The 141,888-nt window shown below is 48.9% G+C and overlaps 2 protein-coding genes and 1 long non-coding RNA gene across 12 annotated transcripts; 1 reads left to right on the forward strand and 2 right to left on the reverse strand.

The window, feature by feature from the left end:
• Positions 1-12,550: 12,550 nt before the first annotated feature.
• On the reverse strand, positions 12,551-21,926 carry LOC134483743 (uncharacterized). Its single transcript, XR_010060626.1, has 2 exons — positions 18,736-21,926; positions 12,551-18,554 (listed from the first exon to the last, which is right to left on the reverse strand). It is a non-coding gene; the product is annotated as an uncharacterized LOC134483743 (long non-coding RNA).
• Positions 21,724-92,074, forward strand: Zfp710 (zinc finger protein 710). 10 transcript variants are annotated; one of them, XM_008759507.4, is made up of 5 exons: positions 21,724-21,875; positions 79,942-81,430; positions 85,371-85,562; positions 85,877-86,051; positions 89,729-92,068. In XM_008759507.4, the coding sequence occupies exons 2-5, from the start codon at positions 79,970-79,972 to the stop codon at positions 89,896-89,898; spliced, it is 1,998 nt and encodes a 665-aa protein (XP_008757729.2). In that variant the 5' UTR covers positions 21,724-21,875; positions 79,942-79,969; the 3' UTR covers positions 89,899-92,068. The 10 variants fall into 10 exon arrangements, with proteins under 10 accessions (XP_008757729.2, NP_001385657.1, XP_063140671.1 ...); NM_001398728.1 differs by lacking the exon at positions 21,724-21,875 and adding an exon at positions 22,894-23,375 and having other exon boundaries at positions 89,729-92,074; XM_063284601.1 differs by lacking the exon at positions 21,724-21,875 and adding an exon at positions 23,697-23,839.
• Positions 92,075-94,124: 2,050 nt separating this feature from the next.
• Idh2 (isocitrate dehydrogenase (NADP(+)) 2) lies at positions 94,125-113,448 on the reverse strand. Its single transcript, NM_001014161.1, has 11 exons — positions 113,305-113,448; positions 102,715-102,806; positions 100,067-100,232; positions 98,324-98,484; positions 98,098-98,241; positions 97,478-97,614; positions 97,153-97,304; positions 95,331-95,443; positions 95,107-95,204; positions 94,927-95,019; positions 94,125-94,496 (listed from the first exon to the last, which is right to left on the reverse strand). Exons 1-11 carry the CDS (start codon positions 113,417-113,419, stop codon positions 94,409-94,411), a joined length of 1,359 nt encoding a protein of 452 aa, NP_001014183.1. The 5' UTR covers positions 113,420-113,448; the 3' UTR covers positions 94,125-94,408.
• Positions 113,449-141,888: the final 28,440 nt, after the last annotated feature.

Here is a 141,888-nt window from a genome sequence, read left to right on the forward strand (position 1 = left end):
AGTGTACCTGAGTGTGGTGGGGGTGGGGAGAGGAGGCAGGTTTTCATTGTAAATATAGTCTGAAGAAATCATTTCATCTGCAATATAGTAGAGACACTAGATATTTGCAAAGAAAGATAGAAATCAAAATGTACTAGGCCGGGTGACAAGTCGGAAAGCCACCGGGTGGGGAAGCTCAGCTGAATTGGTTTGGAACGCTGGTGCTCCAGAGAAAGCAAGCTTAATTAACGAGATTGGGCTGGCAGATGGAGGCTCCGGTGGGGACCCAAAGGGGGCTTCGGAGCATTTCCAAGGTCTCAGAGTTTGACAGCGGGGGCTCTCTGTTATGCAGAATCTTCCTTCCTATGTTGTGGTTTCGGTTTCTCTCGGTAGAGATGAATCCAGAGCGTTCCTTATGTCTTCTCCTCACAGATGCACAGAGAAGACGCGACTCTTTGCGACCGCACCGGAACTCCTGTCATCGTGACTCGCAAATGCCATCCACGGAAGGGAGAGGAGAGGAGGAGGTTGTCCAACAGCTCCTGAGCCAAAAGTGGATTCCGAGGTGACGAGAGAGGGACCGAGGGCCAGGAGAGCTTTGTGGATCATGAATTGGGCGGACGGAAATGGGGAGTGGCCCGTGATGTACCTGAGGAAGAGCTGCGATGCTCTCCTGCTCTAACAGACGTCCAGCTGGGCAGTGAGGGTGCACACCTTTAATCCCAGAACGTGGGAGGTAGAGGCAGACAGATCTCTGTGAGTTCAAGGCCAGCCTGGTCTTTTGTCCGTGCCAGCACCGACCTGGTACCGAGAATCGGGCAAAAGCCTACGGGATGAAAGAAACACACACACACACACACACACACACACACACACACACACACACACACACACAGGTTATCGTGTCAAGCCAGGAGAGGAAGAGAGGGAGGGAGGGAGGGAGGGAGGGAGAGAGAGAGAGAGAGAGAGAGAGAGAAAGAGAGAGAGAGAGAGAGAGAGAGAGAGAGAGAGAGAGAGAGAGGAAGAGTGGAAGGAAGAGTGAGAGTGAGGAAGAAGAGTGAGAGTGAGAGGAATAGTGAGAGTCTCCTGTAGCTTTATTCACCACTTATATACCCAAGTCTCCAGGTAGAAAATAACTGGGAAGCACAGTGGGAAACCCTGGCTCGTGACTACCTGGTGACTTCGGTAACAAAAGACCAACTGACCTGAATTAATTAGGGAGAAATCCCAGAAGACCAGCCTAAATCTCAAGGATAAAGGCTGAGGAAGTAAAAGGCAGAAGTAAATTGACCACCACCCAGGTGTGGTCCAGGTGTGTCAGTTCCACATGCATCAGCCGGGCTCAGCAGAGGTCATGCAGTGGAGACACCGGGTGTTTACTACTTGGTCTTTTCTTCCTGTGCCGTAAATACATGGGAGAGGCCTCTGTCCAACAATCCCATGACTTTTACTGTGGCCATGCAGTTACAAAGCGGCCAGGCCCAAATCCAATATGGCACTACAGTCTTCAAAGAGAGTTCCAGAACTACACAGAGAAACCTTGTCTTGAACATCTCCCACCCCTTACCACAAAAAGACTCAAAAACAAAAAAAAAAAAAAAACAACAAAAAACAAAAAAAACAAAAAAAACAAAAAAAACAAAAAAAATTAAAACCCAATCAAAGTGGGGTGGTGCTAAGGGTGTTAGTTCAATGGCAGGCCATTTGCTCATCATATTCAAGGCCTGGCTAGATGTGCACTGTTTTAAAAAAGAAAAAGAGGGGCCGGAGAGATGGCTCAGTGGTTAAGAACAGACTGCTCGGGCCGGAGAGATGGCTCAGTGGTTAAGAACAGACTGCTCGGGCTGGAGAGATGGCTCAGCGGTTAAGAGCACCCGACTGCTCTTCCAGAGGTCATGAGTTCAATTCCCAGCAACCACATGGTGGCTCACAACCATCTGTAAAGAGATCCGATGCCCTCTTCTGGTGTGTCTGAAGACAGCTACAGTGTACTTATATATAATAAATAAATAAATCTTTAAAAAAAAAAAAAAAAAAAAAAAAAAAGAACAGACTGCTCTTCAGGAAGACCTAGTTCAATTCTCAGCACCCACACGGCAGCTCGCAGTGATCTGAAACTCCAAGATCTGACACCCTCACCCAGACATACAAGCAGGCAAAACACCAGTGCACACGAAATAAAAATAAAAATAAAATAATTAGAAACCAAAAAGAAGGGGGGCGGTGCTTTAATCTGGAAAGGGGTTATTCACACTTGCGTTTAGCCAAAACACCATTGGTGTAAGAGGATGTTTGTGTGCATGTGTGCCTCTACGTGTGTCTCTGTGTGTGCAAACGTGCTCTCAGCTGCATATTCCCCTGTGGAACTGACTTGGGATATCTTCCCCTATCTCTCTCCAACTTTTTTTTTTTTAAACAGAGTCTCTTGCTGAAGCTGGAGCTAACAGTTTTGGGTAGCTCTTGATATCTTGATAGCATCCCAGTCCTGGAGGGATGGACCAGCACTATTTTGTCCAGCCAGCTGTAACATGGGTGCTGGGATCTGAAGCAGAGCTTCATGCTTACATAGCAGGCACTGTGCTCACCGAGCCCTGAGAGGATGTTTGCACAAGCTTGAGTCTAGGGCTGGGGTGGTGGCTCGGTTGGTAGGACATTTGCCTAGCATGTACAGTCCCCAGCACCACAAAAACAGGTGGCTCATATCTGTCATCCAGCACTTGGGAGATGGGGACAGAAAGATCAGAAGTTCAAGGCCAACCTGGACTGCTTGAAGCTATCAAAAATAAGTAAAGAGGGGCTGGGGATTTAGCTCAGTGGTAGAGCGCTTACCTAGGAAGCGCAAGGCCCTGGGTTCGGTCCCCAGCTCGGAAAAAAAGAACCAAAAAAAAAAAAAAAATAAGTAAAGAAAAGAGAGACGGGAGTCTGAGTTCAGAGCACGTACTTAAAATAGTTCCAGGCTGTTAAAGGGAGGAGGGAAATGTGGCCTGACCCTGGCTGAGAAGCAGAGTGGGTCTCACTTGGGCTACAGCTTCAAGGGGGAGACAACCATTAGTCCTGGAGGCTGAAGAGCATGGAGATGATGGAGAGAGTGAGTCAGGCTTTCAGTTGGTTCTGGATGGTCACTGGGACTATTGGATGAAGCCCAGCGTGAGGCAGGCTTGGCGCAGAAGCTGGCAGAGGCTGGGGATCTGGAGAGTATGCAGGTGAAGTAGGCTGGCAACCATGAACCACACAGTGAGTTCTTAACCACTGCTAAGGCAGGCCACTGGAGAATGCCAGCTCTCCTCTGGTAGCAAGACCTGTGTGGTGCCTAAGCCTTTAATGTAGCAGCTCTTGAGGGACTTTGTTCTTTTTTTTTTTTTTTTTTTTTTTTTTTTTTCCGGAGCTGGGGACCGAACCCAGGGCCTTGCGCTTGCTAGGCAAGCGCTCTACTGCTGAGCTAAATCCCCAACCCCGAGGAACTCTGTTCTTAACAGACCTTTAGAAAGAGAAACAGAATTCAAGAGGCTCTGTGATTTCCGTCTTGCCGATAGTAGGTGGATCTGGGGTTTAGATCCTGGTTGACTGAAAATGGAGAGTTGAGCCTTCTGCAGTCTGTTCGCTCTCTTCTGTGTGAGTAAACAGTAAGAATCTGTGCAGCCTAAGAGAAGGTGCCAGTCCCCAGGGCTTACACCTCACTGCAAACTGACTTGTCAGGCTGGCTCGGTGGCTCGGCAGGTAAAGGTGTTTACTGCCACACCTGACAACATCACTGAGATGCCTGGAACCCACGTGGTGGAAAGACAGAATCAACTTCAGAAGGTTTTCTTCACACACTGTGGAACTTGTGTGCCCTGGTGTTTGTATACACACACACACACACACACACACACACACACACACACACACACACACACACGCACACACGCACACGCACACAATTTTCTAAAACCCCATTTTTCAGCCAGGCTTTGTGGTGCACCCCTATAATCCCAGCACTCCAGACGCTGATGATCAGTAGTTTAAGGCCAGTTTGACAGACATGAGATGAATGAATGAATGAATGAATGAATGAATGAATGAATGAGTGAATGAATGAATGAATACCTAAGTAAGCAAATCCCAAGACTCATCTTCCCTTCATGCCCTCTGGTTATCAAGGAGGCTACAAGGTCAATCTTTTCCTGGGGGCAACACTTGTCTGGGGGTACTAGACGAAGAACCCAGAGTTTTGCCTGCGGTTCTCCAGTGCACCCCGTTACAGGAAGGCCAGGAAAATGAAGGGCAGGCTACAGGAGGAACAACCACAGCCCTAGTGGCTTCTCTATTTAGAAAGATGTGGGTAGGGGACTCCCTCTGCCACTGTCCCCTTGCCTCTCCTCTCTGTTGTGGGAGCATTTCCCAGGTATGGTGGGTTCTATGGCCCAGATGGGAGGTGGGAGGGAGGGGAAAGCAAATAGTTACAGCTTCTCTTGAGCTTGCATTCACTCACACTTTTATTTTATTGGGGGTGGGTGTTGAGAAAGGGTTTTGTTTTTTTAATGTAATAGTCCTGGCTGTCCCAGAACTTGATTTGTTGACCAGGCTAGTCTCAATCTCAGAGAGATCTGCCAGCCTCTGCTTCCCAGAGTGCTGGAACTAATCTAAATGACCTAGAGTAAGACATTTTCTGTATTTTTATTTTCTGGAATTTTCTCTTGAGTAACCTGTCTTTTGGGTATTTTTAAAATTATATATATGATATAACATACATCTAATAAATAAAAAATAATTTATTTTTATAATATAATTATTATGCATCTAATAAAAATAGTTTTAAAAATATTTAAGGTAGTCTGCCTTTCTGTTTGTCTTGCCCCTTTTTCTTCTGGGCTTTTGAGACAGAGTTTCATGTAGCTTAGGGTGGCCCCAAATTCATCTGTAACCTGCCAGCTGTCCTCGGCCTCTAACCACAAGCCCTGAGGTTACAAGTCTGCATCAGCACACCCATGTACACTCCCCTGCCTCCTCTTACTCTTCCACTTTCTCCTCCCTCTTCCTCCTCCTCCCTTTTTAGATTTTTTTGAGATAGGATATCGAGTAGCCAAGTCTGGTCTTACACTCCTGGCCCTCCCTCCTTTGTCTTCCTAGGATTGTAGGTGTATGCCGGCCACATTTTTATTGTCGATGAGAATATTGTCTTTCTTTCCTTTTAGACAGGCCTACTGAAGCCCCAGGTCAACCTTGAACTCTCCTCCCATGGCCTCCACCCCAGCTCACCTTTTTATCTGTTGTTTAAATATATGTTGTCTGAGGCCAGAAGACGGCTCAGCTGTTAAGAGCACTTGCTGCTCTGGTAAAAGACCCAAGTTTGGTGCCTAGCACTCTTACAGTCACAACACCAGTTCCAGAGAAGCTCTAATTCCCTCTATTTTCTTAGAATTGTTGAGCTTGACTAATACCCTCTTCCCTTTTGATTTCCATAAACTCTGAGCTTCAAAAGCTATTGCTTCATTCACCTGGCTCCTGAAAAATATCTATTCTCTCTCTCTCTCTCTCTCTCTCTCTCTCTCTCTCTCCTCCTTCCTTCCTTTCTTCCTTTATTTCTTTTTTCTTTCTTCCTCTTCCTCCTCCTTTTTCTTCTTTTTTGGTTGTTTGAGACAGTATTTTTTTGTCTGTGTACTCCTAGCTGTCCTAGAACTTGAACTTGATCTGTAGACCAGGCTGGCCCTCAACTCCCAGAGATTCACCTGCCTCTGCCTCCTGAGTGTTGGGATTAAAAGTATGAGCTAGCGCTGCTGGCTATTTTCTTTGATTTATCACATGTCCATAGTTAAATATGATTATTTAGTGTGAATGGAATTTACTTGGTGTATTATGCAAGGTACAAATTTTTTCCCATAATTTGCCAGCTAGTTAGCTCAAGCGCTCGCGCTCTCTCTCTTTCTCTCTCTTCCTCTTCCTCTCCTCTCTCTCTCTCTCTCTCTCTCTCTCTCTGTGTGTGTGTGTGTGTGTTGTACTTTGCTTTGTTTCAGTTGGTTTGGGGATGGAAGCCAGGTGTGGGAGCACACCCTTGTAATCCCAGCACTTGAGGGGTTGAGGGAAAGGGTTGCCTTGGCTGTGAGGAACCAGCGTCGTGTGCTGAGAGGCTAACTGAAGAGGGAAGGGTGCTGTGTGTATGTACCTGCTGAAGGACTTGCCTAGCAAGAATGAAGCCCCAATTTTGATTTCCCAGTGCTGAATAAATCAGATGTGGTAGGTAATCCCAGTACAGAGGTGGGGAGGATGGGTGGAGTTGGGGAGGGGTAGAAACCAGGAGGATCAGAAGTTCAAGGTCATCCCAGCTCCACAGCACTTTCCACCAGACAGGGCTACAGGAGACCTTGTCTCCAGAGGAGAAAAGCGAAGGGGAGGTCTTCGTTTAATTTGGAAATGGGGTTCTCATTCTAGTGCCCAGGTTGACCATGAGCTGAGAGCACAAAGGAGCTGCTCCCTCGGTCTCTTGAGTAGGATACAGGTATGTGTCAGCCTGCCTGGAAACCCCAAAGAATTCAAACATAACACTCTGTCGCTGTCCTGGTGCCTCCATGACATGTCAAGTTAACTTTAATGGCATCGTGAGGCCCTGGAGTTAGCTTTTTGTGGGGGATGGGTTATGGAGACCAAACCTCGGGCTTCTCACATGCTAAATGCATACTCTACTCCCATTCGTCAATCCCTTTCATTTAGAGCAGGACCTCATGTAGCCCAGGTTGGCCTTGAACTCATTGTATTTCCTAAAACAACTTCGGACTTCTGATCCTCCTGCCTCCGTATGCCGGGATTACAGATGTTTGCCACCGTGCCTTGCTCTGTGTTTATGTGTGTATATATGGTGTAGGTGCCATTCCTGTGGGTGTGTGCATGCAGGTACATTTGCATGTGTGAGTATTTGTGTGTGAAGGCCGGATGCTCACATCAGGTTTTCCTAGATTGTGACTCACCTTAGTTTTTCATTTTCATTGATGATAATAAGGGTGGGGAATGATGATGGTGGTGATGATGATGGTGGTGATGATGGTGATGATGATGGTTGTGATGATGATAGTGTTTGAATGTGTGTCTGCATGTGTGTCTGTGTGCATGATGCATGTGTGATGTTTGCCAGTGCATATACCACGTGCATATGAAAGTCAAAAGATAATGCTTCACCTTCACATGAGTTCCCCAGATGGAAATCAAGTCTTCAGGTTTTGGAGCAAGCACCTTTACCTGATGTCCACCTCACTGGCTTCGGCTCTTTCTCTTTTCTTTACAATTTAAAAAAGAGGTCTCTTTATTTATTTTATGTGAGTACGCTGTCTTCAGACACACCAGAAGAGGGCATCAGATCTCATTATAGATGGTTGTGAGCCACCATGTGGTTGCTGGGATTTGAACTCAGGACCTCTGAAAGAGCAGTCAGTGCTCTTAACCACTGAGCCATCTCTCCAGCCCTTCTTTACATTTTTCAGATGTATTTTATTTATGTGTATATTTTGCCCCAATGTATGCATATGAACTATACAGATGCATGGTGCCCTCAGAGGTCAGAGGAAGGCAGGCGTCAGAGCCTCTGCAGTTGTGAAAATCAAACCTGGTCCTTTATAAAAAGCAACAAGTGTTGTAAAGCGCTGTCCCATTCTGCTGGCCTCAGCTAGTCTCATGTCCCTCTGTGGGGTGGGGGCGGGGGAGTCTAGTTTTCTTCATGTGAAAAAAATTATCTCTATTCTAATTGATCTATATAAAAAGAAATGGTCCACTTTTGCCTTGAACCTTTTAAAAGACATCCTTTTTTCTAGTCCCGATGTTCTGAACCAAGAGTTTTGAGAAATCAGTGCTTGTAACACCTTTGTTAAATTCTCCCTCAGTTAATTCCCCAAAACAGTGTTTGCAGAGCTAGGAAGCAAGTGCTAGGCAAGGGCTCTACCACTGAGCTCTACTGCCCCAAACTTTCATTTAAGTGCCTCTTGCCTGCCCCACCAGTTCTGTAGAGCAGGAGAATTCAGCAGCCAAAAATTACAACTATGTAATAAGACCATTTTGTTTCTTTCTCTGTTTGGTTGAGGGGTTGTTTGTTTCAAGACAGGGTTTCTTGGCTGTCTTGGAACTTGATCTACACACCAGGCTGGCCTCAAACTTACAGAGATTCTTCCTGCCTCTGCCTCCCAAGGGCTGGAATTAAAGGTACCAGAGCCGGCCTGATAGTGTTTTGAGTTGGTTACCTTTCACACAATTTACAGGACCGAAGTGACTGGAGGGAGGGAGGATTGGTTAAGATTCCTGGTCCTGTAAGGTTAGTCTGCCATGTGCTGAAAGGCAGAGGAGATTTCCACCGAGGGGAAGTGCGTGGGGACAGCCAGTCACATCTTGGCAGAGTGAGAGAGGATGGAGCCTGAAGCAGGGCATGGCTGCAGTTCAAACCCACCTCTGCCAGCCCGGCTCCAGGCTCCAGGTTCCCGGAACGGCACTGCTGGCTGGCTTCAGGGGTCCTGAGAGCGAGCATGTTTTTTGATCCAAAGCACAAAACCTCTAATTTTTATTTTATTCTGAGAAAGCCTCTCCCAGTGTAGCCCAGGCCTGCCTGGCTCTTGACATTCTCCTGCCTCACCCTCCTGAGTTGGGGTTACGGATGTGTGCTGTCAAAGTTAGTTCTTCTTAAACTTCTTTCTCTTCGCTATTCTACCTACCCCTTCTCTTAAGTCCTGCATTAACTAGACTTTGTCTTTTACAAAAACAAAGCCCAAGGGCAAAGGTATTCATTCTACTCCTTTCTATTTTCTTCTTCCTCCCCGCTCCTCCTCCCCTTCCTCCCCCTCTCCCTTCCTCTCGTCCTCTTCCTCCTCCTTTGCCTCTCCCTGCTCTCATCTATTTTGACACAGGATCTGAAGTTGAACAAGCTGGCTTGAACTTCTTCTGATCCTGCTGTTGCTACCTCTCAAGGGCTGGGATAACAGCATGAGCCATCACGCTCAGCTTGCTTTTTAATAAATTAATTTTTCTAACTTATTCTCTTTGTCTTTTTTTTTTCTTGAGACAAGGCCTCATGAGGACCAGGTTGGCCTAAACTCTATGCAATCAGGGTTGCCCTCGATTCTTTTAAAAATGTTATATGTATTATTTTTATTTTATGTGTACATGGGTGCATTTAAATCTGTGCACCACCTGTACACAATGCCCAAAGAGGCCAGAAGAGGGCGCTGGACCTCCTGGAACGGTACTTACAGATGGTTGTTGGCCACCATGTGGTTCCTCTGGAATAGCCACCAGTGCTATGGGACCAAACCCAGGGCCTTGCGCTTGCTAGGCAAGTGCTCTACCACTGAGCTAAATCCCAACCCCTCCACCAGTGCTCTTAACTGCTGAGTCATTTTATATTTTAAAGATTTATTTATATAAGTACACTATAGCTGTCTTCAGACAAACCAGAAGAGGACATCAGATCCCATTACAGCTGGTTGTGAGCCACCATGTGGTTGCTGGGATTTGAACTCAGGAAGAGCAGTCAGTGTTCTTAACCATCTGAACCATCTGAACCATCTCTCTAGCCCCAATATGTACTTTAAAAAAAATTATTTTATGTGTGGATTTTTTTCCTGCATGTATGTATGTGCACCACATGCATGCTCAGTGCCTGAAGAGATAAGAAGGGGGTGTCTGATCCCCTGGAACTGGAATTACAGATGGTTGTGACCACCATGTAGGTGATGGGAATCAAAACTGGGTCCTCTGCAAGAACTGTGAGTGCTCTTAACCACTGAGCCATACACATTCACATATAAATATGTATATATACACTATATATATATACAAATATATAAATATATATTGAGATTCTTTTGTTTTTCTCTGTTTACTCCCATCTTTGGACCGACCAGGGCTGGCCCTGCTTAGCTTCCGAGACTAGAGGAAATCGGATACATTCAGGGAGATATGGCCAGAGAAATTGTGCTGTCCTCTAAATTGATACTTTATTTTTGATTTCTTTCTTTTATTCCAGAGCTACCTCAGAGAATCCCCAATAAGTGGTTCCTAGCACTAATTTCCAGTCGTACCATTTTGGGAACAGGGAATGGGCTTCAGATTCACATCTGCATTTTCAAATTTATTGGGATTTTTTTTCCCCTGTGGTGAAAAAATAAGATCTTTGTTTAAAACTATGTTTCCAAAAAAAACAAAACAAAACAAAAAAAAAAGGGAGGGGCTGGGGATTTAGCTCAGTGGTAGAGCGCTTACCTAGGAAGCACAAGGCCCTGGGTTCGGTCCCCAGCTCCGAAAAAAAAGAACCAAAAAAAAAAAAAAAAAAAAAACTATGTTTCAGCTCCAGAAAAATTGTCTGGGTAACTTAAGGGTGGAGCCAACACCGAGCTGGCTAGAGGAAGTTGGAAAGAAGAGTGAAATGGGAACAGGAAGTAAGTTTCCAGAGGAACTGATCTTGATAACGGAGGGACATAGGCTGATGCATGCTGGGAGCTGGGATTCTACTGAATGGGAAGTGAACTTTTGAAGGTCAAATTAGTTGCTTCCCACATCTTCCTGCAGAAAAGACCCCCCCCCCCAATCTTTCTCTATAAAGACCCCTCCAATCTTCCTAGGTGAAGCAAGCTTTCTTTGTGTTTTGTTATTTTGTGTTAGACACTCTAAGGAGAAACTGTCTCAAAGCAGCTACAAACAAAACCAGAACTGTAACAACAAACAAAAGGCGTTTCCATTTAGCTTCAGCTAGACTCCATCCACTGCCTGCCGAGAGGCCTGCTGTCATAGCTCCAATTCCAAATCAGGTGAAACCTTGCCCTTAGGCTGAGGGTTATGTCTCAAGGCCTGATGGAGTGAGGCCCTGGGTTCAATCTCCAGGACTATAAACAAATACATAAATTGCAAGGACAGGGGCATGGCATTCCATACTTGAGGACAGATAACCTGGATTGTCAGAGACCCTGTCTCAAAAGAAACATCAAAGACAAAAGGAGGAAAAAAAACCAAAACCCTCTACTAGATAGTAGAAGAAAACTTGATTACAAAAGAGAATTTATTATTGGAAGGATCCACAGGTCAGACACATGCCTTTTTAAAAAAGATTTATTATATGAGTACACTGTAGCTGTCTTCAGACACACCAGAAGAGGGCATCAGATCCCATTACAGATGGTTGTGAGCCACCATGTGGTTGTGGGGATTTGAACTCAAACCTCTGGAAGAGCAGCCAGTGCTCTTAACCACTGAGCCATCTTCCCAGCCAGTGTCCTAACTGTTGAGCCATCTCTCCAGCCCTGACTTATGCCTTTAATTCCAGCACTACCCCGAAGGGAGAGGAGTGTGGATTTCTGTGGGTTTGAGGTTAGCTGGGTCTTCACAGGAGTTCCAGTGAATCCCGTGAGTGCTACCTAGTGAGTCCTGTCTCAAAACAGACAGCATCAATGGGCAGAGGCAGAACAATCACTGGGGTGAAAGACAGCAGGGTCTTTTCAAGTTCAAAGCCAGCCAGGTCTACATAGTGAAACTGCCTCGAAACCAAACAAAGAATTAAAAAACCACAGACAAAACTAAATAGGACACATACACCCAGAGAACCCCTCCCTGGATTTCCCTGTCTTGGAATTCACTCGGTAGATCAGGCTGGCCTGGAGCGCAGAGATCTGTCTGCCTGCCACTGCCTCTGCCTCTGCCTCCTCTGCCTCTGCCTCCTCTGCCTCTGCCTCCTCTGCCTCTGCCTCCTCTGCCTCTGCCTCCTCTGCCTCTGCCTCCGCCTCTGCCTCTGCCTCTGCCTCTGCCTCTGCCTCTGCCTCTGCCTCTGCCTCTGCCTCTGCCTCTCCCTCTCCCTCTCCCTCTGCCTCTGCCTCTCCCTCTCCCTCTGCCTCTGCCTCTGCCTCTGCGCCTCTGCCTCCAGGTGCTGAGATTTAAGACGTGCTCCACCACACGTGGCTCAGGCTCCTATTCTTATAACAGTGGCGGTTTGCCTGCTGCCTCCTCTCCCTGGCTCCACCCCCCATCCCCACCCCCACCCCCACCCCCACGCACGCCCCTCTCCCTGAATTTGCCTTGTGGCCCAGGCTGGCCTGGAATGCACAGCAATCTTCCTGCCTCAGCCTCCTAATCGCTAGGTTTATCCGTGTGAGCAGCCAGGCCCGAATCTTCAGACTGATTACTGAATGAATTGCTTAAGTGAAATTCAAAGGAATGATCTTAAACACAGGGCTTACTCAAGCTTGCCAGGATCTTCAAGAACAATAACTATTTACTGAACCCATAAGAAGGTGACATTGAGGTTGGGGATTTAGCTCAGTGGTAGAGCGCTTGCCTAGCAAGCACAAGGCCCTGGGTTCGGTCCCCAGCTCCGAAAAAAAGAAGAAAAAAAAGAAGGTGACATTGAGTACAGGGCTGGGCCTGGACTCACAGACCCAGGTTTTAACCTCTTTAGAGGTCCCCTGCTGGGACATTCGGATGGGTGTCCTGATTGAAGTCTGCCCACTGGCTGGTTATTTGTCAGGCCCCTTCCAGGACTATCTGCCAGCCCTGTCTCCTCCTCCTCCTCTCCTCCCCTCCCCCCTCCCACCCCACAACCTCTTTATCTCTCTTCACAAAAAGCTCCTTTCTCTTTTGCACAATACACTTCCACAATAGATACTCTATTCCATCCAGAGCTTAAATCAGCAACCAGAGGGCTGGTTCCTCTTTCCGCCCAGTTCTCCAAATACAACATAACCCCTATTTGCCGGCGGCTTCTCCCACAAACTGGAAGCTCCCTGAAGGGTCTGCAGGATGCCTTTGCCACCAACAGGAGAATGCAAAAGAAGGGTCTGCAGGATGCCTTTGCCACCAGCAGGAGAATGCAAAAGAAGCTTATGCCTGGTTTTCTAAATATCCAAATAGTTGTTTCAGAGCAATGAAACATGAAAACAAAAATAATGACCATTAAAGCAAAACAAGAACACAAGGAAAGTTCTGGAAAGGAGAGATGTACTTGTAAATCACCTTGACTGCTGTGACGTGACCTGTGGCACACACATTTGCAAACATACCAAGCTTCATACAAGAGTTGTGTGCAGTCTTTACCTACCAGATGTTAGATGTTTTAGCAAAGCTAAACGTGGGAGGGGAGAAATACAGCTTGTTCAAGAAAGAGGAAAAATGTCTGCTCATTAAAGAAATCTGACGGGGCTGGGGATTTAGCTCAGTGGTAGAGCGCTTACCTAGGAAGCGCAAGGCCCTGGGTTCGGTCCCCAGCTCCGAAAAAAAGAACCAAAAAAAAAAAAAAAAAAAAAGAAATCTGACAAATCCTCTATAACAGAAAACAAAGGGCTGGAAAGACAGCCCTGTCATTGAGAGCACTTGCTGTTCTTACAGGACTTGTGTTCAGTTCTCCGGGGATCTGGAAGATCTGAACTCAGAGTACACACACACACACAATTACAAGTAAATTAAGTAAACTGGGCCTTTAATCCCAGCTCTTGAGAGGCAGAGGCAGGCAGATCTACGAGTTCGAGTCCAGTAAGATCTACAGAGTTCCAAGACAGCCAGGGCTACACAGTGAAACCCTGTCTCAAAAAAACAAAAACCAAACCAACCACAAACAAATGAAATATTTTTTAAATAAATTAAAAACACACTTATAAAATGAATAGAAGTAACTGACAACTTTTTAAAATTCTACTTATTATTTATTTATCTTGCATATATGTGTGTGTGTGTATAGATATGAGGACGGGTTAGTCCTCTCCTTCCACCGTGTGGGTCCTGGGATGGAACACGGTTAGTGAGACTTGGCAGCAAGAGCTCTCACACACTGAGCCATGGGGCCGGAAAAATGGGAACAACATAGCGAGAATAAACCCATGAACACATATATTTGGATGCTTGCTTCCCAGTTGGTGAAACTGGGAAGAATTAGGAGGCATGGCCTTGTTGAAGGAGGAATGTCACAGGGCTGGGCTTTGAGGTTTCTCAATTAGTTCTCTCTGCCTCAATTTGATCGTGATGTAAGCGCTCACCCGCTGTTCCAGGGCCTGCCTGCCTGCCTGCCTGCCACCCTGCTCCCCTCCATGATGGCTACAGACTCTAATCCTCTGAAACCAAAGCATAAACCCCAGATTAAACACTTTTATAAGTTGCCTTGGTCATGATGTCTTATCATAGCAATAAGAAGGTAACTAAGACAATATATTTTTGTTGCTGTTGTCTTGAGACAGAGTTTCTCTGGGTAGCCCTGGCTGTCCTGGAACTCACTCTGAGGACCAGAGGGGCCTGGAAATCCAAGATCCACTTGCCTCTGCCTCCTGAGTTTTGGGCTTGGAGTTGTGTCACCACTGCCCAGCAGGAAATAACTTTTTTTTTTTTGGTTCTTTTTTTTTTTTTTTTCCCGGAGCTGGGGACCGAACCCAGGGCCTTGTGCTTCCTAGGTAAGCGCTCTACCACTGAGCTAAATCCCCAGCCCCAGGAAATAACTTTTTAAAGTACATTTTCTTACATAGAAAAATACATATAAGATTTGTAAGATACATGTATACACAAACTTACAAATATGTGATTCTGATTTATGTAAAATTTACTATCTTCTTAGGGGTGTTAGGAACGTTCTCCACTCTGAAGCATTTTTTAAACCTTGACCATTAAGGGCATGACTCACTAAATGGCAGAGCGTTTGCCTGGCATGCCCAAATTGTGGGTTCCTTTCTTCCTTCAGTTCTCGTTTTTTATTCTCCATTTTTGCTAACATACTAAACACTTCGGTAAACATTCCTACTAGGAAGACTGAATTCTTCTCTCTGACTTCTAGAACTTTCAGGGCCTGGTACTGTGGGACTATAATGCGAGCTGTTAGAGAGCAGAGGCAGAACAAGAACAGCCTAGGATACAGAGGGAATTCAAGGGCATCCTGGGTAACTTAGCATGATATCTGAAGATTTAAAAGCAAGGGGTTGAAGAGATGATTCAGCAGTTAAAAATGCTTACTCCTCCAGAGGGCCGGCTCCCAGCACCCATGTCGGGCAGCTCACAACAGCCTATAACTCCAGTTCCAGGAGATCTGAAGTCCTCTTTTAGTCTCCACAAACATTTGCACACGTGGTGCCCCTTCAAACACTCAGACACACACAGAGAGAAAATAAAATCTTAAAAAATAAACACAATCAAAAGCAGAAAGTGCTGGAGAGATGGCTCAGCAGTTAAGACCACTGGCTGCTCTTCCAGAGGACCCAGGGTCAACTCCCAGCACTCACAAGGTGGCTCACAGCCTCTTCTAGCTCTAAGCCTAGGGCTCCATGCCTCCTTCTGGCCTCCTTGGGCACTGGACACACATGGTATACAGACATACAGGCTCCCACGTACATATATACATAATTTTTTTAATTAAAGCAAAGAGAGGGCTCAGGACCTAGCATAGTGATCAGGTTCTTACCCAGCATGTGCAGAACTCCAGGTTCAATTCCCATGTTATGAAAAAAAATAAAATAAAAATTCTAGAACTAGGGCTAGAGAGATGGCTCAGTGGTTAGGAGCACTGACTGCTCTTCCAGAGGTCCTGAGTTCAATTCCCAGCAACCACATGGTGGCTCACAACCATCTGTAATGGGATCCGATGCCCTCTTCTGGTGTGTCTGAAGACAGCTGCAGTGTACTCATAAATAAAAATAAATAAATCTTTAAAAAAAATTCTAGAACTAGACTTACAAAAAAAAAACAAAAACAAAAAACAAAAACCAAGAGGTAGAACCATTGAACTTTCCCTTTTAAAATATAGTTTTAAACTGGACATGGTGGCGCACACTTTTAATTCCAGCACTCCAGGGGCAGAGGCTGACAGATCTCTGTGAGTTCAAGGCTAGCCTAGTCTTCAGAGCAAGCTCCAGGACAGCCAAGGTTACACAGAGAAGTCCTATCTAGAATAAAAATCGGTATTGATTTTAGCACTGAGCCGTCTCTCCAGCCCAAACTGCCCTTAATCTGTAATATAAAACTATGGACCCAGCTTCTTCCCATCAACCTACCCTCCCACATTAATTAATGTAATCATGGTCTTCTTTACATATTACTCATTTGTTTAAGGAAGCCGGCCGTTGCCTGCTTATTGCCATTATGAAACTTTTCTGTGGCAAATGTTTCTTCCTCTTTTTCTGGGGGGTGGGGTGGGGTGTGAAGTTAGCTCAGGTTAGCTAGCTAGCTTCAAACTCACTCTGTACCTGAGGGTGACCTTGAGCTCCTAGTTCTCCAGTCTCCCACTCCCACTATACTGGGATTTACAGACATGCGTCACAGCACCACAACTGACTTTGTTAGTTTTCTTTTTCTTTCTGGGAGAGAGGAGAAGGAAAACAGAGACTCACAGGCTGGCTGCAAACTCACCATGTAGCTAAGGCAGGTGGTTCTCTGGAGTTCAAGCCTGATCTATAGAGTGAGTTCCAGGATAGCCAGGACTACACAGAGAAACATCTGCCTAGAAAAAACAAAAACTAAGAAAACATGGAATATTAGATATTACAATTAGATACTGCTGATATCCTCTAAAAGTCTCCATTGGCTTGTCCTATGGAAGACACTGGTCTTGGTTTCTTTTGTTTTGTTTTGTTGTTGTTTTGGTTTGGTTTTTTTGTTGTTGTTGGTTTTTTTTTTTTTTATTATTATTTTTTTTTTTATTTTGAGACTGTGTAGGGGGTTGGGGATTTAGCTCAGTGGTAGAGTGCTTGCCTAGCAAGCACAAGGCCCTGGGTTCGGTCCCCAGCTCCGGAAGAAAAAAAAAAAAAAAAAAAAAAGACTGTGTAGGCCAGGCTAGCCTTGAACTCAGAGATTCTTCTGCCTCCGCCTTTCCAGTGCTGGGTCAAGAGCATCTGGCAAGAGACACGGGTCTTACTAAATAAGCACCAATTAATTTCCCCATAGGATCACTCTAGTGGATGTCAGTGGAATCAGGGGCGAGGGAGGGGTGCACTCCATCTCTTTTCTTGGCTTACACAAGACCCATAAGGAAAGTGAGGATTCATTAAAAAAAAAAAAATTTTTTTTTTTTGATTCATGAACCTTAAAACACACCTACCTTCAAATTTTACCTAGGGGAGACCACTTCGGGGCTTCCAAAATGCTGGAAAGGGGCCTACATGTGTCACTGATCCCTCTCTAGTGTCAATCTGGAAGATTCTCCTCTGCTTACAGTAAATCAGGGAGGGTGTTTAGCTAAACAGTAACACCTGAGCTTGGCCCTCACTGGGATGGCCTGACACCAAGGAGCTTTACAATTTACAAGACACAGTGTCTGGTGTTTTCTGTCTCTAGTTGCTAAATTTCATTCTTTCCAGCAACTCCAAGCAATGAACATTAATTATTTTGGTTACTGTCAGTGTAGAAGGTGAGGCATCTGCCCAGACAGGTTCTCTCAGGGAGGTAATAGGTAAGAAAGGTGGTGCGAAGCTACTCGGGATCCCGGAAGGACTCGAGAGGCAGCGGCAGAAAGATTCAGATTTCAAGGTTATCCTTAGCTATAAAGCAAGTACGAGACCAGCCTGGATTAGATGAAACCCATCTGAGAGAAAGAGACAGAGACAGAGACAAAGACAGAGAAGATCCTGAGGGACCCTGCTCCTATGAACCAGGCCATGCACTGAAAACCCCATAAGATGCCTCATCTGCAAATTCTGACTTAGTTATGATACAGTGCAGTGCAAGCCTGGCACAAAAGACAGTACAAAAAATGTCTAATGCTTCTTATTCCAGCAGAGGCAGGAGGATCTTGAGAGTTCCAGGCCAGAGTGGGTTCAAGGCCAGCCCAAGACACATAGTAAAACCTTGTTTCAAAAGACACACTAGGGCTGATGATATAGCTCAGCAGATAAGAGGGGACTGCAGCCAAGCCTGAGGTCCAGAGTTCCATCCCAGGGACCTACATGGTAGAAGACCGTGGCATGCACACACCCCAACAAAATAAATCAATCAATTCCAAAACGAAAATAAAGGCTAATTGTAGCTTTTTAAAAACAGAAACAATAGCAAAATAAAAAAGTTTATCAGCAGTTTCTTTTTGGCTGTTTGGTTTTGTTGTTGTTTTTAAAGACAGGGTTTCTTTTGCATAGCCTTGGTCCTGGACTCACTCTGTAGGCCAGGCTCAAGCTCATAGAGAGCTGCCTGTCTCTGTCTCCCGAGTGCTGGGATTAAAGACTTACACCCACACTGTTTCTGCCTCATAGCAGTTTTATAACATTGAAAATCTGCATATATCCCAACAATTTGTATACAAAGATACCATGAAACAGTGCGATCTGTTGTGAATGTTACTGTGGGTGTTTACAGACAGAAAAGATATTTATAACGTATTACTGGACCAAAATGGTGGCAACCCTAGAGTTAAAGTGAGTTAAATTCATTTCTAAAAATCACATTTGCTTCCTTGTACTTTTATCTATTTAGATGTGTATATGGTAAATGCATGTGTGCCTTTTGAGTTGGGGATGCATTGATGACAATTGTTTTCCTGTATAGTTTTTTTTTTAAATGTATATGTCATCTACATGTCAGTGCTCTCAGAAGCCAGAAGAGGAGGACACTGATCCCTGGGAGCTGGAGTTGCAGGTGGTTGTGAGTTGCCAGATGTGGGTGCTGGGAATCAAACTTGAGTCCTACAAGAGCAGAAGCCCCCTTAATAGCTGAGCCACCATACCAGGCTAACATTTATATATATTACTAGTTATTTAACAATATTTATTCTGTGTCATTTTATTATATGCAAATATGGGGAGATGAAATGCTTTCGACTATACACTAAAACATTATGTCTCTCTGTGGGGTTTTTAGTCTTACCTATTTGATTCTCAACTTTTTCCCAATGTATTTGTGCTATGAAGAAGGAAAGAAAATGTCAGGTGTGTATTGGCAGACACCTGTATTCCTAGCACTCGGGACAGGAAGTCAGAAGATCAGGAGTTCAACTTTGTGACCAGCCTGGGCTTCCTGAGACCCTGGAGAAGGGGGGAGGAAGGACCTGAGGAAAGAGGAGAAAGGTGGTCTGGAGATATTTTCTCGGCACGTAGGAAGCCCTGGATTCTATCCCAGTACTTCAATGAAATAAACTACACTGCAGAAATGCGTAATATCCACAATGGAGGAAGTGGAACCCTGGCGTCTCCTCGGATCACCGTCTGTCCACCAGCATTTTGCTGCTGTGACGTTCCTCTTCCGTGTGCCCAGAATCAGGGCCCTGGTAAAGGACAAGAGTCTTGGAAGAGAGTCTTGGACTCTGGGAACTCAAGAGCCCCCTCCCACCCTGTGTGGATTGGAGTCCATTTCTTTCCCTGCTCTTAGGAGCCTATGCAGATTTCATAGGGCTCATCCACCACGGATTCCTGTGTTCCCCAGGCAGGCTAGAACTCCAGTGATCTGGCTGTCATGCTTCTGAGATGACACACCCTGGCCACCTTGGAGCAGATGTGGGTGTCCCCCATTCCAGCCACCCACTGGGACACAAGGCACCATTGAAGGAATGTTTCTGCCACAGCTGGTTCTTTACCTTTGCAGCCTGTGAGTCACTCTGGTTTCACCCCATCTTCTCATTTTTAGGCAGTAAGGACACCTCCCTGCCACTCCCCCATGTCACAGTAGAAATGAATAAAAGCTACTATGTGCTGTTGTGCTTATGTACCAAATAGCACAAAAGGTGTGGGCTCCTTTAGGCCTCCATGCACACTGGGAAGCAGGGATTTGCATCCCTACCTTATAGACGAGGTCACTGACCAACTTGGCACATAAGTCTGACCATTTGCACACAAGACACTCTAGAACCTCTAGATCTCTCTCCCACACACACTTTATCCCCTCTCCTCAATAGTTTGAAACAGGGCCTCACTATGTACCCCAAGCTGGCCTTGAACTTAGCTATTTATGTTGGTGGCTCACGAATGCTGGTTAGTTGCTCTACCACTGTATCCCCAACCCTCTTTCTTTTTTTTTTTTTTTTTTTTTTGGTTCTTTTTTTTGGAGCTGGGGACCGAACCCAGGGCCTTGCGCTTCCTAGGCAAGTGCTCTACCACTGAGCTAAATCCCCAACCCCTCCAGCCCTCTTTCTTACATTTTATTTTGGGACATGGTCTCTATATGTAGCCCAGGCTGGCCTTCAACTTTTATCTTTCTGCCTCAGTCCTTTTATTTACTTGCTTTTATTCATCTCCCCCCACCCCCAATGAACTTGCTATGCAGACCAGGCTGGCCACAAACTCCCAAGATATGCCTGATTCTGTCTTGGAGTGCTGGGGTTAAAGGCATATAACATCACACCCAACCTTCATTACCTCCGTTTCTATATGTCAGGCTACTGGGTCTAAGTGATTTCCTGTTAGTCATTTGGAAGAGCAGGAAGCTGGCAAGAAAAAAGAAATAAACTTTGACTATTTCCTTGACACTAACCCCGTCCCCCAACTGTGCTCACAACCACCCTCATTCCCTAGTGTGCATTCTATATTACTCCAAGTACCTGAAGTTTTTTCTCTTTCTTCCTTCCTTTTTTAAAAACAGGACTTCCCCACAAAGTCTTGGCTAGCTTGGGGCTCCTTATGTAGACTAGGATGCCTCAAAGTCACAGAGCTCCATCTGCCTCTATTTCCCCAGAGCCAGGATTGAAGGCATGTACTTCCAGGCCTGGCTTCTAAAACGGTTCCTTGAATCTAGAAGAATGTCCCTTCTTGCCCTATAGGCAAATTGTTCCCTCCCAAGTTTTTGTTGTTTTGAGATAAGATCTGTAGAAACCAGGCTGTCCAGGAACTATGTAGACCAGGCTAGCTAACTCACAAAGATCTGCTTGCCTCTGCCCTGCAAGTGCTGGGGTTAAGGGCCTGTGCCACCACACCTGGCTCTGGCCCCTGCCACCCTGGAACTGGCTATATAGCTGGGGCTGGCCTTGAACTTCTGTTCTTCCTGTCTCTACCGTCTAGAAGCTGCGATTACAGTCTATGTACAACTGTGCCTCCCTCTATTTAGTTTTGTTGAGACAAGGTCTTGCCATAGTGGCCCTGGCCAACCTGATTGATATTCAATTATGTAGTCCCTGCTTGCCTTAAACTCCTGGCAATCCTCCTGCCTCAGCTTTCCAAGTGTTGGCACTATGATGCCTGACTGAGGCCCAAATCTCTCTGGCTTCTACCAGTTTGCAAAGCCAGAACAAGGAGATGGTCTCCCTGGTGGTTAGGTCCTTAGTACCAGGCTGGGAAACTGGCATAGAGCAGGCATGTAGCAAATGGTTGTTGAATGACTGTTTGACTGTCAGTGAGGACTTTGTCTTTTTTGGGGGGAAATATGGTTTTCATGTTCCGGAGAGGGGCAGGTAATGACACAACTGTGGCTTCTTGCATTCCCTACTGCAAGGGTAGTGAAGATGCTGGGGTCACTAGAGGCCCAGTGTGCTAAGCCTGAAATCACGGGGTCGGGTCCTTCTTGCTGAACCAAACTCTCTGGCTTCTGTTTTCTCACTCCTTGCCAGAAATAAATCATGTTCTGAGTGACTGGAGTCATTGCTCACAGCTCCGTGAGCTGGTGTAGGGTGGGGCGAGGGGCAGTGGCCTTGGGGCGCCTGTCAGTAAAGACCCAGGCCTTTGGGCTGGGGGGAGGGGAAGGAGTGGCTGGTCCTATCCCTGGGAGGCTGCAGTCATTGGGGGAGAGACAATGGGGCTCGGCATCTGCTCCTCGCTGGGAGAAGGGACCCTCCAGTGAAAAGCCAGGGAGAGCAGGGAAGTGTGGGAGGAATTGATGAGAAGGGGTGGAGCCAAGGAGATGCAGCCCGGAGGAAGGAGGGAAGGGGAAGGAAGAGCGCAGGGAGGGGAGAGGATCCAGGCTTCCCTTCTGCTCGGTGACCTGGTCCGGAGCCGCAGCTTCCCTCGCTTTGTCTGGGCCTGCCGAGACCTCACGTTTCTCGCCCAGCTGCAGCCCCAGTCCAAGGGCCAGGCATCCAGCAGGTGCTCAATACTTACTTGGGAAAATAAGAAATGTGGCCAACTTTGCTCTGGGAACTTTTCCCCCGTGTTGTCTCCACTCCTCCGGAGAAGCCGAAGACAGAGCTGGTCTTGGGAGCACGCCCAGGCGCCCCATGAATAATTGACCCTTGGTGGCGACACTGCCCGGCTCTGTCCGCGGGCTCCGTACCCGCCCATGCGTCGGAGTAGAGCGGCGCAGCTCTGAGTGGCGGGTGTCCGGGAGGTTGGAGGCGGGGTGTCCGGCCTGTCCCAGAGTTGGGAGGAGGCCAGGCTACGCCGAACCCCGGGCACCGCGGGGCGCCACAAGGGCCCAGACCTTAGCGAACGACCACGCCTCGGCGCCCCCCAGCAGTGCACCCCGGGGTCAAGCTTAGGCCCTGGGCTTGGGGAGGACGCGAGGGGCCCCGAACTCCTCTGAACCCCATTCGCACCCGGGGCCCGACGATAGCAGCCGGAGCCGTTCCCTCGAGTCTGACCGTCCAGGGCTCAGCGAACAGCTGTTTAAAGGCTCTTTACTGTTCAGGGCTCTGCGGCGACGTTGGCTCTAAGTCCCATCTGCCCACTTAAAAAATATATTAAGTGAACAGCACCCCCAGCTTCCACCCGACTGGGGAGGGGGCAGGCTCAGCCCCTGCCCGTATTTCGGAAGGACTGGGCACTCAGGGGCTCCCCTGGACCCCCACCCCATTGGCTCTTCTTTGGGATAGGACACCCCAGACTTCCTGGGGGGGCTGTTCTCTCGAGCCCCCTTTGTGCCTGGCAGGGACAGCCCCCCCCCATTTCCATGCGAGGTTCTGACGCTCCCTTCTCCCCCGCTTGTTAATCTTTGTTCCCCTTTTCTGCTGAGAGGAGGGGAAAAAAAAAGAGGGAGAGAAAGAAAAGAAGGAAAAAGGCGTGACTCGATTTTCAAACGAAACTCCCACAGCAAACAAAACCCTTTTAGAGAAATAAGAAAGGAGGAAGGAGGAAGAAAAGAGGGAAGGGGAAGAAAAAAAAAAAAAGAGAAGCCTCCAGGCTTGCAATTCGAGTAGGAGAGTTGCAGCGAGAGAAAGAGAAAGAAAAGAAGAAAAATCCTCTCTGCGGTAGAAAGAGAAAAAGAAAACTTGGGCCGACGAGAGGGGGGTGCTGGGGGGGTGGAAGGAAGTGAGAAAACAAAAGAGAGATAAAAGGGCTGCTTTTCAGTCTCTCTTCCTCTGCGAGCTGGCTTAGGAGGAGCTGTTTAGCATCCCTTCACGTCAGCCCTGCCTCATTCCCTTCTTCCAGGGAGGGAGAGAGCGCGAGCGAGCGAGCGCGAGAGAGAGCAGGAGGGAGAGAGAGAGAGGGGGAGAAAGAGAGGAGCCGGAGGGAGGGTGGCAGAGCAGGGCGGGCGCGCGTGGAGGCGGCGCGCAGCAGCAACCCGGGCGGTGGGCAGCAGGAGCCCCCGGCCCGCCCGGCCCGGCCAGCCGAGGGCCCCCAGCGCGAGGAGCCGCGCCCGGACCCAGGGTGAGTGTCCCGTGCGGCCCGCGGCCCCGCCAGCCCCCCGGCGGCCCGCGGCGGGGTGGCTGGGGGCGCGGGGGTGGGTCGCTGCGGCCGCGGTCGACCCGCCCCCCGCCTCTCCCCGGGGACGGCGGCGCGCAGGCCCGCAGCCGCGCTGCAAACATGTCGTCTTTTCCTTTCACTTCCACATTCCCTCATGCCGGAGAGCTGGAGCGAGAGAGGGGGAAAGAGGGAGAGATGGCGTCTGGAGGGGGGGAGGAGGGAGAGGGGGAAGGGAAGGAGAGAGAGGGAGAGGGGGGAGAGAGAGAGAGAGAGAGAGAGAGAGAGAGAGAGAGAGAGAGAGAGGAAGGAGAGAGAGAGGGAGAGAGGGGCAGAGAGGCAGAGGCACAGGCAGAGAAGCAAAATGAAAGGAAAGCGCGGCGGCGGCGCGGGAGGCCGGGGAGGCGGCGGCGGCGGTCTCCGACCCGCACGTGGGTGTCGCGGCGCTCCGGGACGTTCCCCCCGCACCCGGCCCGGGACTCAAAGTTTCACCCCTCGCCGCCCCGCCCCTGCGGCTGCCCACAAACTTTTTACTCCGGGAGCGGGTGGGGTGGCCGCGCGGCCGGGCCGGCAGGGTGGTGAGGGCGCAGCGCGCAGCTGGCGTGCCGGGCGCCCCTCGAGGGCAGCGGGCGTCCCCAGGCCGGTATGGTGGGACCCGGGCCCCCCTCGGTGGCCTCGGCTCCGACCTGTTGAAGGCGCTCGCCCAGTGCCGGGAACGGGTGGGTAGATCCCCACGGCTGATCTCGAGCCTCCCGTGGCTCGGCCTCCCTTCCTCGCCGCCCCCTCTCCCTCTCCTCGCGGTCATTTTCCTAATTGGACGGAGCTGTGGGGCGTGATCGTCGGCGTCAGACGGAGGAGCCCCCCGAATCGGGTGGTCTTCCTTCCAGGACTCTCAGACCCCATCGAGCCGGCCTCGGTGCCAGCCCCCCCTACCCCCCAGCTGCGGACTTGCTAACTCGTGCGTAGCGGGTTGTTGGTTTTCTTTCTTTTCTTTTTCTTTTTTTTTTTTTTTTCAACTTGCCTTTTAAGATGACTTTTATGGTCCCTGCAACTGCTTCCCTCCAGTCTAAACTGTAGTTTGGGAAGATTTAAGAGCCCAGGGAGGTGCTTGTGTGGGCTTTAACTAATCCAAAACGGTCATTAATGTATCTCTACGCCCTGCGAGATGGTTCCGACCAGGCCAAGCGGTAGCCTTGGGTGTGTTTTTACCCGGACACTGCGGAGTTCTATCACGGTCTTAGCGGCCAGCCTGCCAGTGAGGGGACACTTGACCTGCGGGCCCTGTGCCCTATCTTCGAAGGGCACCCTGAGCCCCTTTCTTTCCGTTTACAATGGAAACTCTCCGCCTCTGTCCACCTGAAGACTTAACTAGTCCCTGTGGGTACCTCGGAAGCTCACAAAACTCCCCCACAGGTGTGCAGAGGACTTTGTGCTGTTGGGGGTCATCCAGCCAGCTTTGACGCTGCCCTCTCAGCCTTGCCTTTGTATGTGTGTAAGTAAAAAGCGAAGTTCATTTCTGCCAAAGAGAAGAACTGGTGTATGGGAACAGGAGTGGGGGTTAGAGGGCCTTCCTAAGGGACCTTCAAAGGTCCAGGGAGCTGGTCTGAGAAGGGGGAAATAAATGTCCTTAACCGTCTTTAGATGTGAGTGTATGCTCATCAAAGCTGATGGGCCTGTCTGGTTTTGATTTTGACCTTCATCTTTTTCACTTGTTTTAAAGCAGATTTACCTTTGAGACCTTTGCTTAGTGGTTACTCGTCCCACTAGTAACCCTGGGCCGGGCACCTGCTGTTCTTGGAGCACAACCTTGAATTGATCCCTTACAGCTCCAGCCACCTTGCAGAGCTGGCTTTGCTGCAAGAGGCCACTGGGTAGAGCTGCTTGCTTTGGGGTAGGGAGAATGGCCAGTCTGGCCTGGTTTCCCGAGTGACCATGTGCCAAGAGTTTCAGTGAGTTGGGGTGGGGACAGTCTGTCATCTAGAGTGTCTTGGTTGTCTTCTCCCAGCTGTTCGGAGCTGACCCTTGGCCCCGTGGTGTAGGAGGCATTTGTTTGCTCAGGTCCCTCGGATCACAACCAGGCATTTTATTTTAGGCTCCTTGTTTAGAGCCAAGGAGACAGACAAGGTCTTGATACCTTTTGAGTTGGAGGGGGGAAACAAAAGGATCACCAGAGATTTTGATTAGCTTCTAGTTTAGGTTTGCCTTGTGGTCTGGAGATCATTTCTAATAAGCCTGCTCCTTTCTTTTGAGACAGTATCACTACCTAGCCCCGACTGGCTGTGAATTGGTGACCCTTCTGTCTCGAGCTCCCAAGTGCTGAGATTACAGGCCTGGCTCTAGCATAGCTCTTTTTTTTCTAGAAGACCTGTGGGTCTCAATCCCATTGGGGGTGTGGTCATATCATATATATTTACATTATATTCACAGCAGTAGCAAAATGCAGTTAGGTAGTAGCAATGAGATAATTTTATGGTTGGGGGTCACCAGGTCTGTATTAAAGTCCGGCAGCATTAGGAAGGTTGAGAACCATTGGAATCCTGGAAAACGAAAAGGAAGAATCCATTGCATTCCAGAAGACACCAGTGGAAAGGCCCACTACCCCCTGCACCCGGCTCTGACTTTTGGTGCAGGTTCCTCCTTTGGCTTGGTCACCCACAGATCCCTCATGTCTTTCCAAGGCTAGGCCCCAGGCAAGTTACTCAGTTTGCAGAAGGAAGCATTCCGAGTCTGCAAGGTCTCTGTGAGCCATTCCTTTGATTTCAAAGCTAGAAGACCTTAGAGAGGTTGTTTAAAAACAACCAAGGCAGAAAGATCACCCCGTTGACCTCAGAGTCAGTAGTCGGGAAGGCACCCAAATCCGAGCCCCTGGGATCTGTTTCCAGTACCCTCTCCTCTTTTTTTTTTTTTTTTTTTTTGGAGCTGGGGACCGAACCCAGGGCCTTGCGCTTGCTAGGCAAGCGCTCTACCACTGAGCTAAATCCCCAACCCCCACCAGTACCCTCTCCTCAAGGCCATTATTTTACTGCTGCTAGGGCTTCCCAGCCACACATAAATGGCTGCAAGGACATGAGGCCACAGGCTGGTAGTACATGTGCAGGCTGAGGTAGCATTGCCTTATTTTCTAGGTATGCGTACATGCCACTCTGGAGGACTGGGCAGGCCAGGGCAATTATTGGGAGAGCTTGCTATTTTAACACTGACTCCTTTAAAGTCTAGCAGTACAGCAGGGTAGAAGTTTAGTCATCAGGATGTTCCTAAATTACCAGGTTTTGATCCTGAATACTTTCTTCATACTTTGTACTTGTGCATGGTTTATTTAGGGTTGGCCAGAGAGGAAGAACAGGGGAAGAAGGAAGGGCCTCCGCCACTCGTTCTCCATTCTGGGTTTAGATTTGCTGGAATGCTTAGTGGGGCAGAGACCTTGGATTCCCCCCCCCACACCCCATCTTATTTATGTATTTATTGCTTATTTGCTTTGTCCACCGCTAAGCCCTTGTAAGACTAATACATAGTTGGCCTTTCATAAATACTTGTTGAATGATGTTCTGGACATTAGGAAAACCATTTCCCTCCCTGGAGGAGCTCAGAAATGACACACAGAGGCAGGGCCGGGGAAGTGATTGATGGGAGCTGCAGAGTTGTGCTGTGATTCATTGTCTCAAACAATCTCCAGACAGGTAAGGCAGGAGGGGGTTGGGAAGGAGTGGATCCTGAGTGGGTGGAGCCACGAGGTGGAGACTTCTACAAGACAATAGAGAGGTTTCGAATTGGACTCAGACACTGGGAGAATAATATAATCAGGTATTCAGGCCCAGGATTATGCTAAAGAATATATAAGTGTCATCTCCCATCGCACTTGTGGGCGCTGGCAAACATTACCATTCTCATTCGGTGGCCCGGGGAAACAGCAACAGCACAGATCCGTTAAGTCATTTGTCCCGGGGCACAGAGCTGGTATCTCAGCGACAGACAGACCGACCTCTGACTTTGCTTCCCTAGAATGATCACATGGTCAGGCCTCTCCACTCATTCAAAGGAGCCTTTAGGTTCTCATTAAAGGTTAGTGGAAGGATAAATTGTCAACGGGTAATGGTGTCACACACTTTTAATCCCAGCACTCCCGGGAGGCAGAGGCAGAGGCAGGAGGATTTCTGAGTTCCGAGGCCAGCCTGGTCTACAGAGTGAGTTTCTGGACAGCCAGGGCTACACAGAGAAAATCTGTCTCAAGAAAACAGAGAGAGAGGGGGAGAGGGAGAGAGATTGTCCGTGTGCAACAGAGCCTTCCTGCTGACTAGGGCGTGCTTATTTTCCAGGGCCTAATTACTTTCCAGTAGCAGTACCGGGTCAGGACTGTCTTTGTACTTGACAAGAATTGCACACACATGAACACAGGTGACGCCGGGAATCAGATCCAGGGTTTGCCCATGTGCAGTACTGCTGAGCTACATCCCTACCCTATTGGAATACATTTCAACGGACGGGAAATCTAAAGTTAAGGAATGCACTGTTGAGCGTTGGGGAAATGGCCCAGGCAGTAAAGTTCTTGTGAGTTAGCAGATCAGCCAGCACCCACATGAATTCTATGATGCACACACTTGTAACTCCAGAATTGGGACCGTGGAGACAGGAGGATTGCTGGGATTCTCTGGCTGGCCAGTCTAACTAGTCCAGGAGACTACCTCACAATACAAGGTAGATGGTGCCTGAAGGAGGACACTCTGGCCTCCACCTGCATGCAAACATAGGCACCTGCACACACAAATGCACCTTACACACACACACACACACACACACACACACACACACACACACAAGGGCAGTCACCATCTGCTGAGGTCTCCAGCAGATGTCCCACGGGTGTAAAGTCCAGAGTGCTGGCCCAGCGAAGAGTAGGGCCCAGCATCTGCTTGTTTTGGGGCAGTCCGTGGTTCTAGGCACTTTGCTATCCTGTCCTCTGGGGACTTGCATTCTGTCTGGGAGACAGACATTAAACGAATAATTACACAAATACTCTTTAATTATAGTTGTTATAATGCTTCAAAGGAAAAAGTTCAGAGGCATAGGAGCCAATAATTAGGGAGGGAGGGGTAGAGGGACAGTTCCTGAAGAAAGGATATCTGAAGCGGCTTGGATGGAGGGCTTTATAACCAGGGGGGTATACTCAGTTTTTTTCTTTCTTCGGAAATAGAGACAGTAAAGAAGAGAAAGGCCCTCTGGATAATAATGGAAGGGGCTAGACAGCTTGTACAAGTCTAACCCAAAAGCCTTCCCAAACCTTTTATTACTTTATTATGTATGTGTTTGGGCATAAGGGTGCCATGGTGCATTGTGTGGGAGTCAGTTCCACAGTGTGGATCCTGGGGGACTGAACTCAGGTTATTTAGGCTTGGCAGCCAGTGCCTTAACCTTCAAAGCTATCCTGCTGACAGTGTCTCTCCCCTACTGCTGGGTTTTTGTTTGCTTGTTTTTAGTAACCAAAGCTAGCCTCAACTTGCTGTGTAGCTCGGAGACTGGCCTTGAACACCTGAACCTGCGTTAGAAGGTAAATGCTGGGATTGCAGGCATGTGTTAACCTTACCATGCTTGCCTTACGTTCATGGCCTCCCATAGGATTCCAGGCACATGCCATCTGGCCTGGCTTAGTGTGTTCACTTTGATATGCATCTTACTCTTTCCTATGTGATTACCTCGGAGCTTGGTAGAAATGCAGACTCCTGGGCTCCTGGAAGGTTTGCTTTTAACAAGAGCACCAAGGAGGCGGCTCTCCAGGTGAATGGGTGTCCTGAACTGGGAGGTTGTTAGTTTCGCAGGCGAGGAGTGGTGTGACCTGGAACAACTTCTCTGGCAAGTAGCAGGGAATTAGGCAATCTCATACGTCCCTTCTGGTGGCTCTGACCCTTAGATTTTGGAGCTTTCTGCTGTCACCGAGCTTGTGGAGGGCCAGGGCCTCACCCCGCATTGCCTTCCTGGGGACTCCCCTTTTCCCTTAGTAGGCACTCAGGCACCTTCAGGGCTTTGGAGAAGTATCAGAGTGAGTTGTAAGAAGTATTGGAGCTCTGTGCCACAGACTACACGCAGGGAGATTTAGCCCGGAGTAAGAAAAACCGGGCAAGGTCAAAGGGCTTTAGGGAAGGGAGGTGTAAGGTTCCTGCCAGAAGTGGAAGTTAAAACCGCACAGGGAAACCTGCTCAGTGGTTCTATGGGTTCAAACTTAGTCATTTTCGAATTGCCTCAGAACTTTTGTCCCTGGCCTCCTGAAGTCACTGCAGGGAGGGGCTCGATGGGGGGGGTGCTTGCAGTGGGGGGTGGGGGGGTTGGGGTTCTTACCTGAAGCCATGCAGGTCATGTATGTGGTATTCTGGAAAAGACTGCGGTACTCATTAGCTTCAGGGAGTTCTTGGCTCTAGTGTAGTAGTTCTTAATTGTGGTTTGGGACCCCTTCGGGCATGGTGAGTGTGTGTGTGTGTGTGTGTGTGTGTGTGTGTGTGTGTGACAACACTTTCACAGGGGTCTCCTATCAGGTAGCCTGTATATCAGATATTTACATTACAGTTCATAACAGTAGCAAAATCCCAGTTATGGTTGTGGAGGGCACTGTAACTTGAGGAACTGGACTGTATTGAAGGGTCCCAGCATTGGGGGGGTTGAGAAGCACTGGTCTAGGCTCAGCTCTGGTCATAGAACCCAGGGTCTGATGAATGCAAGGCAAGAGCATGACCACCGACTATACTTCTAGCCCTTTCTTCTTTTTTCTTTCACTTTCATTTAAAAAAAATTATATGGGGGAGAGGGTGTGTGTGTGTGCGTGAGGAGGTCAGAGGATACCTTGTGGGAGTCAGTTCCTTCCTACTACCATGTGGCCTTGGGGATCGAACTCAGGTCGTTGGCTCGGTGGCAAGCACTTTTATCCTCTGAACCTTGTCTTGCTGGCCCTTTTTTAAGACAAGGTCTTACCAAATTGCTAGCCTTCAACTTGCCTTGTCACACAGCCCAGGGAGACTTGTAATCCTCCTCCTCAGCCTCCTAAGGAGGCATCACCCAGGACAATGCTTACTATATATATGCAAGGCACAATTCTAAGTACTTGACATACTCATTCATTCATTCATTCATTCATTCTTTTGTGGGGAGTAGAAATCGAGAAAGAACTGCATAGGTTCAGGCTGCCCTTCATCTTGCCATGTACCTGAAACTGGCCTGGAACTCTTTTTTTTTTTTTTGGTTCTTTTTTTTTTTTTTTCGGAGCTGGGGACCAAACCCAGGACCTTGCGCTTCCTAGGCAAGCGCTCTACCACTGAGCTAAATCCCCAACCCCTGGCCTGGAACTCTTTTTTTTTTTTTTTTTGGTTCTTTTTTTTTTTTTTTTCGGAGCTGGGGACCAAACCCAGGACCTTGCGCTTCCTAGGCAAGCGCTCTACCACTGAGCTAAATCCCCAACCCCTGGCCTGGAACTCTTTTTTTTTTTTTTTTGGTTCTTTTTTTTCGGAGCTGGGGACCGAACCCAGGGCCTTGCGCTTCCTAGGTAAGCGCTCTACCACTGAGCTAAATCCCCAGCCCCTGGCCTGGAACTCTTAATGCCCCTTCCTACACTTCCTGAGTGCTGGTATTGCAGGCAGGCCTGTGCTACTGTTTGGAGCGCTGTTTAGATATTTAAATTAGCTCCTTTAAACAGTAACTTTCTGGAAGTCCTATGTAGCAAGCAAGCATTGGTCACAGGTAGAATAGGGGTGAGATAGAGAAAGGTTATAGAGCCCCTCCCCCAACTCCCCTTGTAAGCATCTCCTAATTGTTCATATATTGTGACAGGAAGGTTTTTCCTAAGGAAACAGATGGGATGGGGCCAGGTTCCCAGACTGCCTCTGAAAACCCATGTCATCATTGCATCCAACCTCTTATTTGCAAAGCAAAGAATTAGCAAACAAGATTACTGCAGCCTTGAAGACTAAACATTCTGGAAGGAAAGCCTTTGAAGAATTGTACCCTTGAATTAGGGGAAGGGGTTGCAAGAGGAAATTGGGGTAGCTCCCCAAACGGAACAGATTAAAGGGTGTTAGAACCAAAGCTGGCCACATGCATGTCAGCAGCATCATAAGGTGAAATAACTGGTTTTATTACCTCCTAATTAATGTGTGGTGCTCCCAGAGCCGACCCTTCCCCCACCCCTCAGTGCCTTACCGGCAGCACCGAGGCCTTCTGTCTCCTTTACTCTTTCCTATGCTATCTGGATTTTCATGCATATGATTTTTCCTTATAACATGTTTGCAAACGGGGTCAAATCACTCTCAGAAGTGGGGCAGCCTTTAAGAGGGTTTTGGTTCTGTCTTTCATACCCACCATTGTACGGGTTCCTGGTATTAAATATATATGCTCTATTGTGTGTTTATTTCTGGGAGTGCGCAGAGAGCTGTGGGAAATGTGAGGATTTTCCAAGCAGTCCGAGCTTAGCGTAAGAGATCACGGTGGCCCAACAGTCTTCCCTCTGAACCCCTAGTTAGGAACTACAGAGTCAAAATGAGGTCAGAAAGATCTCTACAGACAGCGAGAATGCCCAGATGTAAAACTAACTTCGGTGATGACTTTTGCTTGTGTGTGGATCGTCTGGGGGTGGGGAAGGACGTGGGCTTGGGTGCCACCCCAGTGACCATCCCATTTCCAGTAGGACAGGGATGGCATAGCTTCCTGGTTGTGAAGGAGGTTCTGCATGCCTGGAAAAACACAACAGGCAAACTTGACTGCTGGGATTATGTCACACCAGCATGTCTTCCTACAGACCTCAACCAACTGGCCTCTTGAGAATTGTCAGGTGCCCTTTGGAAGCCAGTGGCGTGGTTGGTTAATCTCACTTTGTGATTCCGATAGTGGGCCTTGGGCTTACAAACTGTCTTGTTGACAAATGCTTTGTCCCATCTTTGCGACTCTATTAGCTTCTGACCCCTTGTGGAAATGCCTTCCTTGACTTGTCCTCCCTCCACACAGCCCTACTGGAATCCGGCCCCTTCACCCTTGCCCAAGCAGAAAACCTATGCCTGCCTCCCTAGGCTGTTCCCCCTGCCTCCCATCAAGTCCTGCCCAGGCCGCCTCTGTAGGAATGGGCTTCCCTCATCCTGGGCTCTAGGTTTCTGTCTACACTTGAGGACAAGCCAGTCTCCCAGTTCCTTTCCTGTGTGTCTCCCTTCACACTAGAATTCATTTCCCCCCTCTTCTTCCCTGTCTGCCTGACATGGTTTATGTCAGGAAGAGCCTGGCCCGCTTGGATCTGGTTTCTCACTGGTCCTTTTCCTCTGATTCTGTTATCTCCGCCCTTTCCCCCATCCTGTCCTTGCTGTACTTGGGTGCCCTGGCCACAGTCCTCAGCATTCGGCTTTCTTCCACACGTCTGGTTCAGCCTGAGTGGTGAGGGCTCTCCCTTGGCCACATGCCCCGGGTACAGCCCACAGCTAGACTGCCTTTGGTTTATGACACATTCTGACATCTGTGCTGTTTAACAAGTGAGTTCAGTCCATTTACGTTTGGTATAGTTTTATCTATTTAGCTGCGATCATAGATGTGCCCCCATCCACATATGGTGCTGGGGATGGGAGTCTGCATTTTTTTTTCTTTTTTTCTTTTCTTCGGAGCTGGGGACCAAACCCAGGGCCTTATGCTTGCTAGGCAAGCGCTCTACCACTGAGCTAAATCCCCAACCCCGGGAGTCTGCATTTTATGCTAGCCTGTGCCACTTACTGAGCTGTACCCCTAGCCCCTAGTTTTGTTTTGAGACAGAGCTTCATCGTCTGGCTCTAGCTGACCTGGAACTTAGATGTCGATCCCCAAACTTGTAGTAGTCTTCCAGTCTGTGCCTCCCAAAAGCCTGGCTGTACGTACCTAATTTTCTCTTTTCTTTTTTGAGATAGCCTTATCTGTCCTAGAATTCAGTATGTAGGGCTAGCCTCAAACTCAGTACTGGAATTAAAGGTGAGCACTGTTTGTTGTGCCTGGCCCCCCTCCCCTCCCAGACAGTACAAGGGATTTGAAAGGCTTTTTATAGCAAGTCCCCAACATCTCTGGTCACATTCATTTGTCACAGTAGCCCCCCCCCCCCTCTTTTTTCTTTTTTGGAGACAGGGTCTCAGTATCCCTGAGTGCAGGGATCAAAGGCGTGCATCACCACACTCAGCTTCTTTCCCTTCTTTAATCCCACAAATTAATTAGGTGCTAACAGTCTCCAAGGAACTCCCCCTTTCTGATGCCCACCCCCACCATCCCACTCCACCCCCACTCACCGTGAACCGGCCTCCTTCCTTCCTGTACCCCTTGACACCCGGCTTTGTGCACCAATGGATGGATGACTTGTTGCCGAGTGCCTTCTCTTTTGAGCCAAAGTCCTAGTTTTGTCAGGCCGACTTAAAATTGCTTGCTGGGATAGGGAGACACTGTTAGGAGGACCCGCGTTTAAGCCCCAGGATCCATGTAACAAAAGTTTAAAAGAAAGTCACGTGTAGTGTGTGCTTGAAATTTCGGCACTGGGGAGAGGAGAGGCCAATGAAAAACCCTCTCAGGAAAAAAAGGTGGATGTATCTGAGTCTGTTAGGCCTCCCTCTGTGCACCCGCTCTCGTGTACGCCTGCATACATGAATACACACTACAGGTCTCATGCGCTTTCTCCATACTCTCCTGCAAAATTTAGTCCCCCATATTCCTTTATATTTCTTTTTTTCTTTTTTTCGGAGCTGGGGACCGAACCCAGGGCCTTGTGCTTGCTAGGCAAGCGCTCTACCACTGAGCTAAATCCCCAACCCCCATTCCTTTATATTTAATTGAAAGGAATTGTTAATTAATTATTAATTCTAATTATTTGCCCATTTGTTTGTGAGACAAGGTCTCACAATATAGCCCTGGTTGGCCTGGAACTTGTAGAGATTTCCTGCCTTTATTTCCCAAGTGCTAGGGTTAAAGTCCTTTCCACCATGACTAGCAGCTTGCGTGCCTTTTGAGACAAGGTCTCACTTTGTGTCCGTAGCTGACCAGGGACTCACTGAAGTCAGGGGTAGCCCCCAGCTTAGGATGGTACTTCTGCATCTGCCTATTATCCTGAGTGGTAGTGCTGGGCTGATAGGCATTCTGTTCTTGGCTGGCCTTTCCCTGCCTCTGAGCCACAGTTGCCTTGCCTGTTAGTTGTGTGTGTGATGGCATAGGGGTGGGGTATATAGGGCTCAGACTCCCATACTGCACGCCAAGTTTTTTGAAAGCTCTGGGCCATGCTACTTATTTCTGGAGCCCTAGTGCCTGGCTCACTATTGGGAGGAGTCATTGATTAATAGACTCTTAAGGTAAAATCAATTAATAACAACAACAATAATGATAACATTATAAGACCACCCGTCCTTTGATTGTGGGCTATTCCATCCTATCTCAGTGCCCAGTGAAAGGTACTTCGGGTCTCCCTCCCACGTCAGTGGTCCCGACATCCAGTGCTTGTTTCTGGATGTTGCTGCAACACCAGGTGTCTTGGCTCACAAACGCTATGAAGAGATGGGCGGGCTGTGGAGGGAAAGCACGATCTAGAGGTAGCTGGCCATCAATTGGAGGAGAGGAAAGAGGAACGTCAGAGTGAGTTCTCATAATACAGGGGCTGGGGTTGATTGCTGGCCGGGCATGCACAAGGCCCCAGCAGAAGCCAGGAAGGTGCAAGAAACACATTTTAAAATTATGACATAAACCATAAAATTATGGTTTTGAGGCCAGCCTGGTCTGCACAGTGGACTTTAGGACATCCAGAGCTACATTGTGAAACCCTGTCTCAGGGAGAAAAAGAAGCAGGGGGAACCCTGTCCATCAGCAGAGAACAGCATCTCACCGCCATGTGGTTCCCTGTAGTCATCGGAGGAGGAAGAAATGAGGTCCCACTCTGTGCCCATGTACACTTGGGGTGACCAGGGGGATCTTTCTAAGTAAGAAAACAAGATGCAGTGCCTGGCTGAGCTTTAGAGACTTAAAACAGTGCTTTCCTCGGGAGGGGAGCGTTTTGAATTTTGTGTATATATTACCTGATAACAAATATTCCTAAAGAAGGAAGTTGATGTGGTCGGGGGAAGTTTCCCAGGTGTTCTCAGCATTTTAAATCGGCTCTGGACTCCCTGCAGCTTGTGCAAGCTTTTTTTTTTTAAAGATTTTGTTTAGTGTGGGGTGTGTGTGTGTGTGTGTGTGTGTGTGTGTGTGTGTGTGTGTTGGGGGGAAGGCATATATGTGTCACAGTACACATGTAGAGGACAACGTCCTGTCTGTTGATTCTCTCCACCTTTATGTGGGTTCCAGGCGTCCAACTCGGATCAGGCTTTTGAAGCACTTCTATCTCTGAGGCATCTCATCAGCCCGAGTTTTATCCTTTAACAGACCATGGGACAGAAGTCTGAAATGACTCTCCGTCCAAGTTCATGGAGAGAGATTTGGAACCTAGCAGTACTAGAGGTACTAGAAGCCTAGAAGTACTGGGCTCTTATTTCTAGATCCTCTCCACCCCCAGGGCACGTGCTTTTCTGAGAGAAGTGTCTCCCCGTTGCACAGACTGGCTTGGAATACATTGTGCAGGGTAGGCTGGTCCTTCTGCAGAGTCCTAAGTTCTAGACTACAGGGAGGAATAAACCACCTCACCCGGCTCTCTTCATGTGAGAATGCTTTGTCTGCATGTGTATACATACATGTGTACATACATGCATGATGTGTATGGTAGTGCCCAAAGAGGTTAGAAGATCGTGTGTGGATCCCCTGCAACTGTGAGTTACAGATGGTTATAAACCACAGTATGGGTACTGGATTCGAATCCATGCCCCGGAAGAGCAGCCAGTGCTCTTAATCACTGAGCCATCTATCTCTCCAACCTAAGTTCTCTTCTTTCCTCCTCTTCTTCCTCCACCCTCTTTCGTTTTTTTTTTTCAAGGCAGAGTTTTTCTGTGTAACCTTGGCTGTCCTAGAACTCTCTCTGTAGACCACGCTGGCCTCAAACTCAGAAATCTGCCTGCTTCTGCCTCCCAAGTATTGGGCTTAAAAGAGTGTGCCGTCCCATCATGCCTGCCTCTTTTTCTAAACTGACGTCTCATTTCTCAAGAGCCTGTGGTCATCTATTTACCTTGGCCTAGACTCAGTCGAATGTGTGTAAATTCCTATTCCTGCCTCTTCAGCCCGCCTGTGTCTCCTGGGCAAAGCTCAGGCAATACTGGGGAAGGAAGCCCCATCCATACCCTGCCGGCTGCATCAGACACAATGAGGAAGATTAGAGATGGGCCCTGCAATCCTGTCTTTGAAGTGGCCAGCTTTCATCAGAACGTCTGAACTCCAGCATAATGTCAAGGAAGCTTTTACTACTTACTGTCTGTGAACTGGCCTCGGGGAGGTGCCAGCCACTGCCAGGTATCCAGAGAGATCACATCCTGGTTTCTGAAGCCAATGCCTTGACTTTGTTTTATGGTCAAGAAGTTTTCAGAGCTAAAGGCACTTAGTACTTGGAAGATTCCAGAAGGACTTATATTATTAATTTTTTTTTTTATTAAGGCAGGTTTATTTAGAAGCTGCTCTCAGGTGGGTGAGTTCACTGGCCTCAAGGACCAAGGCCAGGGAAGTCACCTTGGGGAAAGGAGGAGGGGCAAGGGAGGGAGAAAAAGAAAGGGGCAGGGAGAGAGAAGAAGGGCCAGGAGGATAATTTTTAAAAGTATTTTTCTATGCAGAGGTATAAATTAGATGACATGCCTTTAATTACAGGGAAAGATATACACACACACACATATATATATATGTGTGTGTGTGTATATATATATATGTGTGTGTGTGTGTGTGTGTGTGTGTGTGTGTGTGTGTGTGTGTGTGTGTATAAAACTTTTAAAAAAAGATTTATTATATATAAGTACTCTGTAGCTGTCTTCAGACACACCAGACAGAAGAGGGCACCAGATCCCATTACAGATGGTTGTGAGCCACCATGTGGTTGCTGGGAATTGAACTCAGAACCTCTGGAAGAGCAGTCAGTGCTCTTAACCGCTGAGCCATCTCTCCAGCCTGATGATTTTTGTTTTTATTTTTGTCTCAGACATACTTGCATCGTTTTTCAAAGCAGGATACTTCTCCCTTTGCCGAAGAGAAATACTGGGTAGAGGACAAAGCTAGGGGAGGTGGCGGTATGTAGTACAAGACTGTACAACTGAGGGGAAGGCGGGATGGGGTTGGTAGCTTAAAGATATAAAAAAACCATCCTGTGCCTGTGGTCCTGGTGTGTGGTGGTCACTTATTTTCTAAGTTAGAGTTGATGCTTCTTCAGAGAGAGGCGGTCCTTTCTTGTGATGCTGACAGGGGTAAGAAGTTCTTGGCATCTGCGTGTCGGAGCTGATGTGCACTGTACACCTGCTGGTTTCCAGGACACATCCCAACAGCCCACCTTCCCATTGTTGTGTCTGATGGACCATCTCCCAGCGATGGAGCTGGATGTGTGAGTGGGGAGGAGGTGCCCAGTAAAGTGTCCCTATATAGATACTTGTTGATACTTGAGGTAGACTTTAAAGCCTTCAGCTTCTGGTCACAACACGGCTGAGACATCCAGCCGCCTCCCTTGCTCCTGGGGTTTTCCTGACACTTGAATAATTAAGTTTGTGCTGTGTGGGGTTTTTTCTTCCTTGAGCTCCAGTATACATTTGAATGAGGGCCACTCCTAACATGGCGCTCTAAACATCCAGTGTCCAACTTCTTCTCCATCTTTTCTCCTCCTCCCTCCTTGTGTGGGAAGTGTTCCTGTCGTGTGGGCAGTGTTCTGTTTCTTTTACAGAACTTATGAGGATTTCTCTGCCCACAAATCTCAGCACAGAAACTGCCCCCTGACCTTTTTGAGGTGAAGTATTATGTAGCCTTAGCTGGTCTTAAATTGGCTGTTTAGCCCAGGCTGGCCATAAACTCCGGATCCTCTTACCTCTCTCTATGAAAGACAGACTTGCTGTGTTGCCCAGGCTGCCCTCCAATGTCACTCGATCTTCCTGGATAAGTGCTGGGTAGCTGTCCTACAGGTAAACCTAGCTATGAAACTGGTCGTTCTCCCTTTCTTCAAACAATGGATAAGAGAAATGGGCTTTGCTTCCTCCCCACTCAGCGTCTCGGCCCCACTACCTCTGCTCTCACAAAGAGGGCCCACAGAGGGGCTATGTCCTCAGAATTTGTCTTCAGAAACGAGGATTGTTGATGCCAGCCTGGTTCACAGGGTGAAATCCAGGACAGCCAGGGATACACAGGGAAACCCTGGCGTGAAAAAACAAAAACAAAAAACAAACAAACAAAACAAAACAAAACAAAAAAAACCCAGATAGCCAAACAAACAAAAAACTACAATGAAAAGAAAGAGAGAAAAGAAATTGGGAAAAAGAAAAATTGGAGGATTGTGTGGGTCTGTACTGGAGTTTCACCCTGGCTGCACCAGCTGGGTGGGACCTTCTGGAGAATTCTAATTCCTTCCTTTTTTTCTGGAACATTCCTCGTAGTCCTTGAAAGGACTCAAATGTCATTTAAGGAAGTGTCTGGGGGCTGGGGATTTAGCTCAGTGGTAGAGCACTTACCTAGGAAGCGCAAGGCCCTGGGTTCGGTCCCCAGCTCCGAAAAAAAGAACCAAAAAAAAAAAAAAAAAAGATGTGTCTGTCCAGTTATTTTTTTAATTCCAGCTTCTGGCTGGGCAGGGGTACATACACACACACCTTTAATACCAACACTCAGGGCAGCTGGTGGATCTCTGAGTTCAAATATCTATCTCTCTCTCTCTCTCTCTCTCTCTCTCTCTCTCATATCGTTAGCCATGTATGGTGGTACGTGTAATTCTGCAGGAGGCTGAGATAGGAATAACCACGGGTTCGAGGCCAATCTGTCCATCGGGCCAGTGAGGAACTCTAGAGTGAGAACTTGTCTCAAAATAAACAAAAAGAGGGGAGAGGCCTCAGTTGGGAAAGTGCTTGCTTCACAGACATGGGACCCCAAGTTCAGATCCCTAGCACCCGTGTAAAAGGCAGGCACAGGGGTGCCTATCTGTAATCTCAGCACTGGGATGGGGAAACAGGCAGTCCTTTGGGGTTTGTTGGCAGCCATGCTGTCTGGCGAGCTTCAGGTTCAGCGAGAGACACTGTCTTTAAAGGAAACTGGGAAGCAATTAAAGGCATCCAGTGTTGATGCTGCCTCTGCATATACACGTGCATTCATGTGCACAAGTGCACTGCCCCTAAGATCGCATACATACCTTAACATGTAAAATAACATACGGAGAGGTAATCAAAATTATCATCTTCTGTGGCCTGGCCTTTTTCTTCGTTCGTTTGTTATGTGTTGTGTTGCTTTTTTGAGCCAGGATTTCTTTGTGTATCCTTAGCTGTCTTTCTCTCTCTCTGTAGACCAGGCTGGCCTTAGAACTAAGATATTTATCTACTCCTGCCTCCTGAGTGCTGGGATTAAAGACACACACCCACTACCCAGCATGACCGTTTTTCTTATTACAAAGAAGTTTATTGCAGAATGTTAGCATAATAAATGGGCCAAAAAGATCTATAATTATTAATATTTTAAAAGGAGAGTGTATATACACCCCTTCAGCAAATTTTAATTCAAAGTGTGAGATTGTACTGTTTGTGCCATCTTGTTACTTAATGAACAATGTTAAATTAGTTTTTTAATTAAAATCCTCTGCGGGTTAAACATTCTCCTTGGAGCCACTTGCAAAGGATTTAGAGCATTGTGTTGCGCTGGTAGATGGGCGTTTTAGTCAGAGGTTGACATCGGATGTCTTCCTCGATTGCTGTCTGCTTTAGTTTTTGAGACAAGGTCTCTCATTCAACCTGGAACTCACCAATTATCTTGATTGTCCAAGCCCTGGGGATCACCCTGCCCCCACCTGCCCAGTGCTGGGGTAAGTGCAGTCACTGCCGGGCCTGGCTTTATGTGAGTGCTGGGAATCAAACTCAAACCTTAATGTCTGCACAGCAAGCAGTGTACGGAATCAGGTATCTGCCAGCCTCAGCACTAAAGTTTAGTCTTATGCAGTTAGACTGTTTTCTGGGTTTGGTTGGCAGTGTCATGGTTTTTGGAGACAGGGATGCACCTTGTAGTCCAGACTAGTCGGGAACTCTGTGTAGCCCAGGTTGGCTCCAAATTCTTGGCAATACTCAGCTTCCTGAGTGCAGGGATTCTAAGTATTCATCTCCATATTCCCCTCAAGGACAAAGTTTGGTGGTAAAATCGCCTTGCAGAAATGCCCATAGCATTTTGGTTCCTCTTTAAGAATTTCTCTTCCAGGGGCTGGGGATTTAGCTCAGTGGTAGAGCGCTTACCTAGGAAGCGCAAGGCCCTGGGTTCGGTCCCCAGCTCCGAAAAAAAGAACCAAAAAAAAAAAAAAAAAAAAAAAAGAATTTCTCTTCCAAGTTCCTTTCCATATACATAGCAAGAAGCCTTTGATTGCTGGCCTCTGTTAGCCTGGGAAAGAAAGTTCTATCTTTATGCCTATTTTGCACCCTGGGCTCCAGGTCTGGGCCCTGCCTTGAAGTCCTTTCTAGCCTCAGGCATTCTGTGGTTCCCTGGGAAACCTTTTACTAGGACCTAGGGCTGAAGGGAGACTCTCAGGAAACAGGCCTCTCTTTGCTAGGGAGATAACCCTAAAACAAACATCCTGTCCTAACTCTAAAGACCATTGTGGAAGATGCAGAGGCTGGCCTTGCTGGGCCTCTGGGGTGGAAGGAGCTTGATGATATCCTGTGTAGGCTTCTGCCCAAACTTGGGCCCCTCACACACTGTCATCCTCTGGTAAGAGAAGACAGGGAAGTTAGTCGGACTTTCTTGAGGAAGTAGCTTTCGTGCAGGCTAAACTGGGCCTTCCTGTTCCTTCTGAATGGCTCTTCCTCCTTTTCCTTCCCCTCCTCTGCATGGTCTATTTGTCACGGTAGTTGGTGGGGGCTTTGGGCCTTCCCTCCTTAGTGTCTTTCTTACCATTTTGTTGTTGACATAGAGGCCTGTGTTTTGGCCATGTCCACGTGTAAGAAAAACTCTCCTCACTTCCTGCACCCTCTGTCAAGCTGAGGGCCCGGGCCCAGCCTGGTGTCTTCTGTCTTCTTTCAGGCCTGCCTGGAAAGGCCACAGGCTTGAGAAGGCCCAAACTGCCTCCCCCAAGAGACCCAGTATGCCAGCTGCCACTGCCCGAATGGATAACAAAAAACAAAAGCGCGAACCCCAGCCCCAAGAGAAGGATGTCATTTCAGTTTATATGAACCTGAAGCTAGAAAGAGGCACAGGTTAGGAGAGGGAGCCTGGATGTTTCCCCCGGGTGGGCTTTGTTTAAATATTAATATGTTCTTCCTTTTCTCCAAGCGCCAGGCTCCCAGCTCCTTTGTCACTCTATCCCTGTTATCTTGCTGGTGGATGAGATCCCTTATCTACCCTGTCCTCCCTCTCTCCCGAGCGGCAGCGAGTGCATCCCAAACCCACTCTCTGCCCCTCCCCCATTTGTGATAGAACATGACAGATCCCCTTCTGCAATCATAGATTCAGACGGAACCTGCCAGCTAAGATTTAGGGGGAAATGGACTACTTTTAACGGTGTTGGACCCACCAAAGGTACAAGCACTAAGCCACTTGGGCATCCTAGGAGAGGCGGTCTGGCCCACCCTCAGCACTGCAGGGAGCCATGGGTCGAAGGGTGAGGGTCTCTGCTGTGTGTGGCTTGAGATGGAGTCAGTGTGATCTAACTTCTAACTCGGCTCAGTCATCTGAAGATTGAAACTGTTAAATGGAAATACAGGCTGCTTTCACCCGTGCTGGCCTGACCTAAAAGACCCTGTAGACCTGGGCTCAGAGGGAAGGAAAGGACCCACAGATGTGTCACAGGACTCAGCAGCTGGACAGGTATGCTTCTGTCTTGGCTCCTTGTCCCCTAGCCTCCCACGCCTTAGTTTCACAAGCCTGTGAACCGGGCATAGGCAACTCTTTTTAGTGTCTATGCTCAATGCTCTCATTGGTCCTGTGGATCTCAGCTGTGAAGTCAGGGGTCTGTGCTGCCCTGGTTCCTCTGATCTCTTAAAAATTTCCCTTTTCATCTCTGTTCATTTAATCATTTACCATGTACCTTCCATTGGCCCAACTCTGATACAATGGTGCATATCATGGTCTCTGTCCCTAATCCACAAGTAATAATGGATGGACTTACAGACAAGAGCTTATAGAATTAGCTGGGATGTTGTTGTTGTTTTATGTTGTAGCTTTTTTTTTTTTTTTTCTTTTCTTTTTTTCGGAGCTGGGGACCGAACCCAGGGCCTTGCGCTTGCTAGGCAAGTGCTCTACCACTGAACTAAATCCCCAACCCCCCTATGTTGTAGCTTTTTGTCGTTGTTGTTTTTGTTTTGTTCACACAGTCTTGCAATGTAGCCCAGGCTGACTTTTGAACTTGTGAGGATCATCCTGTCTTAGCCTCCCAAATACTGGAACTACAGACTAGAGCAGCTACCCCTGGCTTGCTTTTGAACTGCTAGGAGTAGAACCCGGGGCTGCTGACACGCTGGACAGGTGCTTTCATGCTGAACTTTTATCTCCAGCTCAGCATTACTAGGGGTAGGGAGAGGTGGGGTCAGGGGTTGATGGGGATGGCGTCCAACAGGCAAAGGGAGCCTTGCAAAGCAAAATGCAAGACACGTGAGAAGAGGCTGGGGGCAGGAGATGGACATACCGGTGAGGCAAGTTGAGCATGTCAAGCTCAGACATCCTCCAAGGCTTGTCATCCTACCAGAGGATTCTGGCCCGGCATCACTCCTGCATGACCAGCAAATTGGCCATATCTATGCGTGGAAGTCCCCTGGGGAATGTTGGCCTGAGAGTAGAGGACCTCTTGTGGTAATACATATGGTGTGCTTTTGCCTGAGTACCGTGTTCTCGTTCCTCCTCAAATTCTCTTCTGATGTTAACAGACAATTTACAAAAGTGTGTTTTCTGTTCTTGGCTGAGTTTCTTTAAAGCTCCTTGGGAAATTACCCCAACTAAAATGTTTCCATGGGGGCGTGTTCTGCAGACCTGATTCTGCATTTGAGAATGTAGCAAGAGCTTTTGAGATGTGGCCTGAGCTTGAGCCAGGCTTCCCCAGCGAGGGAGGAGGGAAGCTCGCTTGAGCGTCTAACTATATGCCCAATTCTAGGCTAGACTTATTTACTGTGGGTGCCTGTGTGTGGGTATGTGACCCGGAGGTCAGGGGACAACTTGCAGGAGCTTGTTTCTCCTTTCACCTGCATCCTAACATCTTGCTGTCTTTGGTTAACCACCTTAATCTTAATCCATTTCCTACAGAAAAGGGCCAGGAGTCCATTCCCCTGATGTCCCTCCTGGCTCCATGGGTCTAGACTGTCCATCACATCTGACGGGGTCTGACCACCACACTGAGGAGGAGGGCTTAGTGATGGAGACAGATGCTTATTCCTGCCCATCCTCTTAGTTACTCCTCCTGGCCTCCTCCCTCCCTGCCTGCTTGGACACAGCTCAGGGTAGACAGGATGCAGGGTAGGGACAGGAGAGACCCTTGTTGGGGAAGGACTCCAGGAAATTGGGTGAGTGTGAGGAATGGGCCGGGTGGCAGGGCTATGGAGCTGGTTACCTTCCAGGAACAGTAAAGGACACCCTTCTCCCTATTGTGCCTTCTACAACATTTCTCCCCTCTCTCTGGTGGACAGTGATGGAGTTAGGGTTTGGGCCGCTCCCTCCCCAGAACTTCTGGCATTAGAAAGGCCAGCAGAAGCTTGTGGGCCAACCAACACGATCGTCGATTCCCTTTTCCAGGACCAGAGTGATGGTGGGTCTGGTCTGTCACCAGCCACTGTCCTCATGCGTGTCCAAATCTAATTATTTTTGGTGGCTTCTTTAACTCTGACTGGGGCGAGGGTGAGGGGCCCTGAAATCCTGTTTTCTCCGCCATGTTGCGTCTGCTGCCACAACCTTAGGAGAAAAGAAAGAAAATTGTAGGGGTTGGGGATTTAGCTCAGTGGTAGAGCGCTTGCCTAGCAAGCGGAAGGCCCTGGGTTCGGTCCCCAGCTCCGAAAAAAAGAAAAAAAAAAAAAAAAGAAAGAAAATTGTATTAGTCAGCTTCACAGTTCTGTAGGGAATTTGATAAACAAAATTATGAACACCATGTGGTCCTTGGAGCCCCCCTGTGTCTTTATTACACACACACTGCACCTGAACATGGCCACAAGCACATCGGACTTCGCCTCCTTCTCTTTTACTTTTGACGTAATATGGCAAAGCCGAAAGTTTCCAAGCACTTGGGCTCTGCGAGCGCGAGCGAGCGAGCTAGCATATGCTCTGCAGACATGCTGTCAACTCCCTTAACCAACTGCAAGAACTCACATTCTACCCCAAACAGAAACAGTGCCAGTCCAGGGGGCCTTTGATCACCATGCAGTAAACCCAGCCAAAACACTGCAAATTCAAACACGCCACAGTCCAGACCCAGACACTCAACAGGACTGTAATGCCTGCTCCTCGAGTGTTATTGGATCAAGATAAAAAATAACGGAGTACAGTGATGAATATTTAGAAAAGCATCAAAAACCAAAATACTACAGAACCAAACCTATGGGAGACAGCTGGTTCTATTCTCACACCATCAAATGCCTTTATTATGAAAAGGAAACCGGGAGACAAAAAAAAGAGTAATTGAAGCATTCAGCCTGGGATCTTGGAGGGGTGGGTATATCAAAACAGCCCCCAAGGAAGGCGAGGGAGAAACCAGTAAAGATAAAGGCAGAGATAAGTGAATTACAAACACGAAACACTAAAATTAACGATGTGTCCAAGAGCCAATTCTGTTTTTAAACAAAGTAGAGTAACCTCTGGCATGTTTATTTGAGAATGCAAGGAATAGAGAAAACAATCGTAGGAAGAGGAATGGGCGGGGGCACATTTCAATAGAGATATTTAAATGGAAAATTCAGGCACAGCAATAGGCTGAAATTTGAAAAATCTCAATTAAATGCTTGCTCCTGAAAATGTATATGTTGCTAATGGGGGGGGGGACCATGATCCTTATCAGAACGATGCCTCTTCTCCCCGAAGACGGCAGTCCCCGGTGCTTTTGCTGGTTAATTTCAAATGTGATGGCGCTGATATGATAGCATTACGCTATTCTGTGGCTTAGCAAAAGACAGAGAAGTCTCTAGTTCAGTCTACAGAGCAAAAATAAGACTGATACTAAATGTGGCAAAGAGACCAGATTAAAGAATGAAAATGCTAGGTAGGAAATAGAATTCGGTAACATATTAAGCAAGTCATCCACCACAACCCAGTGGGGCAAGAAGGAAGAATCGTCTGTATTAGGAAAGCTTAATATAGTAACTACGGTATGCTAATGAGTCAGAGCAGCAAGGCCGTATTAACTCCATATATGCAGGGGGAGAATTAATTACATTTCTACCTAAACATCGTGCCAAAAGAGAAACAGAAATATAGGAGCCTAAAAAAAGGAGGAGGAGGAGGAGAAGTGTGGATGACTTCTTAACATGATTCAAAGTACCTATTAAAGCTACTAGCTTTACAAGTGACTAGCAACACTCAGACATCCATGCTAAAATCAGCCAAGGAGACTTGTGTCACCAGTACTGTCTAGTATCCCTTGAATCCAGTAAAACCAACTTAACTGACATCACAGCTCAGACTTGGGTTGATTTCTAAAGTTCAGAACCAATAAAAGTCATCAAAGTCAAGAGTCTGGACATGTTGCTCAGTGGTAGAGCTCTTGCCAAGGATGGGGAGAGGGAACAAATTGGACTCTGAAAAAAAAATTGCAACATCTGTATGCAGACTGTAAAAGGACGAGAGGCTGGTAGGTCATAGAGAAAAGATTTTGATCTTAAATACATAAGTAGGTTGATGTTTTACCCCTATCAAAGAGCCCATGCAGATTTGCTTTTTTTGTTGTCGGTGATGTTTTTGGTTTGGTTGCTGGTTTGTTATTCAGTGTTTTGAGACAGGGTAGCCTGGCCAGTGTGAGAGCCTTCTGTTTCAGTGTCTACATTGTTGCCATTACTGAGTGCCTCCCCTAGCAGCTTGCATTTGTTTTGCTTTTTAAATCAAGGATAGTTAGACTTGGTAGTCCAAGCCTTTAACCCCAGCAACTAAGGAAGTTGGAGCACAGGAATAGCGGTAAACCCGAGGCTTTCTTGGGCTACAAAGTAAAATCTTGAATGGAGAAGTAAGCAAATAAACAAAAGTTTTAATACAATGAAGACAAACTTGAAAACAGTATGAATAGATCCCATGATTAGCAAGTAAATACTGGCACAAAGAAATTGTTACCACTTGGCAACCTTGATGAACACATGGACCAAGTCAATTCAGTATGTGGTGGTGGTCACTATGGCTGCAGCGTGTGCGAGCTCATGTACACATGTTTGCCATGTATGTGACTACGCTTTGGGTGTCTGAGGACAACTACAGGTATCAATCTTTGCTTCCCGTCTTGTTTGAAACAATCTCTAACTCTCTGGTGCCCACACCAGGGACTTGTGGCCACTGGCAGTTACCTTTCTTATTGTAGAAAGAGTGTGAGGGGTTTTGATTTTTTTTTTTTTTTTTTTTTTTAAGGGAAGGGCTTGTTTAGTTGTTCTATAGTGCTTGGGACCAAACCCATGGCTTCCTGCCTTCGAGGAAAGCAGCTAGCTATACCACTGCTGTATCCTTATCCGTAAGAAGACTCACTCCCATCAAGGTTTTATTATGAAAATTTTTCAAATGGTTTGAAAAGTTGAAATACCTTTACTGTAAACATCCACACGCCTTGGCCTCATAGGACAGATAGATGTTAGTGGCCGCATAGGACAAATGCTAGTGTTTGTCACGCTACCTCCGTCTGCCCGTGCAAGTTCTGAGGCTCACTGCAGCCTCTCTTGAGGACTTCATTGAACTCAGACATCCTGAATCTGGCTCTGGTACGCAAGGCTGTTGCACCGAGGCTGGAGGGCAGCCCCGCATACCTTTCTAGGACTTGAAGGTATGTGGGAGCCAGTCATGACCTGATGTAGAAGTGAGGGAAAGAGAGGGCTGGGCTCAGTGGTCCACTTTGCTGCCTGACTTGTGTGGGGACGCAGCCACGATCCCCAGTACCACACTAAAACGGAGACACGTATGCTAAACCTGAGCTCAGAGTGCTACAGGTTTCATCTATGAAGGAGGCTGTCTTAGTTTTCTTTCTTATCACTGTGATAAATGACTTTGACAAAAGCAATGTAAGGGAGAGAGAGTTTGGCTCACAACTATAATGTATAGTCCATGTTGGGGGTGGGAGTAGATGGGTCAAGGTGGCCGGAACATTTTGGTTTTTTGACATAGGGGGTCACTGTGTAACCTTGGCCAGCCTGGAACTCACTTTGTGGACCAGGCTGGCCTCAAACCAAGAGATCTGCCTGCCTCTACCTTGGGAGGACTGGGAGATTAAAGGCAAGGTGGTGGGATCTTGAAGTAGCTAGTCATTACATCTACAGTCCAGAGCACGCATGCTCAGATTGCCGGCTCCTTCCCATTCTGCCCAGGGTTGGCCCATGAAATCCTGTCATCCACAGTCAGGGTGGTCTTTCCACCTCAATTAACCCAATAGGTTGTTTAGACAACACCTCATTAAGACATCATCCCATTGTGTCAAGTTGCTGATTAAAACCACCCATCACCAAAACACTGTGCCCATTTCACAGAAATTGCTTTAAGTTCACACAGTGTGGTTTTCAACCTGGGCCCACCTGACCCCATCAAATTACATAATATTCCTCCTTTTGCTCTCCATCTTTCCCCTCTGGGCACATGAAAGTGGTTCCTTGGGCAGCTGGACAAGTGGGAAGCCGTCTGAATGAGGTGGACGGGCACGTGGTGAGCAGTCCATAGATGGCTATGACTGACCATGAACATGTAATGGGGGCTCCCGCTTATGGGAAATTAATCAGGGTAATAGATTGTACAAACCCTGATCAGAGTCGTGAAAAACACAGTCAGGAAGAGAACCTGGGGAGAAAGAACTCAAGTGGCAGGTTAGGGTGGGAAGGAGTATTGATTGCTTTTCTTCCCAAACTCTTTGTCGTGGGTAGTTTCCTTAGTTCTTATAGAATAAGCTACTTGTGCCTGCCCTACAGGTCTGTGAGGCCATGGTGGGGAGGCTCTGCTCTCTTCGTTGTTATTGTTTTATCTCCCGGTGTCCAGCCGCATGCGCCTGGCATATTGTGGATGTAATTAATGTGAGTGTTGGATGGGTGCCCACTGGGAAACTTCTCAGAAGGGTTTGGCCCAGAACGTGTTTGCAGAGAGCTTCCTCAGCTCTGCTTTCAGGGAGCAAGCACACGCCTGGGATGTATTGCAGGGTCAGCTTCTGGCCAGACCAAAAAGGTCTGGCAAGGTGTGGGCCACATTGTGGTTATTCAGTGTGACGCAGAGGTGTGGCTCAGGGGACTCTGGGATTGACCGAGTGATGGAAGGGTGGCAGGGAGGGAGGAAGGAAGGAAGCACCGAAATAAAGGCTGACCCGGCGTCACCATGTCGCTATCACAGGAGCTCAGACTCCAGATCAGGTGGGACTAGATTCCACATTCTTATCGGACTTTTAAACTTGTGGGCTAAGTCTTGTCTTTAATTCTCAGCTCCCCAGAGGTAGAAACAGGAAGATCAGGAGTTTAAGACCAGCTTCAGTTACCTGAGACCCTGCCTCAAAAACAAAAACAAAAACAAACCCGAAAACCAAACAAACAATCAAAAAGAGCCAAAGAAAAAACGGGGAAAAAAAACCAAAAAACCCTTGATAATGGTGATAGGGATTCCACAAAGTGATTGTTTATTGAGTGCTTACTAGAGGCCAGGCTACACACCTTTATATAGCCATTCCCTTGATCTTCATAACTAAACAACATGGATGAGTGGCCGTCTCCATCTCCGTTTTGGTGATGAAGGAAGAGGTCTTAGTTTTCCTAGGAAAGTTCCACAGATCACAGGACTCCTAGTGTGTTTGTGAAGCCCAGGGGAGCAAGGCACAGAGCAGGTGCAGCGGTGGGGAACGAAGTCCACTTTCCAACAGGAAGGAAGGCCACACCACCCACAGGACAGGAGTGCATTCCTCTAAGTGCAAAGAGCTGCAGAGAGCATCCTGTCAGGTTTGTGAACGTTGCTGAGTCGGAGTTGAGGAGCTAAGGAGATGACTCGGCAGATAGGAGCACTGTTAGGAGCTCTTCCAGAGAACTCGGGTTCCATGGGGTCCGGTGCCCTCTCCTGGCTTCTGCAGGCCTCTATAGTTCACAAGACGTGTGTGCAGGCAGAGCTCTCATACACATAAAAAATGTTTTTAAAACGCAGAGTGGACGTGGCATCGAACACCTGTCACCCCCAGCACTCAGGAGGCAGAGGCAGGTGGATCTCTGAGTATCTCATGAGCTGTGTACCTGACAGGTGGTACTGATGGCTTCATTCATAGTTAGAATGATGGTTTGGGGTTTAATGAACTGAACTATGAAGAACAGGGAAGCCATGAGACTAGCACCCGATCGTGGGCTTTAGAAACTGGACTGAGTGGGGGGCTGAGGGCATAGCATTGCTTGGGAACCAACACCCACACTACCCAGCTAATCCAGAACCCCGAGTGACTCCTTGAATATCTGAGGAGCAATGCTCCTATCTGTCCATCCATCTGATCTCTGAGGAGATGAGGAAACCAAGTAGTTTTAAGTGACTCATGCCTGAGGACGCCCAGAAAGTTTTAAAAAACAGAGCTCTGTCCATTCCACACCAGGGATTTATCAGCACTTAGCCCAGTATAGTAAACCCACTTGGTTTGAGGGTTTTTTTGCTCTGGGTCTGCAACACTACCAGCCGTCCTGTTACTGTTAGTTCTTGGATAGTGGGGGCATTTCCAGAGGCCACAGTGTTCGTTGTGCCTGGTGGAGGTGGGAGGAACTGTGAAATTAACCATTCCCTGGGCTCAGCCCCAGATATACAAGATCCAAGTGGGACTAAGCCTCTCTTAAAACACTCCTGTGAGTCCTGAGCGGTGCAGTTGCTATGACCACCCACAAACTGTTAGGGCTGCCCAGGTGGGACATACATCGGCCTGGTTATCACCCAGGGAAGCCTAGTGGTTAAAGATTACATGCTTTACCTGTCCGTGGAGCTCAGCATTAACTATTATATTATAGTTAAATATAAATTCTAACAATATTTAAGAAAGGTAAATATATATATTCAGGGTCTGACTATGTAGCCTTGGCTGACCTGGGAATTTCATATGTAGACTAGGCTGGCCTCGAACTCAGAGATCTGCCTACTTATGCCTGCTTGCCTCCCCTAGGGCTGTGATTGAGAGTGAAGGCTTGTGCCACCACACCTGACTATTATTTTCTACTTTTAAGGAAAAGAAGACTTTGGAAAAATAAATAACTCTCATCCAAGACTGGTAAAAATGTGTGTTTGGATATTAAGAAATGGAGCTGGAGAGATGGCTCAGTGGCTGAGAACACTTGCTACCTTTCCAGAGGTCCTGGGAGATGCCTAGCAGCTCAGAACAGTAACTTCAGTTCCAGGGGGTCTGGTGCCCACTCTGCAGGTACCAGGCACACACATGGTGCACAGTCATACATATAGGCAAGATGCCCATACACTTTAAAAAGGAAATGTTAAGAAAAGGAAAATATCAGTCAGGCCGAGCTGGCACACGCCTTTAATCCCAGCACTAAGCAGGAGGAGGTAGGGGGACTCATGGAGTTTTCAGCCAGCCTGATCTCCAGGACAGCCAGGGCAACACAGAGAACCGCTGTTTAGGGGGGGAAAAAAACCAAAAACAAAAAAAAAAACCCCAAAATCTGGAAAGAAGAAAAAAAAGCAAAATCTGGAAAAAAAAGAAAAGATATCTCGGTAGATCGCTTGTCTAGAATGCAGGAAACCTTGGCTTCCATCCTTAGTACTGGGCTTTTTTTTGTTGTTGTTGTTGTTTTAATTTAAAGATTGATTGATTGATTGATTGATTGATTGATTTATGTAACGTAAGTACACTGTAGCTCTCTTCTGACAAACCAGAAGAGGGCATCAGATCTCATTAGAGGTGGTTGTGAGCCACCATGTGGTTGCTGGGATTTGAACTCAGGACCTCGGGAAGAGCAGTTGGTGCTCTTAACCACCGAGCCATCCCTCCAGCCCCCTTAATACTTTTTAAACTGGACATGACACCTGTAATCCCACGGTGTGTGGGGGGGAATGAAGGGTGAAATTCAAGGCTGTAGGAGACCCTACCTCAGAAAAAGAAAGGGAGGGAGGGAAGGACATTTGAAGTCCTCTTACTTCAGACTTAGAAGAACTGAGATGAAATTGAGTCTGTATTTTGATTTCCTTTAGTTTTGAGATGTCATGTTCCCTAAGCTGCTCTGGAACTCTTGGGCCTAAGAGGAGTAGCTGAGACAGCAGCTTATGTCGTGTCCCCAGACAAATCAGCATTTTAGTTGTTTTTTTTTTTAAACTTGTAAACTTCCCTTCTTCTTCTTAGACCACTGTACACAGAAGTACAGGTCAAGGACCAGAAGCTAAGTACAACTACTAGAGTGTTGTTCAGAAGTGGGGAGATCTGTGGGAGGGTGATTGCCTACCCCACTGCAGTCCCTTGGGGTGGGGAATGAATATGCATGCAAATATAATATTAAGAAACCTGTAGTTTGGCCATGACAACAGTGGACGATCAGTAGCCCAGTGTAGACACCACTGACTCCATGTGACAGCCTCAGGACTGTGCAAGAAACACAACGGACTCCTGTAGAGAGCCCGAGAGGCGGTGGCAGGAGGGTGTGCAGGTAGGTGGAAAAGTAGAAAGGGGCAGAGAACAGAGGAGGAAGTATCGGCCTCCTCTTCTGCCATCCGCAATCCATCTCCCAGTCCGGGAGGGACTGGCTCTCAGGCCACTCTGAGCTCTTCTGCCTTGTTGAATTGAGGTGGACTTTGAACACTGAGGTGACCCATGGGTGGAGCAAGAAAGCCTGAGATGGCCTTTAGACTCCTGCTGTGTGACCTTGGGTCCATCCACGTGTCTCTGAGTTTTGAATGAAAGTGAGTACACTCATGGAGGGGTTCTTGTGTGGAATACTTATGCAATAGTACATGGATTAGGTTTGGGGTTCCACAGAAGGAGAAATCCTTGTGTTTATATGTTATCTGAAAACTGCGGCTTGTGGGAACTTGCCAGCACTCTCCTGCTTCCAAGTTCTGGTGTGTGTTCGGGCCATGGCTGTGGTGTTGGTGGCAGGATTGTAAGGAAGCAGCTCAGTTCCTGGAGGGCCTTCCCTGACAGCGAGGGGAGCTTGGTCACTAGGCCCGGCTTCCTGCCTAGACTCTGCCTCATCAGATTTGGAGTTTACTCTTCCTTACCACTTCTAAGAATCCTGCCCTGGCCCTGTCACCTTGGGCCAGGGACACCCTGGCAGGCCTAGTGAGTCTGGCTTTGTTCTGCTCACCTGGGATCCGGCTGCTCCAGGTTTTGCCTGCAGGTGTTTCCTTGCACACCTGCCGGAGACTTACTCTGCCAAATTATCCCTTGGCTGGGGTCATTTGAGTAGCGCTGCTGTTCTCAGGGGAGCTAATGGCAGAGGCCCCAGTTGGAGGGCCTCTGCCTTTGGTCTTAAGGGTTTTGGCCTATACATTGATGGAGAGCCAGACAGAGATGGGGTACCCTGGGATAGTGCCATGGTCCCCACTGTCAAAGGTGAGGGGGCTGGCAGATGAAACTGTGGCCTTAGCCCCCAACAGCACAGAGCATTGGTGATGGCACTGTGGCTTCCTGCCACTCGGAGCAGAGGAACCCACTGGCTCAGGATGTGGACAGACTTGCCCAGTTGCTCCCACTGACTGCAGTGAGCTCACCATTTGAGGCAGGTCTCCCCAGACAGCATGGTGCTCTCCACAGGCATTCGTAAGCCTTAGTGTAATGTGTGCTTCCTGTGTGCAGGGACAGGTCAGGCCCACTTAGTGTGAATTTCCCAGCAGAGTCTAGCTAGCACTGGCAGCTGAACAGGCCCAGATCCCCGGCTTGGGGGGTGAAGCCCCACATTTCCTAATACCTGGTGGCTGAGTCAACAGCACCGAGAGTAGTGTTTGTAGAGCAAACATCTAGTAGCAGCTTGGGCCCCGCCCACAGCCACCCTCCTGCCCTGCTTGCAGAAATGTCCTCTGGAAAGGTCAGCCAGGCGTGGCTACATAATTTTCAGGGCCAGGTGACAAATAGAAACATGGACCCTGTGTTTGAAAATGAGTAAGAACTTCGGGACAGTCACGCAGAACATGAGACCAAGAAAGAGCAGACCTGCTGAGTGTGGGGCCCTAGGTGGTGGCATCAGCAGCCCACCCAGAGGTACAGCAGGCCCAGTGGAGCCTGTCTTAGGTAGAAGAGGAGTTTGACCTCCCCACCCTGGGCCCACCCAAAGCTGGACGGTTGTCAGCTTTGTTCTAGTGACTTCCATTTCTAAGGGGAGAGAACTTCAGCTTCTTCCTGTTCTCTCCTTGTCTCTTCCCCTCCTTTCTCTGTAAACTCAAGAGTTGAGACTCCTCCCTCCTCTCCCAGCTTCCTCTCCTGGCCTCTGCTTCTCTTCCTCCCCCTCCCCCCTCCTCCATTTCACTCTTCTCTTTGCTTTATCTAAGAGAGAAAACCCTTGACTGGATTGATGTGTAACATTTCCCAGCCATTCATCTGGCGCCATTCGATTTTAATGTTCTTTTTTAGTGACACCGGGCTCCTTGGGTTTCTCTGAAGTGGCTGGAGTGAATGTCTTCCTCACCAAGGGGCGTCCCTTCGGTGGCCTCTGGGTCTGTCCAGATGGTCTCTGCCCATTGGGAGCCTGGAATGAATTCTCATTGTTAGCACTCGCTCGCAGCCACCTCCTCCCCGCATTCAGCTGTCAACCCTACTGGCCACAGTGGAAAGAAAGCCTGTCCCATTCCCTGGTGACAGAACAGACCTGGCCATCATTCTTAGGCACCGTGGCTACCATGCAGGCCGTGCAGCTGGGGGCTGCACTAGGGCATGTGAAAGGTCAAGTAGTGAAGTCGGACACTGCCCTGTTCCCAAAATCTTCAGAATATGCACAGAATATATGCACAGCTCCGATATGGTGCTGTGGACCTATGATACCAGCAGTTGGGAGGTGGACACAGGAGGATTGCCACAAGTTGGAAGTGATCCAGGGCTTATGTGAGGCTCTCCAAAAAAACAAACTCACAAAACCAACAAACATTCATGGCAAGGCTGTGGATGTAGCTCAGTGGTAGGACGTCCAAGGCTCCAGGTTTCATCCCTCACAACTCAAGGTTGTTTAAGTGCATGTGCATGCACGTGTGTGTACCTGCCTGCCTGTCTGTCACAATGTTATATGACTTTCTTGTCTAAAACTCTCCTGAGGGTGGTATCCAGGCTCTCAGCAAGACCAAGGTGTTGACTTCTTTTATTTATTTATTTGTTTGTTTGTTTATTTACGTCTGTGAGTACACCGTAGCTGTCTTCAGATCCACCAGAAGAGGGCATCAGGTCCCATTACAGATGGTTGTGAGCCACTATGTGGATGCTGGGAATTGAACTCAGGACCTCTGGAAGAGCAGCCAGTGCTCTTAACTGTGGAACCATCTCACCCACACCAAATGGCTGCTTCTTAATGACCCTTTCTCTAGCTCTTGTGCCCAGTTCCACACAACAGGAAACTCTCTGTCTTCCCTCTTGGAGAAGGGACTTGTGTTCCTGAAAAGACACTTGAACCTTGAAGAATGCTGGTATCTGGGGAGGTGGAGACAGGGAGGCCACAGCACAAAGAAGGTGAGGGTGCAGGGCAGGCTGAAGAGATGGACAGGAAGTGGCAGGAAGGGAAAAGGCACTGGGTAGTGGGACTCTCAAGTTCACTTTAAGTTATTTGAAGAGCCTTTCAAACTTACTGGGGTCTGGGATGGGCCCAGTCTAGGTAGCTGCATTCACTGGAAATCCCCCACTGAGGCTTCAGAAGGTGGCCCAGCTGCCTCGGGACTTACCGTGGCCCCGGTGCACTGGGACGATGCCGATGGGAAGACTGCTTTGCCTCAGAGCAGTGGGAGAGCTCTGAGCCGAGAAGGGATCCCTAGAGAACCCGCTGAAAGTACCCTTGTTCTGAAGGGGAAGGCTGAGGTCTGATTAGCACCAAGTACTGCCCCTGAGGACAGCTTGCTTTTGCAGGCTCCTCACCATCTACTTGCACTGGTAAGGCGGGAATAAACTCTGACCCCACACTTTTGGTTCCTGCTCCTTTTTTTTTTTTTTCCTTTTCTTTTTTTTCGGAGCTGGGGACCGAACCCAGGGCCTTGCGCTTGCTAGGCAAGCGCTCTACCACTGAGCTAAATCCTCAACCCCTTGGTTCCTGCTCTTAAAGTGCCGAGGACCCCACAGAGCAATGGGTCTAAAACTGATACGGGAATAGACTGTCCATGCTATGAGAGATGGGCTGTGGGAGACCGGGTGCCGCCTCCCAGAGAGGAAGCAGCTAAGGGTTTGAGGTCACCCCAGCAAGCCTAGGTGACCAGTCTACATACTGAGCTGAGCACCAGAGCTACCAAGCTGTGCCCACTCTGTGACTTCCTCTCTGTCTGCAGCAGCTGGGCTGGCCAGGCCTGGAGGTCTGAGCGCTCTTGCCTAGTCACCCCACTATTTGGTCCATGCAGCACTTTTGATATCCGCCCTGCAGACCAGGAACACTGTGGTCTGCTTAACACTCCATTCCTCTCCACCATGGGCAGACTAGAGAAGAAACTAAAGCCAGGCCCTGTAGACCCAAGGAACAAGCCACAGCCTGCCCACAAGGCCTGATTACTCATAAGGTTTTACTGTGAAATTATGAACTTGACTGTCGGGTGAAGCTCTGTCATGGAGGTCCACCGGACATTTTCACACCTAGATACATTGTTACTCAGCGATATCATCCATTACATCATCCTGTGTGAATTTTCCCGGTTCGCTGGAAATGTCTCTTGTGCCTCTTTCCTATCCGTGCCGTACATTTGGTTTTGTTTCTTTCGCTTTTGACTTGGACCAGTCCCCTTGGCCATTGTGTGCTGGTGTGTGTGTGATGTGACGTTGAAGAGTGTGTGCAAGCCAGCTGTGTTGTAGAGGGCTCCGGATTTATTTGTCAGGTTTAGTACCTTGAGTTGTTTACTGGTGCATAACTCCGCTGAGCTGATCGTCACCTCGTTGTAGCCAGGAAAATCGTAAGGGGGGGATAGGGATCTGCAATTGGAGGCATGGCCTTTGTTTTTACCTCCTGTGAGTCATGGAATGCTTCTCCTGCTTCAGTTAACTTATTTATAGCTGGACCCAGCTGACCGGAAAGGTTATCTTGCTGGGTCCATAGCCAACCTGGATGGCTGGGTGTGTGTTATCTTCATTCCGTGCTTAGGGTTTTAAGAAGTTGAAGCCCGGCCTACATCCAGGCTACAAGGCAGAAGTGGATAGGACCCAGCCTTGTGACACAGATAGGACTTCCTTCCCTGCAGGGGCAGCTGGGGGCCGGGAAGAGTCACCCCAGCACAGCCCTGAGAATACTAGATATAATCTAATGCAATCCAGCTGTAATTTTGAGCCTCAGTGACTGAAACCAGGTACCATGAGGTACCTACCCTGTATGGCCTCATCAAGCGACTTTGCCATTTTTAACCCTGCTTTTGCCATGGCCATCAACTGCCACACCCCTTCCATGCCCTGCTCTTCCTCCTGACCTGCACCTTGCACAAGCTGAGATCCAGGAAGCTGCATGGCCACAGCTGTTAGAGCAGAGTCTAAAGGATCCTTGGTCAGGGCTGTGTCCCACGGTGCTGCCCGACATTTCTGAGGTTTTGGTGTACTCTCCATTTCTCTGCTATGCCTTCAAGTGGAAACGGCACTAAGTATGCATCAAGCTTAAAAGATGGGGACTATCACAGCCCTGGCTGACCAGTGTGAACATGAGGCCCAGAGAGCCAGAGCCTCTTAGGCACGGTAGCAAGTGAGCAAGCAGACTCTGCTCGCCTTGTGAGGAAGCCCAGACGTCAGGCAAACGTGGGACAGCTAACCTTCTGCATTTGCCATCGAGAGCGCCATGTTGTAACTAGTCCCCCTCCCGGCATTCCTGAGGATCTGGTCCCAATGTGAATTGAGTCCTGTGGTCTCTGGTCATGCATCTTCCTTCCAGAGTGACACCCCTGTGCTCCAGTCTCTTTTGAGAACACATGCCCACACTGTTGGCTTTCCGGGGCTCCTTCCTCTAGGCTCATCTCATTGTGCTGCCTTGGGCAGAAGCCTCTGAGGTCTAGCCTCTATGATGGGTGCAGGCAGGCCCCTTTTTGCTTCTCCTCTGGATATCCCTAGGAGTTGAGAGTGATCAAGGTTTGATTCAAGAGCGGCTCCAATGGGGCTGGAGAGATGGCTCAGTGGTTAAGAGCACCCGACTACTCTTCCAGAGGTCCTGAGTTCAATTCCCAGCAACCACATGGTGGCTCACAACCATCTGTAATGGGATCCAGTGCTCTCTTCTGGTGTGTCTGAAGACAGCTACAGTGTACTTATATATAATAAATAAATAAATCTTAAAAAAAAAAAAAGAGCGGCTCCAATACAAGGCTTTTCTCTGTCTCCCTCCCTCTCCATCCCCCTCCCCCTCCTCTTCTCTCTCTCCCTCCCTCCCTCTTCCCCCCATCTTTAATAAGGTCTCATGTAGTCCAGGCTGCCTCTTCTTGCCCCACTTCTCAAGAGCTGAGATGACAGGTGTGCACCACCTCATCCCAGGACTTTTGGTTGGTTGATTAGTTGCCTTTTCAAAATAGGGTCTTCATGTAGCCCTGGCTGTCCTGGAACTCACTCTGCAGACCAGGCTGGCCTCAGGCTCAGCTCCACCTGCCTCTGCCTCTGCCTCTGCCTCTGCCTCTGCCTCTGCCTCTGCCTCTGCCTCTGCCTCTGCCTCTGCCTCTGCCTCTGCCTCTGCCTCTGCCTCTGCCTCTGCCTCTGCCTCTGCCTCTGCCTCTGCCTCTGCCTCTGCCTCTGCCTCTGCCTCTGCCTCTGCCTCTGCCTCTGCCTCTGCCTCTGCCTCTGCCTCTGCCTCTGCCTCTGCCTCTGCCTCTGCCTCTGCCTCTGCCTCTGCCTCTGCCTCTGCCTCTGCCTCTGCCTCTGCCTCTGCCTCTGCCTCTGCCTCTGCCTCTGCCTCTGCCTCTGCCTCTGCCTCTGCCTCTGCCTCTGCCTCTGCCTCTGCCTCTGCCTCTGCCTCTGCCTCTGCCTCTGCCTCTGCCTCTGCCTCTGCCTCTGCCTCTGCCTCTGCCTCTGCCTCTGCCTCTGCCTCTGCCTCTGCCTCTGCCTCTGCCTCTGCCTCTGCCTCTGCCTCTGCCTCTGCCTCTGCCTCTGCCTCTGCCTCTGCCTCTGCCTCTGCCTCTGCCTCTGCCTCTGCCTCTGCCTCTGCCTCTGCCTCTGCCTCTGCCTCTGCCTCTGCCTCTGCCTCTGCCTCTGCCTCTGCCTCTGCCTCTGCCTCTGCCTCTGCCTCTGCCTCTGCCTCTGCCTCTGCCTCTGCCTCTGCCTCTGCCTCTGCCTCTGCCTCTGCCTCTGCCTCTGCCTCTGCCTCTGCCTCTGCCTCTGCCTCTGCCTCTGCCTCTGCCTCTGCCTCTGCCTCTGCCTCTGCCTCTGCCTCTGCCTCTGCCTCTGCCTCTGCCTCTGCCTCTGCCTCTGCCTCTGCCTCTGCCTCTGCCTCTGCCTCTGCCTCTGCCTCTGCCTCTGCCTCTGCCTCTGCCTCTGCCTCTGCCTCTGCCTCTGCCTCTGCCTCTGCCTCTGCCTCTGCCTCTGCCTCTGCCTCTGCCTCTGCCTCTGCCTCTGCCTCTGCCTCTGCCTCTGCCTCCCAAGTGCTGCACCTTTAATCAGGTTTATTTTAATCAAAGTAATGCACATTCATTTGTGTTCACATCAAACCCTACTGATGAGCTAATGAACCAAGCTGTGTCAGATTCTAAAAGATGGCTGCCTGCATCCCTGACCCTCAGCTCTGCAGCTCCTCCTGATTCCCATACACCTCCATCTTTTGAAAAACTTTCTTATTTTTTGTAAACCAACTTCAGTCATTATCTGTATCGCGCGCCCCTGCCCATGTTCTTGTTCACATGGAATCTCCTTCATAGCGTCCCGTCACTTTTTTTTTTCTTCCTAAAGTCACATGTTCGGGTTAACACTGCTCGCTGCTGAACTGAGTACCGTGCTATGATTGTCTCGTTACTTCTTTCAAAAGGAATTGAGGGGGTTGGGGATTTAGCTCAGTGGTAGAGCGCTTGCCCAGCAAGCACAAGGCCCTGGGTTTGGTCCCCAGCTCCGGAAAAAAAAAAAAAAAAAGAAAAGAAAAGAAAAGAAAAGAAAAAAGCGATTGAGAGGCTGCAGAGATGACTCGGGGTAAAAGCGCCAGCTGCTCTTCTAGTGGCCCCTGGTTCCATTCCCAGCTTCCACATGGTAGCTTAGGGCTGTCTATAGCTCCAGTCAGTTCCAGAGGTTCTGACACACTCTGTTCTCCAAGGGCATCAGGCACACATAAAGTATAGACACACATGCAGGCAAAACACCGATACACAAAAAAATAATATAATTTTTTGAAAGTAGATTATACTCTCTGCAGGTCTCACTCACCAAATGACATTTTTCTGTCGTTCAAATTCCTCCTGGTACACCAAGAGGTCAGGACCCAATGGTGGGATGTCTTTCTCTGTCATCTCAGAAGGAGCTGTGTTTTATAATTTTTTTTAAGATTTATTTATTTATGTGAGTATACTTACTGTCACTTTCTTCAGACACTAGAAGAGGGCATCAGATCCCATTATAGATGGTTGTGAGCCACCATGTGGTTGCTGGGAATTGAACTCAGGTCCTCTGGAAGAGCAGCCAGTGCTCTTAACCGCCGAGCCATCTCTCCAGTCCCTTAAGAAGTAGCCGTGTTTTAATTTCTGACAATGCTAGTGCAGCCCGTCAGCAGAATTCCTTAAAGCCTTTTCAAAACAAAGGGGGAACTTTGTTGTTCTTAATTATTTGTTGTGTGTACATGCATGCGAGCGCGCCTCTGTGTGTGTGTGTGTGTGTGTGTGTGCATGTGTGCATGTGTGCATGTGTGTGCTCACCTAGGCACATCAGTGTTCTGTTTTATCAATATATTTCCTCAACAGAGTGTCTCCTCACTAAGCCAAAAGTGTGTCTGACAAGTTGCAGGCCCCAGGGCTCCTCTTGTCTCTGTCCCCTCCCCCTAGCATGGGGTTACAGGTCCAGGTGACATGCCCAGTTCTGGGGTTTTTAATTCAGGTACTGATGATTGCATAGCAAACATTCTCACCCTCTGAACCACCTCCCCAGCCCTGTTTTATTTGTTTGTCTTCGACATGGGCCCTCACTTGTAGCCTAGGCTAGCCAGAATTCACAGTGTAGCCAGGCTACACCTCCATCTTCCTGTCTCTACCGTCCACGTGCTGGGACCACAATTATCCTAACAAATAAATGTACTTTTCTGTTTAGCATGCTACTTAAGGTGATTCCGGGGCCCTTCTGCACACGCTCCTGATGCACGAGGGCCACTGCCCACTGCCTCTCCCCGCCCAGCCTCACCTGTCAGTTTTCTCACTTTTGCTTCCTCTGTGGCACTAGGATCTTGCTCACTACCACCCTGCGTGTATGGGAGCTAGCCTGCACTCAGATGCTCATCAAATATCTGCCAGCATTTGAGCATCACAAAGAAGTACCAGAGTAGGTGCATGCTGTGGTTCCATTAAGTTTCCGCCCCGTGAGCCTGGATCTGCCTCACGTCCTTTCTCTTGATAGTTTCCTTGTTTGGGTCGAGGTTCCAGCTGAGTCTTTACTGGTCTGGTGGCCGTGGTAAGGAAAGGGTTTCTTCCCTGGCTGTTTCCATCCCTCCCCCACCCTGACTGGCCTCCACCATCACCAGGTCCCATTGGCCCTCCTCGGTTTCTAATCCCAGCCCGCAGTGCTGAGCTCTGCGCAGGACGTAGCACGTCCAATAGAGAGGAGGGCAGAGGCTTGTTCATTCAGTCAATCAGTCAATCAATCAATAAGCCAGTCAGTCTTTTCCCAGCGCTTCTCAATACCAGTATCAGAATGATCGGAAGCCATTGCCGAAAGGTGACCCTGATCCAAGTTTTATGACTCATTGGGTCCTGGAAGCTAGGGAGAGGGAGAGAAGAAAAGACAAAGAAGTGGAGGGCAGGGACACCCACCTGCCGTCTCTGAGGACAGGTGGAGAGCCATTTGGTTACCAGTGTGTGAGCATTGTCTCACCCTTGAGCTGAACACTGGCCAGGCAATGCCCAGTGCATATCAGTGGCCTGCTGCAGGGAAGAGGGAAGTTCCGTGATCCAAGCCCAGGCCAGCCATGCTTTCTCCTCCCTTTCTTCTACCAAGAGTAGGTTGTGGCTGTGTTGCCACTGACCTTTGGGTTGTGGCTGTGTGACTGACCTAGACTCCTGTGCTCAAGTGAAACTTTTGCCTCAGCCTTCCAAGTCGCCGGGACTTGCACGCCCCACACCCACTGTGGGAACTCCATTCTTTCTGCCTTTGGGTCTTGGGTGACTTGGGAAAGTGCAGCGCTCTGGTGTGTGAAAAGCAAACCTCTGCCACAGGTTCCTTTCTGTCCTAAGAGACACTGACCCAACCAGCCCATCTTCTTAGCCTTTGGCTGTTTCTGTCATTACACACAGTCACCCTGGACAGAGCACTGTCTCTCTGTCGACATCTGGAGTGGGTAGACAGGGCCCAGGCAAGCAGCTGCTCCTCAGGCCCTCTCCTGTGTGCTACTGTATCCCGGGACAGTGGACAACCCTCACAGATTCCCAGCCACTCACTGGCAAGGCCTGTCCAAGAGGCTTATCTCACCCATGGGCTCCCACTCAGCCAGGACCCCATAAGGGGTGACCACAGCCAGGGCCCAGGCTCGGGGCAGGGCCAGCCAACCCTGCACCAGAAGTGATGGCTGCTGGGCCGTCAAGCTTGAGGGAGCACTTGAGGGTTGCCGTGAGTTCCGGGCAGCGTCGCAATGTGTTCTCACACTTTCAGAAATTAACGTGCAGCTCCAGCCTTTCCACCCCCAGGAAGGAGAGAAGGAGAAAAGACAGAAAGCGTTCGCATTGTCCCCGTGATTGGCACCGTGTGTGAATGAGGGGTCACCGCTCTGGGCTGCTCTTTTTCAAGACTCCCGTTTCCCCTGCTCGCTGCATTCACATTTCTCTTTAAAGCTCTGTCTTTCTCTCCCCCATGCTTTGTCTCTGCTCTCCTTCCTTCCCTTCTCTCCTGCCTTTCATTCTGGGCACTCCCCACCTCCCCGGGGACCTCGCTCTTCTCCTCTCGCTCTTTTTTTCTCCCTTTTCTTCTATTCAGTTCCTCATTTCTTTTGCCTTTTTAAAAAAAAAAAAGTCTTTTTTTCCCCTTTTGAATAATGCCTCTGTTTTCAGGGGGTGGGAGAAGTTAGAGAAGTGGTTTTGTGAGGTCCCCCCTTTACTGAGTTGTGTGCACAGACCTCCCTCTGCAGACCCTGGTGTGTGCTAGCCTCCCCTCAGAGAGGGCAGAAAATTTGGAAAGGTCCCCATTGGACAAGACATACCTGTTGTCACAGATAAGGAACCATAAATCTTTCGGCTGGGGGAAATCCAGCAAGGTCCCGAGACAGTTCCTTTTCTGCCCTGCCTGGGTTGGGGCAGAGGTCAGAGGTGAATGCAGATTCCCCAAACCTCTCTCCTCTGTGGGAGCCTGCTGTCAATCCTCCTGGCCCAGAAGGGCCATGGTGAAGCCATGAGACCCTCACTGGGACTGAACTCAAGCACGAAGGCCAAGCCACATTTACGTGACAGCTGTCTAGCCATGAATCCCCTACCACACTGACACACTTGGAGAAGCAGTTGTCCCCATATTGGCTGGACCTGGGATGGTGGTTGAGTGGCTCCACTAGATGGCCCTCCCCAAATAAAGTGTCACATGGGAGCTGTCGAGCATTCCTTTTGGGTTCCCACTGGGTTCTCTCTCTCTGCAAGCCTGGGTCCCTCCTGAGAGTTATGCTTGGTTAGCTTGGTAGTGTATCTGCTGGGCACTGACTCCATTCCTGTGCAGTCCAGAGAGGACCAGATGCAGGGCAGCCATCATTGCTGCCTGAGCAGCCCTGACTCCAGGCGTGTTCAGGATTATGCCTGTCTTTGGACTATTGCAAATCCAGGTTCCCTCCTTATCTTGTAAGTGTGCTTGTTAATCCACCTGCTGGACTCCTATACAACTTACAAAACCCTACTTAGCCCCCCTTTGGTCCCCCAGGTAGTGTTAACCAGACAGCTGTGTTAGTTACCTTCCTACTGAGGCTCCCCGAGGGACAGCAGCACTTTGTCTTTCTGAATTCAAAAGAAAAAAAGAGTATTGTGCCATCCATGTTCGCCTAACCTTAGCCACTCAAAAGTTGGTTTTAAAAAAACTTCTGGGGGTTGGGGATTTAGCTCAGTGGTAGAGCGCTTGCCTAGGAAGCGCAAGGCCCTGGGTTCAGTCCCCAGCTCCGGGGAAAACAAAAACAAAAACAAAAACAAAAAACTTCTGAATCTACAAAGCTGAAAATGGTGCCTGGCATCAGGGACGGGACAGGTCATTGATGGGGTCATGGTTGACAGATTGACTGTTGAAACCTAGAGCAGTGCTGGTCCTGGGGTGAGGGAGTTCAGCAGAGGTGAGTGTGGAGGCTGCAGACATGGCTTCCCTCAGCGAACCCAGCAGGACAGAGGCCAGGCCTGATGCTGGGACCTTGGGGACACCAGAGGTAAGGGTAAGTCTGCTTGGCAAAGAACGGTGGCCTTCCAGAAGGAGGGCGGAGGTCACACAGCACAGTGCTGGTGGCAGTGGATGGCCCCTGGGCATGTGGTGGTGACAAGGGAAGTTGGACAGTGCCTGAACTGTGGTCTGCTGTGGTACTAGAGGTCATCTGGACATGGGGTCAGGGAGGGGGCAGGGCTGAGGGAAGGCTGTGAGCTAACTGGGCGAGCTGAGGCAGGGAAAGCAGCTAGCCGAGACTGAGGCCAGCTCTCTCCAGAAGTAGGTGGAAACTGCCCTGTGACTGGAACTCATTTCCTCCTGGAGGAAGGAAGGGCTCTGTCAGCTCCACCACCCTGAAGATGACCTCTTCTAGGTCCTGTGACTTGGAGCGGGGGGGGGCAGTGAGTGGAAGCTACATTCAGTCTGTCCTGCTTGCTAGAAAGAGGAGCTGTTTTTGGAGGAGGGAAGCTTGGGCTGCTGCAGTCAGGGAGACATAAGAAAAGGGGTTGGCCAGGATACGTCACACACCAACTGCCAGGCCTGGGGGTCCTTCCTTTACTCCCACCCTGGCTGGCCCACCTTCATGCCTCACACCCCAGCCTGGGTTTCTTGATGTGTGAATCAAATTTATCATTAGCAAAGTAGACACAAGGTGTACTGGATACAAACCAGGAGCAGTTGTGTGAACGGCAGTGCCCCATGAGGTGCGGCCCGCCCTGGTCTTCAGGCATTGAGTCGTCGTGGAATGGGCCACTTCCTCCCCACCGAAAACTAGAGCAGAGCCAAGGAAGATGGAGGGTATCAGAAGCAAAAAGACATAGGCAAGCACCAGAGAGCAGATGTCACCCAGATGCTGCAATGCAGAGCGTGTGAGCGTGGGGACTGTTGAGTACCTACTGTGTGCAGGTTCTGAGGGGGGAAAAAAGGCAAAGCAGGCTCTCTCCTCTCTAAGTCTGAGTGAGTTGGTCACCTGCGGGGAAAGGTATCCATTTTTTCCCCTAGGGATACTCAGGCTTTGTGCCTCAAGGAATTGATAGGGCCAAATGTGGCCGTGGCCAACTCCTTCCCTCAGTGGAGTCCTGCTATGGGCTTGGCATCTTAGCATCTGGGGACTTAGTAGGGTTGTCACTGCTTCCTGGTGCTACAGGCTTCTTGGGACACCTGCTGGCAGAGCTCACCTGACCTTCAGGTTATTCCAGTTTGGGCAAAAACATTCCTGGATCCTAGCAGGGCACATACGGCAACATCTCTTTCATGGTGTGTGTGTGTGTCTGTCTGTCTCTCTGTCTCTCTCTCTGTCTGTCTGTTTGAGGGCTGGCACAACAGAGTACAATTTTGGGGAGTCAGTTCTCTCTTCTTGGCATGTGGGGATCAAATTCCAGTCTTGAGCTTAGGCTGCAAGTGTTTTTATCTGAGCCATCTCACTGGCTTTCTCTGCCTCTTTAAGAATTGGCACCAAGGAGACAGCTCCTCCAGGAACTGGCTGTGTGGCCATGGAGTTACCAAAGTCAATAATTGCAAACACTCACGGGTGTTGTTCGCAGAGGCTGCCAAGCAGGTGCTCCTGATACACCCCTGCTTCAGGAGAGCAGAACGAGTCAGACACTCTCCTAGACTCTAGACTCCACTCTAAGCTAGGGCTCAGTGCTCCATAGCAGGCTGGGGTTTTTGTTTTGTTTTATTTGTTTGAGATAGCCCGGCTAAATAGCCCAGGCTGTCCTAGAATTCAGTATGTAGCCCAAACTAACCTTGAACTCCTTCCTTATCCTTCTGCTGTAGCTTTCTGTCCTCGGGTGGGACCATCACACCTGTCTCCAACCTGCTTTGTAAATTGCTTTTACAGTCGTGTCTCTGTGGGGGAGTTATATAAAGTGACGTAGTGCTTGCACACAGCCCACACAGATCCTCCATATGAGTCAAGGCATCTCTAGATGACTTATAATAATACCTAACGCCGTGTAAATGCTGCGTGAATTGCTGGTGTGCTGTGTAGGGGATAATGACAAGGAAAGAAGTTCACTTGCATGCAGCACCGATGCAGCCATCTAGGCCTAAGAACGTAACACACATCTGACGGCAGAATGATTTTCCTCACCCTAATCGTCTCCTTCCTTCCTGTTCCTCCTCAGGGCTTCAAGTACATCATACTAGCAATGTACTTAGTATGTAGCAGAGGAGGGCCGTCAGCTTCTTTTGTTTTTATTTTAATTGCTGTCCTGTTGTTTGGTTTGGTCACCGAGGTTGTTTGCTTGTTTGTTTTCAGACAGAATTTTACGAGCCTCAGCTAGCCCGGATCTCAATATGTAGACCAGGCTGGCCTGGAACTTACAGAGATTCTCTGCCTCCAGAGAAGTGTACCACAGTTTTTTGTTTTTTGTTTGTTTGTTTGTTTGTTTTGTTTTTTCTGAGACAGGGTCTCAGTAGCCCAGGCTGGCCCCATAATAACAACGGCCATCCTGCACCAACCCCCTGAGTGTTAGGAGTCCATGTGTGAGTCTCCATGTTCATCATCCTCCATTAACCTTCAGAACATTTTTTTAAGATAAAGCAGACTTTAAAAGAACATCTTTTTTTTAATAGTTTTTAAAAATTCTTTACGATTTCACACACACATACATCTTGCTCATATTAATCCCCAGCTCTCCCCAGACATCCCCTAACACTCCACTTCAGTTGGGTCTTGTGGGTTTTGTTTGTGTTTTGTAACCCACTGTGTTGAATTAGTGCTGCTTTCTGGAATGGGACTAATCCTGTGGGCTTAACCTTGTGCAGGTGACTGTGCAGATGGCTGCCCCAGTTCAATGAGTGCAATGGCCATGTCAAGTCCAGGGGACAGCATCTCGCAGCACTCCTCCTAGTTCTTACACCCTACAGTGCTCCCCAAACCTTGGGAGAAGAAAGATAAAACCATCTTTTATTATTTATTTATTTGCGTGTGTGTGTGTGTGTGTGTGTGTGTGAGAGAGAGAGAGAGAGAGAGAGAGAGAGAGAGAGAGAACACTAGCAAGTCAGTTCTCTCCTTCCACCATGTGTGCTGTGTTCTAGGGATGAAGTTCGGTCTGCAGGCTTGCTGACCAGCACCTTTATCTACACCAATCCTAGGAATATTTCCAGTCTGTCGTTCCTTGAGCCCCCCCCCCCCCCCTTGAAGGTTCTAGGACACACAGCCAACCACCCAAATGGCTGTGCAGGCTCTAAGAAGCAGTGCTTGGGAACTGTTCTGAACCCCTCTGTGCCTCTGCCCCCCCCCCCGCCCCCATCTTGTGATATTACTGATGCCAACCACAGACCACTCAGGATTAAGTGAAGTAATGTAGTTAGAGTGCCCGAGCCGGCACTGTGTTCCTTGGGGCAGCCGGCCAGTCTGCTACCACCAGCACTGGCACTGGGCCATAAGAACAAGAGCCATGCGTGTGCAGTCCATGCCTGGCTAGTGCGGCCCCTGGGAGGGGGAATCCAGTGGTGTTGGGCCTGGGAAGGAATTCGTAAACTGTGTAGCATTGTGCAGCACTGTGCCCAGGTGAATGGATATGTTCATTCCTTACTCCTTACTGTGTGCGTGCGTGCGTGCGTGCGTGCGTGCGTGCGTGCGTGCGTGCGTGCGTGCGTACGTGTAGGCAACAGGTTGTGTTGGGAGTCCCTCAGTCACTCTCCCACCTTATTTTTTTTTTTTCTTCTTTTTTTTGGAGCTGGGGACCAAACCCAGGGCCTTGCGCTTGCTAGGCAAGCGCTCTACTACTGAGCTAAATCCCCAACCCCCCACCTTATTTTTTGAATGAGGGTCTCTCACTGAACCTACAGTTCACTCATTTGGCTAAACTAGGTGGCCAGCAAGCCCAGGGTTCGTCCTGACTCCGCCTTCTCAGCCCCAGGGCTCACTGCTGTGCCTGGCATAGAAATTCTGGGGATCCAAACTCAGGTCCTCATGTTTACACAGCAAGGCCTTTATAGATTGAACTATCTATCTCCCCAGTAAACCCAGCCTCCTACCGTGTACTAGAGCTGAGCTAACTCAGTCCTCAGGCTGCCCCAAGGGCCCTCCGATTCCACAGCCAGGAAAGCCAGGAGGAAACCCTCCCACCTCTATGAAAGGCCAGGCATTTACTTGATAGAAGATCATAGACAGCAAAGTCATTTGTCATTAGGCGACACCCATACCTCGCATTGTCAGCATCTGGACTCACACAGGAAGAGCCACCACCCACACTCCTCCCCCTTTCCCCAGATTCCTAAGTGCCACATCCTTGTGACCCAGATAGAAGAAGAAATGCCCAGTTCCTCTCTGGGCATCCCACATACATCTATCAGCCCGACTTCCTGGAACCTGTTCCCAAGGCCATCTCCTGGTCCTTGCCTACATCTCACTTCTGCCTTTTACAAGTCCCCTGCTTACCTTTCTGCAGCCTGTGGCAGCCAGGCTCTCTTAGCGCCTTCCTCTGTTAGCATGTTACCCGTAGACCCATCAGCCCGCAGTGCACGTGCTCTAATTACAGGACCCCAGCCTCTTTCTGCTCCTCCTTCTCTGAGCCACTTCGTTCACGCATGTGTGCATGCGTGTCCCTCCATGGACTGAGGCTGTGGGCGGAATACATGGACTTGTGACTCCACTTGTGCACAGGGCTTCCTTCCCCTCATCTCCTGGTATGGAAGTGCACCAGGCCCGCTGTGTGGCCGGTGTGTGTGTCTGACTTCTGCCTGTGTGTACTCCAGCTGTCCCCACATACACACACCCCACAGACCTAAATTACGCTTCTCCTGGCATAAATCCAAGCCTGACTTGAGTGTGTGGGTGACTGCAAAATAAATGTTGATTCCAGTGCCAGCTTGGCTTGGAGAGGCAGTGCTCGCTGTCAGGGGATGTTCAAGAATGGAGGCCCCAGGATGAGTCAGGCAGGCTTACTGGAGAAGAGAGGAAAGGGGAGGGCTCCTGGCCAGGCCTCATGCCTCGCCTGCCCTCCAACCTCAGCGCTTCTCCGTCAGCTGCTCTTCTGTACTCTTTCCTTTTCTCTCTCCACCCTGTGCCTCCAGCCTGTGACAGCCCTTGTGCCAGCTGCCATCTATCTCAGTGATGGCTTCCTAATCATCCATCACCAAGCCTCCCCACCCACCTTCCCATGGTGCAACCCGCATCTGTCTCATTCATCCAGTAGGCTTCAGGCCCACCTCCTGGCCACCCTAGAAAGTAGATAGATATCCTATCCCATGTTAATAGGTCGGGTGATGAGGCCCACACAAACCAGCATGGCAGGAAGGGGTAACTTCAGTTTTGCAGCTCAGGTCTGTTGTCTCCCTAGAGCTGGTTCACATGGAAAACCATTCCCAACCCCCTAAGTGGGGAGGTGGGGAGTTACCTGGTCTTGTTGTGGTACCCCTTACTCATTTCCTGCTTGATATTTTGCACTTCGGTTTTGTGGCTTTTAATCTTGCCTCTAAGAAGCCGTGAGGTCCCTGCTACTGAAGATCTTTGTGACCTGCCTGCACCCGTGTGGCCCTCAGCATCGATAATGACCGAGGCATGAGGGAAAGCAATGGCTCCCATCCCCAGTCTTCCCTGCACACAAGCCTCAACTGCAGGCTTCAACATCTCTCTCACTGCTTTCATTTAAAAGCATAGGCATGAGGTTAGACCTGGCTGCCGCTTACCCTGGGGGCCTCAGCCAGGTCGCTCAGCTCCTCTCTGCCTCCTCTCCTGTGAGACGGCTCTCTGTATCCCTCTTCTCTTTTTGCTTTTCCTTTCCTGTCCTGACTTTTCATTTTTGGAAACCAGGTCTTATTATAGAGCCTTGGCTGGCCTGGAATTTGTAGCCCAGGCTAGCCTTGAGCTTACAGCAGCCCTCTTGTTCCAACTTCCCAAGTACTGGGATGACAGGTATGCACCCATCATGCCCACTTGTAAAAGAGGCTTTGTTACCAAGGTGCCATTCTCTACATCCATGATCTCAGAAAGTAAACGTGGCCTGGGGATGTGGTAGCTTCCTTCCCTGGACATGGTCCTGGTTACAGACAAAGAATTACACACAGGAGCTTGCCAGACGATGCACAGCTCTCCTCCCCTGTTCACCTGCAGAGGGAGGCCCTCCCAGCATTCATCCCCTGGCTTCCTCTGGGCCTGTCACTTGCCGCATCCTGGAGAGAGCCTTGTCAACTACACTGGCAGGACAGAACAGAACCCATCTGGGTCTTGGGAGCCCAGGACTCCACTACCTCCCCACCGTGCATTTTTTTCCCTCAGCTACTGCCAAGGTCTCTCACAGCCTTTGGGCCCCTTCATCCTACTCCATGCCACCACAGGACTTGATACCATTTCTACCGACCTATCTGTCCCATGTTGCTTTGAGACCCCGGGGCCACCAGCGTAATCAGTTTGCTTTCTTTTCTGTGGTAAATCCATTCCTGGACTTGTATCTGATCACTGTAGATTAAACACAGCATTGCAGTGGCCTGGAGGAGGCTGGGCTCGAGTGCAGGGAGAAGTGGAGTCTATGAAGAAGAGCATAGTTAACAGGCTCAAACCTGTGTGCCCAGACTCAAACAGCAGCCTCTGCTCTCAATTTGTCTATCTTAAAAAAAAAAAAAAGACACAGAAATGACCATCTCCTTGCCTGGCCCCGACTAGGAGCTCAGTCTGTGGGAGCTGGAAGGACACTGGGAAGAAGGCCCTCTATCCTGCCTTCCCCCAGGAAAAGAACCCAAGGCATTCTGCATGCCAGGCAAGTGTTCCACTACTAGGCCTCATCCCTAGAAAAGTGAATCTTGAAGAACTGGTGACTTCTGCCACCTCGTCATCTGTTTGTAGGGAAGAGCACTGAGACATTGAGGATCCAATTCTTAAGGCAAGGTGGGCCTGGGGCAGGGCCTCAGGGTTGTTGTATGGTTGGGCTGGAGTTTCCCTAAAAACAGTGAATTCCTACCTTGGGCAGCATAGTGGGGAATCCTGGGCCTTGCTCTATTTTGAGGGTACTTCAGGCTACTGTAGTGGCCTCTCCCAGCAAGCCCCACCCCCCAACTGTGTGTTTTCTTCCTCGAACTGCTGAAATCAGAGGATTCTCGAGGCGGGCGGGGGACCCCTTCTAGGAGACTCCCTCCTTGCCATCCCTGGGCTTTGACCCTTGGCTCAAGGGAAAGGTGCCTGGGACCGAACTGGAAGAGCCAAATGGACTAGAGTTTCGTGTTTTCTTTTTAAGCAAGAGATAAATAGATGTCGCTCTGAGATGACAAGAGAACATTGGGGGAGATAAAAGGAGAGCAAATGGGAGCAGGAGGCCAGAAGCAGCGGACATGGGGGGATCTGGACTCTACCCTGGCATGGCAGGAGAGACGAAAGAGGAGAAAAAGAGAGGAGATGGGGACGCAAGACCGAGTGGCAGAACAGAGCAGAGGATGGGTTGCCATGGAAACAGAAGAGGGGAGGAATGGAGGGAGAGGAAGACAGGATGGAGAAGGCAGAGGAGGACTCTGCAGAGGAGGGGCCGGACAGGCTAGATGAAGAGGACGGGAAGTCCTTTGGTCCCGACGGGCTGGCGAAGGAGGGAAAATATGACCCCGAAATCTGTGCTGTCCAGACCTGAGTGGAGAGACCCTGGGGAGGCTGCTTCACCCTGCCCACGGGGACTGCCTGCCTTAGATTCTGAATCTGTAGTTTGGAAATGCAGTTCCCCTACTCCTAGAACCTCTCACATGTACTCATGGAAGGTCCCGACAAGGCTCGAAGCAGTGAGAGTCATGTGTGTTTCTTCTTTTCTTCACCCCTTGCACTTGTGAGCCAAAGTTTTGTTTTTCCCTTTTACATTAAGCTGGGGGGAGGGTGGTGGTCTTGGGGTCCAGCACAGACAGCATCCTTGTCGGAGAGACTGTATGTGTGATTTTTTGCTTCTAGAATAAGAGGAAAGACAAGAAGCCTTCCAGATACAGGAGGCCTGCTGTTCCACCCATGGAAGAGGAACTGGTCCTGCCACTCAGGCACAGGGAGGGCTGGGGTTGTCTACATGGCAGCCTTCCAAGCTGGGCTCCGCCATGGCCTCCTCTTCCTCCTTGAATCTGCACTCTCACAAGGTGCTGCTGCTGAGAGCAAACGGGCCAGGTGTCCACCCCTGGAAAGTGTCATCTAACTGGGATCTCAAATTCTCTAGGCCAGTAGTTGTCCTGATAAACAGATCAGTAACAAGTCCTTAAGAGGTGGTGACTCGGGGTTGGGGATTTAGCTCAGTGGTAGAGCGCTTGCCTAGCAAGCGCAAGGCCCTGGGTTCGGTCCCCAGCTCCGGGAAAAGAAAAAAAAAAAAAAAAAGAGGTGGTGACTCAGCGGTTAAGAGCACTGACTGCTCTTCCTGAGGTCCTGAGTTCAAATCCCAGCAACCACATGGTGGCTCACAACCATCTGTAATGGGATCTGATGCCCTCTTTTGGTGTCTGAAGACAGCTACGGTGTACTTATAGATAATAAATAAATCTTAAAAAAAGCAACAAAACAAGTCCTGAAAAATGATGATAAAGTCCAGGAAGGAAAAGGAGTTTGGGGGGGTTTGTTTGTTGTTGTTTGAAGCATAGTTTGGTGTGTACCTCCAGTGACCCTGGGGTCCCTGCGGAACTCCAACTCCCAGGTGCCGGGCCGGCAGGTGTGCAGCACCACACCTGGCAAGGAGAAGTCTTAGAAAAGGATTCAATTGGAACTTGCTGAGAACTTAGAGGGTGGGGCAGTATGAGGAGGATTTCCCGCAGATGTGACGCCTGAACTAAAAGTAGAAGGTTGAGAAAGAGCATTCCTGGAGTGTGGAACTACGCATGCAGAAGTCACTTGCAGGCAAGGTCTGTGACCGAGAACGGAGGCAGTGCACAGTGAAAGCCACACAGGCACGGTAGCCCAGGCAGGCTCCCAGGTCCATGACCACAAACACAGTGGGGAGTAGGCTCCAGATCAGGGCCGACACACAGCTGTCTTGGCAGAATTCTTAAGTTCAAAACACTTTGACTGGAGACCCTTCATGCACTGCCCTTACAGCCTCCAGGGGAAACAGCAGTGCCCACCATCCTGGGGCAGGAGTGTTCTGTTTAGTATGTTGGGGGAAAGTGTAGCAGGACTTAAAATCCCAGATCAGTCCTAGGGATGTGGCACAGGGGCCTTAGGGCTTTGCTTCCCACCTCTGTGAGGTGATAGCATTGGCTAGAGGGACCCCAAAATTCCACCCTGCAGTACAGAGCAGGGCCATGCACTGCTAAGCATCAAGGGGCCCCTAGTATCATTCATTTGTTCGTTCATTTTTTTTTTTTATGTGTGTGCCTGGTGCCTGGAGAGGCTAGAAAACTGACAGTGGTGAGCCATCTTGCAGGTGTTGAGAATCAAGGTCCCTTGGAAGAGCAGCTGCTGCTGTTCCCCGCTGAGCCATCTCCAGCCCCCATTCATTCCTTCTTGATGCCTGGGTAATGCTTCTTCCTGACAGGGAAGCTAGCATGGGCAAAGTCCCCAGTCAGGAGCCATCAAGTGTGAGAGGGGCTGAGGGCCAGCAGGGGAACTAAGGACAGCCTTGGGCAGCAGACTGAAGCATCTAGGCTATAGGCCATGATGGGCATCCAGGCTGGAGATGCAGTCCAGCCTTGCCTTTCTATCCGTGGCTCCTCTCTTTGTGGCTTCAGTGGCCTTATTTAAAAGGAGGAAGAGGAGGAGGAAGAGGAGGAGGTGGAGGAGGTGGAGGAGGAGGAGGAGGAGGAGGAAGAGGAGGAGGTGGAGGAGGTAGAGGAGGAGGAGGAGGAGGAAGAGGAGGAGGAGGAGGAGGAGGAAGAGGAGGAGGAGGAGGAGGTGGTAGTTGTGCTTCACAGGGCCTGGTGTTGTGGACCTGTAATCCTAGCACTTGGGAGGGCTGAGTGAGTGGGATTCGGTGGTTGGTGAGGGAGGTCTGAGCTGGGCTGAGTGGTTTGTGCTCAGGAGGATGAGGTGGGGTGAGCCCTTGCGTCCACAAGTTCAAGACCAGTCTCGGTAAGACACTGTCCAAACAGAGCAGGGGCTGATTTTATATATATATCTGTACTTTCTGTGGCCCAGCTCCGGTCTAACTTGTGGAGTTGGACCTCTGGAAAGAGGAAGCTGAGGAGGAGAGACGACAGCTACATTTCCGCTGGGCCTCCATGCTGTGGGTAGCCCGTGGCTGACAAGCGAGACTGAGGCAAGGAACCGAAGGTTTGCACAAGCTTTGGGCTTTCACTTCCTCTTCTCTGAGGATAGCCAGGAGCACCTTACCTCTAAGTCTGCTGTGCGAACAACAGGAGGAAGCCAACGGGTTTGGCTACCAGGTGAATTCCCTGGAGTGTTTCTTCAGCTTCGTGCCAGGAACTTGCTTCCCTTTCAGACTACCTGTACTGTCCCACCCTGGGGCCTACCTCTCCATCTCCCCGGACCTGTGTGCCATCTCCTCCCAGTACTGCAGCGGATACCGGGCGCCACCTCTGGAGGTCTGAGTGCAAACCCTAGCTAAGACCTCCTCCCTCTTGTTCCCTGAGAGCCTGTCCCTCCCACAAGAGGCCACACCTCCTGCCTCCCAGATCTCAGGCTCCATCTGTTGGTACACTTGCAGCGCCTGGGAGGGAGGTGCTGGGTGAGTGTGTGTCAGTGCAGTTGGTTCCCCTGGAGAAGTGGAGACCAAAGCCTGAGTAGTCTCATGATTCGTGGCCAAAAAAAAAAAAAAAAAAAAAGAGGCCCAAGGGCAAACTGGGCCTCCCAGTATCAGGCCTGGTTACTGCTCAGGCTGTACTGGGGACTGGGTCCTCTTGGGTCCTCAGGGAATAATCAGCAGATTAAGTCAGTTGTAGTTAGTGGGCACCAGAGGCCTGCGGAACACCCCTGACTTTGGTTGGTTTTATTTTTTTGAACTCACCATGTGACCAGGCTGGCCTTGAACTCAGAGTGCTGGGATTAAAGGCATGTGAAACTACCACCTGGCCAAGCCTCCTTAAGCAGGGGCATGGGGGGGGGGGGGGTTCCATTGGAAGATAGGAACTGGTAGAACCCTTCGTGATAAAGGGAGGCTCTGAAATGAGGGGACCTTGTATGGAAGTCAGATAGGATGATCCCGTAGGTTATCAAAACCCTGAGATTCCAAGTAGGCCTTCGTGTCTGTTTCATAGATGGGGTCAGTGAGACCCCAAGGTATCAGGTGACTTGCCCATGGTCCCTTTGCTTGGATCAGTCCTCACGGGAGCTGGCGAAAGGAGACAAAGCATTTTTAGAGTAACAGTGAGAAGCCTGGGGCCCTTTTTGGGCTGGAGAAGCCTGCTGCTGGGTCTCAAAGGGGAGACTTTGCTCCCTCCCCAGGATCAGGCCTGACCCTCTGGCCCAGAGGTGAAGCTGAGCCCTGGGAAATAGGGCAGCCCTGGGCTTCTGTGTCTCTCTGGGTCCCCTCCCCCTCTGGGCCTTTGTTTCTTGTCCTCCACAGTCTCTTTCTCTTTTTCTCCCTCCCCCTCAATCTCACTCCTCTTCTTACCCCTCCTCCCTCCCCTCCTCCTCCCTCCCTCCTTCCTCCTCCCTCTCCTTTTCTTCTTTCCCTTAGCCCACTCCCTGCATTACTGCACTCCCGGCAGCTACTCTGTATCCCTGCCTTTAACATTTACTTTCTCCACACCCAGGGGAGAAGAGAGCAGGAGAAGTGGGAGGGGCTTTGCAGAGGAACCGCACTAATGGCTGCCCCCGTCCTAAGCCACACAATTTGGAAGGACACAGATCCTTTTCTCTTGGACACCCTTACAAGCTTTGGTTGAGTCCCCAGCACAAGTGATAAAGTAAGGCCTTGCCTTGAGAAGGCAGGTGCCATAGGAGGCCTCTGGGGGCCTGCAGCATCCATGTGCCACAAGTGACATGGTCCCCTGTGGACTCTTCTGCCTTGAGCAGTCAGGGCCAGGGCTGTAGCCTGTGAGAAGGAGCTAGGGGACTTGGGGACAACTAAACCAAGTCCAAGAGGATGAAAAGGACTCTGGACCAGAGGCTCTGTACATCAGACTGACAGGCAGAGTGGCAAGTCACTTGGAATCTGTCCTTCTGTCAACAAAGCCCCTTCTGCACACACATAACACATACTTGAGCAGACACAATACAAACTCATGCGTGCACAGACTATTCCCAAGAGACCAGACCACAAAAACATAGAGCCCAGGCCCTGCCACCAGGTTGCAGGCTTCTGCTGGCCCCAAGTAGCCCTGGGCAGCCCCTGCACTCTGCTGTGATGTGGCCTCCAGATTTGGCAGCCTTGGAATTGGAGTCCTCCTGGGTGCTAGTGATGCCTGGTGTGACCCAGCTCTGCCCTGCTAATTAAGAACTGCTGTCACCAGGGCTTAGACACCATTCCCTGGCTGTGGAGTGAGGTTGCTTTAGGGTTAAATGGGTCCTGGAGCCCTCAGTAAGTTTCTGCTATGTCTGTGGCTCACGATTGACAGACAATTCCCCCCACCCTTGGCCCTCAGAGAGCACTGACTGACTCCAGTCAAAACCACCTGTTCCTAGGGAAGATTAGGCCCAGGTGGCCTGGGATAGACTTGGTTTGCATCCTGTCTGTATGGGAAGGAGTGGCTCCTTGCTGGAGGGTTGCATGGTTAATTGTGGGACTTCTTTTGCAGTCGGGAAGCAGACCCACACTCATGTTCGCTCCTTCCTCAAGCAGGGTTGGCCAGTGATCAGTCACACTCTTGTCTGAATGTGAAATAGACCCTGTGCGACATTCTCTTGGGGTTGTGGGACGGGGGAGTGCGGGTAGGGGTGGGGGTAGCAATTTGGCCTCTGAGGAAAGGCCACACTGTCTGTCTTGTGTCTATTTCAAGTCAGGAAGCCTTCATCAGACTAGGTAGAAGAAACTGAGCTTTGAGACACAGTGGGACATGCCCAACTTCGCGCTGACCTCAGCACTCAACCCAAATTCCTTCTTGTTGTTGCTCTTTTTTGTTTGTTTGTTTTGTCTGCTCAAAACTCAGTATGTAGCTGAGGATGACTTTGAACTCCTGAACTTAGTCCACCTTCCAAGTGCTGGGATTATAGGCGTGTGCTGTCAGACCCAGCTTCCAGTGCCAAGTTCTAAACACAGGTTCTGCCGTGATTGGCCAGTCCCTGCTCCCCATGGGTTCTGCCTTGTGGGAAGTCGGAAAATTTTGCTGAGTGAGTTGTTTGCTCAGAGCCACTGTGTATACCAGGCTGCTGCCTGGTGCTGTGTCTGGGATGAGCTCTGGCTAGTGGGCCCTGGACATATCTGTGAAGAACCCAGCAGTTCTCTGTAGGCTCAGTGGGGACAGAGTGAGTCCCTGTCATGCTCACCTTCTTTACTAAGCACTAGACCTGCTAGCCAGCTGGGATGTAGTAGTATTATTTTCATGAATCCTTAGTTCGTGACAGTTATCCTTGCGATCACCAGAACTTTGCTGAATTCGGGGCCCAAGGATGAACAGTTTCTTCAGTTCTAAGACTGTCTTTCTGGAGATCTGATGATAAAGCTACCGATCTTTACTCCCGCTTAGGGCCTTGTGGTTAAATAAGATCCTTGTCCTGCACCGTGCTCTTGGGGATCCCATGCCTTCCTTGTGTGCTTTCACTCCCAGTGTTCAGATGGAGAAACTGAGCCATAGGAGTGACTTTTTAAGTGGGCGATCCCAGTCAAGTGAAGCTGAGCATGGCGTCAAGGGTCACCAGGAGTGAGTTTAGTCCCCTGGACAGCTCCAGATGGACCTGAGGCTCCTGGCAGGGCTCCCATGTGACCCCTTCCACCAGAGCCCTGCTCTGAGCTTAATAGTTTAATCTTTCGTGTCTGTTGCAAGGAGGCCGGATTCCTGTCTAGGGTATTTTTAGCCAGCCTCAGGAAGAGGAAGCTCCACTGAGTGCTGGGGGGAGGGTAGCAACAGACCTGGACTGATTTCCTGAGGAAGGGCTGTCCACTGGCCATGTGCTGGACACTGGCCCTAGGAGTAAGGCAGGCCAGAGCCACCCGACGAGTGTCCTTCCTCTTTCTGGAGTGTGTCAGGAACTGAGCCAGGGCAGGGCGTGAGGACATGAGTATGTGAAGCCCAGGAGGAGGCACCCACACAGCACAGGCATGCTGTGGGTGTACTGTAGCCTGGCGAAGCTGGCATCTGCATGGGAGCAGGCAGAGGCCAGGAAACTGGTGGCAGAGGGCCCAAGCAATGCTGGGGGAGGGGCACCTTGTTCAGAGGTGGGGTTTGCAGTGCTTGTAAAGCCCAGGGAAAGGAGGGTGCCTCGGCTGGTTTTACAACTGGATGGGGTACAGTGGTACTGATTACATGATCCTGTTAGGTCAGAGAACACGACCCAGAGCCTGGGATGCAGTTTTTGATCAGGTCAAGTCAGACAGTGGTCTCACATGCCACAGCTCTGTGTCCGCTATAGCTGTCTTTTTATCAGTATATTTGGATAAATATACATACGGCATTTAGTTAATTAGGGAAAACAGTGGCTCTATGATAGACCATTTAACATCGGGGCTGCCTGGTGGTAGCCCATGTTTGAAACCCAGTCTCAGAGCCTAATCTATTTTTGCATGTTGTCCTGTTTCTACTCTGTATATATATATTTTTAAATCCTCATTCATGCAGCCACACTATCACTAATGGTAACAATCGTTTCACACCACAGTACGTTCCCAGGGTCTGTGCAAAATTAATTACTCCGCCGGCACCACCAGTGGGACTTGGCGTGTTTTAGAAATGTGGCGCATTATATTTTGAGTAGGTGGGTTTTTTTTTAATCAGTTCTTAAAATAATGGAGTAATTAATTTTTAAAACAGAAGGGCTGGGGCTATGGCTCAGTGGAAGAGTACTTGCCTAGCATGCTCAGAGCCCTGGGCCCCATCCCCAGCACTGCAAGAGAGAAAATAAAAGGCTATTCAACTTCATTCATAAATTGGGGCTTGTGGAGGCACACATCTGACTGTGACGGCAGCATTTAGGAGGCGAAGGCTGTAAGATAGCAAGTTCCAGGTTAACCTCGGCTACATACTGAGAGCCTGTCAGCCTTAAAAAAAAAAAAAAAGTAGAATCATATTTGTGCATTTTGAAACAGATTTCTGAGGGCACTGTGAAGACCTCGTAAGACCCAGTTTAAGGACAGCTGTACATGGATTAGGGAGGTAGATCTGTGTAACCCCAGAGCTGGAAGGCGGAGTCAGGAGAATCAATTCCCGAGGTTTGCTGGCCACCTAGGCCAGTTTACTAGTGAGCTCCAGGTTCAGTCAGAGACTGTATCTTTTTTTTTTTTTTGAGAAAAGCCTGACATTGACCTCCATGCAGGCTTGCACATGGGCATGTGCACACGTACCAGACACCTGCGTATAAACCACTGGACAGATGGCGCAGAAGCACATTTTGTAATCCTAGCATTGGGGTGGGGGGAGGATTGGCCAGAGGATAACGAGTTTTAGACCAGCTACAACTCCAAAGTGAGACCCTGTCTCAAACAAAGAAAGAATATCACAGATGAAGTCCACCCTCCTTCCTGTTCTATGGATGCAGGGAAAGACTTAGGCAGGCAGGGGATAGGGCTCACCCAGGACCTCTCAGTGAGATGAAGGAGTTGGCTGTATACACAAGAGATGGTCACTGCTCCCCATAGTACAAGCATATCCTGTTCTCAAGACAGGGGTCACGACATCAGGGTCATATACCCCAAATTATCAGGACCTTTCTCCTCGATGAGTCTGATCCCCACTCAACATGGGCCTAGCAGTAGTAACCTCTTCCCTTTTCTCTTACAGAAATGCCCTCGTAGCCAGACCCCACGGGATGGAGGGCTTCATGGACTCAGGGACACAGACGGATGCTGTGGTGGTGCTGTCCTTGGCTCAGGCTGCTGTGCTGGGCCTGGTCTCAGAAAATGAGCTCTTTGGAGCCACCATAAGTGCAGAGGCCTTTTACCCAGACCTGGGGCCAGAACTGTCTGGGACAGCCATGGGGGAGCCAGGACCACCAGGGCCTGACATCTATCAGCTGGCCTGTAATGGGCAGGCCCTGGAAGAGCCCCCAGAAGAGGAGGTGCTGGAGGTAGAGGCCGCCTTTGAGAAGCACACCCGGAGGAAGACACGGCCCCCTGTGAGGCTGGTACCCAAGGTCAAGTTTGAGAAGGCAGAAGACGAAGAGGAACAGGAGGTGTATGAGGTGTCTGTGCCCGGGGATGACAAAGACCCGGGCCCTGCAGAGGCCCCTGAGGAGGCGGCCAGTGGTGGCTGTGAGGCCCTGGTGCAGAGCAGTGCCGTCAAGATGATCGACCTCAGCGCCTTCAGCCGCAAGCCCCGGACACTCCGGCACTTGCCAAGAACTCCAAGGCCAGAGCTGGACACGGCCCCATTCGATCCTCCTTTCCCGGACCCAGCCCGGGATGGCTTCCTTGAGCCCAGCATGGCACTACCTGGATCAGAGACTTTGCCCACTGAATGTAGTTTCGAGCCGCCCCATCTGGCCCCCCTGAGCAATCCTGAGCCTCCCAACATGACATCGACGGAACTCGTCAAACCAGAGCAGGGCTTCGTGTGGCAGGAGTCCAGCGAGTTCGAGGCTGACACGGCAGGCTCTACAGTGGAGCGCCACAAGAAGGCACAGCTGGACCGGCTGGACATCAATGTGCAGATCGATGACTCTTACCTAGTGGAGGCAGGCGACCGCCAGAAACGCTGGCAGTGTCGCATGTGCGAGAAGTCCTACACGTCTAAGTATAATCTGGTGACGCACATCCTGGGCCACAATGGCATCAAGCCACACTCATGTCCTCACTGTAGCAAGCTCTTCAAACAGCCCAGCCACCTGCAGACGCACCTGCTGACACACCAGGGCACGCGGCCCCACAAGTGCCAGGTGTGCCACAAGGCCTTCACTCAGACCAGCCACCTCAAGCGCCACATGCTGCTGCACTCGGAGGTGAAGCCCTACAGCTGTCACTTCTGTGGCCGCGGCTTCGCCTACCCTAGCGAGCTTAAGGCCCACGAGGTAAAGCACGAGAGTGGCCGCTGCCACGTCTGTGTCGAATGCGGCCTAGACTTCTCCACCCTGACCCAACTCAAGCGCCACCTGGCCTCCCACCAGGGCCCCACCCTCTACCAGTGCCTTGAGTGTGACAAGTCCTTCCACTACCGCAGCCAGCTACAAAACCACATGCTCAAGCACCAGAATGTGCGGCCCTTCGTGTGCACTGAATGTGGCATGGAGTTCAGCCAGATCCACCACCTCAAGCAGCACTCCCTCACCCACAAGGTAAGGCCACCAGCCATGGCTGCCCTGCCTGTCACTTTCTTCCCAACACGCCCCAAAGCCCCAGGTGGGATTATTTAGGTAGTACAGGGGTGAACTTTTTTTTTTTAAAGATGTATTTTTATTTTATGTGTGTGAGTATTTTGCCCGTATGTACGTCTGTGTACTACGTGTGTGCCTGGTCTCCTTGGAGGCCAGAAGATCCCCTGGAACTGGAGTTGCAGATGGCTATAAGCTGTCATGTGGGTGCTGGGACTCAAACCTGGGTCTCTGGAAGAGCCATCTGTATAACCCTGATGTTATTTACCTTCACACTTAGGAATTCACCTAATTTCAGTAGAGTATTAGAAACAGAATACTGGGTTGAAATTAGTTTTGTGTTTTTGAGGCCCGGGGAGATGGTTCCCAGTGTAAAGTGCTCATGCAAACATGAGGGCCCGAGTTCAAGTCCCCGGCACACCTTGTAAAAGCTGGGTGCACAGGTGTGCAGAACCCACCAGTGGGGAGAGGAGACAGCTGTCTCCGAGGCTCACTAGCCAGATGGCAAAGCCAAAATAGTGAGTTCAGGAAAGGTCTGAGAGTAAGGTGGAGAAACAACCGAGAAAGACCTCCCGCCATCAGCCTGTGGTCGCCAGCTGTTCACCTGGACAACACACACACACACACACACACACACACACACACACACAAGCATACGAGAGAGAGAGAGGGAGAGAGAAGAATTTAAAAGATTTTTGTGTGAAATGTTTGTAGAACTCAGGACTCAAATGTCCCTCGCTGTTTCCTAGATCTGAGGTCCGAGAGAGCCGTGGTAGATGGCCAGGAATTCAGGGGATCACAAAAGTGTTAGAAACTTTTGATTTCCCTTCAGGAAAATGCAATATATATATGACTGTGGAAGGGATCGATGGGGCTGGAGAAAGCCGGCGAGATGACTCAGCAGGTAAAGGCTGCCAAGCCAGAGAAGCTCAAGTCTGATCCTCTGGACCCACAGGGTAAAAGGAGAGCCAACTCCCATTAGTGCTGCTTCACACACACACACACACACACACACACACACACACACACACACATTGTATGCATAAGGATCAATCCCCCATACCATGTAAGAAGCTAGGCATGCCGGCATGCATTTATAATCCCAGTGCCGGGAAGCAGGCGGATCCTTGGAGGTTTCTGGCAACCAGCCTAGCTAATCACTGAGCTCCAGGCCCCCATGGGACAGCTCCTGAGGAGTAACACCTGAGGCTGACCTGGTTTCACACACACATTCATGTGCACCCATGATCACACACATGATCACACATGCACACAATGAGGAAAGGAGGGGAGAGAAGACTCCGTAGCTGAGCGCTTGTTGCTCTTGTAGAGACCCCAGGTCTGGTTCTCCACTTCTGCCTATTGTACCTCACAACTAACTGGGACTCCAGTTCCAGGGGGATCCAATTCCGTCTCAGGGCCTCTGCTTGCACAAACACACATATGATGTACAGACATACACACAGCTACAATACGTGCACATAAAATGAATATGTAGACCTTAAAAGTACATGTGACGGACATGTTTACCTGAGCAAAGTAATTTGAGCAGCCATGTTCTCATGCACCAGGTTGTTAGACCCAACCTGCCTCCAGTTTCCTCCTCTTCCTGGTGCCAGGTCACTGAGTTCTCTTCCCCTCACCTTTCAGCCACCACCTTCTTCCCCCAAAGAAGCCCTTCTACCCGGGAGGGTGGAATCAAGCCTTAGACCTAACTAACAATCCATCCTAGAAGTTGTCTGACCCATTGATTCCTTCAAACTCCGGCCAACTCACCCTTTCTTGGCCTCCTCTATGTGGTGGCCTATGGTGGTCTGTGAGACAGATCACCATATATAGTGTCACAGTAGACACCTATGAGCTTACCAAGTTAGGGGCCCAAACATCTCCAGCCCAAACTTTTCTGCTAGCATAGGGACCATTAGTAAGGCCTGGCTTTTCAGTTGTGATGGCCGCTAAATGTATAATGTTAAGATTCTGACACTCGGGGCTAGAGAGATGGCTCAGCAGTTAAGAGCACTGGCTGCTCTTCCAGAGGTCCTGAGTTCAATTCTCAGCAGCCACATGGTGGCTCACAACCATCTGTAAAGAGATCTGGTGCCCTCTTCTGGTGTGTCTGAAGACAGCGACAGTGTACTCATATCAATGAAAATTAATAAAAATTTCTGAAAAAAAAATTCTGACACTGAACCTGGGCTCATCAGTAAAACTGTAATTGATTATTAATGTCTGCAAGGGTAGGAGTGAAGGATGATGGGTGGCTGTGTATTTGCCATCTTCCTTTACTCAGAGACTTCAAGATCCACTGAAGTGCCAAGAGATAAAGGAAGCCTAAAAACACCAAAGGTATCTTATTTTGTACCCCATGCACATCAGTGCTTCCAACTCTCGAGTGGGGCCCCCTGGTGGTCATGTGCCCCGCCCTGTCAAAAGGATAAAGAGGGTGGATAATAAGAAAGAACACCTGGCTGCTTAAAAAGTAGACACAGAGTCTGTTAAAGTATAAACACTCTGGGTTCAGTCACCAGCACACAGGCACAAAAGCATGTAATGCAGACATGTTATATTAAGTAGTTGAGACAGCAGCTGTGACCAGTGAGGTTCTCTTCAGGACAGGGAGTGCCTAGCTGTGACCCCGCCTTCTCTCCCAGCATCCCCTGTGCACACAGCACCCTATTCCAGGGCTAAGTGAATGCTGGGCCATAAACAGTCATGCAACAGTCCTGACCGGACAGTGCTCTGGAGCCAGTGTCTCCTGGGGCTGAGTGTCCCTGATTAAGAATCAGTTGGGAAGAATGTCAAACTAAACTCCCGGGCCACCCCAGACCCCACTGAATGAGCCTCTTCAGGGAGGAGCCTCGGCCTGTCTTCTGGACAACAGCTATCAGCCACTCTCCATTCCTTCAGGAGATCGGTGGAAGGGCCTGAAGGTTTCAAGAAAAGGTGTCTCTGCGTAGCCTTGGCTGTCCTGGAACTATTTCTGTAGACCAGGCTAGCCTTGAACTCATAGAGATCTGCCTGCCTCTGCCTCCTGGGTGCAGGATTAAAGGCATGCACCACTGCAACTTAGAATTTTATACTTGAGTGTTAGTTATTCTTCCTCCGGTGCACAAAGATTTTATTCTTTTTCTGAGTGTTGGTGATTGAACCTTTGGTAGATAGGCATTCTACTGCTGAGAGAGACTCCCAGTTCCCCCTCTCCCCTCTCTTTTGAGACAGTCTTACAGTGTATTCCTGGCTGGTCTCAGATCTGTCTGCTTGTGCCCCTATACCCAGCTTTTATATTTTATTTATTATTACACGTAAAAATGTTTTGCGTATGTGTACGTGGGTGTGTGATACACACACACGCGCGCGCACGCACACACACACACACACACACACACACACACACACACACACACACACACACACACGAAAGCCAGAAAGGGTGGCAGAGTTCCTGGGACTGGAGTTACAGATGGTTGTGAACCATGCGAGTGCTCGGAATTGAATCTAGATCCTCTGGAAGAACAACCAGTGCTCTTAACCACTCAGCTATCTCTCCAGCCCCACCCTCCACCCCACCCTGGCTTTATTGATAAGTTGTTTGTGCTGGCCTTGAATCAGATCTACTGGCAGGCACAATTTGTGTGCCTTATTCTAGAGGATGGCTTGGAACAGCAGCCCTGCCATTCTTCCCTGTCAGACCCCAGTGAAGGTCAGCAAAACAGCTCAGCAAGTAGAGGTAAGTGCTTGCCACCACACCTGATAGCCTGAGTTTGCTACTCACAAGTGGAAGGAGGAAGCCAGGCTCTGAAGGTTGTTCTCTGATGGTCACCTGTGCTATGGCAGACACACCACACACATGCAAACTGCCAAGTATTTTATATATATACAAATATATTTTCATATATATTCACAGGGTGTGAAGGAGTTCAAGTGTGAGGTCTGTGGCCGGGAGTTCACCCTGCAGGCCAACATGAAGCGCCACATGCTCATCCACACCAGCGTGCGGCCCTACCAGTGCCACATCTGCTTCAAGACCTTTGTGCAGAAGCAAACCCTCAAGACCCACATGATCGTGCACTCGCCTGTGAAGCCGTTCAAGTGCAAGGTATGGGGCAGTTCCCATGGCCTGCCTGGGCAGTGCTTGCCTGGGCTTGGAGGTGTTGGGGCAGAGGGCGGGTGTGGGTGAGGGGATGGGGCCTTAGAGCAGCTGGAGTTGTACTTCTGGGGTGAAGGTTGTGGTGCAGTCCCTGCAGGGGCTTGGTCAGGTCCCTACTATAGGACGTGAGCCGCAGTTTCTACCTCAGTGCCTTTACCTCTCTCTGTGGTCGCGGAGGAAGGGACAGCGTGCTGTGTGCAGCAGGGGTAGATCAGCCAGGATGGCGGGCTCCCCACAGCCCTCTGGTACCCTTCCTGTTCCAGGTGTGCGGGAAGTCCTTCAACCGCATGTACAACCTGCTGGGTCATATGCACCTGCACGCAGGCAGCAAGCCATTCAAGTGCCCGTACTGCTCCAGCAAGTTCAACCTCAAGGGAAACCTGAGCCGGCACATGAAGGTCAAGCACGGCGTCATGGACATCAGCCTGGACAGCCAAGGTGGGTGGGCTGTGCGCAGTGGACAGAGCAGGATTGACAGCGGCATGGTGCACTCAGGAGTCTCCTGTCCAATTAGAGGCATAGGGAGGCTGGCCAAGGCCGAGACGTCAATGAGGTGGGCTCAGGTCTGGAGAGAGGGGGAACCCGGAGAGCCATCGTGGCAATAACAGGTGGCGGGTATTTATGTCTTCTTCCAAGGACTTACGTGGGCTCACTAAAACAATAATAAAACAATAACTTATACATGTTGAGTGCTGTGTAACTCATGTGACCCTCCCAGGGAGGCTGGCTTTGGTATTATTCCTATAGCGGAAACTGCAGGGCAGAGAGATGAGGCAACTTGATCGTAACACATGAGAGCCGTAGATGTGCCGTCTCTCATCATTATGATGAGGTACCGTGATAACTGGAAATAGTGGGTGGGAAAGCGATGGGGAGGGTGGCACAAGGTCACTTGGAGAGTCTCAGACACTTAGTCATGGTACCTGCTGGAGAGAATACAGCCACATAGTCAGGGAGGGACAGGTGGTCCTGTCAGTAAGTTTTATGAGAGAAACATAAAACAGAAGCCAAGATTTAGGAGATCTAGGTAAAGCAGCAATACACACAATTCTAGCATTTAGGAACTGAGGCAGGAAGATCACTTCAAGGCCAGCATGGCCCTACAGTGAGACCCTGTAGCATTAATAATAGTCTGAGAGAGATTTCCAGAAAGGCTGTGTGCAGCTACACACACCTGTAACTCAAACACTTGTGATACTAAGACAGGACTACAAGTTTGAGGTCAAGTCAGACTACATAAGACCCTGTCTCTAAAGAAAAGAGAACATTTTCTCAAGGATGCTACATCTTGGCCCCTTCCCCACTTCTGTCTGGTCACAGCAGAGCTGACCGCTGGTCTACAATCCCACTGTGGGGAGGTGGCTTCAGATCGTACAGGCAGGAGGCAGCTGAAGGTGCACCCGAGGTTCCTCCCTGAGCCATTACAGATGGTTTTGGAGTATCCAGTCAGTGGCCCAGAGTTTCTGGCAGAGGTGGAGCTGTGGCTTGTTCTGGATAGTCTTTCAATAGTCTTACTATGGCTGTGTTGGTAGATAAGCAGGAACACTATAGCCTACATCTGGATGCTCTCTAGCCCCTTGATACACATTGTCTGGAGTGGACATGTGGGCTTAGCTTTGCCCCAGACTTGCTGAGTGGAAATCCTCATTACCAATGGTTCTCTGTTCCTTGCCTAATGTACCTCCCAGAATCTCCCTAGAACTGGCCTAAACTGCTGGGCTTCCAGCAGTCTGTAGGAGGTTATGGGATTGCCTTCCCAATAGGTTCTCTTGGAATAGCTTTGATATAGACCTTATGAGGTCTCAAATTGGCTGTCCGTGGGAGTCACTTGAAGATTTTCCCTTAATATTAAAGTGTATGGGTTTTTTTGTCTTTGTACCATGGGCCTGTCTGGTGGAGTCCAGGGGAGGCTGTCAGGTCCAATGCAACACCAGGAGTTACAGTTACAGACACCATGTGGGTGCTGGCAGTCATTGCCGGGGCTGTGGGAGAATGCCCTGTGCATTAAGCACTGAGCCATGGCTCCAGCACAGTTGAAGAAATGTTAATGTTGATGGCTGGGTCTGGACCCTGGAGGTGCTGGGCTGTGGTTTGGGTTTTGAAGCCCTTTGGACTGTCCCCTGTGCATCCATGTGAGAGCTTTACTACAGTGGGATTGCCTTATAGCTAGTCGCCCGCAGAGACCAAGCCAGCCTTTGTCCTTTTGCAAATAACAGGAGCCGGTTCTCTGGGGTGAGGGGAACAATCTCTTTCCTCATTTCCAGGAATGGCTAGCATTGCTGCTAGAGCAGCTGGATGCTCCTATGCCTCACCCAGTTCAACACAGTCTTCAACTATATTCCGAGTTCAAGGCCAGCCTGAGGTACTTGCCTGAAGCAATGGACATAATGGAGATAAAGTGGGGACATGAAGTTTGGCTTGCTGTGATAAGCAGTGGTGGAATATGATGGGATGGCAGTGGGCTTTGAACAGAGAACCCAGGTTTTGGTTCACTGGGTCAGTTAATCTTGCTTTCAAGGTCAAGGGGTTCTGTGTGCCGGATTTGGTGATTCAGCAGTTTGGAAGAATTGGAGATAGCTAAGTAGGTAGTGCTTGCCTAGCATGCACAAGGCCCTGGGTTTGACCCCAGCACCCCATAAACCTGATGTGGTGGCACACCACTATGATCTCAGCATTCTGGAGGAGGTGGAGAGGAGAGGACCAAAAGTTCAAGGTCATCTTCAACTATACATTGAGTTTGAGGATAGCCTTAGCTACATGAGATCTAGTCGAGAGAGACAGAGAAAGCCATGCATGGCAGAGCACACCTTTGTGATCTCAGCACTGGAGAGGCAGAGGCGGGCAGTTCTTTGAATTCAAGACCAGCCTGGTCTACAGAGTGAGTTTCAGGACAGCTAGGGCTACAACAGAAACCCTATCTCAAAAAAAGAAAAAAAAGGCAGAGAGAGGGACTGAAAACCTCAGCTATCTTTAAAGTCAGGTGAATATCAGGGTCAGGTACCTCTGTGAGACCCCACAGCACTGGCATTTTCTCCTGCACTCAAGGTGTAACATAGCCACTAGAACACTGCTTCCTTGCACATCCAGGAAAGGAACAAAAGCTGACCTCCTCCTTTAAAACCAATAACTCGCCAGCAAGCATTTCCTTCTGACCCAGTGGTCAGAATTAGGTTACAGGCCAATGCCTTAGCTACTCATTGGCAGAGGAGGGTGACTTTGACCCCCAGGGGATAGATATATGGATGTCAGAACTGTTATAGAAGATACCCCTGGCATTAGATGGGAAGAGTGCAGGACCCTGTGATGTCCTGCAGTGGCCTGCCACAATCATGGCCCCAGCCAACACTGATGCTAAGGTTAAGATGCCCCCTTGGACCTATCAGTTTGAGCCCTGGGCTGGGTCTGTTTCCCCCTAACCACCAGTGGGCAGGAGCAGAACCCACTCCACTGGTGAGCCTCAGCCCCTGCCAGCCATCCAGGACTCCCGGTTCATACCAATCCACATCTCAGGAGGCACTCGTGTCGAAATAGCAAGCTTTATAGTAAGTTTCCAATTTGACAGAATTACAAGGCACCAGCACCTCTCAGACATCCTCCTGTCTCCAGAGACACTTTAGCAACCTACCTTGGCCAGAGTTTGTCCTTGGAGAGCCCAGGGCCAGGGTGGGGCTGGTTTGGTGCAGTAATGTGGAGAAACCACCCCTGCTGGTGCTCGGGGTAGAGCTTTGCAAGTTCACGGGAGCACTTGTGAGATGACTTTGGGAACATGGGAAGAGATGACCTTTCAGTCTACACCCGGGGGTTGCGGGCAAACATTGGATGAGGTGAGGTCTGGAAAGCACCTGGCATGCAGTGGGCACTACATGAGTCCCATAGCAAAGGGGGAACCAGTGACAGACATGGCAGATGACCAGGAGGGCTCTGTGATCTAGCAGGGGCAAGGCTACATAATCCAGAGGTCAAGGTCAGGCCAGGGATCTGTTCTGCCCAAGGCCCATGTACACCACCTGGATGGGGAGACCTGGCCAACAGAGGCTGGACTTTAACCCCCACCCCCTCCTGCAGGACGCTGAGGATGCCCGGTGTTTAGGCCTAACTATGCCCCTCTCTCGTAGACCCCATGATGGAGCTGGCAGGCCCCGACCCCTCTGAACTTGACAACCATCAGGAGATGGAGGACTTCGAGGAAAACGCCTACACCTACAGCAGTGTGGACGGCAGCACGGAGGCCAGCGCCCTCACTGAGCAGGCCATGAAAGAGATGGCCTACTACAATGTGCTATAGCGGGCTGCTGAGTGGGGGAGGGGGGGGCGCAGGGTGAGACCCACCTACTGAGGGCTGCACCTGTGCAGTCCAGAACCAAGCTACTGCCCACTGCCCAGCCCCCCTCCCCCCCACCCTCAGTCACTTGCACCACTAGGGACCTTTAGACCAAATGGAGACTGTACTACTGTCCTTGCAGGGAGCTGGGCGCAGGCCTAGGCACCCCAGTGAGGGAAAGGTAACCAGGAGGCCCACATCTGGTTCTCCTTGGCCTGCTGCTGTGGGTGGGTAGGGGAAATACTAATGAGGCCTCTTCACAGGCACAGACTTAGAGGTCTTCTCCAAGCCACCTCGGGCGTAGAGGGGCTCTCCAGGAAGAGAGTGCTTGAGTCAGGTCTTGTCTCTCTCCTGCACCGACTCTGGCCTTTAAGGACATCTGAGCTCCTGCACTGGCCAGCACTGCCCACCACACCCTGCTCAGACCCAAGAACCTCTTCCCTTCCCCTGTCACTCAAGAGCCAGGCAGGGCACTCTGCCTTCTACCTCCTGGGCCTCCCCTCGCTCCATGCAGGCATGCATGCGGCCCTGGCCCTGCCCGTAGGAGCTGGGGAGTCCAGCCTCCAGAGCACCCTTGCCCCAGCCCCATTTGAAAGAATGTCCCTGATGTGCATTTCAACAAATTTCATCCAGGTCTGCCCCAAGCTAAGGCACCAACCACAGCGTCCTCACCAAACAAAATCAGGACATGCCTTTGTGTCTGGCAAACATTAACAAAGATAGGTGGAGGCCCCTTGAGCCAGCGGGGAGGGGCAGGGTGACATCTCTGGGACCAGGAGAGGCTGTCCTCAGGGGAAGCCAAGGAAGACCACCCATGGGAAGAGGGGAACTAGAATGTTTTGTTTTTGTTTTTTATGAGCAAGCAGGTGTTGTGAGGAGTGGGTAAGCTGAAGCTCAGCAGGCTCCCAAGGAAGAGCAGCATATTTAATTGAAGACCATAGAGAGGGGGGAGTAATCTTTTTTTGAGCAAGTGAGGATATTTTGAAGGTAATTTATGTTTTCTTTTCCAACTCTCTTGTCTATCATGTTTGATGGAGAGGGTTTTTTTGTTTTGTTTTGTTTTTGATTTGTTCTTTCAAGCCTCAGCTTTCTCGTGTGCTGTGTGTGCTTCCTGCTTCCCTTACCTAAAGCAATCAGGCCTGAGGGACCTGTGCCCTGGCCCAGGTGTGTCACTGGCTGGGAGCCTCAGAAGGCTAAGGCAGGAGGAAAGGGGAGGCGGAGAACCTACCTGGCCCTCTTCAGCCATCGGTTCTGTGCCACCCAGGCAGCCAAGGCTTCTGACTGCACAAGGCCAGCTGGCCCTCTTCAGCTGTCTACTCTGCTCCCCTCTGTCCCCCAGGTAATGACCCGCACATCAATAATCTCCCAAGTACCCAAACCCCTGCCCACGAATCCCAAGGCCCCCAAGGGGAGGAGCAGGCAGGGCTAACCCCAAAAAGACATAGATGACGCCACCAGCTTTGGCTGAGAAACCAAGAGGGAGAACCAGCTGGGGCAGAGGGTGCTGATTGGCAGTACAACTGCCCCCAAGCCTGTCCCTAAGTGAGACACCAAGCCAGGCCTCAGGGGGACAGTGGTCTAAATGTGGTTTCCCGTGGCTCCCAGCCTCCCAGGTGCCCATCACAATGACCCTCAGGTGGCAGTGATTAGGTGTCACTGTACAAGACATTTCTCCTGCTGAGCAGAAGGCATCACCCCTGCAAACTACCTCTTCCCACAACGACTTTCTCCCCTGGAACCAAAAAGCACCCTGTACCTCCTTCCCCTCCTCCTCCTCCTCTCCTGCCAACGCAGTGGCCTTGGTCTTGGAAAACAGAAGGAAGAAGTCTGGCCTGGGTGGGATCTCCCTTTGTCTCCCAGCCTGCCATTGGCACAACCCTCTGGTGGGGGGGGGGTGTGTGCCATACTCAGAAACCCCTGCCCTCGCCCTGTGCAAAGCAGAGAGGAAGGCACAGCACAGTACACAGTTGGAACCGGAGGTGGCCCTGGCGGAATTCCACTCTAACTTATTTTGAAGTGTATACAAACCAACGGTTTAGCGATTCCACTTGTGCAGAGCCCTACTGTGTTTTTATGTTCCTGTTTAAAAGAGAAGTTTACTTAGCAATAATTATAAATAAATGAGTATTCTTTAGCGAGGTGACTGCATGTGCTTCTTGCTGCTCTGGGTGGCCCTTTCCCCCCAGGAGGTCCCAACAAGGCTCCCTAGTCACATGCCACACAGCATCCCTCTCTGGAACTACAGGACAGTCTCAGCCACCTGACCTGCCAGATGGTGGGGGGTTGGGGGGGGGAGACATGCTCCAAGCCCCAAGGGTGGGTTTTATTGTTTGAGACAAGGTCTCATAGCCCAGATCTACCTGTGAAAGGCTGGACTACAGATGGGTTCTTCCACATCCAGCTCCTTTTTCGGGGTTGTTTTTATAGTTTTGAGGCTTTTCGTGACAGGCTCTCACTGTCTAACTGTGCTACCCTGGAACCCAACTTGTCTAACTGTCTCGGCTTCCTGAAGCAAGATTACAAGTGTGCGCACGCACCTGGCCTTTTCAGGTTTCTCGTTCTCTTTTCTATTTTTTGAGACACGTTAGTCAAACTCACAGTGACTGATCTTTCTACCCGAGCCTCCCAAGTGCTGGGATTACAGCATTGCTGTCCCTGACCTTTTTTTCCCCAAACACTCCCGCTCTTGGATCTGCAAACTTAAAACCTGTAGCTAGAGATGAGAGACAGTTGGTTAAGAACACTTGTTGGTGGGCTGGAGAGATGGCTCAGCAGTTAAGAGCACCCGACTACTCTTCCAGAGGTCCTGAGTTCAATTCCCACCACCCACATGGCAGCTCACAACTGTCTCTAACGCTGATTCCGGGGGCTCCCGTGCCTCTTCTGACTTCAGTGGGCCCTGCATGTTGTGGTACACAGACATGCAAACAGGCAAAAATACCCCATAAAGTAGGGAAATGGCTTTTAAACCCGAGGCCAGGGCTATGGATGAGGCTTGTTTGGTAGAGTGCTTGCCTACTACACGGGAGACCACCCTGGATTTCACACCCAGCACCGAATGCACAGTATCGTGACACACGCCCACAATCCCAACGTTCAAGAGGTAGAGACAGGAGGCTAAGAAGTTCAAGGTCATCCTTAGTTATATGGAAATTTGAGGCTAGTCTAGGATACACAAAGCCATGGGTCTTTAAAAAAAAGAAAAAAAGGGGTTGGGGATTTAGCTCAGTGGTAGAGCACTTGCCTAGGAAGCGCAAGGCCCTGGGTTCGGTCCCCAGCTCCGGAAAAAAAGAAAAAGAAAAAAAAGGTAGATGATCTTAACGATAAAATGCTTGCCTTAGCTAACTAAACTCAATTCCCAGCACTGCCCAGCATCAACTCTGGATACAGAGAGCAGACAGCTCTTGGACAGGGCCAACGAGCAGAAAGAGAACTCACTGACCGCATGGGGACAGTGCTTTTTACAGTGAGTGTATACATGGCGTTGGAGCAACTTCTCAACGTTACTTTCCTAGTATAAACCTGAGGATACAACAGGGGAACATGTATACACATAGACATAGGGAATCTGAGCGGGCTGCAGAGCAGACACCAGGGGATCTAGCGGATAACAAGGGCAAAGGAACCTGAGCACCTTTAATCCCAGCCTTGGGACCTTCATGACTTGGAGACCAGCCTGACCCATACAGTGAGTTCCTAACTAGCCAGAGCTATGTGGTGATGGGGCCTCCACTCGGCTAAATAAATACAAGGATGAAAGAGGCTGGGTGCAGAGGTAGAATGTTTGCTCAGTGTGCGCAAAGCCCCCTGGGTCGGAGACTCCCGCACTACAAAAGGTGCGCGTGTTAATAAGTACCTAGACTAACAGAGAATGACGATCCCTAAGGAGAGAGGGGTCACCCTAGGAGATTCTATGTGAGCCTCTGCCCTTTGCCCTTAGGCCCCAGCTGCCTCCTCTAGCTCAGGGACAAACCCTGCAGGCCACTTTGTGAGGAAGCCAGGACCTTCCCCCAAAAGTCTGGCAACTCAGGCAGCCTGTGAAGAATGCATGAGGCCCACAGGCTGCCTTGTTCCCTCTCATGTAAAGCAGCCCCTACCTGTCCTATTAACAGCCTGAGGCACCCTAACCCTGTCCCTGGGGCATCCTACCAGCTACTTCCTCTCACTCAGGGACAAAGACATCAAGACCATTTTGTGAAGAGCTTTTTAGTAGCTAAATATGGCACCACGTGACTCAGGGCAATATAAATTACAGTATGCAAAACACACTGACTGGCTGAGGTAAAGCGCACCGTTCCTGCCTCGTGTCCACTGTGAGGGAAATTGCTCACATGCTTTAAAAAACATCTCCATCATATATATATATATGTAAAAAAATAATCCCCTAGAAAGGCCACCAGAGAGGGGGGCTACAACGCCCACCCTCTACCATGTACGGAGCACCCACTGGAGCTGGGTAGTGTAGTGTCCACCCCTACTGCTTGCCCAGAGCTCTGTCCAGGTTGCTCTTAATGGTGTCCAGGAAGTCTGTGGTGTTCAGGAAGTGCTCATTCAGCTTCACACTGCCAAGAGAACATGGAGGGGGGGGTGACTCAGGCCTCCTGGAGCCCATTAACCAAGCCCTTCCAAGGCACATCAGACCTCAGGCACCGGAATGGCCTTCTCATGCCACCAGGCACAGGTCCAAGTTTGCTAGTAGCCCACTGCTAAGAGGGCCACAATAAATTCAGCAGAAAGTTAAAAGCTACCTGTCATAAGCCTCGTAGAAGAAGCTGGGGAAAGGTTTAAGGAGAAGAGGAAAGAAACTAAGCAACTGCCAGCGGGGACCAACTCAGACCTGGCCTAGGGAGGCTTGGCCTGAGCCATTTGTTAGGATTTGTCCTGTCCCAGACCCCAGGAGGCTCTACCCACTCATGAGAGGGACTCTAAGTGGGGTCCCCCGGTTTCCTCCCCCGTGCTGAGGTCTCAAGCCCTGTTTCCCAAAGCACACACTTGCTGAGGCCATGGATGCAGCCAGCCAGGTCCTTGGTCATAGCTCCGCTCTCCACAGTCTGCACGCACACCTTCTCCAGAGTCTGTGCAAACCTGCAGGAGATGCGACAGAGTGAGGCCCTGGCATGCTGGGCAGACCTGTGTGGGCTATATCAGTTCAAATCCTCCCCATGAGCTCACCTGATGAGGTCCTGGTTCCCATCCAGCTTCCCTCGATGCTCCAGACCCCGTGTCCAGGCAAAGATGCTGGCAATAGGGTTGGTACTGGTGGGCCGGCCCTGGGGACAGGTCACGGGATCAGCCGAGCACCAGATACAGCTGTGTACCTCCAGACCTGCAGAGCAGGCTCATCCTCCCAGCCCTCAGGGCCAATGGGATTTGGACCTTGAAGTGCACACATTTACCTTCTGGTGTTCTCGGTAGTGGCGGGTGACTGTCCCGTGAGCAGCCTCAGCTTCAATGGTCTTCCCGTCAGGGCAGACCAGCACAGATGTCATCAGGCCAAGGGAGCCAAATCCTGGGGGGGGGGGGAGCAGATCTCCCCTCAGGGCCATGCTTCAGCTCAGAAAGAACCCTTTGCCTTAGACCCCGTGCCAGCCCATTGCAGCTGAGAAGACAGTAGAGCCCTTCCAGACAGCTGTCGCCATGCTAGAACTCTGTGTGCTCCCTTTCCAGACCCCACAGCCTGACGCTGTCGATCCTGAAGCCCCACAGGAGATCATTCCAAGAAGAAATAAGCCACCATCAGCTATTCTGCAACCCTCCTGCTGCAGTTAGCCCCTTTTTTCCAAATGTCCCCAAATCCAGATTTCAGCTAGAATGAGTCTGTTGTCAAGGACTCTGGGGAATCGAAAAACTCCCCCAGACCCACAAAGAACGTGAAGGTCGGAGGAAGAAAAAGTGGGGAACTTACATAAGAAAAAAGATCCAGCTTGGTCTTGTTTTCTGGGTGTTTGTTTGTTTGTTTGTTTGTTTGTTTTTATTTTGTGCAGGGGATGGTGCACATGTGTCAGTGTATGTATGGAGGTCAGAGGACAGCTTTGCAAGAGTCTGTTTTCTCCACCATGTAGGTTCTGGGGATCAGACCCAAGCTGTCAATCTCAGTGGCAAGCGACTTTACCACTGAGCCACCTCAAAGACTCTTTCTGTCTTGTTTATTTTTGTTTGGCCTGGAACTCACCAGGTAACCTAAGCTGGCCTCAAATTACAGAAGTCTGCCTACCTCATCCTCCTGAGGGCTGAGGATACAGGTATGAGCCACCTGAATCAGCAGCCTGCACTCCTTTCTCTGTTACAACAGTCACAGGGACAGGGATGGGCAGATCCCTTGGGCTCACCCAGTCAGCTGGTCTCCAATAAGGCAGAGGGAAGACAAGACAGCTCGGCTGGTAAAGGTTCTTACCACCAAGCCTGACAACCTGAGTTCAATCTCCAGGACCCACACAGCAGAAAGAATCAACTCCTTCAGGGTGCCCTCTGCCCTCTGCCCTCTGCCCTCTGCCCTCCACACATGTGCTGCGGCATACACACAAGCACAGATAAATAAAGGCCTGTGGTTGTAGCTCAGTAGTAGTGCGCTCGCCTAGCTTTCATGAGGCTGTATATATAATCCCCAGGAATTATAAACACATAAAAAATGTTAGAGAGGTTCTGTTATGTAAGTCTGGCTGTCCTAAATAAAACTGGTTATGTCCTCAAATACAGAGATCCAACTGCCTCTGTTTATAATGCCACCATGCTTGGTCTTATAAGGGTAATTTTTAAAATGTATGCTAAAAAACAGTAATGTGGAGCACAATAGAAGATACCTGACATCAATTTCTGGTCTCCATGGACGGAGACACACACACACACACACACACACGCACGCACGCACGCACGCACGCACGCGTGCGCGCCCTCCGGAAGATCTTGGATGCATCTTACTTTCTTCCTCAGAGCCTCTATCTCTTTCACTTAGCCCTTGTGCTTACAATCATAATGACTTTTTTTAATTAAAAAAAAAAATCGCTAGGTAGTTGTACACACTTTTAATCCCAGCACTCAGGAGGCTGAGGCAGGTGGATCTCTGAGTTTGAGGCCAGCCTAGTCTACAGAATGAGTTCCAGGACAGCCAGAGCTACACGGAGAAACCATCTCAAAAAAAAAAAAAAAAAAAAAAAAAAAAATCATTCCAGTCACAGACTAATAGTTCCTCGACCGCAGAGAGATGGTTGTTCAGCGTACCTTGAGCCAGGATGTCAGACTGTACATCTCCGTCATAGTTCTTGCAGGCCCACACAAAGCCACCGGAAGACTTGAGCACCTGAGCCACCATGTCGTCAATGAGCCGATGCTCGTACCAGATCTTATTCTTGTCAAAGTCAGTCTTATAGTGCCTGGGGGCAAAAGGACTTGTCTCGGGGAGAGCACAGGAATCTGGCAGGTTAAAGGCCCCTCCCTGAACCTCAAAACTAAACCAAGCACACTGTAAAAGCAACCTCCCCAAGTAGGGATGGCGCAAGGGAGCTGGGGTACTGCGGTGCCCTCAGGAAGCATCAAAGGCTGTTACTTGTCAAAGATCTCCTGGAAGATGTCCTTGAAACGCCCGTCATAGGCCTTCATAATGGTGTTCTTGGTGCTCAAGTAGAGCGGCCATTTCTTCTGGATAGAGTACTGGAAGCAGCTGTGCGCGAAGCCCGAAATGGACTGTGGGGAGAGTGGGCATAGCATGGCCCCCAGGCTGAGGACTGCCAGTCTGCCATGGTCCCAGGGCCAGAGCCAGGGCCAGCAGCATCCCCATAAGACTCCTCGACTTCTGCTGCCCCTGATACTATGGTTGGCCAATCTTCTCCCACCAGACTTCTGGGAGCACAGACCCCTGCCGCCAACTTCACTTTGGACAGCTCGACCTCACAATTAGACCTTATATGGCTGGTGCGGGCCTGGTTAAGCAGCCTACTACTAGGCTTGATTGACCGCCTGTCTCCAGTTTATCCAATCAGAGCCCTTCTTCCCTGGCCATCAGTGATTGGCTCAAAGGTAGTCATGTGACCCAATCCTGGCCTGTGCAAGAAGGCAGTGCCAGGAAGACCAAGTGGTCTTTTCTACCTCTTCCTGGCATAAGAGTGAGGCCAACAGAAGCAAAGATAGGCAGACATAGAGATGGGCTGGAGAGGAGAACGGCCTTACCTCGTCGGTGTTGTACATCCCCATACCAACGCCTCCGGCAGGGAAGTTATACACCTCCCACTCCTTGGCACCACTGCCATCCTTTGGGGTGAAGACCAACTTGAACATGCCAGCTCGATCTACCACAAAATCTGTGGCCTTGTACTGCAGAGAAAAGAGGCAGTTTAAGCCAAGGCTTCCTGTCGGGACCATGAATCAACAGACTGTGTCTCTAAGTCTGGCCTACCTGGTCGCCATGGGCGTGTCTGCCAATGGTGATGGGCTTGGTCCAGCCAGGGACAAGGCGGGGGATATTTTTGCAGATAATTGGCTCTCTGAAGACCGTTCCCCCAAGGATGTTACGGATAGTTCCGTTAGGGCTCTTCCACATTTTCTTCAGCTTGAACTCTGTGAGGACAGGGATACATACGATAGACCCACCACAGCCCCACCTTTCAACCAGAAAGTATCCCAAGCCATACAGAGGCCCCAGAAGTCATCCTGGACTCATCCAGAAGAAGAGTCTAGAGTCTAGGGCAGTGGTACTCAACCTGGGGGTTGAACAATCCTTTCAAACGGGTCCCCTAAGATCATCGGAAAAACACAGATATTGACATTACAATTCACGACAGTAGCAAAATTACAGATATGATGTAGCAACGAAAATAATTTTATGGTTGGGAGGTCACCACAACATGAGGAACTTTATTGAAGGGTCCCAGCAGTAGGAAGGATGAGAACCATGCTGGGTTGTCATTAAATAAGTTGTAAAGTGCCCAGAACAGTACCTGGCTGCCATTATTACTAGGTCCACAGGGAGGTTGTTTAGTGAGGAGAAAAGGCAGCCTCCCTCCACCCCAGCCTGTCCAAGACACTACGACCTTGTCCATAAGAGAATGAGCTGTAAACCCCAGCACTGGACTGGAGATGTAGCCCAGTGACACAGGGCTTGCCTGGCATTTGTCAAAGAAATGAGCTCAGGACTAAAATTGACCCAGTGGGCTATAGACAGCTGGTCTGAAGACTGCCCTTTCCTGGGTTTCCCTTTGTTACCGGTTTGCAGGGCTGGGGATTGAGCCCGGGGCCTTGTAGCATGCTAGGCAAGTGCTCTGTCCCTGAGCTCCGAAGAGTAACTGGAAGGTTTGTCTCTAGCTTCCTCCTTTTTTTTTTTTTTAATATTTATTTATTTTATAAGTATATATTGAGGCTGTCTTCAGACACACCAGAAGAGGGCATCGGATCCCATTACAGATGGTTGTGAGCCACCATGTGGTTGCTGGGATTTGAACTCTGGACCTCTGGAAGAGCAGTGAGTGCTCTTAACCACTGAGCCATCCTTCCAGCCCATCACTAGCTTCCTCAGACTGCAGAAATCAGGAAGGAAATGCCCTAAAGCACATTCATGTGCAGTGGGGGTAATCAAGCAGCCACACTTCAAAAGAGAGGGTGTCTTCAGAAGACGCTGACAGTTCCAGGGAAGGCAAGTTTAACCTTTAGCCACCATTACGGCATCACTGACGCCCACCCTCCCCGGGCTTCTGCCCAGCCTCCATATACCAGCCTACCAAACAGGCCAAGAGGCCAGAAGGCCAGGCTGTGAAATCCCTTCACATGAGAGTAGCAGTACTGTGGCAGTACTGTCTCTCCCTGTAATTGCTGATGCCTCTGGCTGGTGTAAGCCATACAGCACAGCAAGGACCCCCTTCCTGCTTCTAGCAGACTTGAAAGTCTGGCCTGACCATGAGAATGAGGCTGATCCCTCATCGCACCTCCCCAAGGCACATCATAGTGACCTGAGGCCCTGCTGTACATCAGGCTTTCTGAGCAGACTGGACTGACTCTCAGTCTCCCCCTTCAGCCTCAGGGAAGAAGCTCAGCTCTGGAAGCTCCCATCTCCCGGTCTGGTAATGAGTGACACAGCCAATTGCTTCCATCTAAGTGTTATAGCCTATGACCCTCCCGGGCTCTGAGACCCCGCCACACTTCCTACCTTCCACACGGGCCTCATCGGGGGTGATTGTAGCACACTTAACAGCCACACTGTACTTCTGAGTGGCCAGCGCAGAGTCGATGGTGACCTGGTCATTGGTCTGGTCACGGTTTGGAAGCCCAAGGTCAAAATACTTGAGCTGGACATCCACGTGAGGCAGGATGAGCTAGAGAAGAAAGCCGGAGTAAAGTAAGGCCAGACAATTGACTTGGACAGGATGCTGTGGCCAGACAAGGTGACAGCCTGGGGCTACACGGTTATGACTCTGTCTCTGACTGGAGAGATGGCTAGGAGTTAAGTATACCGCTCCTGCCGAGGGCCTAAGTTCAATCCCTAGAACCTACATCAGGTGACCAATTGTAACTTCAGCTCCAGAGAAGCTGCCACCTCTGGCCACTGTGGGAACTGGCGCCCACATGTGCATACACATGTGCACACACATGTGCACACACATGTGCACACACACACACACACATAATAAAAATAAATCTTTGTTGCTGTTGCTGTTGTTGAGAGGGTTCTCACTATATAGTCTTGGTTGTCCTGGAACTCAAAGGCATCCACCTGCCTCTGCCGTGTGAATGCTGGGATTAAAGACATGCACCACTGCATGTATGTCTGTTTTGCTTACATGTATGACTGTGCATATGCATGCCTGGTCCCTGTGAAGAGAGAAGAGTGTATTGGACAGTGGGTGCTGGGAATTGAACCTGGGTCTTCTGCAAGAACAAATGCTGCGCCATCTCTCCAGCCCTGCTAAAATATTATGAGAAAAAAAAAAAAAAAAAAAAAGCTAGGTGGTGGTGGCTCACACCTTTAATCCCAGCACTGGGAAGGCAGAGGCAGAACGATCTCTATATGAGTTTGAGAGCAGCCTGGTCTACAGAGTGAGTTCCAGGACAGCCAGGGCTACACAGGGAAACCCTTTCAAAAAACAAACAGAAAACCAAAACCAACCAATTCAACAAACAAAAAAGCCCGTCTCACAGCGAGGCATGGTAGCACATGCTGTGTGGTTGCTGCATTCAGAAGTCTGAAGCGGAGGAGCACTGTGAGTTTGAGGGCAGTTCGGGCTACAGAGTGAGACTTTGGCAAACAAAACAAAACACTAATTAAATTAAAGAAGGTACAGGGGCTGGAAAGGTAGTTCAGGGGATATGAGCTCTTGTTTCTCTTGTAAAAGACACAGGGTCTTCAGATCCCAGCACGCACATGGTAACTCACAACCACCCATAACTTCAGCTCCATGGAAACTGACACCTTCTTCTGACCTATGTGGAAGGCACCAGGCACACATGTGGTGTCCACACGTACAGGCAGACAAAATATTTATACCCATAAAAGAAACAAATCTGAAATAACTTTTCAATTAAAAAAAAACAAAAGCTGAAGTGATGGCTCAGGGTTAGGAGCACTTGTTGCAAAACCATGAGGAGCTGTTTGGACTCCAGCAACCAAAATAAGCAGGCCATCTTGTATATGCTTGTATCTGAGAGAGAGACAGGGGGCGGAGTGTGTGGGAGGGGAGGGTGTGTGCCTGCTAGGGCTTGCCGGCTTCCAGAGAAAGCACAAGCTTCAAGCTCCGAGTTCCAAGAGAAACGACCTCAGTGAACTACTGGAGAGTGAATGATCACCAAATACCATCTTCTGACCTCTGTACCCATGCGCGCGCGCGCACGCACACACACACACACACACGCACGCATTTATTACATTTATTTCCCTATTTTGTGTGTGTGTGCGCACGTGTGCACGCGTGCATGCATGTTCATGTATGTAGATGTGCCTGCGCCATGGCTAGCACAAGGAGAACAGAAAACAACTTGCAGTAATTTGTCCTTCCCTTTCTCTGTGTGGGTCTCAGGGATTGAACTTACATCCTCAGGTTTGTCAGCAAGCACCTTTACCCTCCGGTCTATCTTGCCTACGCCAATTGATCTCCTTTTTATGTTTTTTTGTTTTTGTTTTTAAAGATTTATTTATTCTATGTATGTGAGTACACTGTCACTTTCTTCAGACACACCAGAAGAGGGCATCGGATATCATTGCAGATGGTTGTGAGCCACCATGTGGTTGCTGGGATTTGAACTCAGGACCTCTGGAAGAGCAGTCAGTGCTCTTAACCACTGAACCATCTCTCCAGCCCTCCTTTTTTTTTGTTTTGTTTTGAGTTTTTGAGATAAGGTTTTCCTGTGTGGCCCTGGCTGTCCTAGAACTCGCTCTGTAGACCAATCACTCAAAGATCTACCTGCCTCTGCCTCCCAAGTGCTGGGCTTGACAACATAGCTCTCCAGGTGAAGGCACTTACTGCCAAGCCTGACAACTGGAGTCTAATCCCTGGGCCTCACTTGGAAGGGGGGAGCTGACAAGTCCTCTGACCTCCATGTGTGCACGCTCATGTACACAAATATAATAAAACGCTTTGAAGAGAAAAAGAAAGAAGACTGGAAAAGCTTGCACATTTCAGCACCAGAGAAAGAGAAAGACCCAGACTGCTCAGGACAGGCACTGGCTAAAGACAAAGAACTGGCAACCACTAATTTTGTTACAGGAGGGAGGTGGGGCAGAAAGTGAGAAACGGGGCTGCGCTCTACCGGGGACCCACGAGACCCATGGGGACCTGCCACCCTCTGAGGGAGGGGTACTACCTTCTCCTTGATGAACTGCCAGATGATCCGGGTCATCTCATCGCCATCCATCTCCACCACCGGCTTCTCCACCTTGATTCTCTTCTCAGCATCTAGAATTGGACACAAAGCATATCACGTCCCCGCTCCGGGGCAGCACCAAAGGAGCCCTTCTCCTCCCTGCCAGTTCAATACTTCAATAAGGAGGGGACTAAAGACAACAAGGACTCCAATGATCCAGCAACTCCTCCCTCTTCTGCTTTCAGGACCTCCAAGTAGAGCTAACCCATCCCAGCTTAGGGGGCTGGATCCAGCCTGGCCAATCAGATCTTTTCCCCTTGGAAGCTGAATAGGCCAAGAGAGAACCACAGCCAGATGGCCTACTCGGTCCAGCCCCAAGTCAGGGAAATCTGCAAACTCTTCACTTCCACTGTCTTCGCTCTTCTCTTTCCCCTGTGATCCTGTGTCCTTCCAATGTGACCTTTTCACAGTCACTAAGTTTGACTGTTGTCTGCAAGCTGAGAGTCCCCAAAGCTTGAAACCAAGAGAGAAACGTGCAGATCCCCAGCAAGAGCCCAACACGTGCCTGACAACAGTACAAGCCCCCTTATTATTACAGTCACCATATATTGCAAAACAACCCCAAGGGAAGTGTCCCAGTGCCATCTTGTTTATTTGTTGTTTGTTTGGTTGATTCTCTGGTTTGTTTTGTTTGTTTTGGTTTGGTTGGTTTTTTGAGACATACTCACTTGTAGCCCTGGCTCTTGAACTCCTGATATAACAAAAGATAACCTTGAAAGTCTGATCTTTCTGTCTCTACCTCCTTCATTCTGGGATTTCCTGCCTGTAGTAAGTACTCCTAACTGCTGAACATCTCTCCAGTTCCTTAAAAATATCTTAAAGAACCTCAACAAGTTAGTGTGGGGCAACTCAGTTGATAAAATGCCTTTTTAGCATACATGGGCTTAATCCTTAACATTCCAAAAACTGAGTGTGGCGGCAAGTGCCAGCAATCCCAGCACCCAGGAGAAGAAGGTAAATTCAAGGTAAATTTGAGGCCAACCTGGGATACCTGAAAGTTTGTCTGGAAAGAAGAAAGAAAAGAAAAGTCTGGGGCTGGAGAGATGGCTCAGAGGTTAAGAGCACTGACTGCTCTTCTAGAGGTCCTGAGTTCAATTCCCAGCAACCACATGGTGGCTCACAACCATCTGTAATGGGATCCGATGCCCTCTTCTGGTGTGTCTGAAGACAGCTAAAGTATACTCATATAAATAATAAATGAATCTTTAAAAAAAAAGAAAAGTCTGAAGGGCCTTAAACATATCATTGCCCTACAACACACAGCCCAACCATAGCTCATATACAGTTAGCAAACCAGCTCACTTCAAAGGCATGCAAATGATTGTATGAGACAGAGACACACAGAGATAGATGGGAGACAGAGAGACAGACAGACTGACAGACACTCTGAGAGATCATTAAGGGAGAAACAGCAGAGCTAAGGAGTGCAGTTGATGTCAAAGGCAAGAAAGTCAGAATCCAGGTCCCCTGTTCAGTGTACCTTTGTCCTCATGGGTCAGATGCCAAGAAGTCAAAAGCACAGATGTGAACTGGCTCCCTCCTGGGAACTAAAGGCAGATGTAGCTGGCTCATTAACATACCCAAGATGCCACAGGGATCTTCATCCCGAGCTACAGAGTTTCACTTTGGGCTAGAGCTTAAGTAAGAAGGGCTGGAAACAGTCTGCTGGACAGAATTTGCCTAGTTTCTAGAAGACCCTACTGAGAGTTAATCTAAGGACCGCTTGTCAGATTTTTTTAAACCTATGACACTAGCCAGTTCTTAGGGTCTCAACCTCATCAACAGATAAACACAGCCCTATGCCAGCAGCATATGAGTTCCAAACCCCCTTGTGGAGGGTAAGGAGAGCAAAGTCACGATCACATGGCTGTGTTCATGGAATTAGAAAACACAGGGCCTATTTATTCACATGGCAACCTGGTGCGAACTAAGCTTTGTTGACACTGAGATATTAAGATCTGAAACCACCCAGGGAGGGAGGGGAAGAGAGGTGGAGGAGGACAAGGAGGAGATGGAAAAAACAGGTAATGGAGCCAACACTGCTGTCAGACTCCAAGGATACTCGGGCTTCCCAGAAGAGCTAGCGTCTCTCTTTTTTTTTTGGTTCTTTTTTTCGGAGCTGGGGACCGAACCCAGGGCCTTGCGCTTCCTAGACAAGCGCTCTACCACTGAGCTAAATCCCCAACCCCAGAGCTAGCGTCTCTGAGCCCACACCAGCTAGGCCCTCTTGCTTTGCCTTAGAAATTGATGTCCCCCCCCCCCATACTAAAAACTGAACCTGGAGCTTTGCATATTCACGCCAAACTCTCATACACTAGACTACACCCCTTTGATGGTTTGAATAAAAATGGCTCCCATAGGCTCACATATTTGAAAACTGAGTCATCAGGAAGTGGCGCTATTTGAGAAGGATTAGGAGGTGTGGCCTTGCTGGTGTAGGCGTGGCCTTGTTAGAGGAAGTATATCCATAGAGGTGGGCTTTGAGGTTTCAAAGCCCAAATCAGGACTAATCAGCCTACAGTCAGGATACTGCTGTAAGTTACTTCTCCTGCACCACATCGGCCCGCTGCCATGCTTCCCACCATGATGATATAGACCAAGTCCCTGAAACTGTAAGCTGGCCCCCAACTAAATGCTTTCATTTATAAGAGTTGCCTTGGGTCATGGTATTTCTTCACAGCAATAAACCTTTGACTAAGACAACTTCAATTCTAAAAAGTCCTTTTCTTCCCTCTTACTTGATGCTGTGGATTGAACTTAAGGCCTCACACATGTTAATAAGCAATCCCCCTACCATCATCCAGATAGTAGGTTTTTGTTGTTGTCGTCGTTGTTGTTCAATTTGGGTTTTAGTTTGGGGGTAGGGTGACAGGGTCCCACTGTGTAGCTCAAGTTGGCCTTTAACTCTTTCTATATCCCAGGGTGACCTCAAATGCAAAAGTTTTGCTGCCTTGCCTCCTGAACATGGGGATCACAGGCATCAGCATCACCATATCAGGCCCAGGTAGTTGTAGTTTTCAAATATCCATTTAGTGACTACTATTTTTTTAAAAATCAGGAGAGGGACTAGAGAGATGGCTGGGTTTCTGTTGAAGAGGGCCTCGGTTTGACTCCCACCATCTGATGGCTTACAGCTGTCTGTAACTCTAGTCCCAGGGGACCTGATACCCTCTTCTGACCTCCTTTGGGCACCAGACACACATATGCTACACATAAAAATGTGCATGCAGGTAAAACATTCATAAACATAAAACAATTTTTAATGTAAATGAGGAGGCCTAGACAGATGGCTCAGAGGGTAAGTGTACATATTTCCCATCCACAGGACTTGAGTTCATTCCCAGTATCCAGGTCAGACAGCTCACAACCTCCTGTAAGAATTCGTATGTGGATAGTTCCAAGATGGCTTCGGTGGTGTTGTATGTGTCTCTCAGCTGCTGGGCTGGGCTCTGGGGCAGCCAATGTCGAGGAAGGTTCAGCTCATATGTGGAAGGCCCTCACCTACTTCATGATGCTGCTTGGGGTAAGAGTGAGCATGCTCAACGTTTTCCTGAAGTCGAGACATGAAGAGCGCAGAGACCTGCATTTGTCACCTACCCCCATCTCCTCATCAGGACCAAATATTGTAGGATTCCTCTTACACCAGTACCTAGAGCAGTGAGCAGTCCTCAGCCTTCCTACTACTGAGACCTTTAACACAATTCCTCATGCTGTGGTGACTCCGTCTCTTTTTTCTTTTCTTTTCTTTTCTTTTCTTTTTCTTTCTTTCTTTCTTTTCTTTTCTTTTTTTTTTTTTTTTTTTTTTTTTGGAGCTGGGGACCAAACCCAGGGCCTTGCGCTTGCTAGGCAAGCGCTCTACCACTGAGCTAAATCCCCAACCCCACTGTGGTGACTCCTAACGGTAAAATTATTTTCATTGCTACTTTATAGCTGTAATTTTGCTGTTTTGAACAGTAATGTAAATACTGTTGTAGAGAGAAGTTTACCAAAGCGGGTCTCAAGTCAAGAGTTGAGAACTACTGGTCTAAAACACAGGTCAGTACAGAGAAGCACAGAGAAGAGGCTAAGGGAGCCAGGGGCTAAGGGAGGAGAAACTAGGAAATGACTGTTTCATAGATACAGAGTTTCAGTTTTGCAAGATGAAAAGGTTCTGAAGATGTCTGGGGTGATGGCTACAAAGTAACAACACTGAACGCTACTGAAGAGAGGAGTAAGCCGGGAGGAAGCGAACAAAGTATCAAGATACATTGTACAGATGGATTAACTTGTCAACGGAAAATTTAAATATACTGTTAAAATTAAAAAAGAAAGTGTCAAAGACTAAATAAAAGATAGTCTAGGGCCAGAGATACTCCAGTCTAAGGACCTAAATTCAATCTCAGGATTGAACTACCTGGTGGAAAGAACCAACTCCTGTGAGTTGTCCTTACACACAGGTGCTATGCCAAGCATGTACACACACACACACACACACACACACACACACACACACACACACACACACACATTTAAGCAATGTAAAAAAAAAATATTCTGAAAAACAAAAGTTGTCATGGTTAATATTTTCACCAAAATAAAAATGCCATGCCCCACACTCTTAGATCACAGCCTATATTGAAGAATGAGTTACTCTGACACTTAGAAGTAAGGAGAGCTGGGCCTCCCTGTTCCAGGCTTGACCTGCACTCTCTAGAGCACCCGAGGTCTCCAGGAATTGAAACCTTTTTCTGTTGTTTAGTTTTGCAAACAAACCATGCTTGAACCACAAGAGAACCAATAACGTAATAAAGCCAGACGCGGTAGGTGTCTGTCTTACAGTGGAGAACCTGAAGAGACGCTGTCTCAAATAAGGTGGAAGGGGAGTAATGAAACTCAAGGTTAACCTCTGACCTCCACCATGACACCATTGTGTGTGCCCATGTCATGGGGGAGAGGAAGAAGATAAGGGTCATGAAAACACAAGAAGCAGTACCAAAGCCTTTCTGAAAACTCTAAGTCCAGCCAGCTTGATTCTCCCAAGGGCCTAGGCTCCATGACCAGCATTGCAAAAGATAAATAAATAAAACACGGCAACTGAAGGGAGGACTCTAAAATTAAGACCTGAGCTTGTCTCCCGGCATCCACATCTGTCAGCTCACTACCACCTAGAACTTTAGCCCCAGGGAGTTCAATGCCCAATTCTGGCTTAGCAGGGATCAGCAGCACATGCATGCCACACACACACACAGGCACATAAAAATGAATCTTTATTAGTTGGAGAGATGGCTCAGCAGTTGGGTGCTCTGGCAGAGAATCTGGGCCTGATTCCCAGCACCCATATGGTAGCTCACAACCATCTGTAAGTCCAGTTCCAGAGGATCTGACCCCTTCGTGTGGCCTCCACAGACACCAGTCATTCATAATGCACATACAGGCAAGCACTCATATAGTGTGTGTGTATTTGTGTGTGTGTGTGTGTGTGTGTGTGTGTGTGTGTGTGTGTGTGTGTGTTTTCTCTGCATAACTCTGGCTGCCCTGGAACTCTGCAGACCTTAAACTCACAGAGATCTGCTTGCCTCTGCCTCCTGAGTGATGGAATTAAAGGTGTGTAACACCAACTCCCCGCAAAGAAAAACAATTTTAAGTAAAATTAAATAAAAATCTTAATTTTTGAAACAAAAAATAGATTAAGCATAAATCTGACCGTAATATACCTTGTGAAATCCTCTAGAACTTCCTTTTTCACTCTAAATCAAAATCAAAGTCCTCAAAAATGGCCCACAAGTTGAGGGTGTATCCCAGGTGGTAAGCACATGTCCTCCAGTTCAAAGCCCTATTTGACTGTCAGCACCAGACTAAAAGGGAGGAGAGCTGGGGGTGTGACTCAGAGGGCTTGCCTAGCATACACAGTCTCAGCACTGCAAAGACTGAGCATGTGGACACATTTATAATCTCAACATTCAGGAGGGCGGGGGCAGAGGAATCAGAAACTCAAGGCTATCCTCAGCAACTAGGAAGTTCAAAGCTAGCCTGGGGAACATGTGACCATAAGTGTAAGACTGTAAGACCATGAAACTGAAACCTCTGAAAACTGAAACTGTCCCCCACCAGGATTCTCAGAGAGGGATCTCTCTCTCTCTCTCTCTCTCTCTCTCTCTCTCTCTCTCTCCTCTATTTATTTGTTTGTTTGTTTTTGTTTTTGTTTTCTGAGACAGCATTTCTCTGTGTAGTATGGCCGTCCTGGAACTCAGTCCATACAGCAGGCTGCACCACCCAGCCAGAGAGGGAGCTTCCTAAGATGGGACATACTAAAAGATAGCATCAGCAGTAGAAAAAAAGCTGGTGCAGAATGAAGCCCTCAGGCCCATGCCCCTGTCCTACTGAGAAAATGCAAATGAAGGCAGAGATTGTGACCCCCACCCTCCCCTGCCGTCTTCATAAGGAATAGACTCCAGTATCCACCTTGGACACCTGGAACCGTGGCTAGCTCCATACTGTCTCAGTGTGTATTGTACTTTCTCCAGAGCAGACATGCTATGATAAAGCTTACCCTACAAATCAGGCATAGTTGGTGCTTAACAATAACTAATGAAATAGGACAGTCTTAGTAATAGACTCTAAGTTACATGAATGTGTTCTCTTAAAAAAAAAAAAAATCTGGGGCTGGGGATTTAGCTCAGTGGTAGAGTGCTTACCTAGGAAGCGCAAAGCCCTGGGTTCGGTCCCCAGCTCAAAAAAAAAAAAAAAAATCTGTACAGCCACAGACCTCAGCACACAGTACAAGCAGCCTTGGCTCCTGCAGGCCTCTTCCTCCGCTGGTATCTAAAGAATTAGCTTCCTCTCAGGTTGGCTTCACTCAGGTCGTTCCTGTCTGCCCCATTCCCATACACCTTGTACCCTCTTTATTTCTTCTTCTTAGCTTTTTCAATATTTACTGCAGCTACTCACCTGTGTGCACAAGCGCTCCATAGAGAACCTTTGAAGGTCAAAGGACAACTTGTAGGAATCTGTTCTTTCCTTCCACCATGTGGGTCCTGGGGATCAAACTGTCACTGGGCTTGGCAGCAAGTGCCTTTGCCCACTGTGCCTCTTTCTGACCCTATCCTTAGCCCATTACTATGCGTCACATTGGCTAACTACCTTGTTAAATGTCAGTACCCTCCCCATTAGAATTAAGGCCCAAAGGCAGAACTCTTCCCCATGCCTATTCCCAGCTCTGTCTCCTACATCCTGCATGGATTCCCAAAAGGAAGAAAACGTGCCAAAGTCATAGGGGAAGGGTAAATGTCCACCAGGGCTACCTGGCTCACTTCCTATTTTGATGAACGTGTTCCCTCCATTCCTGCTACCCAGGGCCATTGCCACACATAAGCAAAGATCTCTCGCATGTGATGGGCACCATGCCCAGAGCAGCTCACAGACTAGATGAGTATTTCTCATCCAGGCTGGAGGTGTGATTCAGTGACTGAATGCTTGCATAGCTAGCTTGCATCCGTGAGTCTCTGGGTAGGGGAGAGGGGTACACCCAGGTGTGAGGATACATGCCTGTAAGACTACCTACTAAGAAAGTAGAGGCAGGAGGATCACACATCTTAAAGCTAATCAGAACAATTTAGGAAGACCAGCTTGAAACAAAGTTTAGAAAAAGCCAGGGGGCTGCAAACTTATCAAACAGCACTTGCTCGCCATATGTGAGACCCTGACACATTTTACCTGGTATAGACTCCAAAGCAAACCACAGATCCCGACTTTATACAACAAGGAGCTGTGCCCGGAGTCTATCAAAGAAGAGGGTAGAATGAGCCCAAGAGGCCTCAGCTAAGGGTGGAAAAATCGGGGCAGCCAAGTCGTTCTACAGCAGCCGCTCTCAACCTTCCTAATACTGTGACCCTTTAATGCAGTTCCTCAGGTTGTGCTTAGATTATTTTTCTTGCTACTTCATATCTGTAAGTTTGTTAACCATTATGGATCATAATGTAACTTATCTGATATGCAACCCCTAAGAGGTCACAACCCACAGATTGAAAAACCCTGTTCTAGGTCTAGCACAAGCACCCAAACCAGCTCTGAGGGAGGAGCTGTTCTGGGGATGAGCAGCTGGGGATTTATCTGCTGTGCTTGATACAGCTCATGGGGAGCAAGTAAGGACTAACTCCTGGGTCTGCAGAACTTGATGAAGGGCCTATGGGACGGTGGGAAAGGCCACCTCCACAAGGTAGTCCTCTGATCTCCACACATGTACTGTAGTAAGTACACACACACAGAGACACACACAGAGACACACAGACACACACGCACACAAAGAGAGAGAGAGAGAGAGAGAGAACATACTTGTCTCTCTCACACATACATAATAAATAAGAAAGTTTTAAAAGTTAAAAAAAATACTGATGATCAACCATTGAATAATTTATTCTTTGCTCTTAGACACTGGGATTATTTGTCCCCTCCAAGAGTACAAGACTGGCAGTGTACCTTCCTGGCCCAGCCACCATGAACACCTAAATATGAGGCTGGAGAGATGACTCAGCAGTTAAGAGCACTTCCTGTTCTTGCTGAGGACCCACGTTCAATTCCCAGCACACACATGGCCGGCCTCTCACAGCCATCTGTAAGTGCAGTTCCAGGGAGTCCAGTGCCCTCTTTTAGCCTCTGTGGGCAAATAGGGTCACAGGTGGCACACAAGTTAAATAAAAATAAACAAATTTAAGTACATGTCTAAAAAGTTAAGGTGAGGAAATGACAAAGTTTCTAACCAGGAGTACAATAAAGGTAGTCTAAGTAAATGCTCTGTCCCCTGGAGAAGCTGCATCTCTTGCCAAGGTCTAAGTTATGCAGATGCTGGAGGTTGCAAGTGGGAACCAAGGGACAGCAAAGACACTGGATGGTCTTGGTTGGTTGGTTGGCTTGGTTTGGTTTGAATCACCTCCCCACTTGGAGACCTTTGGGAAGGACCTTCCACTGACTGCTTTTTTAAATATGTATCCATATTGGGGGGGGGGGTCCGTTCCTTTAATCCCAGACTTGGGAAGCAGAGGCAGGTGGATTGCTGAGTTTGGACCAGCCTGGTCTGCAGAGCGAGTTCCAGGACAGCCAGGGCTACACAGAGAACCCTGCCTCAATAAACCAAAATAAACAAACCATGTATCCAAATTCAGGATGTCAAAGGAGCCTTAAGGTAGTTTGTTTGTTTGTTTGTTTGTTTGTTTTGGTATTACCATTACCATTTTACCAGACTTCCCCACCCCCAAAAAAGAGAAAAGATAAAAAAGAAAAAAGCCCTGGGTGCCTTTAACTTCTATTTATTTTGCTGCAGAGCTGCCATATCGGTGTCTTGAAGACCTGAGGCATTTGACTGGGCCTCAGAGCTTAGAAGCAAATCCCAGAAGCACAAAGGCAGAAATGTCCCTTTCTCCTTGGCAAAGGGGAGGGTCAAGGGCCCCGCCTTCTCCCTCCTCCTGCCCCCCAGCTCCGGTCAGCTGCTTCCACAGTGAGTTAACGATTACCACTCCAGCCAGAACAAACCCCATAGCCAAACCCACCCCCTTCTTCTCATTCCTCTGGCTTTGGGCCAGGTCAGGGTAGAATTTCCGTGGCAACAGGCATCAAAAGAGGCCACCAAGTGCTCTACATTGTTCCCTGCCTTTTGTAGCAAGGCGCTGAAGTGCCAGGCTATGAAAGATGCCCACATGCCAGGCTGGGCAGACTATTAGCAATGGAGACTCTAAACCCTGCTTATTTTGTCCCGAGTTGAGCCTTCACATCTAAATAAGCAAGCTGAAGGCAACACAGATCTCATGGGAACGACTGACTGCAGAAAAATGACAACATGCGTGCAGTGCCAGCTCTCCAGAGCTTGTATGCCAAGCAGGTCCCACTCACAAGCAGCTCGTGGTCGGCCCAGCAAGAAAGACCAGGAGAGGGCCCAGACTGAGCCTCCTGAGCAGCGAAGGGTGGGGGAGTGGCAGCTAAGCAAAGCGGGAAAAATAGAAGGACATTCCTCCAGCTGTCGAGTAAAGGTTCCAAAAATAGCTGACGTGGGCCTGTAGAAGAGGAGGGACCAGAGTACGCGGGGATTGGAGAGAAGGGGAAGTGGAGGCCTCTCCTCCTCGCCTTTGTCTGAGCCTGGAGCGCGAGGTGACCCTCCCCTGCCTAGGGCAACAACAGACAGCTCCAGCACTTCTTGGTCGCTTGTCCCTTCCAAAGGCGCAGGGCAGTCGTGATACCCCACCCTGGGTCCAGGTACCCCTAAAAATGCTTCTCCGGAGTACCTGGAGAACCCTGATAAGACCCAGCAATCCTGCCCCAAGTCACCAGCTGCCACTATCCCCCTACGTCCCCATCCCTACGCCTGCAGCGGCCCAGGAGCCACAAGCGCGGGAGCCCGGAGTAAGGCCACCTCCCGGTCCTTTGTAACCCGCACGCCGCCGTTCCCCGACCGCCGGCACGTCGCGAGTAACGCTCCAGGGTCCCCCTCCCGGGACGTCGCCACGTCGCAGCGCTGCGCGCGCGCCCGCGCCCCCCCCCCCGTCCCCCCAGTGCGACACTCACAGTGGCGCCGCGGCTGCTCCGGCCAGCTGGGGACATTCAGTGCAGCCGGTGCCCAGGTCCGTGTTGAGCCCGAGGCTCTGCAGAGCGAGCTCACGGCCCGCAGATAGCCGGCCATCCCGAGCACACGAGGTCCGAGCGCGCCGCTGCACCGGGCTGTGCGGTGGGGACTCGGCTGGCCTTGGTGGCTGGGACCCAACCGGGGCGGAGCTGCAGAACCCGCCGCCCCATTGGGTCTCACCCGGGAGAAGGCGGGTCCACGGCCGGGACAGGAGCCTGCCCGACAGCCTTGGGCCTGTTCCAGAGCCCGGGCGGCCCCAACGCTGAGCCCGCGCTTTCTGGGATCCTCTATACATCCTCAAAGCAGCAGTAAGACCCATCGGCCGCGGGAGCTTATGGCTGCAAGACTCACGCTTCTATAAGAATGTCAGCGGCGGAAACGTCGCCTTAATCCCTTGCGCCCTGTGCGTTTAGCTGACCCACCGACCCGAGGCGATTTCATCAAGCCAATTGACAAATACATGACACCTTGGGTCTCCCCCAGGTAGCGTCTAGTTGGGTGGACTAACTAGGATCGAGAGTTGAAATGCTGAATATGTTGGAGGCAAAAGAATAAGAAGTTCAGCTATATACCAAGTTCTAGGACAGCCTGGGCTACATGAAACCCTGCAGCAAAAACAAAAGATGGAAATCCTTCTGCTCCTGACTAAACCAAACTTCTAGTCCCAAAGTCCTTCATCATGGCCGAATCTGTCTCCCCTAGGCATAAGAGTGCCTGCCAGGAGACTTTGGTGACATTATGTATGTAAAGGTTTGGGGTATGTTCATCCTTCACAGCACAACTACTGCCCAAGTTAATTACATTCTGTGTTACTAGTTATGTAGCCCTGAAGGAAAGCCCGTGTCTCCTATATCCTAGGCAAAGATCTAGCCACCACCGCCCAACAACTCCTAGTTTGCCTGTTTGTATGGCAAACCCTGGCACATACAAGCTAAATCAATCACTGCCCATTTTCTTGAAGTAGGGCTCACTGAAGGCTGGGTTTCGTGTATCAAATCTAACAAACCCATGCCAGCTCTCCCAGTCACACCCATTTACTGCAAAGGAGAGCAACCTTTCTGCCCTGTGCTCCCAGTCTCCCACCCCAGCTTCATGATCAGCATTGCCAGGTGGAGCTGGGCCAGAAAAGTGGCCTCTGAACTGCTAACATCAAAGCTTCCCTCTGGGTGTCTCAATTGGTCCGAGCCACAGATGTGTGTCTGGGATCCAGTATAGGGAGTATCTGTAAGTCAGAGACATATGGGTCCATCCCTCCAAGGTCTGAGGAAAGGAATAGGAAAGCCTAACTTGTGGCAACATGTTCCTGAACAGCCTGAGTCCTGTTACTGGATTCCCAAATGTCTTGTATAAACACTGGTAAAGACCGCAGAGGCTGCTGACTTCGGCTTTCATGCCATTCTGGCAATAACAGATTCCTGGACTTCAGGACCCACACATGCAGGGTTGAAGAACAGACTTTCCAAGCGTCTTTCTAGACCAGTCAGATGTGACTATGGAGGGCAACTACCCATACTGCCACTGCAATTGCTGCTGAATCTCACAAGGGGCTTCTCCTCCATAGCAAAGCTCTCAGAGTTCTGGCAAGTCACTACTCAGACTCAGTGTTTGTCTGCCGAGAGACCAAGGTAGAAAGTTTTTGTGTTTCCAGAACCATCACACGCAAACTTTCCAAATGCAGCATCAGTTAGAACCAGTTGAGACAAGGTCACTTTTCTTCTTCTTCTTCTTCTTCTTCTTCTTCTTCTTCTTCTTCTTCTTCTTCTTCTTCTTCTTCTTCTTCTTCTTCTTCTTCTCCTCCTCCTCCTCCTCCTCCTCCTCCTCCTCCTCCTCCTCCTCATTCTTCTTCTTCCTTCCCCTCCCCTTCTCCCTTCCCCTCCCCTTCTCCCCTCCTCCTCCTCCTCCTCCTCCTCCTTCTTCTTCTTCTTCCTTCCCCTCCCCTTCTCCCCTCCTCCTCCTCCTCCTCCTCCTCCTCCTCCTCCTCCTCCTCCTCCCTTTCCCTCTGAGACAGGGTTTCTTCGCTGTGCAACCCTGGCTGTCTTGGAACTTGGTATGTAGATCAGACTGGCCTCAAACTGAGAGATCTGCCTGTCTCTGCCTCCCCCACCCCAGTGCTAAGATTAAAGGCATGGGCCAGCACTGTCCAGCTGGCAAGGTCACTATTTAAACTGCCCCTCTCAAAGCCTGCTCCTAGGCTTCCACCTCCGTGCCAGCTTTCTCCAAACGGTGATTTGTGAGGCAGCTGGTTTTAGCAGAGCTCAGAGAGGATGACAACACTTCAAAGTCATACAGTCAGGATGTAGCTGTGGTTCAAACCCAAGTACCTGGCTCACAGCCCAATGTTTGCTTAAGGGGAGAAGAAAGAAACTAGAAACCCTGTTGTTATTGCTTGGCATTCCTGGCTATGGTAATTTCTAAAAATTATTAATTTGTGTGTATGGATGTTTTGCCTGCATGTATGTCTGTGTACCATATGCATGTGTGATTGGTACTGGAGTTACAGACAGTTGTGACCTGCCATATGGGACTGAGGGTTGAACCCGGGTACTCTAGAAGAGGTCGTTCTTAACCTCCAAGTCGTCTCTCCAGCCCTACATGAACATCTTTGACCCTAAAAGTTTCACCTGTGATGGTATGACTCAGTTAGTCTGTGAACAGACACCATGACCAAGACAAGTCTTATAAGGAAACATTGAATTGCGGCTGGCTTGCATGTTGAGAGGTTCAGTCTATTATCAACAAAGTGGAAGCATGGCAGCATCTAGGCAGGCATGATGCAGGAGGGGCTGAGAGTTCTACATCTTCATCTGAAGGCCACTAGGAGGAGACTGTCATCCTCAGGCAGCTAGGAGGAAGCTCTCAAAGCCCACGCTCGCAGTGGTGCACTTCCTTCAACAAAGCCACACCTACTCCAACAAGGTCACACCTCCAAGCAGTGCCACTTCCTTGGCCAAGCATATTCAAACCACCACCTGGTGTTTAAAGGAAATTGGGTTAGAATCTGCAGCTTGAGGTCGATGAGTTAGAATGCTAGGCACATGTGTGTGCATACATATTTGTGTGTACTTGTACCTGTGTGTGAGCAGTGGGGAATGCATGCTACATCATGAGTAAAACAGTCAGAAGGCAGCCTCGCATGTTGTCCTCCTCCCACCCTGTCTGAAGCAGGGTGTCTTTCATTGTTTGTCACTACTGACAGGCATTCTCCTGCCTCTGCCTCCCATCTCATCATAGACACACTGGAGTAACAGACATGCATTCCATGCCTGGCCTTAGTAGGTTCTACGGAGTCAGCACAGGTCCCCATACTTGCATGGTAAGGCCCCTACCTGTTAAGTAATTTCCTTGATCCACATACTTCGTTTTTGTTTTCCAAGACAGAGTTTCTCTATGTAGTCCTGGGTATCCTGGAGCTCACTCTGTAGACCAACCAGGCTGGCCTCTAACTCAGAGAGATCTACCTGTCTCTGCCTCCTGAGTGCTGGGATTAAAGGCATGAGCCACTGCACCCAGATAGCCCCACATTTTTAAAGTTAATCTTCATTTCATAATTGAGTCTATGCTACATAGGAGTTCTTTGAAGAAGGACAAAAATTAGTCTATCTTCACCCTCTAAAAATGCCCATGTACAGGGGTTGGGGATTTAGCTCAGTGGTAGAGCCCTTGCCTAGGAAGTGCAAGGCCCTGGGTTCGGTCCCCAGCCCCGAAAAAAAGAACCAAAAAAAAAAAAAAGATATTTATAAAAAAAATGCCCATGTACAGATGCATTCATCACAGATCCAGGGACAAGAAGAGACTCCCAAGAGGATTTCATTTTAAATTTCATTTTATTACTGTTATTTGTCATTGTTTTTTAAACAAGGTCTTATGTAGCCCAGGCTAGCCTCAAACTTACTACGTATTGGAGAATGACCTTGAACTCCTGATCCTCCTGCCTCCACTTCCCAAAGCTGAGATTACCCTATTTCCAAGAGGAGTTTTGATGGCCCATGAGACATCCAGCGAGAGGAAAGTCCTCTGTGATGGAGGAGCTTCCCTGGTAAAGAATGTGTGTGGATGGAAGATCCACCAAGAGTGTGAGAATCTGGGCCACAGGCTGACAAGCTCTGTCCAGCCCACACTACATGTGTCCTGTGGTGTGCTTGTAAGCAGAGTGTACCGGTGTGTTGGCAGGCAGGGGTCCACACCTGGAAGAGAGATCAGAGTCGCTGTCCCAAAGACTGGCCTGACACAGGTCCTGGAAGACTTCCAAAAAAGGACAGGACCTCAGAGGCAGTGCCGGAGCCTCCTGAACACGAGCCAGGCAGGAGAGGAGCCAGGGTGAGTCAGACTCCCCCTGGAAGGCTGGAGAAGGCCATTATTAGAAAGTGGAAAACAGGAGGCGAGTGTTGATAGCAGAGTGAGCTATTTATGGTGATCTCCCCAGCTTGTCCCATGCCTGTTTCCAGCACCTTCTCCCTGCAGCCTAGCACTCTGAGGTTCTATAGAACTGAAGCAGTTCTAGCATCGATGAGTACAAGAACAGATGGATAGCCCCGTCCCCTGTGCCTGCACCACGGCCTCTCGCCAAGTCAAATACCTGCTTTCCAACCACAGACCAACCCAGCTTCTGCCTGGTAGATGCTTTAGCCTGGGTGCTTGAGCCCCCACAATTCAGATGTTGCACATTTATTCTCTTAGTGATGGTCTTTAGGGGTAGTCTCTTGGGAACACAATTACATCATGAGGACCACTCATCATAAATAAAATTACTGACCTTGTAAGAAGTCTCGTGAAACAGTTGCTTTCTCTAGTATGAAGCTATAATATCAAAGAGGACCTTACCAGGCAGCAAGCACCTGGACCTTTTATTATATGTTTAGATATGTAATTGTTTTTGTTTTGTTTTATGTGTATGTGTGCTTTGCCTGAATGTATGTAGGTGCACTACCTGAGTAGGCCAGAAAAATACATCAGCGCCTCTGGAACTAGATGGCCACGAACTGCCATATATGGGTACTAAGAACCAAAGTTTTGTCCTCTGCAAGAGCAGCAAGTGTCTTTCCTGCTTGGGCGTCTCTCCAACCCATCTATTAGTCCTACTATTTTAAGGTAGGGTTTGGTATCCCAGGCTGGCCTCAAACTTGCTTTGTAGCTGAAGATAGCTTTGAACTCCTGATCTTTGTGATTCAAGCTCCCAAGGGCTGGGATGTTAATACTACCTCATCCTCCTACATTCAGTGGCTCTGGGACACCGAACCCAGAACCTTGTGTCAGTTTATGTTTCCATTGCAGTGAAGGGACAACACAACCAGGGCAACTGTTATAAGGACAACATTTACTTGAGGCTGGCTTACAGTTCAAAGGTTCAACCCATTATCATCATAGAAGGAAACATGGCGGCATCCAGGCAGACACAGTGCTGGAGAAGGAGCCAAGAGTTCTACACCTTGATCTGCAGGCAGCAGAAGGGAGCTATCCTCCGCAGGCATCCAGGAAGAAGCAGAACTTGAACACAGGAGGAGACCTCAAAACCCACCTCCACAGAGTCACATGATCTGTAACAAGGCCACACCTTCTCCAATAAGGCCGTGACTCCTAACAGTGCCACTCCGCAAGGGCCAAGCAGAGTCAAGCCACCACGAACCTCAAGCAGGCTCAGCAAACCCTCTACCACCTGAGCTGCACGCTAGTCTCTGACTCTAACTTTGTAAAAATGGGTAATAATGGTGTTTAAAACTAGATTTGGGGGTGAATTTTCTGTTACTGTCTGTTTCGATGCTCTTCTGAGATTAGTCCTCAGGATGACGCACTCGGTTCTGGGAGAAGATGCGGGGATACTATTGAATTTCATGAACTGTTTCATGAAATGGTTGAAAGCCATTAACACGGGCCAGGTGCAACATTACCAGGTTGGCCAGAGCGGAGTTTCTACCAACTTGCAGATGGTCTTGGTATCCTTAGGGTCTCACTGCCGAGAGTCACAGCCTCTTGGAACCTCAGTCTTCTAGCTGCAAATAGGGAATAACGGTGCTGACTTCTGGGGGAGTTCTCTGGGGCTAAATGAGCTCCCAGCACAGTGCTGAAATGTTGCCGGGTACACAGAGGCATGTGCTGCTCCACACAGGGTTGCTGGACCTCTGAGATTTGCCAAGGTTGACATAGGGATGGATCAGGGGGTTCCTCCCTAAGAGGACCTTAATCTTCAGGGGCGTGGAGGCGATGGATATGTAAACAGGTCATTTCAAAAATACAGTGAATGCGGTACAGAGAGTGCCCCGCTATTGCGCTATTGCCGCGTCTCCAGGGCGATTCCATGGCATCCCTCCATTTTGAAATGCACGGACTCTGGAATCCAGCAATTTCACTCACAGGGTTTGCGGCCCCAAGAATAATCTCTAGGTATAAGGAGGCTCAGGGTATGGGGTTGGGGATTTAGCTCAGTGGTAAAGCGCTTACCTAGGAAGCGCAAGGCCCTGGGTTCGGTCCCCAGCTCCGGAAAAAAAAAAAAAAGAACCAAAAAAAAAAAAAAAAAAAAAAAAAAAAAAGGAGGCTCAGGGTACACGAATATTCAAAGGGTTGTTGTTTGTGGTGGGAAAATCCAGACCGAAACCCAGGCGTGGTGGTACAGGCCTAAAATCTCAGTACCTAGGAAGCTTTAGCCTAGGATATATTAGCAGTTCCAGGACCACCTAAGCTACAAAGTGAGAGAGGAAAAAGAAAAGAAAGGTAAAGAAAGTCAGTATGAAGGCTCACTGGGTGGTGGAGCCTGCTTGTCAAGTCTAACCACTTGAATTTGAGCCCCAAGACCCACATGGTGAGCGCCTTTGTTAGGGTTTTCATTGCTGTGAAGAGACACCAGGACCATGGCAACTCTAATAAAGTACAACATTTAACTGGGGCTGACTGACAGTTTCAAAGGTTCAGCCCATTATCACCATTGCAGGAAGCATGGCAGCGCCCTTCAAGGTCACGTCTACTCTAACAGGGCCACACCTCCTATAGTGCCACTCCCTATGGATCAAACTTTCATACACACAAATCTATGGGAGCCATTCCTAGTCAAACCACCACAGTATATTCTGCAAGTTGACCTCTAACCTAGACATTTGTGCCATCACACACACATACCATCACATGTATTGATATATGTACATGTATAGATATGTATGTATATACATATAAACAGAAAAAATAGAGATTAAAGACACATGAGGAAGAAGGAGGATTAGCAGGACTCTTCATTTCAACTTTTTGTTGTTTAGCTGGGTTTTCATTTTCTCAAGGCAGCTTCTTCCTAGGTAGCCCTGGCTGTTCTGGAATCACTGTATAGACCAAAGTGGTCTTGAACTCATGAGTGTCTGACAGCCTGTGCCGTCTGAGTGCTGGGATTAAAGGCGTGCACCACCATACCCAGAATATTTATTTATGATATAAGATGTCACTCTGAGCGAAGACTAGCCTTAAATTAAGGCAATCCTCCTGCTTCGGTCTCAGAAAGCTGGGATTGCATGTGTGAGTTACTGTGCCTTATACTGCGTCAACCTGATACTGTTCTGTGGAAGGTGACTATCTGTCTCGGCCTTTGACAGAAAAATAATGACCATCCTGGCTATGGCAATCCATGCTTGTAATCCAGCACAGGACATACAGGCACACAGACAGACAGACAGACAGACACATTCACTTAAACAAATGGACACTATATCAAAGTGCTGTCCAGAGTGGCCAGCACAGTCCATCTGGCAACTTCCTTTTCTGCACAGACTTTTCTTTCTTCTTTGTGGGAAATGAAAGTTAAAGAGCTTGGGGTGGGAGAAGAAGCAAAGAGAAAGAAAGTGAGGACCCCAACACCCTCAACAAACAGAAAACCAGCTGCCACAGCTGGGACCAGCCACACCCACAGCTGTGTCTGCTTGCTGGAAGAATGCCCCACCCACACCCCAAATCCTCATCTACACTCCCACCCCCCACCCCACCCCCGTCCCAAGTCAATCGTGCCTGCCCTTTACTCCAGGTTCTCCCGAAGGAGCCATTTTTTCTCTGGGGACTCAGGAGAACAAAAAAAAATCACAACAAATTGAGAAATTAGATGGAGATGGAGACAAACTATCGTGATTCAGAACAAAGGTTCAAATGGTGTGGTCCTGGACCTAGAGAGATGGCTTGGCACTTTTGCAAAGGATATGGGTTCAGTATCCAGCACCCACATGGTGGCTCACAACCATCTGCAGCTCTAGTTCCAGGAGAATCTGATGCCCTCTTCTGACTCTGCATTATATGTGGTGACTTGAACAAAAGTAAAATGTTGGGCATGAAGATTTAACTTATTGGTAGAAGTATTTGTCTGGCATAATCAACGTCCTGAGTTTTATTCTAAGGAGTGTGTGTGTGTGTGTGTGTGTGTGTGTGTGTGTGTGTGTGTGTGTGTGTGATTAGTGGATACATTCAAGAACAGGGGCAAGGACTCAGTCAGCAAAGTCTTTGGCAATAAACTTGTTTGGATACCCATCATGGTGGGACACACTCTTAACTCCAACACTCAGGAGACAGAGGCAAGTAGATCTGGTTGAGTTTGAGAACAGCTTGGTATACATGGTTAGTTCCAGGACAGTCAGGAGAGATCCTGTCTATAAATAAATAAATAAATAAATAAATAAATAGAATTAGTAGTATTTCCTCTTAACCCCAGTGCTTGGGGTGGAGAAGAAGCAAAGAGAAAGAAAGAATGAAAAGGAACACTGGACCCTGTTGGCCAGTCAGTCTAGTCAAATTGGGACACACACACACACACACACACACACACACACACACACACACACGAATACTCTCACATACCTCACAAACACACAAAGAACAGGTCTGAGGACTCCACAGTACAGCTACTGTCTAGCACGTGAGAGCCTCAGTGGGTTCAATCCCCAGCAAAGGAACAAAGAAAGAAAGACAAGAAGAAAATCCTCATGGATACTGTTTCAAACTCCACAATGACAACCAGGAAACTATTACTTTGTTACTAAAGAAAACAAGGAAAGACTCAGGACTGGAAAAAGTTTCAGTGATTAAGAGTGCTTGCTGAGGGCTGGAGAGATGACTCAGTGGTTAAGAGCACTGACTGCACTTCCAGAGGTCCTGAGTTCAAATCCCAGCAACCACATGGTGGCTCACAACCATCTGTAATGAGGTCTGATGCCCTCTTCTGGTGTGTCTGAAGACAGCTGCAGTGTACTCACATATAGTAAATAAATAAATCTTTAAAAAAAAAAAAGTGCTTGCTGATTCTGCAGCGTTCAGCTCCAAGCACTTTCTTTCCGGGCCTCACAACCACCTGAAACTTCAGCTGGGAGATGGAATGTCTCTGTCCTCCAAGGGCACACCCACAGTCACATGCACAAACCCACACACATATACACATAATATAAATTGAGTGAAAGGGGTTGGGGATTTAGCTCAGTGGTAGAGCGCTTGCCTAGCAAGCGCAAGGCCCTGGGTTCGGTCCCCAGCTCCGAAAAAAAGAAAAGAAAAAAAATAAATAAATTGAGTGAAAAAAAATAAAAGGCTAGCCCAGTGGCTTGGAGAGATAGTTCAGTGGTTAGGAGCACTTATTGTTCTTGCAAAGGACCAGAGTTTAGTTCCTAACACCCACATGGTGGCTCATAAACATCCCTAACTCCAGTTCCAGGGGATCTGATGCCTTCTGCTGACTTCTATGGGCACCAGGCACATGTGTGTTATACATACATACTAACAGGCAACACAAACATTTGTTTTGTTTTATTTTGTTTTTTGTTTTTTTCTGAAACATGGTTTCTTGGCATAGCCCTTGGTATCCTAGAACTCACTCTGTACACCAGGCTGGCCTCAGATTCAGAGTTTCGCTTGTCTCTGTCTTTAGAGTGCTGGGACTAAAGGTGTGGTCCCACCGAGGACCCCATCACTATGATTACTTTGAACTACATGGTATTGTACATCACTGTCCTTGGGCTTTCTCAAAGCCTTGACGTTACGGTGGTTAAGACCTGTAATCCCATAACTCTGGGAATGATGCAGGAGAATTGTTAGTTTAAGACAACCCTGGACTATCTAGTGGGACTCTGTCTCATAAATCAAAACTGAAAAGTTTGTTTACTTTTTACTATATATTTTTTTGAGACTGAGGTTTTTTGTGTAACAGCCTTGGCTGTCCTTGTAACTTTATTTTTTCAAACGTCTATTTTTTTTTAAAGATTTATTTATTATATATAAGTACACTGTAGCTGTCTTCAGACACACCAGAAGAGGGCATTAGATCTCATTACAGATGGTTGTGGGTCACCAGGTGGTTGCTGGGATTTGAACTCAGGACCTCTGGAAGAGCAGTCAGTGCTCTTAACAGCTGAGCCATCTCTCCAGCCCTCAAACGCCGCTGCCTTCCAAGTGTGGAGACCACGCATGCGCACTAGCACCCTGACTTACACGTCTTTTTTCTGCTTGCTTGCTTGTTTTTGAGATAGGCCTCCCTGTGCGGTGCTGACTGGCCTGGAACTCTGTGTAGTTGGCCCAGATTGGCTAGGATCCTCCTGTCTCTGCTTTCCAACTGCTAGTATTACAGGTTACAGGATCACTACCATGCCTGGCCGACAATGTCCACCGAAGCTGAGCACAGGCTAGGGAGACATCCGAGAGGGAAAGCTCTTGTTCTGCAAGGGTGAGGCCTAAGTGCCCTCCCTCCTCAGCACAGAAAGAAAGCAAAAACCCTAAATGCACCATGGAGGCACACACCTTTAGTCCCAGCACAAGAGAGACAGAGGCTGGTGAGCCTATGGGTCAGCCTGGTCTACAGAGTGAGTCCAGGAAAGCCCAGACTATACAAAGAAACTGTGTCTCAAAAAAATAAATAAATAAAATTCATTTCTCCTAAGCACTTTAAACTCCTAAACCCAAGCATTAGCCAAAATAATTCTGAAAATGTTGTGCAAGAATGTTTCATAGAATCATTAGGACACTGGAAGTGGGTCTCTCCTCTCTCTCTCTCTCTCTCTCTCTCTCTCTCTCTCTCTCTCTCACACACACACACACACACACACACACACACAAATCAAAGTTCCGATTAATTTAATCACCTCACAGGAACACCTTGACTCTTCTGCCTCTCTGTCTCTTAGTCTTCTGTAATGTCTTTCTGATGGGGAAGAGAGCGTCTCCTAATGGTTTAGACGGCATTGCCCTGGAGACAAAGGAGCTATAGCCCCATTCCCCATTATGTTTTGTCCGCCTCAGGTCTCCTTGGGTTGCCTTGCCGGCAGGTTCTGTCTGGGGTGTAGATTGAGAGCGGCTTCTCCCTTTCAGTGGCTTGCCTTCTCTTCCGCGTGTCCATTGGCACATCAAAGCTCCAAATCACATGCTGCGTGAACTGAACGCCTTCCCCTAGTCCCTGTGCTCTGAAGACAAAGGCAGGTGGGTCTCTATGAGGTCAAGGCCAGCCTAGTTTATTCATCCAGTTTCAACACAGCTAGGGCAATGTAGTGAGACCCTGTCTCAAAATCTAAAAAGCTTTCAAAAGTAAAAATCTGTACATATCTAATAGTTGAGGAAATAGCTATTTTAACCTTTTTCTTCTTGGAGATGGGTCTCACAATGAGAGACCCAGCCTTGAACCCACAGAAGTCGGTCTACCTCTGCTTCCCAAGTGCCAAGATTAACACATAAATCACCACCCAGTTCCACCCAATTTTCCCTTCGTTCGTTCATTCGTTCCGTCCTTCCTTTCTTCCTCCCTCTCCCTCTCCCTCCCTCCCTCCCCCCCCCATCTCTCTCTCTGCTATGAGTGTTTTACCCACACATATGTCTGTGTACCGTGCACATGCTTGGTAGCTGCGGAAGTCATGAGTCCCTGGAACTGGAGTTTTTAAAATTGAAACTCTCTTGAAAAGTCTTAGGTGTGTAATAATGTCCTTATCTCAAGGCTCCCTCCTTCTCTGCCCCATTCCTCTTGTCAGTGTCCAGGCAATTCCACTAACCGACTGTTCTCAGGGACTTAGCAACTGCTTATGCCATCACCTGCCACTGCCACTGCCTCCGCGTGTGCCAGGTGTGTGCTGCAGATAAAAGTGAGTCACCCCGGTGCGCTCTCTCTCTCTTTCTCTCTCTCTCTCTCTCTCTCTCTCTCGCTCTCTCGCTCTCTCGCTCTCTCGCTCTCTCGCTCTCTCTCGCTCTCTCTCGCTCTCGCTCGCTCTCGCTCTCGCTCGCGCTCTCTCTCTTTCTCTCTCTCTCGCTCTCTCGCTCTCTCGCTCTCTCTCGCTCTCTCTCGCTCTCTCTCGCTCTCGCTCTCTCTCCCTCACCTCCACTCTCATCTTCTCCTCCCTCTCTCCCTCCCCTTTCTCCCTTCCTCTCCCCTTCCTTGTCTCTCTCCCTTCCCCCTCCCTCCCTCTTTCTTTCTCCCTCCCTCTCTTCTCCCCTCTCTCCCCCTCTTCCCCCTCCGTGCCCCACCTCTCTGCTGGCCCTTGAATCTGAAGCTTGTTGTGTTCCTTATCTCTATCTCCTTAACGGCTGTGCTGCACCCTGACTCGTCTCGGAATCTGCAGCCTCGGTTAGTTGTGCTCCCCCTGTCTTGCTCTCACTGGCCTGAACAGTGTTTGCTCTCTTGTGTTTGAACTGCGTGCTTTAGTGTAATTTCCTCTAGGCTTACGGGATTGTGGTGGTGCACAGTGGTAATTCAAGCACATTGGTGGTGGAGGCAGGAGGATTGTGACAGCTTCAACTGTGCAGCTATTGAAGGCCAGTCCAGGATGCAATACCTGGGAAAACAATACCTTGTTGCAAAGGAAACCAGATTAAACTGGTTCTCTGAATGAGGCCCCCTGCCTTTGTTCCCATCACTATCTCCAGGCAGAGGGAAGCAGATCTCTGTCAAGTTTGAGGCCAGCAGAAAATAGCAGAAGTGTGTTTGAATGGTCCCAGGACAGGCTTGCAGGGACGGTTGCCCTGGGTCTGTCTCTGGCTCTGTCATTTCTCTCTTGCCTTTATGTGGCTTCCCTTCAGATTCACGAGTTATTCTTCTACTAACTGTTGACTTTTAAAAACAATCTTTTAATTGGAAATCAACAGATTATAGTTGAGTGCATTTATTCAGCGATCTTATTTGCTAGTATAAAGTTGAATAATTAATGAAGCTCATTAATATATCAATCCCCAAACATCTATTACCTGAAACTTGTACTTCTGATTTTGGTTGGGATTTTCTGTTTTGAGACTCTGTAGCACAAGTTGGCTTAGAGCTCACTATCTAGTCCAGGCTAGCCTTCATTTCACATCAGTCTTTCTGCCTCAGACTCTCAAGACACTCTGTGAATTTAGTTTTATTTTTCGTTGAAATAGTCTCAAAGCCCTGACTGGCCCGAAACTTATTATGCAGACCAGGCTATCCTAGAACTCAGAGACAGCCACCTCTGCCTTGTGAGTTCTGAGGTTAAAGACATGTATCTCCACACCCAACCTTATTTATTTATTTAGTCATTTATGTATGTATTTGGTTGGTTGGTTGGTTTGATTTTTTCAAGGCAGAGTTTCTCTGTGTAGCCCTCAGGTGTCCTGGACCTTGTCCTGTAGACCAAACTGGCCTGGAACGAACAGACATTCTCCTGCCTCTGCTTCCCTGGTGCTGGGACTAAAGGCATGTGCCACCACCCAGCACCTTACAGTATTTATTTTATTTTATTTTATTTGCATTGGTGTTTTGTGTTGGGGTTAAGGAATGACCATACAAACCATACAGGCATTGATTTTAGTTAGGCAAGAATAGTTTATTGAACACACACCCCAAGATTAGGAGCTTGGGGACTTGGGGACCTAATGGTGACACCCATCTATTCTTAGAGCAGGGTTTTTATAGGAAAAACCAAGTTCAGAAGTTCAGAAGGCAAGGGTGGAGGCACTATAACCTCTGCCTTACTGGAGAGTTGACCATCAGACGGCTTCTGCTTCTACGCTGATTGGTCCTGAGGTGAGGGGACAAGGGTGGTGGGGGGATGGGGATGGGAGCTTCGGAGCCCTGAGATAACAGAGCATAAGGAATACAACCAGAGAGTTATGTCTCTATGGGAGAATTCTGTGTCAGCTATATTAATTACTTCTGCCAAGTAGAGCCTGAGAATCTGAACTTAATCTCACCTTAGGAGTAGAATGGAAACTAGAGGAGAGCTCTTGGGGCCGCTTCTAGGAATTTGGCGAGAATATTTGACATTGGGCTAGGATAAAGAAGTAAACTCAAGGGTTGGGGATTTAGCTCAGTGGTAGAGCGCTTGCCTAGCAACCGCAAGGCCCTGGGTTCGGTCCCCAGTTCCAAAAAAAAAAAGAAAAAAAAAAAAGTAAACTCAAGAAAATAGAGCCAAGGAGTGTGCTCCTTGTATCTCGATCATCTTAATAAGTCCCCAGGAACAGCGACCTTGGGACCTTCGTTTATGACTTGTTTGTTCCTTGACTACTTTGTTTATGTCTTAGGACTGACCGTATTCTTCGTATGTACCTAGAATGATATAAAAGCATACTGGGGGATGGAGAGATGGCTCAGTGGTTAAGAGCACTGACGGCTCTTCCAGAGGTCCTGAGTTCAATTCACAGTACAGTGTCCTCATGTATAATAAATAAACCTTTAAAAAAAAAGAATATTTTTCCTGCATGTGTTGGTGCAGGGACACACATACCACAACACATTCGTGGAGGTCACATGATAGCTCCTGTCACCTCATGGGATCTGAGGATCAAACTCCCAGTCATCAGGCTGCATAACCACAACTCTATGGTTGTCCTTCTGGCAACCCTAAAACATGTTAATGAATATACAATGCTGTCCTGGGGTTAACGATCTACTGTACCTGTGGTGGTCTGAATATGTTTGGCCCATGGGAAGTGGCACTATTAAGAGGTGTGGCCCTGTGGGAGGAGATGTGCCACTGTTTAGGTGGGCTTTGGGTTCTCCTGGTGCTCAAGCTCCACTCTGAAGAGAACTTCTTCCTGGCTGCTTTTGGATCAACATGTAGAACTCTCAGCTCCTCCAGCACTATGTCTCCCTGCACGCTGCCGTGCTTCCCGCCATAATGACAATGACTGAGTCTCTGTAAGCCAGCCCCAGTGAAATGTTTTCCTTTATAAGAGTTGCCTCGGTCATGGTGTCTCTTCACAGCAATGAAACCATAACTAAGACAGTGCCATTGATATAACACTTATAAATCAATCAGTGATTAGTTAGGAATTGAGATAAAGCTAGGGAATAAACACAGCTCAAGATTGGTGTCCAGCTAGAGGTGTTGGCACAAGTCTGTACACCCAGACTTTGGAGGTAGAGAAGGGAGGATGAGGGGGTTCAAGGCCATCCTCAGCTACAAAGTCAGTTTAAGAGTTCAAGGTTAGGGGGTTGGGGATTTAGCTCAGTGGTAGAGCGCTTGCCTAGCAAGCGCAAGGCCCTGGGTTGGGTCCCCAGCTCCGAAAAAAAAAAAAAAAAAAAAAAAAAAGAAAAGAAAAGAAAAAAAAAAGAGTTCAAGGTTAGTCTGGCTACATGAGTCTCTCTCTCTCTCTCTCTCTCTCTCTCTCTAATTAATTAATTAATTTATTTATTTATTATACACACCAGAAGAGGTCATCAGATTTCATTACAGATGGTTGTGAGCCATTATATGGTTGTTGGAATTTGAACTCAGGACCTCTAGAAGAGCAGTCAGTGCTCTGAACCACTGAGCCATCTCTCCGGCTCAGTAAAATATTCTAAAGGCCTAGGGTTAGTACTAGTTCTGTGTCTCGGGTATAGAGTGTTTGCTTAGCATTGTTAGCCCTGGGCAGGTGTGCATTCCAGAGAAAGAGAGAAAGAAAGTTAGTATTTTTACTTAATTTTAGTCAAATTTATTTATTTATTGTTTTCTGTGTATGCATATGTGTATAGGTGTTCTGCCTGCTGATATGTCAAGCACCACATGCATGCCTGCTGTCTTCAGAGTCAGAAGAAGACAACAGGTCCCTGAAACTGGACTTGTGGATGATTGGGAGCCTTATGGGTGCTGGGTGCCAAACTCAGGTCCTCCACAGAGACAAGTGTTCCTCACAGCTGAGCCGTCTCCCCATTCCCAGGATGTTTGATGAGCTCACAGTAATTTTACTGTGGGTGATGAAGAGCAATGCCTAGAGCTAGAGGAAAGCTTAAGCCAGGGCTAGCTACAGGACGGAGTGCCCAGTGCCTCCCTGAAGTCTGTATCAGGCTGTGACACTCTTCTCCATAAACTAATGGCCGGGAGATGTTGCGATAAATCTCCAACCCAAATAAGCAAGGAAAACACAACTCAATTAATATGAAAACAAGCTGTGTGTCTAGACTGGGCAGATCTACCATACACTACTCTACTCCCCAGCTAGGAGATCCCTTATGACTTGTGGTCTCTCGGGTCACGTGCTTCAGCTCCATCTTCCTTCCACCTCCTCTTCTTTAGTCTTTCTCTCTTCTTGTTGTCTCCCTTCCTCCTCTCTCTAAAACTTTTTAGCTTTTTTTTTTTTTTTTGTTCTTTTTTTCGGAGCTGGGGACCGAACCCAGGGCCTTGCGCTTCCTAGGCAAGCGCTCTACCACTGAGCTAAATCCCCAGCCCCAACTTTTTAGCTTTACCTTCCTCTCCACTTCCCAATCACCGGCTTCAGCTTTATTTTACAAGTTAAAATGGGGAGAAGGTTCACATGAAGTCACCTGAGTATGTGATTCACTCCTCATCTGAGGCAGCCCCTCTTGAGGAAGCAGAATTAGCATCAAATGCAAACAGCACCAGGGCAACCCACAACATTTCCCTCTTTTTGTCCAATTATAAGGCTCTTTTCTCTCAGATATAAATTGAGTATAACTATTATCATGCTACAATTTATAAAGTATAAGACACATTTAACACCCAGTCCGTCAGTTTTGTTGATTAGATAAAGCACTCTATCATCTATTCTAACTAAAAGACTTACAGTTCTATGCCTGACTTATGTCCTGGTTTTAGATTGTATGCCATCTGAAAACCATCCTCTCAAATCTATATCATCTTTTTTCAGTGCTAAACAGCTTGGCTTAACTATGAGACTACAACCAGTCTTCAACCCCTCAGAAAACCCAAGAACGACTAATAATACCTGAAAACATGAGAAACACAAAACATAGCTTCCAAAACTTAGCCAAATTATAGAGGCCACTCATCGCATGAACAGTCTCTCATTCCTCAAAATGTCAGAACATCAGTCTTCAGCTTTCTGGCCCAGGGTCATCTGACAGACCTTTGTAATGCAGAATTTTGAAGGGCCGATTACCCTGTCTTGGCAGAGATTATTAGTCGATTATTCTGCATAGTTGGTCCCTTTCTGGACAGTATTTTGTCTGTAGATGAGTTGAGGCAATTCTTGCCTAGTGGCTGTCTCACCACAATTGGAGCAACTCCATTGATGCTTAATTTCTTCTCTGAATCTAAGAAGGGGTCCTGTCAGGAGCAGACAGGTCTCTAGTCAAATGATCTTTAATAAAGAAATGTTAATAAACGTCATGTTCTGTGGACTTCTGACGCCTTTGAAGACTATCTATCTATGCAAAGCATTTCTGAACTGCTAAGCCTTGATGACTCTCGGACATTTCTAATTGAATTATCTCAAACACACCCTTTAAATGACTCAGAACCATGAGTTTGCTATCTGGCCCTTAACTTGTAATGCTTAATCATCTAAAAACAGTTTATAATCGCAGTTATAGGTCTGGGTCTAAGCCTTGTATTCTTAAATATGTTGTATAGACACAATGTCTATATGAGAGTAACAATATCAATCCCAATTTTATATCAATAAAAACTCATACCAATGAAAACCTTAAATTTGTATCAAATAAATTCTGTACCAGTATGAGACTATAACTTCAACTTTGTATCAATTATAAAGATTTCCTCCAATGTAAGATATAGCTATGTAATGTTTTGTTTAAGAGTAAATTTGAGGGGCTTGGGATTTAGCTCAGTGGTAGAGCGCTTACCTAGGAAGCGCAAGGCCCTGGGTTCGGTCCCCAGCTCCGAAAAAAAGAACCAAAAAAAAAAAAAGGAGTAAATTTGATAACCTATCTCTCTTTGTCTATTTCTCTAACTTTTATGATATATGATATTGCTATATCTCCCTTTTCTCTTCCACCCTGAGAACCGTTGTAAATGTGACATAGGTTCTAGTATTTCTTTTGCCATATCCTTCCAGTCTATTTTTAATAGCCCAAGAAGTCAGGATGTTTTTTAATGCATTCCAAAATTAGTGACATTTTCCTTAAATTTCCTCAGTTCTAACACATCCATGGGTTGCCATTCAAATTCCTGATAACCCTGTGATTGATCATCTCTAGAGGTCTGCATTGTACACTGACCGGATAGACTAAAGTTTGTTTTCTTTTTTTTTTCTTTTTTTTTTTTTTTTTTGGTTCTTTTTTTCGGAGCTGGGGACCGAACCCAGGGCCTTGAGCTTCCTAGGCAAGCGCTCTACCACTGAGCTAAATCCCCAACCCCTAAAGTTTGTTTTCTAATACCCTTAGGTCGACTTTCTCTAATTTTATCTTCTTTCTCTACCTGAGATATTTTCCTTCATTGAGATTTTAAATTCCTCCCTTTAGGTCTGTGTCCACACTTCATACCTCTCCTCTTGTCGCTCCTCCTGTTCCCTGAGTTCCTGTATTCTCTGTTGAAGGTTCAGCCTCCACATTTTGATTTTTTTCTTTACATTGAAATTCTGATAGCCTGCTGTCCAATTTGCTTTGATTGATTAATTTTAAAAGGTTATTCTCCAAGTCTTGCTTCCAACCCCCGTTATTTCCTCTTTGCTGCTCAGTCGGATCTGTGAACTGTCGCATCTTTCTAGCATCTTTTCCAGCCCCTGTCTCCCACCTCCATTTTCATCTTTCTGTCGCTTACCCTCATCTATAATTTCCTGTGTCTTCAATTCTAGTGTTCCCTCTAGGCCACGTTGCCAAGTCTTAAATTTCTCTTTCTGTTGTTCGTGCTGCTCTATAATTTTCTGTATCTTCTGTTCTAAGCCCTGCTTGCATAATCTTAGCTTCTCTTTATGTTGTAATTCTGATATTGCAGCATCTGCCTTATTTTGATTTGCTGGCTTTAGTAAATTATCCTCCAGACTTTGCTTCCAGATTTTATCTCTGTCTCCTGGCTGTTCAGTTTGATCGGTGAACTGGTGAATCCTTCTTTCTAGCATCTCTTCCAGGTCTGGTTTTCAACCTTCATTCTCCTCTTTCTATTGCTCATTTTGACCTATGAAATCCTGACCCTTTAGTTCTAGTGTTTCCTTTAGGGTGCATTGTCAGGTCTTCAGCTCATCTCTCTGTTGCTCAGACTCCTCTGTGAGCCTCAGAAACAGGGCTCCAGCCTTGCCCCACGCCCGTCTCATGGAGAAGAGTTGCTTTACCTTCTCTGCAGCTCACTTTATCATCTATAGGACAGGCAGAGTAGCCGGGTATGATCCCAGCAGAGTCAGGGGGGCTCAAGGCCAGCCTGGTCTACAGAGTGAGTTCCAGGACAGCCAAGGCTACACAGAGAGACCCTGTCTAGAAAAACAAACATGCAAAAAATAGGTATGGAGACAGGTTATACCAACCATGTGGTAAATACGTGACGGTTAAAGGGGAGCTTTGCCAGGGAGGGCGTGACCAGCGCCACACCATCAATCATGACCCTGGGCAAATGTAAGATTATCAGGATTTGGATATTCAAGCCAGCTCATTTGAACGTTGGGGTGGGGAGGCACAAAGGCCTGTCCACCTAAGCCAGATGGAGAATACCAAACTTGTGAGAAATGGGGAAAGACAAACCTCCTGGAATCCATTTATTTTCTCCTCCCATCCTTTCCCCACCTCAGTCCATCTTCCTCCCCTCTCCTCCCAACCTCCGCACCCCCAGCCACCAACCCTGCCCAGCTCTCCATTTCCCATTTCTTCTGAGACATCGGTTCATTTTGCAGTCCAGGCTAGATTCAAGCTTACAACCTCCCTGGAAACCTCTGCAGGGAGGGAGAGGGGAGGGGTTTGGTGGTCAAGAGCATTTGTTGTTAAAAGGACCAGGTTTGATTTCCAGACCACCACATGGAGACTCACTACATCCTCAGGCACCAGGCAGGCTTGTGGCCCACTTCCAGGCAAAACACTCATACACATAAAATAATAAAAATAAATCTTTTTTTAAAAAGCATGTGCTGGGCTGGAGAGCACTGGCTGCTCTTCCAGAGGTCCTGAGTTCAAATCCCAGCAACCACATGGTGGCTCACAACCATCTATAATGAGATCCAATGACCTTTCTCCTGTGTCTGAAGACAGCTACAGTGTACTCACATACAAATAAATAAATAATTAATTAAGACTTTTTTTTTTTTTTTAAAAGCATGTGCCACTTAGCTCATTTGCCCTTCAAAGTTCCCGTCTGATCCTGTCTCAACACTTCACAGCAGGGATGACTGTCAAAGTGAGTCAGTGGCACATCACCAGCCACAGCAGTGGAGGTGCCTAAAGGCAGGCAGGCTGACTTCTTTCTGTTTATTTTGTGACAATGTCTCACTATGTATCTCTTGCTGTCTTGAAACTCGCTACACACCAGACTGGTCTCTCCCTCCCAAGTGTTGGGATTAAAGGTGTGCAACGCCCTCACCGAGTGGCAGTCAGACTTCGTGAGAATGGAGACATTGGCTTTCCTGAGCCTGCACAGGTGGGCTCCAGGCACAGCTCCCAGGCCAGAGGCTCTCCTCGGGAGTCTCCCGGAGTATCAGTCCGGTGTACCTCAGGACCTGGCCACCGGAGAGAGAGCGCTATTGGCAGGCTTCACGTGCTTGAGCACGGGGTGAGGCGGGTGCTCCTCCCCTGAGACACAACACAAAAGGTGACCTTTTTCTTTCCTGGCTCCAGAGCAGTTTAGCATTCTGGGCACCACCCCCTACCATAGAGCAGAAATCTCAGCAATGCTGAGACGTGCATCATGGAGAACACTGTAGCCAGTCACTGGCCAAGTCCCCAGTCAGGTGCTCCCAAGGTCATCCAGACAGCCCGGAGTAGACTAGTATCGAGGGAGTGGCCGGCTGCTCCTGCTCTCAACCTCCACGATGTTTGCATTCTTGGGTGAGAAAGCACCTCTAGGTCCTCCCTGGTGGGTGTCAGATCCTGGCTGCCATTCACCAGCCCGGACCCACCAGCCCGAATGCACCTCTCTCTCCACTGTGTCTCTGCAAAGGTACAGAACTAGGGCCTTGTTCTATAATGATCTCACTTAGGCCTCATAAAAACCCTCTGAAGCTGAGGCTATTCTTATCCTCGTCATTTCTGCGGCTGAGAAACATGAGCCAGAGGACAGTGCTACCACCTGATGCTCGATCCATCTGTGGAAATAAAATGTCGTTCACTGGCAACACTTTCCCTGTCTCTTCCTGACAACCTCGGCTTCTAAATGACTATCTGCATTTTTGGTTTGGCTTTTGTTCTTTCGTTTTTAGAGATGTATTTAAGTACACTGCAGCTGTTTTCAGACACACCAGAAGAGGGCATCAGATCTCATTACAGATGGTTGTGAGCCACCATGTGGTTGCTGAGATTTGAACTCAGGACCTCTGGAAGAGCAGTCAGTGCTCTTAACCTCTGAGCCATCTCTCCAGACCCTGACTATTCGCATTCTTTTTTGGGGGGGTTGCGGGGGGCTGGGGACCAAACCCAGGGCCTTGCGCTTCCTAGGCAAGGGCTCTACCACTGAGCTAAATCCCCAACCCCGACTATTCGCATTCTTAATATGCTGTTTACTACATAAGCCAGAATAGAACCTGGAGGGGGCGCTGGAGTACAGGCCGCGGAGGAGGAACAATAGAACCTGGAGGGGGCGCTGGAGTACAGGCCGCGGAGGAGGAACACTGCTTACTGGGCTTGCTCCCCATGGCTCTCTCAGCTTCCTATAAACCCAAAACCATTTGCCCAGAGGTAGCATGGGCTATCCTCCCACATCAATCACTAGTCAAAACAATGCCCCCAAAAGATTCAACCACAGGCCAGTATAATGGAGGCATTTTCTCAGTTTGTCCCAGAAGACCAAACAAACAACCCTAACCAGTCGCTGGAGGAGGAAGCAACGCAGGAGATGTGAGACAGTTCCCATGCGGGCATCAGAGCCCACATCCGTCTGGTAGACTCTTTTTTTTTTTTTTTTTTGTTCTTTTTTTCGGAGCTGGGGACCGAACCCAGGGCCTTGCGCTTCCTAGGTAAGCGCTCTACCACTGAGCTAAATCCCCAACCCCGTCTGGTAGACTCTTGAGTGCCAGTTAATGCCTACATACAACCTTACATATTTTTTCTATTTTTTCTCTTTCTTGATGGCTTTGCCACCAGGGGGCGACGCTCTCCCTCCTGGTTCTAGGGACAGTTCCCTAGGGGCCCAACGATTGCAAAGGAGTTTCTCTCTTGACTGCAATTCTTCCCCTAGTTGTAAGCCTTGCTGGAGTTGGCTGCCATTCACTGCACAGTGACCTCCCGTGCAGAATGAGGAGCCTAGTTATTTGGCACCAGGAAGATCAAAGTTTCCTGATCCTGGTCAATGTCTTTTTGGGGTTTGCTTTGTTTATTTATTTTCCATGTTACAAGCCCTCTGGAGGTCTCTTTCATTGGTGAGGAGTGGGGGAAATCTGTGGAGTTGGCCTTCAATAATTAATCCAGACCGAGTATTCATTACAAGTATTGGCTATTTCTCTGTTTGGTTTTGGCTTTGCTTTGTTGTCTTTATTTTAGAGACAGGACCTTACTATGTAACTCTGGCTGTCCTTGTGCCCATTATATAGACTCTGCTGGTCTTGCATGCACACAGATCCGCTTGCCTCTACCTCCCAAGTGCTGAGATTAAAGGCATGTACCACCACTGCACAACTCTCTTCGTGTGCGGCATGGGGCATGTATGTATTTGTGTGTGTGTGTGTGTGTGCACATGCAAGTGCAGGATTTTTATTTTATTTATTTTTAATGTTTAATTAATTAATTAATTATTTGAGTACACTGCAGCTGTCTTCAGACACACCAGAAGAGGGCCTGGGATCCCATTACAGATGGTTGTGAGCCACCATGTGGTTGCTGGGAATTGAACTCAGGACCTCAGTGTCCTTAACTGCCGAGCCATCTCTTCAGCCCCTATTTTTTATGTGTATGTGTACCTTACCTGCATGTATGACTGTGCGTCGTGTGCATGCATGGTGCTCATGGAGACCAGAAGACGACCCTAGACCCCCTAGAACTGGAGTTACGGACAGTTGTGAGTGGCTATATGGGTGCTTGGAATTGAACTGGGTCCTCTGGAAGAACACCCTGTGCTCTTAATGGCTCAGCCATTAAGACAGCCCCGGAACATTTGTTTCTTTATTTGTGTGTGTGCAGATGCATATGTGTTGGCATACATGTGGAGGCCAGAGAACAACCTTTGGGGGTTGTTTTTCCTCCTTTCACTGTGGGTTTCAGAGATCAAATTCTTCTTCAGGCTCAGTCAGGGACACCTTTACCAGCTGAGTCACTTCTCTCGCCCTATCTGCCTTTGAACTAGATTTTCCTCTATAGCAATTTAGATCCCAGATCTTTTTTAAAGATTTATTTACTTATTTATTTTTATTTATTTGAATACACTGTAGCTGTCTTCAGACTCACCAGAAGAAGGCATAGATCTCATTACACATGGTTGTGAAACACCGTGTGGTTGCTGGAATCTGAGCTTAGGACCTCTGGAAGAGCAGTCAGTACTCTTAACCCATGAGCCATCTCTCCAGCCCTAGGTCAGAGTATTATCAGGAGGCAAATAAGTTTACTCTCTTACCTAGCAGTAGTGTGGGCACAAGTCCTATAGGGAAAGAGTTCTGTGATCCACTAGTCAGGTCTGTCAAGGTCAAGACAAGGGGGGAATTAAAGCCTATGTGCTATTTGCCCAGATAGGTGATAGGAAGAATTAGCTTTTCAAATTGGGAGGAATACAGATCCTATAAAAGATTTAGTGGTTTTTCATTCTTTGTTGTGTGTAATTTAATGTTGTAACTAAGAACACTATATTTAGGCTGCCTTTCTATCTCAGCGCAGACCACTTGTCTAGCATGCATGATGGCTTGGGTTTCATCTCCAGCACCTCAAAAGGGGAGAGGTGCTCATGTCTATATTAGTCAGGCAGGGTTGGAGAAACTGCAAACAGCAGCTGTTAGAGTTTAGACATCTCTCCAAACTCCAAGCCCAGCTAGCGGGATAGGCGCCAAGATTCTCAGGCAAGGCCTCTTGGCATGCGGGCCCATGAAGATGGGGGAGGGGCAAGGCTTCGAAATGGCCTGGCAAGAGGAACGCTGAGTTTGTTTTCTTGCCAGAGGCAGGCACAGGATGTACCCAACTCAGCAAGCTCCCCACTCCAATGCAAATGGACAGAGATTGTGTGGGGCCCGGACCTTCTATGGTTCATTGGCAAGGCAGGAGAGGCCTGTCTACGAGGGTCGAAGCAGGAACCAAGACTGGAGAATGGGCTGGTCCATGGGAAAGGAACTGCAGCCAATTTCAGCTGGTATGCTGCCTCAGCAGGTTAACACACTGTGCCAAGCATGTCCATCTGAGTCCAAGCCCCAGGATCCTCATGACTGAAGGAGAGAGCCATCCTGCCCACCCCCAACTCCCATCCCGTCTTCACCTCCACACACCTGCTGTGTCAACCCTCCCATAAATAAATAGATGTCAGTTAATATTTGCAATTGCTCAGGGTTTGAGTTGTATGGTCTGCTCCATGAGCTTCTGGAGTAGCTGCGAGTCTGACTCCGACACAGATGCCCTAAGTGGGGACGGGAGAAAGAGCTGTCCTAAGCAGATGAGTTGTAAGCAGTTGGGTTGGGGATATGCTTTGTTTGGTAGAGTGCTGGCCTAGCATGCAAGAGGCCATAGGTTTAGTCCCTAGAATCCCTTAAAATTGGGTATAATGGCACATTCCGGTAGTCTTAGCGTTAGGAAGTAGGGCCATGAGGTTCACCGTCATGAAGCTGGAGAGCTGGCTCGGCAGTTAAGAGTGTTTGCTGCTCTTGCAGAGGACACAGGCTTGGTTCCCAACATCCACATGGCTCCTCATAACTGTCTATAATTTCTTCATCTGGCCCCACATGTGGCAAACATTCTCTCTCTCTCTCTCTCTCTCTCTCTCTCTCTGTGTGTGTGTGTGTGTCTCTCTGTGTGTCTCTCTCTGTCTCTGTCTCTCTCTTTCTCTGTGTCTCTCTCTCTGTGTCTCTGCCACTCTGTCTCTGTCTCTCCCTGTTTCTCTGTCTCTGTCTCTCTCTTTCTCTCTCTCTATATATACATATATATTGAATAAAAATTTTGGTTTTTAATCTAAAAAAAGGCTAGAGATGAGAAAAAAGAAAAGGTTTGGGTTTTTTAGTTGGTTGTTTTGTCTTATTGGGGGATCTTTCTTTCCTTCTTTCTTTCTTCTTTCTTTCTTTCTTTCTTTCTTTCTTTCTTTCTTTCTTTCTTTCTTTCTTGGTGTTTCAAGATAGGGTTTCTTTGTGTGGTGCTGGCAGTCCTGGAACACCATCTATAGTCCAAGCTGGCCTCAAACTCAGAGATCTGCTTGCCTCTGCCTCCCAAGTGTGCTGGAATGAAAGGCCTGTGCTGCCATGCAGGCTTATACAGAATTCTGAAAGAGAGTGGTATCTGGAGAAGGCCATGTGTGAGCCAATGGATCCTTCTAGGTCTGCTAGGCTTGAGGATAGAGTCTCTGGGAAAAGGATGGCTCCTCTGATAACTCTCCACTTGGTTATCTCACTAAAGACCTGAGGACAAGGAGGCCGTTCTTTATCTACTGGACTTGGGTCTAGCGAACTTTGGAAGTTCGAGGTCAGAAAAGCATGATAGCATGGTCCTAATAATCCCAGTACCTAGGAGGCTGAGACAAGAGAAGTCATGGATGGTTGTGAGCCACCTGCTGGGAGGACAATACTCAAAAGTAACAAGTTTTTTAATCCACCGAGCCACCTTCCAGCCCCACTGTTGTTGTTGTTGTTTGTTTTTTTGTTTGTTTGTTTTTGAGGTAGAGTCTCATGCTGTCCTACACTGACCTTGTACTCACTATTTGCTTGCCTCAGTAAACCTAAAAACAAAACAAAACACCACCACCAACAACAAAGAAAGCCTCTGCCAAAACTCATAGAAGATTAGCATCCAAGTACCCTTGACAACCCTAGGGGCTCCAGGACTGAGCACTTTGCTTCCAGAACATCTGGCAGTCATGTTTTGCATAGCAGATTGAATGAAAATAGCCCCTATTTGAATCTGGAGAGTGGAACTTTTTGAGAAGGATTAGAGGATTTGGGCTTTTTGGAGTGGGTGTGGCCTTGTTAGAGAATGTCTGGAGATGGACTTTGAGGTTTCAGATGCCCACCCAGGCCTAGTCTCTCTTTCTGCCTCCTGCCTATGGATCAACATGCACTCTCAGCTCCTGCTCCAGTACCATGCCTATCTGCTTCCTGCCATGACAATTATGGACTCACCCTTTGGAACTGTAAGCTAGCCCCAAGTAAATGCTTTCTTTAAAAGAGTTGTCTTGGTCATGGTATCTCAGTAACACATTGGAGCAGGTGAAGGAAAGCCCTCTAAGAAATAATGATGCCCTGTGCCTGGCTCCCTTTCTGGCCTCTCTAAGTGCAACCTCCTTAAAGTCAATCTAGGATGCCTTCTGCCTCCACAGGGAGCAGGTGGCATGAGGACCAAAGAGAGAGGAGAAACTGGATGCTGGAGGTGCCTAATTGATAAGTCCATTCTGTAGAGGGGGGTAAGGAACTTCCCAGAAGGGAAACACGGAGTGGTCAGCAGAGCTGGGAGCCAGAGAAGAGAAGATAGGGCCAGTGGAGGATAAACAGTATAGTATGTATCATGCTTTTGCCACTGAGGAAGTAATGATATCCAAGAAGCTACAGCCTCACACCAGCTGCCCCTCCTACCCTCATGGTAGTACAGAGCTTGTCTAGACAATGCCAAGGCTTGAAATGCAAATTTATAGCTTTTTGGAGACTTGGTTGTGTCATGTAATGTTTTTCTGGAAACTGTCTAGTGAGAGGATGTTTTGCTGAAGCAGACACTTGAGAAGACGTTTTTGCTGAAGCAGACACGAGGGAGGGTGTTTTGCTGAGAACAGATATGCTGTTTTTCTGGAAGCTGCCTGGATAAAGGGCATGTGACGTTTTGCTAGAGTGGACGCCTGAGAGGACACATGATGTTTGGAAAGGATATAACTCAACAGACAGTGGGCACTGCTGTGGTACTGCTTCACCTTGCCACTCTTTGCTGGGCTTAGATGGACTTTGCTGATGCTGGTCCTCATGGATGACACTGGGGCGTTGGTGGCTTGTAGAAAGAAATGAACCAAAGAACTTCTTACGATATTCTGGTGGCTTTTTGCCACTTCTGCCGACTCCGGCCAATTGGCAGTGCCTTGAAGCTTCTTCTGGATTGAACTGCCATTGCTGACTGGTGGACGGTGTTTGTAAGTGGATCAAACAACTGGTGCTGATTCGTGCAAACTGAGCTGCTGATATCCTGACAAAGGAGATTGGAGTTTCCTGAAAAACTATGTTTAAGCAGGTCCACATTTTCCTTTGCCCTATGAACCTTTCCTTTCTACTACCTCTGGTGGGTGGTGGGGTGGGAAGGAGATTAAAGCATTTAAGAACTCTTATTAAAGTAGGTTTGGAAGAATCTAAGCCTACGAAGGCTCATTCTTTCTTAGTTTTTTTCTCGTTAGCTGGTTGGTTGATTGTTGGGGTTGAATTTGGTTGGGTTTTCTGAGACAGGAGCTCACTTTATAGCCCTGGCTGGCCTTGAACTAGCTCCAATCCTCGTTCCCATCACTCAGAGTGCTGGGGTTACAGAAAGAAGCCACCACATTGTTAGAAATGGGTCTGGAATATCAGCAAAATGACCACACAATCCAAAGCAAAAAGCTTGGAAGGACGCGTGGCTGAAAAATCAACCAAGCAAGTACAGCCAGCAGGAATCCCACTGGGTTTTCATCCTTGACACAGAGGGGTCGTTTTCCTCGCTCTGAGGCTCTGAGCGGTTGCTCAGAGCTTGGCCTCGTGTTCTCGTGGGATAACCAAAAAGCCGAGTGGTTGATAAGCAGAGTGTAAAAGTTGAAACAACATGAAATCTGGATTACATAGCAAATGTTAGCTGTTAGAAGGCATTTTTGCCAGATGGTGTCTCTGCTGATTTTTTTGGTTAGGTTATAGGCCTGTCCCTTTAAGTCAAGAGCTCACAGCCTGAAGAATTTGGGCAAACTCTCTCCTACAGCAGACAGGTCCCTGATGGGAAGAATAAACTCCCAGGCAGAACTCAGAGGGGTGGAGAAAAGCAAACCCAAACTCGAGACAAATGTGGCCGTGTAGTGCCAAACCCATATACGGATGCTCCAGCAGACAGAGTGAGGACCAGAGGTGTTAAACAAATCCTCTCTGTATCCCTTGCAACGTCTGGCTGAGTTACAGTCAACTTCTCGATGCCCTCCAGATGGATACCC

Source organism: Rattus norvegicus, chromosome 1 (genome assembly GCF_036323735.1).
Source record: "Rattus norvegicus strain BN/NHsdMcwi chromosome 1, GRCr8, whole genome shotgun sequence".
NCBI classification, from domain to species: domain Eukaryota; kingdom Metazoa; phylum Chordata; class Mammalia; order Rodentia; family Muridae; genus Rattus; species Rattus norvegicus.

Bases quoted from the DNA above. Each gene is read 5' to 3' on its own strand.
- Zfp710 (XM_008759507.4), top strand. From the start codon at position 79,970: ATGGAGGGCTTCATGGACTCAGGGACACAGACGGATGCTGTGGTGGTG. The intron at 81,431-85,370 runs GTAAGGCCACCA...ATATATTCACAG, and splicing joins AGCACTCCCTCACCCACAAG to GGTGTGAAGGAGTTCAAGTG. The intron at 85,563-85,876 runs GTATGGGGCAGT...TTCCTGTTCCAG, and splicing joins TGAAGCCGTTCAAGTGCAAG to GTGTGCGGGAAGTCCTTCAA.
- Idh2 (NM_001014161.1), bottom strand. From the start codon at position 113,419: ATGGCCGGCTATCTGCGGGCCGTGAGCTCGCTCTGCAGAGCCTCGGGC. The intron at 97,615-98,097 runs GTAAGGCCGTTC...CTCTCCCCACAG, and splicing joins GGATGTACAACACCGACGAG to TCCATTTCGGGCTTCGCGCA. The intron at 97,305-97,477 runs GTAACAGCCTTT...TTTTGCCCCCAG, and splicing joins TTCCAGGAGATCTTTGACAA to GCACTATAAGACTGACTTTG.